General features: G+C 41.9%; 3 protein-coding genes across 5 annotated transcripts; 1 reads left to right on the forward strand and 2 right to left on the reverse strand.

Moving 5' to 3' along the window:
* Window positions 1-18,274: 18,274 nt before the first annotated feature.
* slc35a1 (solute carrier family 35 member A1) lies at window positions 18,275-38,167 on the forward strand. Its single transcript, XM_034162489.1, has 8 exons — window positions 18,275-18,441; window positions 18,578-18,758; window positions 25,883-26,042; window positions 26,183-26,335; window positions 26,460-26,526; window positions 34,742-34,918; window positions 34,998-35,132; window positions 37,508-38,167. Exons 1-8 carry the CDS (start codon window positions 18,432-18,434, stop codon window positions 37,639-37,641), a joined length of 1,017 nt encoding a protein of 338 aa, XP_034018380.1. The 5' UTR covers window positions 18,275-18,431; the 3' UTR covers window positions 37,642-38,167.
* Window positions 38,168-39,747: 1,580 nt separating this feature from the next.
* rars2 (arginyl-tRNA synthetase 2, mitochondrial) lies at window positions 39,748-79,187 on the reverse strand. Its single transcript, XM_034162417.1, has 20 exons — window positions 79,039-79,187; window positions 74,999-75,072; window positions 74,782-74,884; window positions 72,591-72,674; window positions 72,389-72,489; window positions 72,228-72,283; window positions 70,407-70,490; window positions 62,616-62,692; window positions 61,420-61,578; window positions 58,318-58,424; window positions 58,011-58,106; window positions 57,584-57,644; window positions 56,555-56,631; window positions 47,214-47,338; window positions 45,058-45,125; window positions 44,790-44,899; window positions 43,398-43,493; window positions 43,236-43,310; window positions 43,049-43,112; window positions 39,748-40,590 (listed from the first exon to the last, which is right to left on the reverse strand). The coding sequence occupies exons 1-20, from the start codon at window positions 79,072-79,074 to the stop codon at window positions 40,504-40,506; spliced, it is 1,740 nt and encodes a 579-aa protein (XP_034018308.1). The 5' UTR covers window positions 79,075-79,187; the 3' UTR covers window positions 39,748-40,503.
* A 5,584-nt stretch (window positions 79,188-84,771) lies between these two features.
* On the reverse strand, window positions 84,772-106,624 carry cnr1 (cannabinoid receptor 1). 3 transcript variants are annotated; one of them, XM_034161847.1, is made up of 3 exons: window positions 106,614-106,624; window positions 104,569-104,572; window positions 84,772-86,610 (listed from the first exon to the last, which is right to left on the reverse strand). In XM_034161847.1, the coding sequence occupies exon 3, from the start codon at window positions 86,563-86,565 to the stop codon at window positions 85,156-85,158; it is 1,410 nt and encodes a 469-aa protein (XP_034017738.1). In that variant the 5' UTR covers window positions 86,566-86,610; window positions 104,569-104,572; window positions 106,614-106,624; the 3' UTR covers window positions 84,772-85,155. The 3 variants fall into 3 exon arrangements, with proteins under 3 accessions (XP_034017738.1, XP_034017737.1, XP_034017736.1); XM_034161846.1 differs by lacking the exons at window positions 104,569-104,572; window positions 106,614-106,624 and adding an exon at window positions 87,248-87,514; XM_034161845.1 differs by lacking the exons at window positions 104,569-104,572; window positions 106,614-106,624 and adding an exon at window positions 87,243-87,514.
* Window positions 106,625-144,179: the final 37,555 nt, after the last annotated feature.

Below are 144,179 nucleotides of genomic sequence, written 5' to 3' on the forward strand. Positions count from 1 at the left end.
AACAAATATGTAGGACTGCTTTTTTGCATTTACGCAATATCTCTAAAATCAGAAAGGTCTTGTCTCAGAGTGATGCTGAAAAACTAATTCATGCATTTATTTCCTCTAGGCTGGACTATTGTAATTCATTATTATCAGGTTGTCCTAAAAGGTCCCTAAAAAGCCTTCAGTTAATTCAAAATGCTGCAGCTAGAGTACTGACGGGGACTAGAAGGAGAGAGCATATCTCACCCATATTGGCCTCTCTTCATTGGCTTCCTGTTAATTCTAGAATAGAATTTAAAATTCTTCTTCTTACTTATAAGGTTTTGAATAATCAGGTCCCATCTTATCTTAGGGACCTCGTAGTACCATATCACCCCAATAGAGCGCTTCGCTCTCAGACTGCAGGCTTACTTGTAGTTCCTAGGGTTTGTAAGAGTAGAATGGGAGGCAGAGCCTTCAGCTTTCAGGCTCCTCTCCTGTGGAACCAGCTCCCAATTCAGATCAGGGAGACAGACACCCTCTCTACTTTTAAGATTAGGCTTAAAACTTTCCTTTTTGCTAAAGCTTATAGTTAGGGCTGGATCAGGTGACCCTGAACCATCCCTTAGTTATGCTGCTATAGACGTAGACTGCTGGGGGGTTCCCATGATGCACTGTTTCTTTCTCTTTTTGCTCTGTATGCACCACTCTGCATTTAATCATTAGTGATCGATCTCTGCTCCCCTCCACAGCATGTCTTTTTCCTGGTTCTCTCCCTCAGCCCCAACCAGCAGAGGACTGCCCCTCCCTGAGCCTGGTTCTGCTGGAGGTTTCTTCCTGTTAAAAGGGAGTTTTTCCTTCCCACTGTAGCCAAGTGCTTGCTCACAGGGGGTCATTTTGACCGTTGGGGTTTTACATAATTATTGTATGGCCTTGCCTTACAATATAAAGCGCCTTGGGGCAACTGTTTGTTGTGATTTGGCGCTATATAAAAAATTGATTGATTGATTGAACTACATATTTTAATTGTTCTTTTTGTTTTGTTTGGTTTGGTTTTTACAATCCCAAATCATAAAAGATTGGAGGATATAAAAAATGTGGTGGTGGGGGACCCATAATGATCCTAACGTTTACTTTGACTTCTATTTACTGCAAACTGCATGAAACCAACATATTTCATGTTTTGTGAGGTCAGCTTTATTTTATTTGTTAATATATACCCATTCCTACATTTAGGCCTGCAGCGTTTTCCAAGAAATAAAGGGTTGGGAAAGGGCAGTTTATTCTAAATGTAAGAATTAATTAATCATTTTTACAGCCAATTTTCTTGACAAATGTCAGGGGATGAAAACATGAACATTTCCAACTCACTGAATATTTCTTAGACTTACATCAATCATTTAGAAATACAGTGTGGTACTTTATGGTAAATCTGTGTCAAGTAGGCAGTTCTCAAAAACTAAATGACCATGATGGAAGAAGACAAGTGAGGGAAGCCACCAAGACACAACTCTAGAAGATTTTTTGGCTTCTGTGGGCATGAGTGGAAAAACTGGGAATAGTGCAACATTTTTATTTTTGTCTTCATTTTACACATCATCCCAACTTTTTTCTGATTTGTGGTTGTTTCTGTTGCATTTCTGAAATTACAGAACTGCTATAAAGAAAAGTGTTAACATTTTATTGTGTTTTAAAACTTTGTAGAACAAATGCAAACACCAAACTCTTATAAAGAAGGAAAAAATACACAAATGTGCTGGAAAAACTGAACAATGCAGGCTGATTTGACAACTATGAAGAATAAAATAAGAGGTAACTTACTTCAAAATAAATAAAATGTACGAGGTCTGTCAGAAAAGTATCGGACCTTTTTATTTTTTGCAAAAACCATATGGATTTGAATCACGTCTGATTGCATCAGCCAAGCTTGAACCTTCGTGCACATGCGTGAGTTTTTTCACGCCTGTTGGTTGCATCATTCGCCTGTGAGCATTTGTGTGAGCAGTGGTCCACCCCTCTCGTCTGATTTTTATTGCGAATAAATGTCTGAACGATTTGGAGCTTTGCTGCATCAATTTTTTCCAGAAACTGTGAGAGACCTCCAGGTGGACACCATTCGGAAAATTCAGATGGCTTTCAGGGACCATTTTATGGGGATTACACAGATTAAGGAGTGCTCCAGCCGGTTTAAAGTCCGCCCACAGCGTCTGAGAGCGCGCACTCCGAGCACCGATTGACAGGCTGAAACCCCGCTGAAACCACCAGATCATTTCCAACGTGAAGGCTTTGTTGATCCGGGACGTCGTCTGACTTCCACAAAAAAGACATAGGACATCAGCACTTTTTCGGCACATTCCACTGTTACAGGAGTTTTTTCATGGAAAGAGAAGCGGAGGGATGCGCCACCGTGCCGCTCATGGCACGGGACAAAACCACCTCCGTGTTGGTCTCACAGGACGGCTTTGAGATGGATTTCAGATGGCTGTCGGATGGCTGGAGCACTCCTTAATCTGTGTAATCCCCATAAAATGGTCCCTGAAAGCCATCTGAATTTTCCGAATGGTGTCCACCTGGAGGTCTCTCACAGTTTCTGGAAAAATTTGATGCAGCAAAGCTCCAAATCGTTCAGACATTTATTCGCAATAAAAATCCGATGAGAGGGGTGGACCACTGCTCACCCAAAGCCTGCTCACAGGTGAATGACGCAATCGACAGGCATGAAAAAACTCACACATGCGCACGAAGGTTCAAGCTAGGCTGATGCAATCACACGTGATTCAAATCCATATGGTTTTTGCAAAAAATAAAAAGGTCCAATACTTTTCTGACAGACCTTGTATAGCTGCAGCCTACTTTCAACAGTGATCGGTTTGCCATAGATGTAGTCGTGAAATTTTGAGCATGCGAACACCACGGCTAATAGTTCTTTTTCTATTTGTGTCCGTGAGGGTGCGCGAGGCATAGGCTACAGGTTTGCCTTCCTGCAAGCATGCTGCACCGAGTCCATACAGTGAAGCGTCGCAACTAAGCGTGACAGGTTTGCGGACATCATAATATGACAATACCGGGGGGCTCGACATGTGTTCTTTTAAAGTGTCAAAAGCACGTTACTGCTGCTGCTCGTGCCATGACCACTCAGTGTCTTTGTGTGTAAGTTGTCGAATGTCAGTTGGCACTGGCATTTCACTGATTGCTTTAGTCTTAGAAGGGTCTGCTTTTAAACCATGGGCAGTGAAAACATGACCAACGTAACTGACCTGGTTGAGCCTGAATTTGCATTCGAGAGGGTTAAGTTTCAGCTTGACTTCTTTGGCTCTGTTAAGCACTTTTCTCAGGTTTGTGTCATGTTCTTCGATGTCCTTGCCTCCGATGAGTATGTCATCCACGATGACTGCGCAGGGTAACCAGTGAAGATCTGCTCCATGGAGCGCTGGAATACCTCACTTGCAGAGTTAATTCCAAACGGCATTCGCAGGAACCTGTAACAACCAAAACAGGTGCTGAAGGTGGCTAACATTGAGGATTTGTGGTCTAGCGAAATCTGCCAGAATGAGTTCTTTGCATCCAGGACTGAGAAAACTGTAGCATTGGACATTTGTGATGCGAACTCATCTACTGTGCGCATTGGGTGATGTGGTCTTTTCAGAGCAGTGTTTAAGTTCTTCAGATTGATGCAGATCCTGATTTCATTTTTTTGTCTTTATTGGTTGCGATCATGGAGGATACCCAGTCCGTGGGCTTCGAGACTGGTGTGATAACACCTAACTCCTGCATCCTGTCCAGTTCAGCTTTGACTTTGTCTTTCATTGCGACAGGAATGCGATGTGCGGGCCGAACTACAGGCCTCACCTCTGGGTCAAGTGTCATGGAATATGTCACTGGCAGCTTTCCTAGCTCATCTGTGAAAAGGTCACAATATTCACTTTTGATTTGCTGAGTGAAATCTTGAACTGTGGGAATATTCACTTGATGGACTTCCTTACTGAGAGCTACAAGTCCCATCTGTAATGAAGCACTGAGGCCAAGCAGTGGCAGAACATTGTCCTTGATAATGAAGAATGGTAGAGTATATCATTTGGCCCCTAGATGGCAGCACAAGTCAACAAATCCCAGAGTCTGTATTTTACTACCACCATAAGCAACAAGGTTAGTAGGTTTACTGCATGGCTTTATTTCTTCATCTCTTTTCACCTTTTCAAAAGTTTTTGCTGAGAGGACATTGCAGTGTCCACTTTCATTTCAACTGCTTTGCCATTAATTTGTAGAGTAGTGAAAGCCTCGTCTTTTTTCTGTGTTTGTGCACAAACTGTATCCACTGATTCATCCAGGGTTATGCCATTTACATAGTAGGTTTCACTGTCACTGTCTTCTTTGTCATCCATGTCTACCTGGTGGACTGACTTCTTTTGTCTGCGTCTTTCAAACTGAGGTTTAGATTTGCAATACTTTCTGAAGTGGTTCATTTTTTTGCATGCATTGCACTGTTGGCCAAATGCTGGGCATTTATTTCTCTTTGCCATATGACTACCACCACAATTATTACAATCAGTAATGAGCTGTGAGGAATTTTGTTTACTGTTAAACTTGGCCTTATCGTAGTCTCGCCTTTTCACATGTCTGGCCTGAACCGCATCCACATTTGTGACAGAGCTATGTGGGGACATTAGCGTTCTGTTATGTTCTTCTGTCATTTCGTGAATCTGACACAGTGAAATGGCCTTAGTTAGATTCAGATCACTGTCACGTAACAGCACTTTTCTGAGGTGGTCGTTATTTATGCCACAGACCAGTCTGTCTCTGATAAGTTCGTCACAAAGCTCACCAAAGTTACAGCTCTTTGCTTTAATTCTCAAATCGCTCACATAGGATTCAATGGTCTCACCAGCCTTTTGGTTAAGTGTGTTGAACTTGTGTCTTTCCAACGTTATGTTTGTTTGAGGGTTACACATTTCCCTAAACTTTCTCTTGAGACACTCCGGGTCCTCCTTGGATTCCGCTGGAATAGTAGAGAAGCTTGAATCTTCGACTGGACTGGGTTGCTTGACGCGAGGACGTTAAGCTTCCACAGCTAAATTTCTTGCTCTGGTAGTTTGACTTCTGTCTTGACTCTTTTAGAGAAGAATAAACAGAAGCCACAAAAGCTGGAGTTTTAAACCTAACCAGACCCCTCCTACCGAGAGGCAGACTGCTATAGGCTAGTGACTAAACAATAGCTCTAATTAGCACCTATTGTGCTCTAGTTAGCACCCTCCTAATGACAGGGCAGCTGTCCCTCCTAATAATGGGACGGATGCCTCTGCTGATGGCTCCCTTGACGACTCTCCTGATGAGGTGAATGACTCATTACCATAAAGAAAAGACTGAAACTGCTTTGACCTGAGTACCCCATTGTAAACAGGGGACAAAGCGTGTCTCAGTCCACCTCTCCGGTTAAGGCTGGGTTTCAACTGTTTCACATAGAATGCCTCTCTCAAACCATTTCTTCTCTCTGGCTAAGATTTTAACTTCCTTGTCCTCAAACGTGTGGTTAGTGTCTTTAAGGTGGAGATGAACTGCAGACTGAAGTCCACTGGTGCCCTCTCTGCGGTGCTGGTATAGCGTAAAGGTTGCTTAGTCTCACCTACGTAGTGTATGTTATAGTTTTCCTGATGTTTCTGTATAGGCTCTCAGTTGTCCAGGTGGTTTCCATAGTAGAGAATCTTGAATCTTCGACTGGACTGGGTTGCTTGACGCAAGGACGTTTCACTTCAAATCGCAGAAGCTTCCTCAGCTAAAATTCTTGCTCTGGTAGTCTGTCTTGACTCTTGTAGAGAAGAATAAACAGAAGCCACAAAAGATCTGTCGCATTTGATAGCTTCGGGTCCGGCTAGGTTCAGGAGAATGTAGGCCCGAGTCCGTGCTGGCTTATCCGAGTGCGCTGCAGTGATAAAAAATGTGCGCCAGTTCTCAGCGATGTTGCCATCAAACACCAGTGGGTCCGGTCGTCTGAAGCCGTCCGCCATGATGCAAAAAATCAGTGAGGTAGCACAATGGTCCCGCTTGAAAAATACTCACAACATGCAGTAATTTGTGAGAAGACGTAGGCCCGAGACTTCTGACACCATGTTGCATATTATGATAATAAAGACGACCGTTGTGGAAAGTGAAATGCATGGACCCACACCAGGGGGCGTAAATGACTGGCCAATAGAGAATCCAATAAATACAATTTATTGCTGCAAATGTGCACAACAGGTCAAATAATGCTTTTAGTCTGTCAATATCATAGAACCAAAGATGACGCATGGGCAGGCCTGAGGGTAGGAGACGCCTAACCAGAGAAGAGCCGGGACCCACGATGTTCCACCGGAGTGGAGACGCCAACTCCTCCAACTTCCACAAACTCAGCTACAAGCTGCAAGTGTACAACAAGGTTAACGAAGCAAAAAGCTCAGATGCAAAAAATGTGTGAGTGCGGCACAGAACGGCTGAGTAAGTTTACCTTCAGGGTAAGCTGATAACTCGGCAGAGTTCTGATGTCTCTCCCAGGCTTTTATGGGTGGTGGTGATGATATGATGAGTGACAGCTGTCAGCTCCGGGCTCCTGCGGCAACTGCGCCCTCTGGTGCCTGAAACCCGACAGCAGGCAGGGCGCCCTCTGGTGGTGAGCCAGCAGTACCTCCTCTTTGGGCGACCCACACAACAGGACCCCCCCCCTCAACGGGTGCCTCCTGGCACCCGACCCAGCTTGTCGGAGTGTCGCTGGTAGAAGTCCGCCAGGAGGGCGGGATCCATGATGAAGCTCCTCTTCACCCAGGAGCGCTCTTCTGGTCCATAACCCTCCCAGACCACCAAATACTGAAAACCCCGACCCTTCTGACGCACGTCCAGCAGCTTCTTTACAGTCCAGGCTGGCTTGCCGTCAATGATGCGGGCAGGAGGTGGCGCTGGTCCGGGGGGACAGAGGTCCGAGGTGTGGTGTGGTTTAATTCTTGAGACATGGAAAACCGGGTGTATCCGCAGTGAAGCTGGGAGTTGAAGCTTCACTGCGGCGGGACTGATGATCTTGGTGATAGGAAAGGGTCCGATGTACCAGTCTGTCAACTTAGGTGAGTCTGTTTGCAGAGGGATATTTTTGGTTGGGAGCCACACCTCCTGCCCGAGCTGGTAAGCTGGGGCTCGTCGGCGATCTGCATGGCTTTTCGCCCGCGTCCAGGCCTTGAGGAGAGCAGAGCGGACTGACTTCCACAACCGACGGCATCTCCTGAGATGGGCCTGGACCGAGGGGACCTCGACCTCTCCCTCTATGGCTGGGAACAATGGAGGCTGGTACCCCAAACAGACTTCGAAGAGGGACAGGCCGGTTGCTGACGAGATCTGGCTGTTGTGAGTGTACTCAATCCAGGCCAGATGTTGGCTTCAGGCCGTCGGGTGCGCGGAGGCAACACACCTCAGGGCCTGTTCCAGTTCTTGGTTCGCCCGCTCTGCTTGGCCGTTGGTCCCCGGTCGACAGGCTCACGGTGGCCCCCAGTTCCCTACAGAAACTCCTCTAGACTTGCGAGGAGAACTGGGGACCACGATCCGAGACGATGTTCGCTGGGATACCATGCAGACATACGACGTGGTGGATCAGAAGGTCTGCGGTCTCCTGGGCCATTGGGAGCTTCGGGAGGGCCACGAAGTGGGCTGCCTTGGAAAACCGGCCCACTATCGTCAGGATGGTGGTCATTCCCTGGGACGCAGGGAGGCCAGTGACGAAGTCCAGGCCGATGTGGGACCAGGGACGATGAGGCACGGGAAGCGGCTGGAGGAGTCCTTGTTCGGATTTGTGGACTGCCTTGCCCCTGGCACAGGTCGTACAGGCCCAGACGTAATCCCGGGTCAGCTTCGACTGACGCCCACCAGAACCGCTGCCGGACCACTGCCATGGTTCTGCGCACCCCTGGATGACAGGAGAGCTTGGAACCGTGACAGAAGTCCAAAACTGCAGTCCGAGCATCTGGTGGGAAGTACAGCAGGTTTGGTGGGACGTACAGCAGGTTTGGTGGTCCACCGCCGGGATCAGGATGTCGGGTCAGGGCCTCCCTAACCACTTCCTCCACGTCCCACGTGAGGGTGGCGATATGGGTGGAGAACCTTGTCGGACTCCCTACTCTGGGACAGCACGGCTCCTATCCCTGAGTCTGAGGCATCCACTTCCACTATAAACTGGCGGTTGGGATCGGGCTGCACCAGCAGTCGAAAACCGGCGTTTCAACTCCCTAAACGCGGCTTCGCACCGATCTGACCAGGTGAAGGGGACTTTTGTGGAGGTCAGGGCAGTAAGGGGACCAACAACCTGACTATAGCCCTTAATGAACCTCCTGTAGAAATTTGCGAAGCCGAGGAACTGCTGCAGCTTCGTACGGCTTGCCGGTTGGGGCCAATCTCTCACCGCAGCTACCTTAGCTGGATCGGGTGCGACGGAGTTGGAGGAGATGATGAACCCCAGGAAGGACAAAGAAGTACGGTGGAACTCGCACTTCTCGCCCTTCACAAACAGCTGGTTCTCCAATAACCGCTGCAGGACCTGACGTACATGCTTTACATGGGTCTCAGGGTCCGGAGAGAAGATGAGGATGTTGTCTAGATACACAAAGACGAATCGATGCAGGAAGTCCCGCAAGACGTCGTTAACAAATGCTTGGAACGTTGCGGGGGCGTTAGTGAGGCAGAACGGCATGACCAGGTACTCAAAGTGACCTAAGGGGGTGTTAAATGCTGTCTTCCATTCGTCTCCCGTCCGGATCCGAACCAGGTGATAAGCATTACGCTGATCGAGTTTGGTGAAGATTTTAGCTCCATGCAAGGGCGTGAACACTGAATCTAATAAGGGCAATGGGTATCGGTTGCGAACCGTGATCGCGTTCAGGCCTCTAAAATCAATGCATGGATGGAGTCCGCCGTCCTTCTTGCCCACAAAAAAGAAACCCGCACCCAACGGGGAGGAAGAGTTTCAGATTAACCCGGCAGCTAAAGAGTCCCAGATGTAGGTCTCCATTGATTCGTGAGAGATTGTACAGCCTGCTGGACGGATACTCAGCGCCCGGAACCAAATCAATGGCACAATCATACAGTCAGTGCGGGGGAAGCGTGAGTGCCAGATCTTTGCTGAAAACGTCAGCAAGATCATGGTACTCAGCCGGCACCATTGTAAGATTGGGGGGAATTCGGACCTCCTCTTTAGCAGTCTCACCGGGTGGCACCGAGGATCTTAGACACTCACGGTGGAAGGTTTCTCTCCATTGAGCCACAACCCCAGACGGCCAATCGATCCGGGGATTGTGCTTCACCATAATCCTGGAGGTAGAAGTTGTTACTAAGAACACAATCTCCTCCCTGTGATTACCAGAGACAACAAGAGTTAAGGGCTGTGTCTGGTGTGTGATTACTGGGAGGAGAGTGCCATCTAGTGCCCGTACCTTCAATGGTGAACCAGAGGGAGCCCTACCTCCTTAGCCCATCTACTGTCCAGTAGATTTCCCTCTGACCCCGTGTCAATCAGTGCTGGGGCATTAAGGGTTAAATCCCCACAGAGGATTGTGACTGGGAGTCGTGCGGATTTACGTGGTGTTCCTGCGTGTGTATTATGGCTCACCCTTAGCCCAGTCTCTAAGGGCGAGCGTTGGCGTTTAACTGCTTGGGGCAGTTTTTCTGCATGTGCTCACTCGAGCCGCAGTAAAAACACTCGCCACGGGCCAGCCTCCTTTGTCTGTTATCAGATTTCATTTTAGCCCTGCTCGTGTCCATAGCTTCGTCAGCAGGGGGAGCTGTCGTCACGCGGAGCGCCCTGGCTTTGGAGCGGGGGGAGGACAGCACTGCTTCGGACCTGGAAGGGAGAGGGACGGCGCGTCCTTCGTCGCTCCCGTCGATGTTCCTCTAATCGATTGTCTAACCGTATAACCAGGTCGATAAGCCCATCTAAATTCCGCAGCTGATCCTTGGCCACCAGGTGCTCCTTAAGGGCCAGAGACAGCCCGTTTACAAAGGTGGCGCGGAGCGCTACCGTATTCCAGCTGGCTCTCGCTGCCGCGATGCGGAAGTTGACGGCATACTCAGCTGCGCTCCTGCGCCCCTGTCGGATTGACAGTAGCACATTTGAAGCAGTCTCGCCTCGGTTGGGATGATCGAACACCTGTCTGAACTCCCGAATAAACCCAGTGTATGTCGCTAGGAGCCGTGAATCCTGTTCCCAGAGCGCCGTAGCCCAGGCGCGTGCCTCGCCTCGAAGCAAATTTATAACATAAGCCACCCGGCTCTGGTCTGACGTATACATCATGGGGCATTGTGCAAAGACGAGCAAGCACTGCATTAAGAAGTCCGTGCACGTCTCGACACAACCTCCGTACGGTTCCGGGGGGCTAATGTATGCTTCAGGGGATGGGGGGGGTCCGTTGAACGACCACTGGAAGGTTTCTGTTCTGCGACAGGCCCGCAGTAGGAGGAGCTGCAGCCGCGCCCTGTCCACGCGCTTCCACCTGAGCGGTGAGAGCCTCCATCCTACGATTGAGCAGTATATTCTGCTCAGTCACTAAATCCAGCCGAGCAGTGAGGGTGGTTAGAATCTGCTGCAAATCACCCAACACGCCTCCTGCTGCAGCCTGCGCACCTTGCATCTCCATTGGTTGTTCAACCGGTGGTATGTGCCCCTCGGAATCCATGACGTGGCCGAGTTATCCTGTTGTGGAAAGTGAAATGCACGGACCCACACCAGGGGGTGTAAATGAACAGCCAATAGAGAGTCCAATAAATACAATTTAGTGCTGCAAATGTGCACAACAGGTCAAATAATGCTTTTAGTCTGTCAATATCATAGAACCAAAGATGACGCATGGGCAGGCCTGAGGGTAGACGCCTAACCAGAGAAGAGCCGGGATCCACGATGTTCCACCGCCAACGGAGACCTGCAACACACCGGAGCCACCAAGTCCTGAGTCCCCAGGTGGCCACCACTTCCAGCTGTCAGATCCGGTACTGCTGGCAGGAAAAGAGACAGGTTACGGGGTGGGTGGGTGAACACCCAGCAAACAAGTCAGCTGAAAATACAGTTCCTTTCTGGGGGAAAACCTCCACCTCCAAACACAGGAACACAGAGTACGTGCAGTGCCTTATGTATCACTTAATCAAGTCTGAAGTGAGGAGTGGAGACGCCAACTCCTCCAACTTCCACAAACTCAGCTACAAGCTGCAAGTGTACAACAAGGTTAATGACTGCAAAAAGCTCAGATGCAAAAACGTGTGCGTACGGCACAGAACGGCTGAGTAAGTATACCTTCAGGGTAAGCTGATAACTCGGCAGAGTTCTGATGTCTCTCCCAGGCTTTTATGGGTGGTGGTGATGATATGATGAGTGACAGCTGTCAGCCCCGGGCTCCTGGTGGACTCCTGCGGCAACTGCGCCCTCTGGTGCCTGAAACCCGACAACAGGCAGGGCGCCCTCTGGCAGTGAGCCAGCAGTACCTCCTCTTTGGGAGGCCCACACAACAACGACTGTGTAAACCAACAACTGTCTTTTACTAGGCAGCTCAGGCAGGATGAGAGACAAAGCAGGTAGCATTGCATCAGTGGATAAAACATAGACACTGCACATGTGCACAACTACGGGATGACTGCAGAGTCAGATACAATATTGCATTGAATCAATATTTTACACTGACCATTTATTTCATCGCATAGATTCAGTATAACTGTCACGACATGCGGACAGGACAGAACAGGACGTACCATCAGAAGTGTACAGGTAGAAATAAAGGCAATGCCAGTTTTGTTTGTTTTCTTAGCGTGTTGCTTCACTCGTCGCTCAGCGTGCGCTCTCTCTCTGCACTGACTGAAGCGGCTCATGCACCCCCCCCAACAATTTCAATTTCAAATTATTTTCATTTATATAGCATCAAATCTCAACTAAGTTGCCTCAAGGCACTTCACACAAGTAAGGCCTAAGCTTACTAACCCCCAAAGCAGGCACACAGGTAGTGTGTGACAGTGGTATGGAAAAACTCCCTCTGAGGAAGAAACCTCAAGCAGACCAGACTCAAAGGGGTGACCCTCTGCCTGGGCCATGCAACTGACACAAATTACAAAACAATTCACAAAACGAATATACAGGAAATGTTGCCGGTGCACAGGACAGGAGGGTTCCAGGAACAGAATACCACAACCATCTCTGGATGGAGCTGTACTTCAAACAGAGAAAAAAGAAAAAAACTGAATCAGGCATCAGAAAGACAACAAATACAGTATAATTTGTCAGCATTAAGCAACAAGAAAAACAAAAGAAATACTAAGGTGATTGCCGGCCACTAGCCCTAAGCTTCACTAAAAGACCCAGAATTTAGATAAAGTTGAGACCGTGGCCTGTTCCGTTTCCTAATGAAATGAATTTAAAAGAGTAAAAAGCATAGTAACATACCATACCAGTATGCTAGCCATACGAAAGGGAAAATAAGTGCGTCTTAAGTCTGGACTTGGAAGTCTCTACAGAATCTGACTACTTTATTGATGCAGGGAGATGGGCACGGTAAGAGAAAGCTCTGTGACCTGCAGATTTTTTATTCACCCTAGGGACACAAAGTAGTCCTGCACCCCGGAGAATGCAAAGCCCGGGTGGTACGTAGGGTTTAATTAGGTCATCTAGGTAGGGAGGTGCCAGTCCGTGAACAATTTTTATAGGCTAGGTAGCAGAACCTTGAGTCAGCAAACAGCCGACTCACACACACACACACACACACACACACACACACACACACACACACACACACACACACACACACACACACACACACACACACACAACTCCAGCAATTGAACCCAGTCCTAATTTTAGACGGCTTTAAACAAGCTGTCCGCTATTTTTTCAAGCGTCTTTTTTGAAAATTGACCATCCAAATGACGGCTGGACGGCTCGCTGCCTAAAACCCTGAGAGAAGGTAAAGTTCATTCACCATGTCATGTTCAGATTCAGTGGCAGCATTACTCAGCATTTCAAATGACAAACCTGTTTGCAGGCCAGACCTGATCAATGAGATTCTTCAATAACAACAGATTATTTCAATGTGTTTCATGTGGCTTCCATCTCATTCTGGAATTGAGGGTAATGAAGTAGTAGATCAGCTGGCAAAAGCAGCTCTGAAAGTTGAATCTTGATTCAACTTAGTAAATCTGAAGTGAAAGCAATCAAGAGGGAAATGAACAAGTATGACAAACGCAATGGGACAGGGAATCTAAGGGTCAGTTTTTACATAACATATTAATGCTCCACACTCGATAGAAGAAGAAGAGGATGAAGAAGAAGAAGAAGAAGCTTCACGTAAGCTGGTTGCCAACCGCCATTAAACACGAAGAAGAATTTCAAATTTCAAAAAATTTTATTCACAAATATTAAAAAAAAAAAAAAGACATTTCATTTACATTTCAAGAAGTATGCGTTTGAGGAAGGTTTCTTGAAACTTGTAAAAAGGATCTCCCAAGAAGCTACCTTAGCTTATAAAAGGAGTCCTAAACACAAAATATATTACAACAGTAAAAAAAAAAAAAAATCACCCATCACCCAACCCCCTATGGATGCATTAAGCACTCCCACACACACACACATTCATACAGTCCCACATTATCTAGAAATAATCTAGAAATAATATTGCACTTATCCCATCAACTAATCTCATACTGATTTTTGCAGTCATTCACAAAAGTACGTCAACACATTAGATTATTTGCAGCAGCAATTTTTCTTACATTTACAGTTGTGTCAGAGGCATTAAAAAAATAAATAAAAATAAGGTACAAAGACATTTAATTATAATACATTTAAATTTCATTGTTATGTACATTATATATACATTGTTTTGTATTATTTACTATTAGGATCTAGCCTGAGTATAATGTAGCAACAAGTCATTTTTCAAAAGTTTCTTAAATATATTTAACGATACAGAGTTTTGTATTGTATCATCAGTTGCATTCCAGATCTGTGGACCGTTGCATGTAATGCCGAAATTAGTACATTTCAATTTACGCTTTTTGCCCTTCACCTGATTTTTCCTTCTTGTGTTATATTCATGAGATGGATAAGTAATTGGGATTATTTGACAAAGTCTTTCATTTCGCTTATATACTACATTATACATCATGCATGCGTTCTGAAATATGTTGCTCTCAGTTAGCTTCAGAAGCCGAAGCCTATAAAAAAGAGGATCAGAGGGAGCATTATGTTCAGACCAGGTTATAACACGAATCACTTTCTTTTGCAGAGCAATCAATTTATTGAGATAACTAGGATACGTATTACACCATATAATATTACAGTAATTCAAATGTGGTTCAAATAAAGTTTGATAAAGTGTTATAAGAGCTTTAAGAGGGAGATAATGTCGAATTTTATAGAATAATCCAACATATTTCGATAACTTACTTGTCAATTCATCAATTTGTTTTTTAAAGTATAAAAATTCATCAACATATATACCTAAAAATTTTATATACTGTACTCTTTCAATGCCAATTCCATTAATCTCTATCTGCACATTTTCAGTATTTATCCAAGATCCGTTAAAACGAAACATAATATAATGAGTTTTATTAATGTTTAAAGATAATTTATTGCATTTGAACCAAATGTCCACTTTAGTTAATTCTTCATTAACTGTGTTTTGAAGAAACTGAAGATTTTTAAGTGATAAAAAAAGATTTGTGTCATCTGCAAAAATAATTTTGTGTAATATATCTGACGAATTTATAAAATCGTTTATGTAAATAATAAAAAGAAGTGGACCTAATATGGATCCCTGTGGAACACCACATTTTATTGTTTTATATTGCGATTTACTGGTATGTATCTGTACGTAATGCTCCCTTTCAGACAAATAACTTCTGAACCAACTAAGTGCAATACCTCTGACACCATAATGCTCAAGTTTCCCCAATAAGATGTTAAAATCTATAGTGTCAAATGCTTTTGATAAATCAAGAAATATTCCCACTCCACATTCACCTCTATCTATAGCATCATATATTTGCTCTATAAGATCAAGAATAGCCATACATGTTGATCTCTTTTTCCTGAAGCCATACTGAGAAGTAGTGAGTATGTGCAATTTGTCCAAATATTCACTTAATCTATTGTAAACAATTCTCTCAAATACTTTAGAGAGAGTAGGCAATACAGATATTGGACGATAATTACGCATATTATTTTTGTCCCCAATTTTATATACTGGGATGACTTTTGCTATTTTGATTTTTTTTTTTTTTTTTTTAGGTACAACACCATGTATTAAGGACAAATTTATACAACAGACAAGTGGTTCAATAATTTCATGAGCCACATATTTTATAATTTTACTACAAATACCATCCATCCCTTCAGTGCACGAACGTTTCAGTCCCATTATGATTTTAAGGACTTCAGCTTCATCAGTTGGCTTCAGGAAAAATGATTTAGAATAGTTACCTTTTAGATACAAGTGATATGTAGCACCCCCTGGTGGCCTTGAAATCTTAGATAGCAATTCTCCTATGGAGTTAAAATAATTTTTGAAACTATTGGCAAGTTCTTCATTTGCCTGTTTGCTTTTGGTGTCAGGAAGAACAGTTGTTTTTTTACCCCGACTGAGAACTTTATTTAGTACTTTCCAGCATTGCTTTTGGTCACCAAGGGCAGCCTTCAAATCTTGTGAATTTTGATTTCTCTGACTTATTCTTATCAAGTTAGTCAGTTTAGTTTTTATATTTACGATACCTGTCTTTGTTTTCATCAGTTGGCTTCTTAATAGAAAGTTTAAAAAGCTTATTTTTTGTTTTAATGGATTTCAGGATGCCCTTGGTGATCCATTTTTCCTGTTTACCAGAGAGTATTTTGTTTACTTTTTCAGGTATAGTTTTGCTTATACTGTCAGATATCTCTTGTAGAAGTGTATTATAAGCATCATCTGGAGTATTACAACGGTAAACAGAATTCCATACTTTTGCTTTAAGATGATCTTTGAGTGAGCTTAAATTTTTTTCAGATAATACTTTAGCTTTTGTCTTTTGAAGTGGTTCATTCAGGTGTCTTGTAATATCAACAAAAAGTACAATAGGAAAATGATCAGAGATATCCGACAGTATAACACCCGAGTCAAAGCGATTGTTCTGTATATTTGTAATGACATTATCAATGATTGATTTACTGGATTCGGTTTCCCTTGTATACAGATTAATTGTAGGACAAAATGATGAAGCATAGATACAATTTAAAAAATCTATTTTTGCCACATTTTCTATGGCAAGATTGATGTTATAATCTCCTAGAAGAAAGCAATTTTTGTTACAATTATTTAATGTATTGAGGAGTTCTGCCAAGCTATTTAAGAATAGATTTAAATCTAAATCTGGAGGCCGATATATTACTCCAACAATAATATTTTTATCATTTTTTATATCTAGCTCAATAAACAGGGAATCTGAAAATCCATCATCTATAGTTAAGTCTTCTCTGACTATTACAGAGTCATGTACATTAACATATACACAGACACCCCCACCCTGTCTATTTATTCTGTTTCTATTGTATAATACATAACCATCAAGTTTAAGTGTATCCAGATATGTTCTTTCATTTAACCATGTTTCACTACATCCTATAATATTAAATTTATGATTAAGGCTGGCTAACAAAGTAAGTAAGTCATCGTGATGTTTAACTAAGCTTCTAGTATTAAGATGTAGTATTGAGAAAGAATATTTATTAAACACTTGTAAATTTTCAGGTGAAGCCCTCTTGCAATTTATATTTTCAAAGCAATGCTGTTCAAGCACTTCATTTGATTCAGTTGTCATATCATCATACCCCATTAAATGCAATATATATTATGATATCCAATGTGTACATTCATTTGATACATATGCAAAATTCATCTGGCCAAGTGCAATAAAAATAAAAAGGGAAAATATCAGTAATACACCAAAATACAGTACTTCTAAAACTAGCAATAAAATAAACATACTAACCTAAACAGTAATCAGAGTTATACGATTTAAACCACCCTAATACTGCTCTAAAATAACACAACCTAATCCCTAATCTAAATTAAGTCTTCTTCAAGTTATTATACACGCAAACACACTCACACCACTACTGACGCACCGACAAAACACTCAAAGCTCACACCAACACAAAAGAACGTTAAGCAAAGTTGAAGTTTTGGTTCAATATTAGATCTAACCAACAAAATTCAGTACTCACATACAGCACAGATCTCAAGTACTAATTAGTGTAGACACAACTTTTTAGCATCAGACAGTTTAGTAATAACATGCCGCTGGTTTCGTCTGGTGAGCAAATAAAGTCGCCCATCCTGAGTCCAGCTGGCTGTCAACTTGTCTTTATATTTCCTGCGTAGCTCATCCAATACTTTTCCACGCTTCGCTGTTAGGCTTTCCAAGATGTATATCTTAGGTGTTGTTCCTTTGAGCCTTTTTTTCGCCTTATAAACCAAATCCCTGATGTTATAATGAGCGAATTTGATGATAATTCCTCGAGGTTTATCTCTTGTTAGATTTGGGTCCAAGGCGATGGCTCCTATTGATGTCCTCTAGCCTCACATTGATGTTGAGATTTTTTTTTAATAATGCCCATCACTACATGATTTGTGTTTTCACGGTCATTCTCTAGAACACCGTAGACGACAAGGCAGTTTCGTCTAGAATACTGCTCTTGTTCATCTAACATGTCCTCAATGTCATTATACTTGTTTTGAAGTTCGTTTACTTTGTCAACCGTGTCTTTCCATTCATGTTTCAATGAGTCTAACAGATTCCGCTATGGAATCTGATAGCACGCTTTATGGGCTCAATCAGAGTCAACCAAAAGTTGACTAATTTTACGGATAAACCCGCAATCCTGAAATAATGCGTCGATTTGTTTGCTTACCATATAATTTATGGCATCGCCAGGGTCCAGTGGTTGTAATCCTACCACTGGGTCGTGTTTTCCTTTACTTTTGTCCTGTTGCATCTTATGTTTGTTTGACGATCCACTGCCACGCCGCTCCATTAGTAAGATAAAACGTCCTGGCCGAACGGTAAATCCAAATCAGCTATACAGCGGGCGAATAGTAGAGTCAACAATATATTCTCTTTTGGGACACAGCCGAGGCAAAAAAAATAGCCCAAGGTTTATTAATAAACCATACCATTGTTGGTCGATCTGAACCAAAGTTTGCTACACACCTCTCATGTTGACGTCACCTCTGTTCCAATATCATAAGAAGAAGAAGAAGAAGGTGGCGGTAATACTTCGTGTAAACTGGTTGCCAACCGCTATTAAACACGAAGAAGAAGACGCATCATCAACAACAAAAAATCATTGCTATCGAGTTAGTTTGAACATTGATCAGTTTTAATAGCATGTAATGTTCAGGAATAGGTGATTTTTTTCCTTCGCCCCTCTGACGGACACAAAGTTAAAAGTAATAATGGCCAGCGGTGAGTAAGAGCGAGCACCAGCTAGCTGTTAATGGGAACATAACGGCACGTTGTGTGTAATTGTGCCTTTTCTTTTTTTGACATTTGTCGTTCCGTTTTGACGCTGTTGAACTGACTTTTTTTTTTATCCCATCAGAGAACGTGAGTGTGGTTTTCAAACTGTATTGCCTGACAGTGATGACGCTGGTGGCAGCTACTTACACCGTGGCTCTGAGATACACCAGAACTATTTCGTCGGGAGAAATGTACTTCGCTACGACTGCAGTGTGCATTTCTGAGGTTATTAAACTGCTGCTGAGTCTGGGAATGCTGGCAAAGTAAGTAAAAATCTGGGAAATGCTCACCTGGCAACGAACGTTAACCTGGACCTGATGTAGGAACACCGATAGGTAAAATTAGATTATATCAAATGTTGCAATGGCAACTGACTCCAACACCGAGCACATTGGATTCCATGTAGGCATCTGAATCTCATCACTGACAACTATTCGATACGCATCTCAATATGCTACCAGCGATACATGACGATATGATGCAATATGATTCACCCCTGTTCCCAATTCGATGCAGTATTTGATGGCGATTCAATTCCTCACAACGCAATACGATTAGAGATAGGCATTATTGAAAAGATTTTGGATTACACAGTCGACTGGATTTGGACACCACTATGGTTCTGGTGCTGGATCAAATAGAGGAACATTTGGCAGAAAAGTCTGCAAATATGACCAACTTTACAACACAGAGTCAAAAAACAACAAAGATGCTCAAATGACCTGCAATTCATGGAGGGAAATTGCACACAGCATAATGTTGATTTGGAGGTTGATGATTGTATAAAGAAGTCCACCTTGTTGAGGGACAATTGAATCCAGAAAAAGCCACTGTTGCTGTGGTAAATTTCATTAAGACGCTCACCAACGTGGCGGAGAACTTTAAAAGGGTCATGCGCACGTCTGCATCATTGCATGGCCACAGAATTACGGAGTTGTAGAAGCATAAATCAGGCTTTAGGATTTTAAGGTACCACTCCGCAGCGGACTTAGAAAACAGAGTGACTTCACTAAATGTAATCCTTTATAATGCACATAATGTCCAGTGATTATTTAAAGCAGGAGTTTATTTTTTTAGATGATGTTTTGACCATTAAATGAGGCAGGTCCCTATTCAAGATCGGGGGGTTTAATCAAGGAAATGCGTAAGGCTAGTTGGTGCTGGGGATTCTTTGTAGATCGTTTGTCGCCTCCTGACTGTAACTAATCCATTATATACATATAGATTTTTGTCCTTCTTATACATATAGTGGATTTCGATTTTAACGGACAAAATTCGCTGGTCCACCTAAATCCATTATGTGTGAGTTTTAATGTATACATCAGAGACAGACCAAACTGTTCATGCAAACTCTACACAGCCATAAAATAATGATCTGATGTACTGACAGCATTGTGACTCTTCCTCAGAAACCAAAGCTGACATTGGAATATTATGCTTTACTTTGCGTTGCTTCACGTTAGTCATTAAAGTGTAAGTTTTCTGAACTGCAGTTTGTATTTCTGTCTGAACCCGACGCTGTTAATCTCTATTTCCTTTCTAAACTAATTCCCAGCCAGCGAACAAGAAGAATTGCTGCTAGATCCTGCATTTTTTCTTTAAATGAACAAAAATGAAGTTTTCATCATTTGAAGATTTGTTGTCAGCACACAGAGTAAATGAAGTTTTTTAATGACCTGTTGGCCTTGTTTCTCTCAGAATTAAAAAATCACAGCTTGATGAAAACTTATCCACATAAGACATCTAGAAGTAGTTTAATTCCTTATCGTGGAATTTCATGTGAATAACCAGCGTTTTTCAAGAAGGCCCTGTTAAAGCTCTTGTTTTAACAGCTGTAAGTCTTTTCTGTAATTATTTTATTCATCACAACAGTCCCAGTGTTCATCATGCCTGTCCGTCGTGTCTTGAGCCATGAAAATAAACCCCAATAATGATCCATCAAGACAAAAAAGTATGTTAAATTACAATGTCATGATTGCTGATGCTATCATCAGCGGTCCAAGATGGCAGCAGCGCTTCCACAGCGCCGCCAGTGGCTATTGACTAAAGTGCATCAGCGTGTTGTCTCATGGTACTCTGTTCTCTTTGGCAAAGTTCTACTAATTTCTGTTCACACAGCAGAGTGGCTGTGTATTTGATTTGTCATCCTGCTAAAAGTATCAATCAATCAATTTTTTTATATAGCGCCAAATCACAACAAACAGTTGCCCCAAGGCGCTTTATATTGTAAGGCAAGGCCATACAATAATTATGTAAAACCCCAACGGTCAAAACGACCCCCTGTGAGCAAGCACTTGGCTACAGTGGGAAGGAAAAACTCCCTTTTAACAGGAAGAAACCTCCAGCAGAACCAGGCTCAGGGAGGGGCAGTCTTCTGCTGGGACTGGTTGGGGCTGAGGGAGAGAACCAGGAAAAAGACATGCTGTGGAGGGGAGCAGAGATCGATCACTAATGATTAAATGCAGAGTGGTGCATACAGAGCAAAAAGAGAAAGAAACAGTGCATCATGGGAACCCCCCAGCAGTCTACGTCTATAGCAGCATAACTAAGGGATGGTTCAGGGTCCCTGAACCATCCCTAACTATAAGCTTTAGCAAAAGGAAAGTTTTAAGCCTAATCTTAAAAGTAGAGAGGGTGTCTGTCTCCCTGATCTGAATTGGGAGCTGGTTCCACAGGAGAGGAGCCTGAAAGCTGAAGGCTCTGCCTCCCATTCTACTCTTACAAACCCTAGGAACTACAAGTAAGCCTGCAGTCTGAGAGCGAAGCGCTCTATTGGGGTGATATGGTACTACGAGGTCCCTAAGATAAGATGGGACCTGATTATTCAAAACCTTATAAGTAAGAAGAAGAATTTTAAATTCTATTCTAGAATTAACAGGAAGCCAATGAAGAGAGGCCAATATGGGTGAGATATGCTCTCTCCTTCTAGTCCCCGTCAGTACTCTAGCTGCAGCATTTTGAATTAACTGAAGGCTTTTTAGGGAACTTTTAGGACAACCTGATAATAATGAATTACAATAGTCCAGCCTAGAGGAAATAAATGCATGAATTAGTTTTTCAGCATCACTCTGAGACAAGACCTTTCTGATTTTAGAGATATTGCGTAAATGCAAAAAAGCAGTCCTACATATTTGTTTAATATGCGCTTTGAATGACATATCCTGATTAAAAAATTACTCCACGATTTCTCACAGTATTACTAGAGGTCAGGGTAATGCCATCCAGAGTAAGGATCTGGTTAGACACCATGTTTCTAAGATTTGTGGGGCCAAGTACAATAACTTCAGTTTTATCTGAGTTTAAAAGCAGGAAATTAGAGGTCATCCATGTCTTTATGTCTGTAAGACAGTCCTGCAGTTTAGCTAATTGGTGTGTGTCCTCTGGCTTCATGGATAGATAAAGCTGGGTATCATCTGCGTAACAATGAAAATTTAAGCAATACCGTCTAATAATACTGCCTAAGGGAAGCATGTATAAAGTGAATAAAATTGGTCCTAGCACAGAACCTTGTGGAACTCCATAATTAACTTTAGTCTGTGAAGAAGATTCCCCATTTACATGAACAAATTGTAATCTATTAGACAAATATGATTCAAACCACCGCAGCGCAGTGCCTTTAATACCTATGGCATGCTCTAATCTCTGTAATAAAAGTTTATGGTCAACAGTATCAAAAGCAGCACTGAGGTCTAACAGAACAAGCACAGAGATGAGTCCGCTGTCCGAGGCCATAAGAAGATCATTTGTAACCTTCACTAATGCTGTTTCTGTACTATGATGAATTCTAAAACCTGACTGAAACTCTTCAAATAGACCATTCCTCTGCAGATGATCAGTTAGCTGTTTTACAACTACCCTTTCAAGAATTTTGAGAGAAAAGGAAGGTTGGAGATTGGCCTATAATTAGCTAAGATAGCTGGGTCAAGTGATGGCTTTTTAAGTAATGGTTTAATTACTGCCACCTTAAAAGCCTGTGGTACATAGCCAACTAACAAAGATAGATTGATCATATTTAAGATCGAAGCATTAAATAATGGTAGGGCTCCTTGAGCAGCCTGGTAGGAATGGGGTCTAATAAACATGTTGATGGTTGGATGAAGTAACTAATGAAATAACTCAGACAGAACAATCGGAGAGAAAGAGTCTAACCAATACCGGCATCACTGAAAGCAGCCAAAGAATAACGATACGTCTTTGGGATGGTTATGAGTAATTTTTTCTCTAATAGTTAACATTGTGTTAGCAAAGAAAGTCATGAAGTCATTACTAGTTAAAGTTAATGGAATACTCAGCTCAATAGAGCTCTGACTCTTTGTCAGCCTGCTACAGTGCTGAAATAGAAATCTGGGGTTGTTCTTATTTTCTTCAATTAATGATGAGTAGAAAGATGTCCTAGCTTTACGGAGGGCTTTTTTATAGAGCAACAGACTCTTTTTCCAGGCTACGTGAAGATCTTCTAAATTAGTGAGATGCCATTTCCTCTCCAACTTATGGGTTATCTGCTTTAAGCTACGAGTTTGTGAGTTATACCACGGAGTCAGGCACTTCTGATTTAAAGCTCTCTTTTTTTGGAGGAGCTACAGCATCCAAAGTTGTCTTCAATGAGGATGTAAAACTATTGACGAGATACTCTATCTCACTTACAGAGTTTAGGTAGCTACTCTGCACTGTGTTGGTATATGGCATTAGAGAACATAAAGAAGGATCATATCCTTAAACCTAGTTACAGCGCTTTCTGAAAGACTTCTAGTGTAATGAAACTTATTCCCCACTGCTGTGGGGAATAAGTATCAGGACAAATGTCATGGTGTTAGAGATGGAAGCCCCAGATTCAGTGAGGAAAAGTCTAAAAGCATATTTGTTTCTTCCAAGCGCTAAATAAGCTGACTCTATTTAGTTCAAGTCTTCAGGCAGGTAGATGCTCATCAGTTTAAAGCCCAGAGTAGATGATACACATGATTTTTCAGTTGCCCCAGATGAAAGATTAGCATCATGAAAGAAATGTGGCATTATCTGTTTGACAGGTTCAAGGACGGCTGCTGTCATGTTGTGTGTGACCAAGACTCCCTTCAGAAATATCACAGTGTTTGGCATTCCTGTGATCCACTTGAGAAATGTGGCTTGAAATGATGCCTAATCTGAATAAAAAAAAATGCACATGGAATATGTTTCTAAACAGCTGATAAGAACAGTCACCCGCACCAGGAACAGCCTGTCCATTCTGCTGTCGTAAATGAGCTTTATTGTCTTTTTTTAATGACGGGTTTTGTGTGACATGTCTGCAGATACAATCTTCAGTTGTTTTGATTGTCGGGTGTGGTGACGTTTCATCGCACAGTCCGCACGCATCAAATTGCTGTTTATAAGACTAAACTTGTAAGACTGCATATTACTGATGTGACTATTTGCACGGGATTGATGTAACCTGATTTAACAGACTGTTTTACAGGAGTTAAAAGTAAGGGGTAGTGGCCAAGTGGTAGTGCACTTGGTTTTAGTGCAGAAGGTTCCCTGTTCAAACCCCGCCGTCACATTTCTTCATGTGATGTGGGGCATCTGGTGTAAAACTTTTGCCAAGTCAACATGCAGATCCAGCTGGGTTTGCTGTGGCAACCCCAAATAAAAACAAGGGAGCAGCTGAATTTTTTTTTTTTTTTCTTACAAGAATTTTAAAAAGCTTTGGAATCTTTACTGAGATGTGAACACACAGTCTGTAAAAAATGACTGAGATGGTGCATTCATACTGGAGATAAATCACTGTGAAACTCTGGTAATGACTTTACCCCACCTCCCCATAGAAAACTAATCTTGTCCAGAGTTTCAGAAACTTAGTTTTTTCTCCTCTCTCTTTATCCCCCACTACTGTTGACAGGTGGCTTTGTGGGATGAGAGTTTGACTACCAAATATATAGGCTGGTGTTTGATTCCAGGTGTATTCCACTGTCAGTTCTTGATCTGGTAATGGTTCAATGGTTCTGGTTCATCTAGTAACCAGCTCTTCACTCTCACAAAGATCCTGGAGGGGTTTTGGGAGTATACCCATCCAGTCTACTTGCATTTTGTAGACTTGGAGAAGGTGTATGATCGGGTACCCCGGGAGATACTGTGGGAGGTGCTGCAGGAGTATGGAGTGAAGGGGTCCCTTATCTGGCCCATCTCATCTCTGTACTCACAAAACGAGAGCTGTGTTCGGGTTCTCGGCAGTAAGACGGACTTGTTTCCGGTGGGTTTTGGCCTCTGTCAGAGCTGCTTCTTTTCACAAATCCTGTTTGTGATATTCATGGACAGGATATTGAGGCGAAGTTGGGGGGAAGAGGGTTTTCAGTTTGGTGGGCTCAGGGTCTCATCACTGCTTTTTGCAGATAATGTGGTCCTGTTGGCTTTATCAGCCTGTGACCTCCAACACTCACTGGATTGGTTCGCAGCCGAGTGTGAAGCGGCTGACATGAGGATCAGCACCTCTAAATCTGAGACCATGGTTCTGAGGAGGAAACCAATGGATTGCCTGATTGATTCACCAAGTGAAGATGTTCAAGTACCTTGAGGTCTTGTTCACGAGTGAGGGGACAGTGGAGCATGAGATTGCTCTACTGTACTGTTGTGATGAAAAGGGAGCGGAGTTAAAAGGTGAAGCTTTTGATCTGCTGGTCAATCTTCATTCCTACTCTCACCTATGGTCATGAGGGTTGGGTCATGACCAAAAGAACTAGATCGTGGGTACAAGAGGCCGAAATGGGCTTCCTCAGGAGGGTGGCTGGTGTCTCCCTTAGAGATAGGGTGAGAAGCTTGGTCATCCTCGAGGAGCTCGGAGTAGAGCCGCTGCTCCTTTGCGTTGAAAGGAGCCAGCTGAGGTGATTTGGGCATGTGGATCTGACCCCAGTCAGAGGTGGTTAATGTGGCCAGGGTTTGGGGCCCCCTGCTGGAGCTGTTGCCCCCATGACCCAATTTCAGAGATAAGTGTTTTAAGATGAGCGAGTGAGTGAGTGAGTGAGCTCAACTCAACGCACAGTTGCATGGTAGAGCTCATCTCGACTGGGTAGAGAGTAAATTACATTGTACACTTTTCAGAACTGCATTGTGTTAAAACAATACATTTTGTAGCTCAACTTGACTGGTGAGGTGTGAAAGCGCATGCGCAGTTGCATGGTAGAGCTTCACCTCGATGGGTAGTTCATCTTGACGAGACACCGGCGTCTTGTTCAGGGGGTGATGTTGGCTGTCATTTGCCTCGTGCTACTGTATCCAGGGATAATCACCAGCACCAATCAGCTTCAGGGCCTATACTTGACTTCCTACTTCTTCTTCTATTTAATTTGTCTTAATTGCTTGTGGTGTCTGAAAATGTGGGAGCCGCTTATGGCTATAATTTTGTTTATATTTGTTCCAGAGAAATGGCGAGCCCCAGTTGGCTAAAGAAGGCCATCGTGGAACATATATTCTGCAGTCCAAAAGAACTGCTGAAGCTGAGCATTCCCTCAATTGTTTACGCATTCCAGAATAACATGGCCTTTATTGCGCTGAGCAACCTGGATGCAGCGGTTTACCAGGTATGAAACAAACATAGTCACTGTTCAAACAGACACAGACAAGCAAAGTTTCAGCTGGGTGGAGTTTTAGTGTGTTAATGTCAATATTGTGTTAAATGCGCAATGCAAGGGTTGACGCTGACGTCATCTTCCATGTGTAGGTGACTTATCAGCTGAAGATTCCGTGCACTGCCCTGTGCACAGTCTTCATGCTGAACCGCTCTCTGAGCCGGCTGCAGTGGTTCTCAGTCTTCATGCTGTGTGGGGGCGTCATTCTGGTCCAGTGGAATCCTGCACAGGCCACCAAAGTGCAGGTGGAGTTGATATGAGATAGAAATTAAATCCCTCTGTGAATTGTGGTACTTTTTTTTTTTTTTTGGGCTATATGAATTTCTTCTCAGTATTTTGTGTTTTGTCAAATTCTCAATCCCCCGACAGATTGAGCAAAACCCTTTTCTCGGGTTCGCAGCCATTGCCGTTGCAGTCCTTTGCTCTGGATTTGCAGGTAAAATTGTGTTTAAACAGCCAGGAGTAGCTTCACCTATCCATCAAACACTGAAAGCACCAAATAACAGTCATGCTTGCAATCACAGTTTACTAATTACACCTGTGTGTGGTGACAACGGGGGAGGTACTCTGTGTGTCCATATTTAAACTAAGTAACAGACTTTTGATGTGGTTTGGACCAAACGTGATGGAAAAGTGACTTCATTTTGAGAAAAATTATTTTAGAAGTCAAGGTCATAATTTTAGTCCAGTGCTTATGTGTTGAGCATATGGAGTCCATGGACTTGCCAGCGCATCCAGGACATTTGACCGTACCTTCAGTAATTCCACTTTTAAAGTACATGGGTTACATATCAAAATGGTCAGAACAATTTCATCTTTCTGAATGACAGATTCAGATTTTTTTTGTGTGTGTTGTCAGGTCTGCTTGGACAATTTGACCACTTGTGTTACTACCCAAAGTGTTTACATTTTGTAATGTGAACTTCTAAATGCTTTGAGTATGTTGATGGGAACAGGATACAGTGTCAGTATTGAAAAATTTCCTCCATATTTCACCATAGTGTTTGTCCTGCCTTAAGTTACCCACTAAACAACTTGATTCCGCACCTGTATAGAGTGCACACCTGGCGGGCCGTCTAATCACCTGCTCTGTGGTCTGCTGTAATTTCATAATCTCACTGGCACTTTACAGCTCTATTTATGGTTTTGGTGAAGCTGGTGGCACCTTCACCAGTAGGGTGTCTGGCACCAGTTGCTGTCTGGCATCAGCAACTCACAATGACTCCAAAAAGAGCCTGTTATCTACAAAAATAAATGCCTATTCTGAAAAGTAAAACAAAACATACAGTAGATATGTTAACACTATTAGGAAACAGCACAAGTTAACAGTTTTAGCACAATCGTACAGTACTTTTAAAAGTCTGAAAAAGAGCATCTGTGAGTGCTGTAGTTTATTTATTGCCTTAAACCACCACATTGGTGCACTGATTTCAACAATGTGCTGAAATTTAATTTCTTTATTTTATTTTTTCAAAAAATAAATACACCTTGATGACTCCTCACCTGGGAAGACTGGTACCTCTGTGGCTTTGAAAGTAACGTGCGATTTTAAGTGACGTGAGAAAATTCACTGTTAAACTGAAAGTTTATTTTAAATGTTCAGTAAACATAGAATATTTCAAAAGTCAAGAAGTACCATATTTTCTGGACTATGTTACATTTTTATTTATTTAAAGTAGTTTGAGAGGTCCTGCAACTTATGTAAAAAAAAAAAGGGGGGGGGATTCAACAGGATAGATAAACGGTTACAAATAAAGTTGAGTATGCTTTCAGTATAGTGGAAATAAGAAACATCATTTAAGACCAATTTTTCTTTTTTAATTCAGTTTTTTTTCTCTGTTTTCTGTATTGTGTTGTATAAAGTGCCTTGAGGCGATCTCATCGTGAGTTGGCGCTACAGAAATGAATACATTTGATTTTTGATTCAGTGTAAAGCCTATGGTGTTTAGGCTACTTTGTGACTGAATAGTCTTTGGTTTTTGACTTACAGTCTGGAAAATATGGTAATCATTAACTAACAGATTTCACTTTTGGTAAAAATAATTTTTACTATAATCTAGCAGCTCCAGTCTCTGATTGTCCCTTAAAAAAAAAAGTGCATGTAAATGTACAATTTACGATGTAAATAATCAATCAATCAATCAATTTTTTTATATAGCGCCAAATCACAACAAACAGTTGCCCCAAGGCGCTTTATATTGTAAGGCAAGGCCATACAATAATTATGTAAAACCCCAACGGTCAAAACGACCCCCTGTGAGCAAGCACTTGGCTACAGTGGGAAGGAAAAAACTCCCTTTTAACAGGAAGAAACCTCCAGCAGAACCAGGCTCAGGGAGGGGCAGTCTTCTGCTGGGACTGGTTGGGCTGAGGGAGAGAACCAGGAAAAAGACATGCTGTGGAGGGGAGCAGAGATCGATCACTAATGATTAAATGCAGAGTGGTGCATACAGAGCAAAAAGAGAAAGAAACAGTGCATCATGGGAACCCCCAGGCAGTCTACATCTATAGCAGCATAACTAAGGGATGGTTCAGGGTCACCTGATCCAGCCCTAACTATAAGCTTTAGCAAAAAGGAAAGTTTTAAGCCTAATCTTAAAATTATACATACATTTACCATGTAATGGTTTTTCATGCTCAAAGCAGCCTAAAATCAGTCAATCAGTTTTATTTATATAGCGCCAAATCACAACAAACAGTTGCCCCAAGGCGCTTTATATTGTAAGGCAAGGCCATACAATAATTACGTAAAAACCCAAACGGTCAAAACGACCCCCTGTGAGCAAGCACTTGGCGACAGTGGGAAGGAAAAACTCCCTTTTAACAGGAAGAAACCTCCAGCAGAACCAGGCTCAGGGAGGGGCAGTCTTCTGCTGGAACTGGTTGGGGCTGAGGGGAGAGAATCGGGAAAAAGACATGCTGTGGAAGAGAGCAGAGATCAATCACTAATGATTAAATGCAGAGTGGTGCATACAGAGCAAAAAGAGAAAGAAACACTTAGTGCATCATGGGAACCCCCCAGCAGTCTAAGTCTATAGCAGCATAACTAAGGGATGGTTCAGGGTCACCTGATCCAGCCCTAACTATAAAATTTAGCAAAAAGGAAAGTTTTAAGCCTAATCTTAAAAGTAGAGAGGGTGTCTATCTCTCTGATCTGAATTGGGAGCTGGTTCCACAGGAGAGGAGCCTGAAAGCTGAAGGCTCTGCCTCCCATTCTATTCTTACAAACCCTAGGAACTACAAGTAAGCCTGCTGTCTGAGAGCGAAGCGCTCTATTGGGGTGATATGGTACTATGAGGTCCCTAAGATAAGATGGGACCTGATTATTCAAAACCTTATAAGTAAGAAGAAGAATTTTAAATTCTATTGTAGAATTAACAGGAAGCCAATGAAGAGAGGCCAATATGGGTGAGATATGCTCTCTCCTTCTAGTCCCCGTTAGTACTCTAGCTGCAGCATTTTGAATTAACTGAAGGCTTTTCAGGGAACTTTTAGGACAACCTGATAATAATGAATTACAATAGTCCAGCCTAGAGGAAATAAATGCATGAATTAGTTTTTCAGCGTCACTCTGAGACAAGACCTTTCTAATTTTAGAGATATTGCGTAAATGCAAAAAAGCAGTCCTACATATTTGTTTAATATGCGCATTGAATGACATATCCTGATCAAAAATGACTCCAAGATTTCTCACAGTATTACTAGAGGTCAGGGTAATGCCATCCAGAGTAAGGATCTGGTTAGACACCATGTTTCTAAGATTTGTGGGGCCAAGTACAATAACTTCAGTTTTATCTGAGTTTAAAAGCAGGAAATTAGAGGTCATCCATGTCTTTATGTCTGTAAGACAATCCTGCAGTTTAGCTAATTGGTGTGTGTCCTCTGGCTTCATGGATAGATAAAGCTGGGTATCATCTGCATAACAATGAAAATTTAAGCAATGCCATCTAATAATACTGCCTAAGGGAAGCATGTATAAAGTGAATAAAATTGGTCCTAGCACAGAACCTTGTGGAACTCCATAATTAACCTTAGTCTGTGAAGAAGATTCCCCATTTACATGAACAAATTGTAATCTATTAGATAAATATGATTCAAACCACCGCAGCGCAGTGCCTTTAATACCTATGGCATGCTCTAATCTCTGTAATAAAATTTTATGGTCAACAGTATCAAAAGCACCACTGAGGTCTAACAGAACAAGCACAGAGATGAGTCCACTGTCTGAGGCCATAAGAAGATCATTTGTAACCTTCACTAATGCTGTTTCTGTACTATGATGAATTCTAAAATCTGACTGAAACTCTTCAAATAGACCATTCCTCTGCAGATGATCAGTTAGCGGTTTTACAACTACCCTTTCAAGAATTTTTGAGAGAAAAGGAAGGTTGGAGATTGGCCTGTAATTAGCTAAGATAGCTGGGTCAAGTGATGGCTTTTTAAGTAATGGTTTAATTACTGCCACCTTAAAAGCCTGTGGTACATAGCCAACTAATAAAGATAGATTGATCATATTTAAGATCGATGCATTAAATAATGGTAGGGCTTCCTTGAGCAGCCTGGTAGGAATGGGGTCTAATAGACATGTTGATGGTTTGGAGGAAGTAACTAATTAAAATAACTCAGACAGAACAATCGGAGAGAAAGAGTCTAACCAAATACCGGCATCACTGAAAGCAGCCAGAGATAACGATACGTCTTTGGGATGGTTATGAGTAATTTTTTCTCTAATAGTTAAAATATTATTAGCAAAGAAAGTCATGAAGTCATTACTAGTTAAAGTTAAAGGAATACTCGGCTCAATAGAGCTCTGACTCTTTGTCAGCCTGGCTACAGTGCTGAAAAGAAACCTGGGGTTGTTCTTATTTTCTTCAATTAGTGATGAGTAGTAAGATGTCCTAGCTTTACGGAGGGCTTTTTTATAGAGCAACAGACTCTTTTTCCAGGCTAAGTGAAGATCTTCTAAATTAGTGAGACGCCATTTCCTCTCCAACTTACGGGTTATCTGCTTTAAGCTGCGAGTTTGTGAGTTATACCACGGAGTCAGGCACTTCTGATTTAAAGCTCTCTTTTTCAGAGGAGCTACAGCATCCAAAGTTGTCTTCAATGAGGATGTAAAACTATTGACGAGATACTCTATCTCACTTACAGAGTTTAGGTAGCTACTCTGCACTGTGTTGGTATATGGCATTAGAGAACATAAAGAAGGACTCATATCCTTAAACCTAGTTACAGCGCTTTCTGAAAGACTTCTAGTGTAATGAAACTTATTCCCCACTGCTGGGTAGTCCATCAGAGTAAATGTAAATGTTATTAAGAAATGATCAGACAGAAGGGAGTTTTCAGGGAAGACTGTTAAGTCTTCAATTTCCATACCATAAGTCAGAACAAGATCTAAGATATGATTAAAGTGGTGGGTGGACTCATTTACATTTTGAGCAAAGCCAATTGAGTCTAATAATAAATTAAATGCAGTGTTGAGGCTGTCATTCTCAGCATCTGTGTGGATGTTAAAATCGCCCACTATAATTATCTTATCTGAGCTAAGCACTAAGTCAGACAAAAGGTCTGAAAATTCACAGAGAAACTCACAGTAACGACCAGGTGGACTATAGATAACAAATAAAACTGGTTTTTGGGACTTCCAATTTGGATGGACAAGACTAAGAGTCAAGCTTTCAAATGAATTAAAGCTCTGTCTGGGTTTTTGATTAATTAATAAGCTGGAATGGAAGATTGCTGCTAATCCTCCGCCTTGGCCCGTGCTACGAGCATTCTGGCAGTTTGTGTGACTCGGGGGTGTTGACTCATTTAAACTAACATATTCATCCTGCTGTAACCAGGTTTCTGTAAGGCAGAATAAATCAATATGTTGATCAATTATTAAATCATTTACTAACAGGGACTTAGAAGAGAGAGACCTAATGTTTAATAGACCACATTTAACTGTTTTAGTCTGTGGTGCAGTTGAAGGTGCTATATTATTTTTTCTTTTTGAATTTTTATGCTTAAATAGATTTTTGCTGGTTATTGGTGCTCTGGGAGCAGGCACTGTCTCTACAGGGATGGGGTAATGAGGGGATGGCAGGGGGAGAGAAACTGCAGAGAGGTGTGTAAGACTACAACTCTGCTTCCTGGTCCCAACCCTGGATAGTCACGGTTTGGAGGATTTAAGAAAATTGGCCAGATTTCTAGAAATGAGAGCTGCTCCATCCAAAGTGGGATGGATGCCGTCTCTCCTAACAAGACCAGGTTTTCCCCAGAAGCTTTGCCAATTATCTATGAAGCCCACCTCATTTTTTGGACACCACTCAGACAGCCAGCAATTCAGGGAGAACATGCGGCTAAACATGTCACTCCCGGTCCGATTGGAGAGGGGCCCAGAGAAAACTACAGAGTCCGACATTGTTTTTGCAAAGCTACACACCGATTCAATGTTAATTTTAGTGACCTCCGATTGGTGTAACCGGGTGTCATTACTGCCGACGTGAATTACAATCTTACCAAATTTACGCTTAGCCTTAGCCAGCAGTTTCAAATTTCCTTCAGTGTCGCCTGCTCTGACCCCTGGAAGACAACTGACTATGGTTGCTGGTGTCGCTAACTTCACATTTCTCAAAACAGAGTCGCCAATAACCAGAGTTTGATCCTCGGCGGGTGTGTCGTCGAGTGGGGAAAAACGGTTAGAGATGTGAACAGGTTGGCGGTGTACACAGGGCTTCTGTTTAGGGCTACGCTTCCTCCTCACAGTCACCCAGTCTGCCTGCTTTCCCGGCTGCTCGGGATCTGCCAGAGGGAAACTAATGGCGGCTAAGCTACCTTGGTCTGCACCGACTACAGGGGCCTGGCGAGCTGTAGAATTTTCCACGGTGCGGAGCCGAGTCTCCAATTCGCCCAGCCTGGCCTCCAAAGTTACAAATAAGCTACACTTATTACAAGTACCATTACTGCTAAAGGAGGCCGAGGAATAACTAAACATTTCACACCCAGAGCAGAAAAGTGCAGGAGAGACAGGAGAAGCCGCCATGCTAAACCGGCTAAGAGCTAGTAGCTGCGCTAAGCTAGCGGATTCCTAAAAACACAGAAGGTGAATAATGTGTAAATAATTTAGAGGCGATTCAGCAGAGGGAGTGCTTTAGTTAAGGCACGTAAAAATTACACTGTGAAACAAATCGTTATCTAGGTAACTAGATCAATCTAACTGCGCAGATTAAACAGCTAACAGATACAGCAAAACACCGCTGTGCTCCGGAACAGGAAGTGATACAATACCGCAGTGACCTGCGCAGTAACCGCAGTTAAGTGAGTTAACTCAACTACACACCAGGAGCAGTTTGGGGATTACTGGTGTCGCCAATGTAACGGTCCCCCTGCCTTCACCGTGCAGGCATCATTTCACAGCATCAGCAGCAATTCATCGATTATCACCTCGTTTCTGCTTCAAACTGCGCTCCAGTCATCATCTATCTCAGCAACAGATATCTGAAGCTTTTGTACAACAATCATTAACACATAAATTTGGCATTATTTCATAATAAAAGATGGGGGAGCGATCGGAGCGCCACAACAGCATGTCCGAGACTGACTCTCTGAGTCTGACTCTCTACACCCAAAGCTATCAAAGGGAATAATGTGATTATTAACCATCAAATGACAAAGTAAAACCACTTAAATCATTCTAAAGTCAGTTTTAAGCAGAAATGACACGATAATCTGTGAATTGCTGCTGACTCTCCGAAATGATGAAGGCGGGGGGACCGATTTTTAGGGGGTACTATTTGGTCTGCGACCCTGGCCTTGTTCAAGGGACCTTTTGTGGGATTCCTGATAGGGAATCAAACCCTGGATCCTCTGGTAATAAGCCCTCCTCTCAGACTTCCAGGCCACCACTGTCTTAAGCCCGGTTCACACGACAGGATTTTAAAATTATCTTTAGGTTTCCAAAACCTGAGACCACACATGTAAAGATAAAAAAATCATAGCTTTAACAGGTTTGGTCGTACAGTGTGTGGTGTTCAGCCACACGGTAATAACAACACCACCACACACGAACAGATTTAACACACGGACATTTACAGTTCAGACAGGAAATCTCGCAAAGATCCTCAAGATTAAACGACTTCAGAGTAAACAAACAGAGGTACTTTGTGGACTATTTAAAACAGAGGGAAAAACGACACAAAAAGTGAAAGGAAAGGCGTTCTTTAAAGGAGTGGATACAGCGCAACCACCGGATTTTCTGGTAAGTCAGAACAGCTGTTTTGATTTTATTTTCCGCTCCGTACGTCCGTCACCTTGCTTTCTGATTGGCTGCACGTCACATTCAGCAGGCTGTGAGCTCGTTTGTGGTCGGAAGACACACTACACGCTGCGATATCGGGCCAAAAAAAAACATGTTAAATATCCCCGATTTGCGATCGGAGCACTCCTGACGCCCTTCTGAGCAGATCAGAGCGCTCTTAACCCACCCCACACGGCAGGAATATCTAATGAGATTATCTTTGACGTCATCACGATTGTCGGGGGTTTAGTTACTCTGTTCACACACGGACAGGCACACAGGTGTAAAAATAACTATCGATTCATTTGCCAAAGAATTGTCAGTTTGCACATTTACACCCTCACAAGTTTTTGTTGACTTTGTAATTAAGGAGTGTACTTTGAGAAGGTCCTGAAGAGCTCGGACACATCTTTGTGGGTGAGAAACATCCAGATGTATTTATCGGGCATCTTGGCCACGCTGTTGGGCGTTTACCTGACTGACGGGGACAAAGTCCTGGAGAAAGGTTTCTTCTTCGGGTACACGCCCTGGGTCTTCTTCGTTGTGTGTAAGTCATGGTGCAAAGCCGCAACGTTTTGACTGATGGCATCCACGCTAACACTCAGTGGTTGTTTGTGTACATGTAGTTCTGGCCAGCGTGGGCGGTCTGTACACATCTGTGGTGGTGAAGTACACAGACAACATCATGAAGGGTTTTTCTGCTGCCGCTGCCATTGTCCTGTCAACAGTTGCATCAGTCCTGTTGTTTGGACTGCAGATAAGTATGTCTTTTGTTTTAAATACTTACTTGCTTATCTTAATCAAATAAAATAGTTTGTGTAGCTCATGTTCAGTTTAAACGACCATAGTAGTTGGTTTGACATTTCAGCCACAAATAAATTATTACAAACAATATTTTTGTCACACACAGAAAAGTTAATCTCACTCTCTCATCTGTTTGAAGATTGGAAAGTACGACCTAAAGTGTTAGGTTCTTTCATCACAGTGAGACCTCCAAAAAGCATTGGACAGGAAACGGACTTCAAAGTTTAGATGTTGTATTGAAGAGTTGTTGCACCGGTACAGAGTTATCTCAGTGCTGGGATCTTGACCTGGCCGCTTGCAAACACCAGGAACAAAGAACCCCGACTTTCTTTGTTCTCTAACTTTTGTAACCTGCCCAAGCCACCCCCATATGGGTGGTCCTGAACCTGGCTTGAATCAGTGTCTGTGTGAGCTGCAGGGTGGTGAAAGTGGGCGGTGTCTTCGCGGTGTGTTCATGGTTATGTAAAAATCTTAGTGTGTGTTTATGTATGTAGTGTAATTTCACGCAGTAAAACAGAGGGTTCATCATGCTGATTCTTTTTCCAAATACACATGAATGTTTTGGTTGTATCAATTAAACATATATAAAAAGATCAGATGGTTTTATCAATTAGACAGCTGTAAAAGGATCTGATAGTTTTGCCAAATACAAGGACATTTTGGATGTGTCAGCCATTTTGTGTTATGCATCATGGAACACTCTTAAAGTGTCAACACATTTTGTTTCATTGTGCTACTGTAAACATTTGAGCTTTACAGTAAGTCTGCGACATAATCAAATTAGAGATGGAAATACATTTAAATATTTTGAGTTTATTAGAACAAACTAAATTAACCAGGAAAGGCAGTTAAAAGGTCTTTCAACTTCTCCTTTTTCAGTTTTACAGTTTAGAAAGGTTTCACTGATGTCAATTAGTTGATTAACTGAAAGGGGTGTGTGTGTGTCTGTAATATTTTAATCACAGATGTGCCATTTATTCCACTTGTTCAGCTTCTCTTGTGTTTTGACTTCTAAAGGGAGAAACATGATCATTGTGGGGAAATATGGAACGACATACTGTATACAGATGTGAACTGGAAATTAACACTAGAATTACAGAGGATAGACCTTGTGCGTGTTAATATTAAAAAGCCTAATCTGTACTGCAGGTTAATGAAGCACTGTATTGAAGTGCTGTTCAGGAAGGTTTCAAAAAGCTGTTTCAGAACTTTGTTTGAGTATATCAAACAGGAAAACACTGGCATCTTACTGGGCAGTTCATGAATGTGCATCCATTGCATTGTATTTCATATTTAAAGGGTACAGTCAGCACGGTCTGTATTTGCGTGTACCTCCTATTAAAAAAAAAATGCTTTCATATTTTTGCTTCTATTTTATAATAGGCACGTGGCCTCTGTGTGCATGCATATGGCTTCGATCACACACAAACTGGGGAGAGCTGACTTTTGCCATTTGGTATGGTTTTGTATTTTAGGTGAAGGATGAATGCTGTGAAAATTGAAAGTTGAGAGGGCAAATATTTTTGGAGAAACTACAGATATTAGCTAACAACAGTGAAGAATTGACATTGATAATTACATTTTGAACTCACACGCCATTCCATGATTTGTGTTTTTCAATTGGTCAGTTTAGTTAAGTCTCATGTTGCTGTTACCATGAGTGAGTTAAGTCTCATATCATCATCATATCATAAGTGAGAAGTGTATTGCCTTTGATGTTTTCCGCCACCATCTCTGTTTCTGCATGTCTAACATTGGGAACCACCTGCTTGCAGCAGAATGCAAAAAAGACAAAAACCTCTCCATGTGTACGTGTAACTTTGATCACGGAGAAACTGGGGTGAGCTGACATTTGCCGTTTGGAATGCTTATGTCATTTGGGTCAAGGATGAATGCCGCCAAAACAGAACGTTGATAGGATAGTGTTGTTAGTATTATTGATTTATGTACAAAAAGAGCCAATTTAGAGCCTGTGGATCCCCACAGGCTCTATTTGTTTATTAGTACACATTAAACTTGTGTCAAGATGGCATCTGTAGTGGACATATTGGATAATGGTGTCGTCCATTTTCAAAAGGAACCTTCCAGAGTCTCCCAAATACATAGAAATGGTTTGAGACAAGGTAAAAATTTTAGACTGATACCCAGACCAACAGGGTGAAAACTTATCTTTGTTGAGCGGGGTGGGGGGGATAATTAAAAGGACCTAATCACGGTGTAAAACTATTGGCTAGTTAAGAGTTTAGATTTAAAAATGGTAAGATTAGGTGTTGTCACCTTATTAAACTACACTTTCATGTTTTTGTTTTTTCCCCTCTCTGAACATCTGCAGCCGCCACCTTTGCTTCTGGAGCCATGTTAGTTTGTGTGTCCATCTACCTTTACGGGCTTCCAAAGCAGGACACGACCCGGCTGACCCTGCATCACACAGACATTGAAGCCAAACAAAAACTCATCAACGTGTAAATCGCTGGGATGACAAGCCCAACTGGAGGACCAGGTCTGTATCAGGGGACTAACCCTCTCTGAACTTTGAGATGCAGGAGCCACTCGTGGCAACAGTTACACAGAAGTCAGTCAGTGTTGCAGTCAGGACTGTCAAAGACTGTCAAAGTTGATCTGAAGAAAACCTCTTTAAGGACAAGATGTTGTGGTGTTCTTTTACCATGTGGGAAACTGAAATTTTTATTTTAGGTTATGTCTTACAATATTTGTGTTCTTTTAAATCCTTTGCTGCCAACTTTTAGAATGACTTTGGGTTTATAATGTGAATTTACACATTTGTTGAGTTTGGGTTTATAGTGTGCATCCAGAAAGTATTCATAGCACTTCACTTTTTCTACATTTTATGTCATGTCACAGTCTTATTCCAAGAAAAATGTTCCCTCAGAAATCTACACATAGTACCCCATAATAATAATTTTTTAGGATTTTTGCAAATTTATTAAAAATAAAAAAAAACCCAATAAATCACATGTACATAACATAATTTGGAGCTTCATGGCAAAGGCTGGAATACAGCCTTTGCCATGAAGCTCCAAATTGAGCTCAGGTGCATTCTCTTTCCACTGATCATCCTTGAGATGTTTCTACAGCTTAATTGGAGTCCACCTGGGCTAAATTCAGTTGAATGGACAGGAATTGGAAAGGCACATACATGTCTACATATGAGGTCCCACAGTTGACAGTGCATGTCAGAGCACAAACCAAGCATGAAGTCAAAGGAATTGTCTGTAGGAGACACTGGAGGATGCTGGAGACACAAATCTGGAGAAGGGTACAGAAACATTTCTGTTCCTTTGAAGGTCCCAATGAGTACAGTGGTCACCATCATCTGTAAATGGAAGTTTGGAACCACCAGGACTCTTCCTACAGCTGGCCACCCGTCTGAACTGAGAGATTGGGGGAGAAGGACCTTGGTCAGGGAGGTGACCAAATGACCAATGGTCACTCTGTCAGAGCTCCAGCATTCCTCTGTGGAGAGAGGAGAACCATCCAGAAGGACAACCATCTCTGCGGCAATCCACCAATGAGAATTGTATGGTAGAGAGGCCAAAGGGAAGCCACTCCTGAGTAAAAGGCACATGACAGCCAGCCTGGAGTTTGCCAAAAGGCACCTGAAGGACTCTCAGACCATGAGAAACAAAATTCTCTGGTCTGATGAGATGAAGATTGAACTCTGGTGTGAATGTCAGGTGTCATGTTTGGAGGAAATGAGGCACCATCCCTACAGTGAAGCATGGTGGTGGCAGCATCATGCTGTGGGGATGTTTTTCAGCAGCAGGAAGTGGGAGACTAGTCAGGATTGAGGGAAAGATGAATGCAGCAATGTACAGAGACGTCCTGGATGAAAACCTGCTCCAGAACACTCTTGTCCTCGGACTGGGGTGATGAGTCATCTTTCAGCACGACAATGACCCTAAGCACACAGCCAAGATATCAAGGGAGTGGCTTCAGGACAACTCTGTGAATGTCCTTCAGTGGCTCAGTCAGAGCCCAGACCTAAATTTGATTGAACATCTCTGAAGAGATCTAAAAATGTCTGTGCACCGACGCTTCCCATCCAACCTGATGGAGCTTGAGAGGTGCTGCAACAAGGAATGAGCAGAACTGCCCAAAGATGGATACACCAAGCTTGTGGAATCATATTCAAGAAGACTTGAGGCTGTAATTGCTGGCAAAGGTGCAGCAACAAAGTATTGAGCAAAGGCTGTGAATACTTATGTCCGCAAGCTCTTAGTTTTTCATTTTTAATAAATTAGCAAAAATTTCTAATAACTTTTTCATGTTGCCATTATGGGGTGTTGTGAGTAGAATTTTGAGGGGAAAATGAACTTACTCCATTTTGGCAGTCAGAGGAAAGGAAAAGAAAAACCTCACAACTTCATCTTATTAAGGAATTTTATTTACACTATGATTCGCAGTCTTATGGTAAACTTTGAGGGTCAGACTTAAATAACCATCAGATTAACATAAGCAGGAAGGTTGCCTATATGATTACGTTTTGTCATGTCGCCACTGTTTTGTTTTTTGTTTTTTTTAAACATGTTACGTTTGACATTCTGTTATGAAAACACTTTGAAAGCTTTTATTAAGCCTGAACAGAATATAAAAATGGCTGCAGTTTCTGAATTACATTGAATGTAATTGTCAGAGTACGAGCAATAAACTGCAGTACTATGCAAAAAGCTTTGACATTTCTCAGTTTTACTTTGAAATACTTAATATAGATTTGTGGTTTGTTTTTTATTCAGTCAAACAAAAAATAACAAATCTAAACATTCCTGTTGGAACAAGAATAAAATGAGGAAACCAATCATTATGCACTTAAACCTTTGAATAAAACAAAATAAACTTTAACAAAATAGTTAGTGTAAAATGTATTGCACAGTGCATAATACAGATGGTAATAAAATAGAACAGTCAAAATAACTAGAAAAGTAATCAAATACAGCATCATCTTATGAACCGCAGACCACCTGAAAATGTTATTTCTAGATGTTTTAGGTACATTCAGTTTGCCTCAAATCTTTGCACAATACTGTACAACATACAAAAACAACATATTGCCAAGGAGCGGCCTGAGTGCAGGTTTCACCTGAATTGTTACAATATTAAAAAAAAAATAAAAACTGGTTATAGTCTAGTCCAGTCTTCTGTCATACAAACATCAATTCTTTAATAATTAAGTGAAAACAACCTGTTGGTTCCTGAATCAAGATGCCAACTGAACACAGCCGGAAGAGCTGTTCTTAATTAACGCTCTGTTAAATTAACTCAGTGCAGCATAAACAAAATGACATTCAGTGAAAAACCTCGTGACTAGTTTCACATCTTATCCACTGGTGTGATGCCCAGAATCCTCATCCCTTTGGCCAGGACTGAGCGGGCTCCGTGAAACAACCGTAACCTTGCCTGTTGACATGGAGCAAATGTTAAAGACACCATAGAGTTTATATGTACCTTTTACACTTGTCAACTTTTCTCATTAGTAAACAATCAAATCACATCTAGCTCCTGTTTTCTGTACACTGATTAAGAGATCCAGGATCAACTGGCAGATCCTGGTCGTACCAAAGTAGTTTATTCAGTTCTTCAAACCCAAATAAATATTTGATTAGACAAACTGGAGTCAGTCTTTTGAGATGACTGCACCTCCTGTGCAGTCATCGTCTTTTGTCACTACAACAAAAACTGAAGCACCACAATTGAAAGGTGCATATGAAAATAGACAAGCCCAAAACAAGAAAATGCAAGTTAAAATAATAAAAAACATGAATGGCATGTCTAAGGAATACTATATTGTTTAATGTACAAGGTAAATATTAATGTTGCACAAATGAGAATAATGTGCCTGACAGAAAATTGCACTAATACTATAAAATGGCTTGACAGCATTCTTAAAGGGCATGTCACATGCCAATCAACACTCTTTTAAAAAAAATTATACAGTTGTGCTCATAAATTTACATGTGCTAGTGGATTTTTTTTTTTTTGCCATTTTTCAGAGAATATGAATAACAATTTTTTCCACTCCTGGTTCAGGGAGGCTCCTTGGTGTCCCACATGTAGCATCTTAGCTTAAGCCCCGTTTACACATAGACGGTAAGAGTTCCCGGAAGCGTCCCGGAAGAGTTTTTGGCCGTCTTAAGGATCACACGCCGTTGTTAACACTGGCACTAGGGGGCGTGGCTTAGTTCTGGCTTTACCGGGAATCATCGAAAAAATTATTCAACATGCTGAATAATTCCAGGAGCGCTCCCAGAGAATTCTCGTGATGACGGAGACAACGCGAACAACGGCATTTGATACTTTTTAATCGCCGTTTCATCCTGCCCCTTCCTGTAGTGCCGCAGTTTACACCGTAGTAATTGGCGGCCAGCGTTGTATCCCTAATCAACAGCGTGTAAAACGGTGATAGAGCCCACATCGGCGTCCTCAAGGGCGTTTTAACCGGCGACAGAGGCAGACAAAACGGCGGCGCTAGCGGACAGTACGCCATTCTAAACGCCACCTCCCGGTTAACGGCGTTCCAAATGGCCGATAGGTGGTGGTCAATATAAAAACGCTAGCGCGCTGCATGCAGGCCTCTCACTCGCGGCCAGCTCCAGATATTTTTGCAGAGAAGCTCCAGTATGCCTCCTAAGAAAATTGGCAGCGGCAAGGACTTACCAAGAGGTCTGGTTCAGAAGCAGAGGGTAGCCCTGTGGTGGAGACGGAGCAACACGTTGAGGAGGCGAAAAAGGAAAGGGAAGAAAAGGCTGAGTATCTCCCTCCCCCTGCAGTGACAGAGGCTTCAGCCTATTATACTCTGGGGGCGGTGCCTATATGCAGAAGTTCCTGGAGTAACGCAGGATTTGCCTGGATAAATCCAGCGGTACACAGGGCATTATCGGCGGCAGTAGAACACCGCCGTTCTCACGCGCGTCTTAACCTGCGATTGTAAAGGATAGAACTGGGTATTAACCCCCGTTGCCTAACGTGTGCCGGATGCTACAGCGTCAAAACGCCGCTTTATTCGGCGGATTTAGCGGCGTTTTATCCGCGTATTTGCAGCTGTTACGTCGGTCAAAACGCCGGCGAAATGCTCCACCCCTTTCCACCGCGAAAACAGCCGGAACTACCGCGAACTTCGGCCTACGTACTACCCGCCGACAAAACTGTCTGTGTAAACCATGCTTTAGGGTGATGCAGCACAAACACTGCCGGTTCCACGCTTTCAGGAGAAGAAACTCGCTTTTTGTTCACAAAGGGAACAGATAGAATCTGTGGTTAAATCTTTTTTTTTTTTTTGAAGACCATTCTCAAGCTGTGATCTGCTTTACTTATGCTCTGTCCCAGAGGGACTCCTTTAAAAAAAACTCATTTCACCTCCCTAGTCAAAGTTTCTTTGGTAAATCTGTACATCTAATAAGTAACAATAGTCATGTGTGACTCTAAACTTGCAAAACACATTTTAACGATTTTGATGTATTCACCATCAAAGTACACAAAAACACTGATTTCACACTATAACGTGTGACCTATTAACGTGTGTGTGTGGTTTAACAATAAAGAGAATACAAAAGTTGTAAAACCAGAAGGTGTTGAGGGGGAAAACTGGCCAGCAGATTAAATGTAATTATCATCCTCCTACTACTGCAGTTACATAGTACCACATACTCACAATAGTGAGTCAGAAAAAACAAAAAGGACAAGACAACATGAAAGACAAGTCAAAGGCTGTGTTCGTCTGCCTCATGTCATCATCATATGCTATTTGTGGAATTTTTCAGACTGGTGAGTCGATTAATCCTGTGCTTGCCCTGCTCATAGTGTACAGTGTTGCCTTTAAGTAAAATTTATGTAAACATTTATTACAGCATTTTTCTACCTGTGCAACATCCTGAGGACTTCCTTTAACTGGCAGCTCTCTGTGTGCTGAAGCAATCAAGTGGCTAATGTGGGGACACAGATATTTGTTCAGTACATTTATGGCAACACTGAATTATCAGTAAACACAGCTGCTGCAAACATGTAAAAGTCACAGATCAACCTATCGGGACTGACATGATCCTTACCACAGCTTGATCAAAAAGGTGATGAGATGTTTAGGTTGCAGATCTTGTGCCGACTGGTACAGCACCTCGTCATAGCTGCAGAGAGGATTTAATTGGCAAAACGTGCTGCAATGTCACAATTATAAGTCAACATGATTCAGCGGGTTTTTATGGTTTACTGACTGAAGGAGGTGCTGCAGGATGGAGATGCTCGTCTGATCAAGAAGAAGTGATGGATCAAAAGTCAGTGTGTCTATTCCTCCATTCATTCGTAATAAGCTTTAAGAACCAAACAATAAAACAAATTCACAAGACTGCATTTTTCTGACTTTTTCTCAAGTTATTACACAATTTTTATGAACAATCTGCAGTGGGGGGAGGGCGTTTGACTCTGATGTCTTTAGGATGTGGCATCACTGAAGGCTGACACCTCTGCAAACACACTACATCCATGATGCAGCTGGAGCCTGTTAACCAAAGAAGAACAATTTCCTAAAGTCATCTGAGGGGCCGCTGCATTATAGAAATATACATCATATGCATACTACTCGCTCACTTATTTCTACTCCGTATTACAGTAACTGTTGGGTCCAATGTTCTAAGCTACAAGTTCTTCAGAATGTATCAAGTAGCCGAGTTGGATTCTCCCATCTGAAGAATGCAGCGTGAAATCTAAACAGGAACGTTTTCAATTCTACATCTGATTACTGCCACTAAAGACGCTCATGTGAACACTGCAGCTGCAGGATTTAGCTTCCTCATATCCTGGAAGCTTTATTTATTAAAAATAAAAAACCTCATGAAGCCAAATGAAACAGATGGGAGGAGAATCCACACTCGTGATGTCACCCATGCAATGAGAAACATTTTGAATGTAGTTAGACACAGTACAATCCACCAATCAAATGAATGGACTGGTTTTCTGACTGTGTGGTTGCCATCCAGGACTCAAAGTGGTTCTGCGGATTCAAAGTTGTTCCAGTGCCTGCTCCCAGACTTAATCAAATAAGAAGAGTCTGGGTATCATATAAAACTGATCACCTCCAGTTTAAACCAGAATACTCTCAGAGCACAATGTACCCTGCTGGCTAATGCTGCCTTGGTAAAAGTGCTTGGTACATTCTGATGACATCTATTTTGTCAACACCCATAATTGATTTGAACTTCTATCTGTTCTAACCTGTTTATTCAAACTCTGGACTAAAAAACATAAAAGGAATTTTCTATTATGCGCCATAACTGCATGCTAACCCACTCAATGAAACTGACAGTGTAGATTTATTAATCAAGGGCCATAACTCTGGTAAAATTGGCCCAAGTCTAATGATATAATATGTGCATTACCAACCTATAACAAGGATTTGTACGAAGTTTCACGAAATTCCTTCTAAAAAGTGTGAGAGGAGTTGATTTCAAAACACTAATACCCTTTTTGGGATGGATGGACAGACAGACGTAAACCACCATGACAATCACCCTTCGAGCCTTCACCCAGCAGGGGATAAAAACTGTCCATATGGCACATAAATGATAGACATACCATCTCACAGTGTTTCAACAACTTATGATCAGAACCTGCAAAGTCGTGAGTGTGTGTACTGTAGGAAGACACCCGTGTCTCCTTTAGCCTGCAGCATTCTGGTCCAGTCAAACTTGTAGTCCGACAGCAGCGGACCTTTGAAGTCCTGAAACAAAGTGGAATGAACACATTATGAAGAGGTTCCTTCAAACATAAAAATGACCTGCACACATTCCCAATTTTTAAGAGTAAAAACAAAGCTAAACCTGATGTAACTATATCATTACTGGAGGTCAGGCTTAAAGTAGTTGCAGGAATATTTACCTGAACTATTAATGCGCTGATTCCCACTTTCTCTGCAGTTTCCTCTGGATTGTCCATTTTCTTTGTTGCTGTAGAATGTAGAAAGACAAACACACTCACTGATCTCACTGCATAGCATAATATGCTAATTTTCACTGCTGCAAAACGTTGGAATACTTGGTACTTCACACATTTTAATAGTGTTATGCCATTTCAAATACAAAAAATGCACCAACTAAAAATTTCTAAAATTATCTTCCTTAAACTCAAAAGCAAATCTCTACAAGTTGATATAAATTAATTAAAAATATAAAAGCCAAGATGATGGCTGCATAAGTAATGGGAAACTTTGGTATAATACCTGTAAATAATCAGTTTTATTGCCACATTTCTTCAGACAAGTCAGGGGATGGACACATAAACATTTCCAAGTCACCAAATATGTCTTGGGCTTTATTTACGTCCAGAAATACAAACAGTATGGCACTCTGTGGTAAATCTACATGGAACAGCCAGTTCTCAAAAACTGAGTGAGGAAAGCCACCCAGACAACCCAGAAGATGTTATAGGCTACTGTGGATTCTGTGATTTGAGAAATTGTGCATAGCGCATGTTTTGCATTTTGTATCCTCAGATATACAGCTTTATTATATATAGAGGAGGATTTTCTTATAAAGACCTGAAAGTTCAGCTACAATTTGCCAGAAGGTACATCTGAGTTGCAGTCCTAGAGTTGATGTTTTGGTGAAAGAAAATCCTACCACGTCCACAGCATTATGGAACCACATGGCAGCCACTCAGGCAGACAACTAGTCCATCCCAACATCTCCAAAGTAACCATCTATCTGCCGCAGCAGGGAGAAACATGGCTTGGCTTACTCCAGCCACTGGGGTCCTCAACACTGAGACACCTGCATGCTGGATCATACACAAAATGTCCAAAATGTTGATGTGATCAAGACTGTAGTCATATAATATTCCCACCACATTTGGAGGAGGAAATTCTTCCAGCAGTTTTTGATTTATGTTGTCCACACTTGGCACTTGGCTGCAGTGTAATGTGGAGTTGCGTCAAGAAGGGCATCCAGCGTAAAAATTGTGCCAAATCAACATGTAGATCCACAATGGATCTGCTGTGGCGACCCCAAGTGAAACAACAAGGGAACAGCCGAAGGGACTTACACACACGCACAAGTGAAAACACCACCCTGCTGTCCTCATTTCACAGACATGATAATAAAAGAGAGTAGCTCAAAATAAACAAAATATTTGTGATAAATCTAAAAAAAAAATGTCCCATGGAATTGTTATGAATTTGTAAAGAGTAATAACAGCGCAATTATCTCCCCTTGAAGATGTTAGACTGGAATTATTTTCCTTCATACACATCTTCATATGGTGTGCTACCACTGTGAAGTTTCACTGAAATTCAACAAGTTTTAGGGAAGTATTGAGTGGGAGGTAAATAATATCAATCACCTGGAAGTAAATGCATAGAGTAACTAGAAAAAAAGAGAGATAATGAATACTCATCGAATGCTTAAAGAATATTTATGAGTTGAAAGATGGAACGTTCTATCTTTCAATGAATGCAAATATTCTTACCACTACACTCAAACATTCATTATTTGTTTTATATTACACCTAAATAGATCTGTGTCACATATTTATGAACTTGGCCAATTCTTTATCTGACAACATTTCTGTGGTCACTTAAAGATGTCCCCAAGAACAATGCATAAGTTTTTAATCGGCTTAATGGTGTACTGGATTCAGCTTTGTTGTACAAATGGACACATTTTTACAACAAGGTAGTGAAGTCGTACAGTGATGCAAAACATATGGGACTACAATGAACAGTAAATGGAACCAAATTGCAAGAAAAGTTACTTAAATCATACAATGGATTATTTTTGGATACAATGGGAAAATAATCATTGTCACATGACATACAATCTACCAAGGAAAATGACAAGGGTCTATTTAGGTTTTATAGAAATACAACTGTTCAATATAATGCAGTGTTACTAATAAATACACTGCATGACCATGAAACAGAAGTGCTATTCAGTGTAAAACACAAAAATGGGAAACATAGGGTGGGAAATTGTCACGAGACTTCCAACCTTGGATTGTGAGCACTTCAAATATAGCAACAACTTGCATAGAGGCTTTACTTTTTGTCTGGCTCATGTTGTGCAGCATTCTGGCTCGAGTCTCATCAAGGACATCCTCCAAAAACACTACGTCCCCAGTCCTGGTTTTCATACCCTGCACCAGGCCAAAGGGCACATGCTGGCACCTGTGAAGAGCATCAACACATCACATCTTCAGGAACAGAATGACCTTACTTGGGTGAAGCACCTGGAGGCAACCTTGATGTGATTTGGCGCTATTTAAATGAAAATAAATTGAAAATCATGCTGGCTTAATAACATAGCATGAAAATAAACTTGCTGATGCTTGAAACCTTGCAAACCATCATTGTGAAGAACAGTTCTCTGTGTTGACTGATCTGTTGACAGGTGAGTGTCATGATTGGGTATAATATTGTCTAATCATCATCTTGATATGCCACACCTGTGAAGTGGGATGGATTATCTCAGCAAAGAATAAATGCTCACTAACAGATTTAGACAGGTTTGTGAAAAATATTTGAGAGAAATTGGTCTTTTGTGTATACAGAAAATGTTTCAGCTTCTTTGAGTTCAGCTCATGAAAATGGGAGCAAAAACAAAAGCCTTTATATTTTTATTCAGTGTGTAGACACACACACATACATAGAGCAGGTAAAATACAGGAAATAATACCACCATTTTTCTCATTTGTCTCATTTTGGGAGGAAAAACGTTTTAGTCAACTGTAGTTTATTGCCTGTATTACAACAATAAATATATTTCTAAAAGTGCTCTTGACATGAAATTGTCATCAGATGTAAATTATGTGTAATAATGTGAAATGACACAGGAAAAGGCCACTTGACGAAAGGGAGGTGCTAAAAGGCATGGAAAACCAAGACACCAGCTGAAACTGATCAATAATTTGAAAGTATTCCTGCCCCTTGTCAGTGCAAATTAAAATTAGCTGGTTCAGTCACAACAGATGGCCTATAAAAATGTGTCTCATTACCAAGGTGTAACACAAGAAACATCGCATAATGGGTAAAAGCAAACAGCTCTCAAGAGTTTTGCAACCCTATTGTAAAACATACTGATGGCACAGGTTCCAGAAGGATGTCTAAACTTCTGAATGTTCCAGTGAGCACTGTTGGGGCCATAATCTGGAAATGGAAAGAACATCATTTCACCGTTTCACACAAGAGCTGTGTTCGGGTATGCGGCAGTAAGTCAGACTCATTTTCGGTGGGGGTTGGCCTCCGTCAGGGCTGCGCCTTGTCACCAATCCTGCATGTGATATTCACGGATAGGATATCAAGGCATAGTCGGGAGGAGGAGGGTCTTCAGTTTGGTGGGCTCAGGGTCTCATCACTGCTTTTAGCAGATGATGTGGTCCTGTTGGCCTCATTGGCCTGTGATCTCCAACATTCACTGGATTGGTTTTCAGCCAAGTGTGAAGCAGCTGGGATGAGGATCAGCACCTCTAAATCTGAGCCCATGGTTCTCATGGCCTACTCTGGGTAGGGAATGTGGTCTTGCACCAAATGGAGTTCGAGTACTTTGGGGTCTTGTTCACAAGTGAGGGGACACTGGAGCATGAGACTGGCTGGAGAATCTGCGCAGCAGGGAAAAGGGAGCTGAGCCAAAAGGCAAAGCTCTCGAGCTACTGGTCAATCTTCGTTCTTACTCTCACCTATGATCATGAGGGTTGGGTTATGACCGAAAGAACTAGATTGCGGGTACAAGCTGCTGAAATGGGTTTCCTCGGGAGGGTGGCTGGCGTCTTCCTTAGCAATAGGGTGAGAAGCTCAGTCATCCGTGAGGAGCTTGGTGTAGAGCCACTGCTCCCTCGTGTTGAAAGGAGCCAGATGAGGTGGTTCAGGCATTTGGTAAGGAGGCCCCCTGGGCGCCTCCCTAGGGAGGTGTTCCACGCACATCCATCTGGGAGGAGACCCTGGGGAAGACCCAGGATTCAAAGGAGAGATTACATCTCCACACTGGCCTGGGAACGCCTTGGGATCCCTCAGTCAGAGGTGGCTAATGTGGCCCAGGAAAGGGAAGTCTGGGGTCCCTTGCTAGAGCTGTTGCCCCCGTGAGCCGATCCCTTATAAACTGTTGAAGATGAGGAATGAGTGAATTGTTTCAAAGAATAAGTAAAAATAAGTAATGCACTCAACCGCCATAGCCTGTATGGACACTCATCAAGCAAGACTCCATTGCTGAAGAAAAAGTATGTTGAAGCTCGTTTAAAATTTGCTAAACAACATTTAGACAAATCTGTGAAATACTGGGAGAATATAGTTTGGTCAAATGAGACCAAAATTATACTCTTTGGATGCCATAAATACACACCATAAATGGCACTGCACATCACCTCAAAAACATAACACTAAGTTTGGAGGTGGAAACATGAGGATGTGGGGCTGTTTGTCAGCATACGGCACTGGCAAACTTCATATAATGTAGGGAAGGATTAATGGAAAAATGTACCAAGACATTCTTGATAAAAAAAATCTGCCAGGATGATGAAGATGAAACGAGGGTTGACATTTCAGCAAGACAATGATCCCAAACACACAGCCAAAGAAACTGGTTTTAGAGAATGAAAATAAAGTTGCTAGAATGGCCCAGCTAATCACCTAACGAATCCAATAAAAATCTATGAAACGAACTAAAGACCAATATATAGAACTACAGAACCTTCAAGACTTGAAGATTGTTTGTGTAGAAGAAAGGGCTAAAATCACACCTGAGCAATGCATGTGACTAGTTTCTCCATAAAGGAGGCATCTTGAAGTCAACAAAGGCTTTTTTTACGAAGTACTAAATACATTTCAGTAAGTGTGTTCAATACTTTTTCCCTGTGTCATTCCATTTTATTAAACACACATAACTTAATTTCTGTACTTCTTTGTTTTGGTTTCTTTTTATTGTGTGTGTGTGTGTGTGTGTGTGTGTGTGTGTGTGTGTGTGTGTGTGTGTGTGTGTGTATATATACGAGGTCTGTCAATAAAGTATAGGTCCTTTTTATTTTTTTCAAAAACTATATGGATTTCATTTATATGTTTTTACGTCAGACATGCTTGAACCCTCGTGCGCATGCGTGAGTTTTTCCACGCCTGTCGGTGACGTCATTTGCCTGTGAGCACTCCTTGTGGGAGGAGTCGTCCAGCCCCTCGTCAAAATTCCTTTGTCTGAGAAGTTGCTGAGAGACTGGCGCTTTGTTTGATCAAAATTTTGTCTAAACCTGTGAGACACATCGAAGTGGACACGGTTCGAAAAATTAAGCTGGTTTTCGGTGAAAATTTTAACGGCTGATGAGAGATTTTGAGGTGATACTGTCGCTTTAAGGACTTCCCACGGAGCGAGATGTCGTGCAGCACTCCCAGGCACCGTCGTCAGCCTGTTTCAAGCTGAAAACCTCCACATTTCAGGCTCTATTGATCCAGGACGTCGTGAGAGAACAGAGAAGTTTCAGAAGAAGTCGGTTTCAGCATTTTATCCGGATATTCTGGTGGTTGGCTCTCACTGCGGTATTGTATCACTTCCTGTTCCGGAGCACAGCGGTGTTTTTCTGTATCTGTTTAATCTGCGCAGTTAGATTGATCTAGTTATCTAGATAACGATTTGTTTCCCCAGTGTAATCTTAACGTGCCTTAACTAAAGCACTCCCTCTGCTGAATCACCTCTAAATTATTTACACATTATTCACTTTGCGTGTTTTTAGGAATCCGCTAGCTTAGCGCAGCTACTAGCTCTTAGCCGATTTAGCATGGCGGCTTCTCCTGTCTCTCCCGCACTTTTCTGCTCTGGGTGTGAAATGTTTAGTTATTCCTCGGCCTCCTTTAGCAGTAATGGTACTTGTAATAAGTGTAGCTTATTCGTAGCTTTGGAGGCCAGGCTGGGCGAATTGGAGACTCGGCTCCGCACCGTGGAATATTCTACAGCTAGCCAGGCCCCTGTAGTCGGTGCGGACCAAGGTAGCTTAGCCGCCGTTAGTTCCCCTCTGGCAGATCCCGAGCAGCCGGGAAAGCAGGCCGACTGGGTGACTGTGAGGAGGAAGCGTAGTTCTAAACAGAAGCCCCGTGTACACTGCCAACCCGTTCACATTTCTAACCGTTTTTCCCCACTCGGCGACACACCCGCCGAGGATCAAACTCTGGTTATTGGCGACTCTGTTGAAATGTGAAGTTAGCGACACCAGCAACCATAGTCAATTGTCTTCCGGGTGCCAGAGCAGGCGACATTGAAGGAAATTTGAAACTGCTGGCTAAGGCTAAGCGTAAATTTGGTAAGATTGTAATTCACGTCGGCAGTAATGACACCCGGTTACGCCAATCGGAGGTCACTAAAATTAACATTGAATCGGTGTGTAACTTTGCAAAAACAATGTCGGACTCTGTAGTTTTCTCTGGGCCCCTCCCCAATTGGACCGGGAGTGACATGTTTAGCCGCATGTTCTCCTTGAATTGCTGGCTGTCTGAGTGGTGTCCAAAAAATGAGGTGGGCTTCATAGATAATTGGCAAAGCTTCTGGGGAAAACCTGGTCTTGTTAGGAGAGACGGCATCCATCCCACTTTGGATGGAGCAGCTCTCATTTCTAGAAATCTGGCCAATTTTCTTAAATCCTCCAAACCGTGACTATCCAGGGTTGGGACCAGGAAGCAGAGTTGTAGTCTTACACACCTCTCTGCAGCTTCTCTCCCCCTGCCATCCCCTCATTACCCCATCCCCGTAGAGACGGTGCCTGCTCCCAGACCACCAATAACCAGTAAAAATCTATTTAAGCATAAAAATTCAAAAAGAAAAAATAATATAGCACCTTCAACTGCACCACAGACTAAAACAGTTAAATGTGGTCTATTAAACATTAGGTCTCTCTCTTCTAAGTCCCTGTTGGTAAATGATATAATAATTGATCAACATATTGATTTATTCTGCCTTACAGAAACCTGGTTACAGCAGGATGAATATGTTAGTTTAAATGAGTCAACACCCCCGAGTCACACTAACTGTCAGAATGCTCGTAGCACGGGCCGGGGCGGAGGATTAGCAGCAATCTTCCATTCCAGCTTATTAATTAATCAAAAACCCAGACAGAGCTTTAATTCATTTGAAAGCTTGACTCTTAGTCTTGTCCATCCAAATTGGAAGTCCCAAAAAACAGTTTTATTTGTTATTATCTATTGTCCACCTGGTCGTTACTGTGAGTTTCTCTGTGAATTTTCAGACCTTTTGTCTGACTTAGTGCTTAGCTCAGATAAGATAATTATAGTGGGTGATTTTAACATCCACACAGATGCTGAGAATGACAGCCTCAACACTGCATTTAATCTATTATTAGACTCTATTGGCTTTGCTCAAAATGTAAATGAGTCCACCCACCACTTTAATCATATCTTAGATCTTGTTCTGACTTATGGTATGGAAATAGAAGACTTAACAGTATTCCCTGAAAACTCCCTTCTGTCTGATCATTTCTTAATAACATTTACATTTACTCTGATGGACTACCCAGCAGTGGGGAATAAGTTTCATTACACTAGAAGTCTTTCAGAAAGCGCTGTAACTAGGTTTAAGGATATGATTCCTTCTTTATGTTCTCTAATGCCATATACCAACACAGTGCAGAGTAGCTACCTAAACTCTGTAAGTGAGATAGAGTATCTCGTCAATAGTTTTACATCCTCATTGAAGACAACTTTGGATGCTGTAGCTCCTCTGAAAAAGAGAGCTTTAAATCAGAAGTGCCTGACTCCGTGGTATAACTCACAAACTCGCAGCTTAAAGCAGATAACCCGTAAGTTGGAGAGGAAATGGCATCTCACTAATTTAGAAGATCTTCATTTAGCCTGGAAAAAGAGTCTGTTGCTCTATAAGAAAGCCCTCCGTAAAGCTAGGACATCTTTCTACTCATCACTAATTGAAGAAAATAAGAACAACCCCAGGTTTCTTTTCAGCACTGTAGCCAGGCTGACAAAGAGTCAGAGCTCTATTGAGCTGAGTATTCCATTAACTTTAACTAGTAATGACTTCATGACTTTCTTTGCTAACAAAATTTTAACTATTAGAGAAAAAATTACTCATAACCATCCCAAAGACGTATCGTTATCTTTGGCTGCTTTCAGTGATGCCGGTATTTGGTTAGACTCTTTCTCTCCGATTGTTCTGTCTGAGTTATTTTCATTAGTTACTTCATCCAAACCATCAACATGTCTATTAGCCCCCATTCCTACCAGGCTGCTCAAGGAAGCCCTACCATTATTTAATGCTTCGATCTTAAATATGATCAATCTATCTTTATTAGTTGGCTATGTACCACAGGCTTTTAAGGTGGCAGTAATTAAACCATTACTTAAAAAGCCATCACTTGACCCAGCTATCTTAGCTAATTATAGGCCAATCTCCAACCTTCCTTTTCTCTCAAAAATTCTTGAAAGGGTAGTTGTAAAACAGCTAACTGATCATCTGCAGAGGAATGGTCTATTTGAAGAGTTTCAGTCAGGTTTTAGAATTCATCATAGTACAGAAACAGCATTAGTGAAGGTTACAAATGATCTTCTTATGGCCTCAGACAGTGGACTCATCTCTGTGCTTGTTCTGTTAGACCTCAGTGCTGCTTTTGATACTGTTGACCATAAAATTTTATTACAGAGATTAGAGCATGCCATAGGTATTAAAGGCACTGCGCTGCGGTGGTTTGAATCATATTTGTCTAATAGATTACAATTTGTTCATGTAAATGGGGAATCTTCTTCACAGACTAAGGTTAATTATGGAGTTCCACAAGGTTCTGTGCTAGGACCAATTTTATTCACTTTATACATGCTTCCCTTAGGCAGTATTATTAGATGGTATTGCTTAAATTTTCATTGTTACGCAGATGATACCCAGCTTTATCTATCCATGAAGCCAGAGGACACACACCAATTAGCTAAACTGCAGGATTGTCTTACAGACATAAAGACATGGATGACCTCTAATTTCCTGCTTTTAAACTCAGATAAAACTGAAGTTATTGTACTTGGCCCCACAAATCTTAGAAACATGGTGTCTAACCAGATCCTTACTCTGGATGGCATTACCCTGACCTCTAGTAATACTGTGAGAAATCTTGGAGTCATTTTTGATCAGGATATGTCATTCAAAGCGCATATTAAACAAATATGTAGGACTGCTTTTTTGCATTTACGCAATATCTCTAAAATTAGAAAGGTCTTGTCTCAGAGTGATGCTGAAAAACTAATTCATGCATTTATTTCCTCTAGGCTGGACTATTGTAATTCATTATTATCAGGTTGTCCTAAAAGTTCCCTGAAAAGCCTTCAGTTAATTCAAAATGCTGCAGCTAGAGTACTAACAGGGACTAGAAGGAGAGAGCATATCTCACCCATATTGGCCTCTCTTCATTGGCTTCCTGTTAATTCTAGCTTAGAATTTAAAATTCTTCTTCTTACTTATAAGGTTTTGAATAATCAGGTCCCATCTTATCTTAGGGACCTCGTAGTACCATATCACCCCAATAGAGTGCTTCGCTCTCAGACTGCAGGCTTACTTGTAGTTCCTAGGGTTTGTAAGAGTAGAATGGGAGGCAGAGCCTTCAGCTTTCAGGCTCCTCTCCTGTGGAACCAGCTCCCAATTCAGATCAGGGAGACAGACACCCTCTCTACTTTTAAGATTAGGCTTAAAACTTTCCTTTTTGCTAAAGCTTATAGTTAGGGCTGGATCAGGTGACCCTGAACCATCCCTTAGTTATGCTGCTATAGACTTAGACTGCTGGAGGGTTCCCATGATGCACTGTTTCTTTCTCTTTTTGCTCTGTATGCACCACTCTGCATTTAATCATTAGTGACCGATCTCTGCTCCCCTCCACAGCATGTCTTTTTCCTGGTTCTCTCCCTCAGCCCCAACCAGTCCCAGCAGAAGACTGCCCCTCCCTGAGCCTGGTTCTGCTGGAGGTTTCTTCCTGTTAAAAGGGAGTTTTTCCTTCCCGCTGTAGCCAAGTGCTTGCTCACAGGGGGTCGTTTTGACCGTTGGGGTTTTACATAATTATTGTATGGCCTTGCCTTACAATATAAAGCGCCTTGGGGCAACTGTTTGTTGTGATTTGGCGCTATATAAAAAAAAATTGATTGATTGATTGATTGATATTCCACTGTTAAAGATTTTTTTTAATGAAAGACGTGCGGACGGATTGCAGCGTCGGCTCGCAGCCGCCGCGACGCTCCGCCACAGGAAAAACACCTCCGTTGGAAGCCTTAAGGACAAGTTGGAACATGTCCAGCTGTTAAACAATTTCTCATATACTCACTCCACTGAAAGCCATCAAAAGCCGCCTGGATTTTACAAATGGTTATCAACACGGAGGTGTTTTTCCTGTGCCGCCGCCGGCTGCGTCCGCACGTCTTTCATTAAAAAAATCTCCTTTAACAGTGGAATATCCGGATAAAATGCTGAAACCGACTTCTTCTGAAACTTCTCTGTTCTCTCATGACGTCCTGGATCAATAGAGCCTGAAATGTGGAGGTTTTCAGCTTGAAGCAGGCTGACGACGGCGCCTGAGAGCGCTGCGCAACGTCTCACACCGTGGGAAGTCCTTAAAGCGACAGTATCACCTCAAAATCTCTCATCAGCCGTTAAAATTTTCACTGAAAACCAGCTTAATTTTTCGAACCGTGTCCACTTCGCTGTGTCTCACAGGTTTAGAAAAAATTTTGATCAAACAAAGCGCCAGTCTCTCAGCAACTTCTCAGACAAAGGAATTCTGACGAGGGGCTGGACGACTCCTCCCACAAGGAGTGCTCACAGGCGAATGACGTCACCGACAGGCGTGGAAAAACTCACGCATGCGCACGAGGGTTCAAGCATGTCTGACGTAAAAACATATGAATGAAATCCATATAGTTTTTGAAAAAAATAAAAAGGACCTATACTTTATTGACAGCCCTCAAATATATATATATATATATATATGAACATGTTTCTCAGTATTTTCCCAGTAATTGCTCTAATAAAAGACGATTTGATTTAATGATTCGACAAATTATTAGTAGCCAATATATTTTATTCATAAGCTGTTTTTTTTATAAAGATTAAGCCTAAACAAACCAACTAAAATAGTTAGGTATTGTCATTTGGTAGATTTTTATATACTTCATTAACTTCATTTTATAAATGTATTAAAACATGGTGTGCTACTGTTATTTTGGGAACTTTTGGTTAGATCAGAGTGGATTTATTCATGGGGACTGTGCTACTAATGGTTTAAACTTGTGTGGTGACCTGACGTTTGTGCTTACTCAGCTTAAATGCACATCTGAGCCATTCCAGTGTGACAAATGTGTTACAATTACATAACCCCAGAAGGGGGAAAATATCTTTAAATACAGAAATAATAGTACCTGTCAGCCCAAGAATGCCCCATAGCAATCAGGATTTGGAACAACTGGTGAAAGTGGTTTGCTTGACTTTTATCCGTCTTCAAAAGAAAGAAAGAAAACTCCAACTAATAAATCACACAATATCAGCTTTACTAAAAATTTAAACATAATGGGACACTGATTTTGCTTTTCAGGTCACAAGTGCAGAAAATCAGAATGGGGCAGCGTAGCTTGTTTGAACCACTGTGTGATATTCCAGATCTGACCATTTCTGGGGACAGCCTGCCAGTGCGCAACACAAACACAGCATCACTTCACACGGAAAGATGGTGTACTGTTTTGTTTTTGGCTGCAATCACCGAAGCAGTCGCGAAAAGGGCAGTTTTTTTTCAGTTCCCAGTGGAGAAGGGAAGACAAGGCAAATTGGAGAGGTTGTGTCGGTAAGTTTTAGCAAGATTTAATGGGGCTCTCCCCGGAAGTACAATTTTTGTGTCATTTGCTCTTTCATTAACCCCTTTATCACCCAGCCTCAAATGAGTCTATGGTGCCCAATAAACAGCTGAAGTTGACATGCAACAGAAAAAGAAACAGATACAGACATACAGAGTGTAAGATAGAGACGGACAACCACAATTTTCATGATAATGATCAACAAATACACACATTCAGCTTTTACTTTACTGTCTGTCCAAGAGTTCCAATTATTATTTCTATTAACAGTCCAGCATTCATTAATTCAGTCATAACATTTTAAAACACGCCTTCTTAGAGTAAAATAATAATAATAATAAAAATTACCAGAAAACACCAAAAATCAGCAAATGACCAAGATGTTATATGTTACAACCTGCTAATCACTTGTCCTTTGTAACAATGGTTTTGGTCATTTATTACTCCAGTTAACACTACCTTAGCAGCTGTACCAACTGTTGAATGAAAAGCTAATTAAACAGTTTCCTCAATAAGCGCCACTAAAAGAAATTTATTCAAAATAAATATGATAAGCACACTTAATTGGTGTAAGCGAGTATAACCCATGCATGTTCTTACCACATAAATCATCTCATCAAAATTGTATTTTTCTTTCCGATCAATGGCTGCAGCAATGTCTCTGAAACACACAAAATGCAGAAAACATCAAATACTGAAGGATGTGAAGATTTGTTTTGACATCTCATGAAAAACAAAATGGTCGGTTTTGTTGCTATAGCTGGATGTGTCACTCATCTGCCAACCAGGAAGAGTTTTAACATTTTAAGTTGTGAAATTTGTTAGTTTCTCTTTACAGATTTCTAACAAAATACAATACATAATAGTTCTTCTGAATGCCCCGCAAGACTTGTTTTATGAAGAACCAGCAGTATCCCAGCTTATAAGTTATCAACTTTACTGACTGAAACCACAAACTCTCGACCATGTCGATGTGTTTCTCTACATATTGTACTCATTTAAAGGAGCATTTCCTCCCGTGGCTAACCTGGTGATGTACAGACTTGTGCCATCACTGCGGAGCACTGCACACAGGCTGCTCATGTCTCCAGCAGAAGACAGATCCACTACACCAGTCCCTCTCCTGTCAGGAAAAGTTTCACAAAATTTAAGTTATACAAGATCAGTAGTGAGTTTCAGTCAAATTTAGTCTTAAACTAATCACTCCAAACAAAAGTAGCGATAACCAAGACAGTGCAGAAAGCTACACTGAAGTAGCTTAGACATATGAGAAGACTATATGTCAATAAAACAATACAGAGCCTGAATCAAGATCATTTCATGCTGTAGCATACTCAGTCTTCTTCAACAGGCCTTGGGTTTGCAATTGCCGCACTGCTTCCTGGGCTTGTTCTTGGTGAAAGGACTCTCCAGAGTAAATGTCAAACTGTATTCCCAGTCGCTAAAACAAAGTTTTAAATGACATGAACAGTTTTAAAAAATCATGCAATGCTTCACACAGAAACACAGTAATTATTTTCATTAGCTAAATCCATCCCTATGGCATAGGTTGCCAACATCAAATCAACAGCTAGATCTTCATTATGTTCCAAATTGACTTCAATCATTAAACATTATTTGCAGTTTCCCATTAGGTAATCTGACAGAATCAGGTCATCTCCTACAATGTGATGGTGTTTTTGACTTTAGCATTACTCTTCGTAAATGGCCTTTCCTCAGTTAGATCACACTTTGAACTTCAGGCTAGAGTGATGACTGGCAAGAAATGAAAAGGTAGAACAGCTCGCAATCCTCCTTGCAAGCTGTTCATTGCTTCATTCTTCATCATTCAATCTTCACTGCTTTTTCCTCCTGACAAAAGCAACATTTTCTCCAGTTTGGTTGTGATTTTAATCTTCCATTCATAATTTGATACTAAAGGCTGAGGATTTTTCCTGTTATTGTATTTCTCTCACTTTTCTGCATGACATACAGCTGCCCAACATCTAGCCCAATGAGTCATCCAAAGATGTTTAAATGTGGTACGATCTGTACTAGGGATGGGTATTGATAAGATTTTATCAATACCGATACCATTACCGATTCCGCTTATCGATCTGATTCCTTATCGATTCCTTATGGATACCTCTTGTGAATTTTCTGTGTACTAAAAGTAGGCTTTACAGGTTTTCTATGTCAACAACATTTTATTGAGTCTTAAAGTAAATAAATATGAAATTGGTCAATGTAAATTCTGGACATAATAAACTCTACATGGTGGATCCTTGATCTCTGGACATATATAGAAATAAACAAGATCTGTAGTTTTTGTCAAAAGCATTTCCTTTCAGACATTATTGGCATGAAAGTTTTTCCATACATTTGAGATGAGCTGCAAAATTCATTCATAAAGAATGCAGGATGTCTCACTTTGGGAGGAAAAAAAAATGTTTTAGTCAATTGTAGTTTATTGTCTGTATTACAGCATTTGGAAAGAGGTGTCATTTTATTTAAAGCGGCAATTCATTTTGAAGTTATTAATTCCAACCAGACTCTGTCTTGGCAGAGAGCCACGCAGTGTTTGAAGCTGTGCCAACGGAACGGACAACGATTCTCATTTCTTGACTGCAACAACAGTCCCAGTTAGTGACTTTAATCCACACAAAAGTGACTCACGATTGACACATTTTAATGGCTTTGAGAGAGGTTAAGAAGCAGACTTGCCGCTTCTGAAGAGCAGCGAATCAAAGAACCAACGAGCCAGCGGATTGAAGCATTGCTTCACTGGTTCACGCTTCAAAGTGGAGTCGCGCTGCAGAAGCAGTTGATTACAGACCTGCTGCAGGGTCTGTAATCAACAAAGACAAATAATCATTTTCCCGACAAACACCCTCAAAAACAATGGCCACTCTGAAGGACAGATAAGGGAATCGTTAAGCAAAAAGACTATTGATATCGGTGGATCAAATCATTTCTTAACGATACCTGAAAAGAACCAGTTCTCTATACCTAACCCTAATCTGTACACCATCCAGATAGCTTTGAAAATCCCTGTTATCCTTAGCTCAGCTCTCCCGTGCTGGCACATCCTGTCAATTCAGTTGCAGCTATTTAACATCTTAGGAGCTTATTAACCCTTTAATTGTCTCACATTTTTCAATAGAATGTAGTCAATATCAATATCTTCTACCAAACGGTTGAGCTCATGATTAAAGGGTTAAACAGCATTTGAGATACTAAACCTGATGTTTAGCTGACATTGAACCAGACACTGAGTTTCACAGCACTGTCTGTTACCAATGTGCCCTGGTAGCGAGCAACATACACTCTCTTCATTCCTCTCTGTTTCTCCTGACTGGCTAGCTTCCCCTTCCAATTTCCAAGATTTGATGAATTTGCTAATGAGCTTCATCTGCCCAAAGCAACTGGTTTTGAGGTGCTAGAGACCCACCTTTCGCACCACCACTACGAAATCACCCTTGCTGCTGGAAAGTCTAGAGTGGACACTTGACTGACAGAGGCTATGTGGTTCACAAGCCTTTTGGTGGCAAGGAGGGCTCATTGTCTTTGCCACCCTGACATGAGCAGTCCAATTCAGGGGCAGTATTTGAATATAAGAACATGGGCATATTGGCAGCAGAGTGTCTACCCATTCTGGCTGCTTTATAATGCCCCACATGCACAGAGATCTTATATTTTGGCATTTAAACACTCTGTTCATAAGGGAACAGGAATAAAGATAAATACATAAAAACTGGACTGTCAAGTTTGATGATTTTGCTTCTTTTATAAGCACTCACGACCATCTTGAGACAATGGCCACCATATTGGATTTTTTCATGACTAGCACTTTTTCTAGAACTGGGACCCACAAACATTCATACCAAATTTCATGCTTGTATCACCAACTAAACAATTCTGCCCCAGATTCCTATTTTTGTGCTCCACTAACCAACTGCCATGCATTTTCAGAGCAAGCATTTTACAGTCACCACAGGCCACTATGCTGCCAGCTAGGCGAGGCCAAAAACGCAGCACGGTGACTGCTAATGAGTGAAGGCATGCGGTTAGTGCGCTTGTTTCCAGTGCAGTAGGTTTTTGGTTCAAGGCCACCCCTGCTCATTCTCCAGGATGGGCATCTGGTGTTAAACTTGCACCAAATCAAAATGCAGGTCCACCTTGGAGCCGAAGGGACTTGTAATAATAAAACTCATATATAAACTAAAAACACCAAGTATCAGTTACAGTTCTTTATCATAAGGGTTTGGTGATGAAACGTTTGGACTCATTGCAATTCTTCAATCTATATATTGGCAGGTATATTGGTACTGTAAATTTTTTACTTCAAAATCCGTATCAGCCTCCCAAAAAATCCATATGGGACAGTCTCCACTAATGAACTAATATAATGAAAGCACAACTACCACTATTCAAAGACTTGATCTTTTGTGTGGTACCTTGTACACTTGTTGATATTCCTTCACTGTGATGTCTCTGAACTGTTGCCATAACGACATAGCTTTTGTGTCGTGTTGTTCCAGTTGTTTAAAGAAGTCTCTGGCAGCATTGTGTATTTTTTCATCTCGCTCTGCTTCCTGGTTCACTTGTACATAAACCTGCAAGACACAAACATATAAAATATACACTGAAAATTAGGACTGTGATGTTCAGGAGGGTAACATGTATTATTGTAGTGAAAAGAAAGCTAGCCATCATTTAAAAAAAAAATTCTCAGCAAAATTTCCAACAAACACTGAAATGATACGTCATATACGGTAATCATTTGAGAAACGTTTCTGTTTGTGTGTGCGTGTATGTGCACGTGTGTATTTGTTTCACTATTCCTTTGATGTGCTTGGATCAATTTCCACCTATATTCACATGTGAATGACACTCACCCCCCAGAATTGCTCTTAAAGTCTTTGCTTTGACAAAGGGTCAGGAAATTGGGGTCAAAGGTCTAAATCTAAGATTTACATTTGTATCGAACTTGGCACACGTATGGGGGTGGATTCCCGAATTGCCCAGCAAGGTCAATAACCGAGTTCAAGGTGTTATCGGACTGTCTGTATGTTTGCCTACTCCTCTTGGATACTTTTGCTGATTTCTAACGAACTTGGTATGTCAATGACGGATGGAGGCAAATTTGCCCTATGAAACTAATTTTGGCAAAGGTCAAAGAATTTGATTTTCAAACCGATTTGGACCAAATGTGGCACCCACTTACAATGATTCCTGAACTGACCTGGAAACATCAGTCAAAAGTTAATTATTTGGGTGTAGGCCAAGGTCACTGGGGTCCAATGTCAGAGTGTTATAGCTGTTACAGATTTCATGCCCTCGGACACTATTACAAGGTTCTTTTAAAAATAAATCTATCTCTATGAAAACAGGCCAATTCTTCACCTGTTGTTTGAAACATAACGGAACTCTTGGTTAGTAGAAGAGGAACAAGACCAAATGTCACGGCTGAACAGTCAACCTCTCCCACAGATCGTGTGGGTGTGTACAGACTGGTTCAGTGAACGTGTTTCAAGACTGTTTGACTTTAAGGGTGTGTAGCATGTCAAATCAAATTTAACTGAAAACAAACATACAGCTTTGTGATTACAGAGTGGCTATGTGTATTTTTTGTACAAACATGCAAACTTACTTCAAACAAATGCTGCAAGGGATTCTTCTGCAATTTCTCTTGACTTCCAAACAGCCCAAAACCAACTCCCAGCAAACCTGAAGGTCAAAGAAGGTTAAAACACTGCTTCCATAAAATACAATGCATCTGGAAAATAGCCACAGCGCTTGACTTTTTCCACATTTTGTTATGTTACAGTCTTATTTTAAAGTGGAGTAAATACATTTTTTCCCCTCAAAATTCATAATGATAACTTGAGGAAAAAAATGCAGCACCTCTCAAGCTCCATCAGGTTGGATGGGGAGCGACGGTGCACAGACATTTTCAGATCTCTCCAGAGATGTTCAATTGGATTCTGGTCTGGTCTGGCTGGGCCAATCAAGGACATTCACAGAGTTGTCCCAAAGCCACTCCTCTGATATGTTGGCTGTGTGCTTAGGGGCATTATCCTGCTGAAACATGAACTGTCACCCCAGTCTGAGGTCAAGAGCGCTCTGGAGCAGGTTTTCATCCAGGATGTCTCTGTTCATTGCTGCATTCATCTTTCCCTTAATCCTGATGAGTCTCCCACTTCCTGCCACTGAAAAACATCCCCACATGATGCTTCCACCACCATGCTTCTTTGCAGGGATGGTGCCTGGTTTTCTCCAAAAATGACACCTGGCATTCATGCCAAAGAGTTCAATCTTTGTCTCAGCAGACCAGAGAATTTTATTTGTCATGGTCTGAGAGTCCTTCAGGTGCCTTTTGTCAAACTCCAGGTAGAATGCCATGTGCCTTTTGACCAAGGCTTCCGTCTGGCCAGTTTACCATACAGGCTTGATTGGTGGATTGCTGCAGAGATGGTTGTCCTTCTGGAAGGTCTTACTATGTCCACAAAAGAATGCTGGAGCTCTGACAGAGTGACCATTGGGTTCTTGGTCACTTACCTGACTGAGGCCCTTCTCCCTCGATCACTCAGTTTAGATGGGCAGCCAGCTCTAGGAAGAATCCTGGTGGATCTGAACTTCTTCCATTTATGGATGACGGAGGCCACTGTGTTCATTGAGACCTTCAAAGCAGCAGAAATGTTTCTGTACCCTTCCCCAGATTTATGCCTCCAAACAATCCTGTCATGGATGTCTACAGAGAATTCCTTTGTCTTCATGCTGGATTTCTGCTCTGACATGCACTGTGTAGACAGGTGTGTGTCTTTCCAAATCATGTCCAATCTACTAAAAACTAATAAACTAAATTTACCCCAGGTGGACTCCAAAGAAGCTGCAGAAACATCTCAAGGATGATCAGTGGAAACAGGATGCACTTGAGCTCAAAGGCTGTGAATACTTATGTGCATGTGACCTCTTAAGCCTGGGTCCGACCAAATAATAAAGCCATGAATAATGAGCCATGTATGGATTTGTCAGAAATTTCAGTGATTATTCGAATAATGATCCACGTATAAATCTGTCATGTATCTACTATGAAGAAGGCTCTATGTATGTGCCTCTAGTCCCTCGCATGTACCAGGTATCAGACTGGTGGTTGGCTCTCACAGCGGTATTGTATCACTTCCTGTTCCGGAGCACAGCGGTGTTTTGCTGTATCTGTCAGCTGTTTAATCTGCGCAGTTAGATTGATCTAGTTAACTAGATTCAACTAGATTTTTCAATTCAATTCAATTTTATTTATATAGCGCCAAATCACAACAAACAGTTGCCCCAAGGCGCCTTATATTGTAAGGCAAGGCCATACGATAATTACGGAAAAACCCCAACGGTCAAAACAACCCCCTGTGAGCAAGCACTTGGCGACAGTGGGAAGGAAAAACTCCCTTTTAACAGGAAGAAACATCCAGCAGAACCAGGCTCAGGGAGGGGCAGTCTTCTGCTGGGACTGGTTGGGGCTGAGGGAGAGAAGCAGGAAAAAGACATGCTGTGGAGGGGAGCAGAGATCAATCACTAATGATTAAATGCACAGTGGTGCATACAGAGCAAAAAGAGAAAGAAACAATCAGTGCATCATGGGAACCCCCCCAGCAGTCTAAGTCTATAGCAGCATAACTAAGGGATGGTTCAGGGTCACCTGATCCAGCCCTAACTATAAGCTTTAGCAAAAAGGAAAGTTTTAAGCCTAATCTTAAAAGTAGAGAGGGTGTCTGTCTCCCTGATCTGAATTGGGAGCTGGTTCCACAGGAGAGGAGCCTGAAAGCTGAAGGCTCTGCCTCCCATTCTACTCTTACAAACCCTAGGAACTACAAGTAAGCCTGCAGTCTGAGAGCGAAGCGCTCTATTGGGGTGATATGGTACTACGAGGTCCCTAAGATAAGATGGGACCTGATTATTCAAAACCTTCTAAGTAAGAAGAAGAATTTTAAATTCTATTCTAGAATTAACAGGAAGCCAATGAAGAGAGGCCAATATGGGTGAGATATGCTCTCTCCTTCTAGTCCTTCTACGCCAATCGGAGGTCACTAAAATTAACATTGAATCGGTGTGTAACTTTGCAAAAACAATGTCGGACTCTGTAGTTTTCTCTGGACCCCTCCCCAATCGGACCGGGAGTGACATGTTTAGCTGCATGTTCTCCTTGAATTGCTGGCTGTCTGAGTGGTGTCCAAAAAATGAGGTGGGCTTCATAGATAATTGGCAAAGCTTCTGGAGAAAACCTGGTCTTGTTAGGAGAGACGGCATCCATCCCACTTTGGATGGAGCAGCTCTCATTTCTAGAAATCTGGCCAATTTTCTTAAATCCTCCAAACCATGACTATCCAGGGTTGGGACCAGGAAGCAGAGCTGTAGTCTTACACACCTCTCTGCAGCTTCTCTCCCCCTGCCATCCCTTCATTACCCCATCCCCGTAGAGAAGGTGCCTGCTCCCAGACCACCAATAACCAGCAAAAATCTATTTAAGCATAAAAATTCAAAAAGAAAAAATAATATAGCACCTTCAACTGCACCACAGACTAAAACAGTTAAATGTGGTCTATTAAACATTAGGTCTCTCTCTTCTAAGTCCCTGTTAGTAAATGATATAATAATTGATCAACATACTGATTTATTCTGCCTTACAGAAACCTGGTTACAGCAGGATGAATATGTTAGTTTAAATGAGTCAACACCCCCGAGTCACACTAACTGCCAGAATGCTCATAGCATGGGCCGAGGCGGAGGATTAGCAGCAATCTTCCATTCCAGCTTATTAATTAATCAAAAACCCAGACAGAGCTTTAATTCATTTGAAAGCTTGACTCTTAGTCTTGTCCATCCAAATTGGAAGTCCCAAAAAACAGTTTTATTTGTTATTATCTATCGCCCACCTGGTCGTTACTGTGAGTTTCTCTGTGAATTTTCAGACCTTTTGTCTGACTTAGTGCTTAGCTCAGATAAGATAATTATAGTGGGCGATTTTAACATCCACACAGATGCTGAGAATGACAGCCTCAACACTGCATTTAATCTATTATTAGACTCATTGGCTTTGCTCAAATGTAAATGAGTCCACCCACCACTTTAATCATATCTTAGATCTTGTTCTGACTTATGGTATGGAAATTGAAGACTTAACAGTATTCCCTGAAAACTCCCTTCTGTCTGATCATTTCTTAATAACATTTACATTTACTCTGATGGACTACCCAGCAGTGGGGAATAAGATCCATTATACTAGAAGTCTTTCAGAAAGCGCTGTAACTAGGTTTAAGGATATGATTCCTTCTTTATGTTCTCTAATGCCATATACCAACACAGTGCAGAGTAGCTACCTAAACTCTGTAAGTGAGATAGAGTATCTCGTCAATAGTTTTACATCCTCATTGAAGACAACTTTGGATGCTGTATCTCCTCTGAAAAAGAGAGCTTTAAATCAGAAGTGCCTGACTCCGTGGTATAACTCTCAAACTCGCAGCTTAAAGCAGATAACCCGTAAGCTGGAGAGGAAATGGCGTCTCACTAATTTAGAAGATCTTCACTTAGCCTGGAAAAGAGTCTGTTGCTCTATAAAAAAAGCCCTCCGTAAAGCTAGGACATCTTACTACTCATCACTAATTGAAGAAAATAAGAACAACCCCAGGTTTCTTTTCAGCACTGTAGCCCAGGCTGACAAAGAGTCAGAGCTCTATTGAGCCGAGTATTCCTTTAACTTTAACTAGTATTTGGTTAGACTCTTTCTCTCTGATTGTTCTGTCTGAGTTATTTTCATTAGTTACTTCCTCCAAACCATCAACATGGCTATTAGACCCCATTCCTACCAGGCTGCTCAAGGAAGCCCTACCATTAATTAATGCTTCGATCTTAAATATGATCAATCTATCTTTATTAGTTGGCTATGTACCACAGGCTTTTAAGGTGGCAGTAATTAAACCATTACTTAAAAAGCCATCACTTGACCCAGCTATCTTAGCTAATTATAGGCCAATCTCCAACCTTCCTTTCTCTCAAAAATTCTTGAAAGGGTAGTTGTAAAACAGCTAACTGATCATCTGCAGAGGAATGGGCTATTTGAAGAGTTTCAGTCAGGTTTTAGAATTCATCATAGTACAGAAACAGCATTAGTGAAGGTTACAAATGATCTTCTTATGGCCTCAGACAGTGGACTCATCTCTGTGCTTGTTCTGTTAGACCTCAGTGCTGCTTTTGATACTGTTGACCATAAAATTTTATTACAGAGATTAGAGCATGCCATAGGTATTAAAGGCACTGTGCTGCGGTGGTTTTAATCATATTTATCTAATAGATTACAATTTGTTCATGTAAATGGGGAATCTTCTTCACAGACTAAGGTTAATTATGGAGTTCCACAAGGTTCTGTGCTAGGACCAATTTTATTCACTTTATACATGTTTCCCTTAGGCAGTATTATTAGACGGCATTGCTTACATTTTCATTGTTATGCAGATGATACCCAGCTTTATCTATCCATGAAGCCAGAGGACACACACCAATTAGCTAAACTGCAGGATTGTCTTACAGACATAAAGACATGGATGACCTCTAATTTCCTGCTTTTAAACTCGGATAAAACTGAGGTTATTGTACTTGGCCCAACAAATCTTAGAAACATGGTGTCTAACCAGATCCTTACTCTGGATGGCATTACCCTGACCTCTAGTAATACTGTGAGAAATCTTGGAGTCATTTTTGATCAGGATATGTCATTCAATGTGCATATTAAACAAATATGTAGGACTGCTTTTTTGCATTTGCGCAATATCTCTAAAATCAGAAAGGTCTTGTCTCAGAGTGATGCTGAAAAACTAATTCATGCATTTATTTCCTCTAGGCTGGACTATTGTAATTCATTATTATCAGGTTGTCCTAAAAGTTCCCTGAAAAGCCTTCAGTTAGTTCAAAATGCTGCAGCTAGAGTACTGACAGGGACTAGAAGGAGAGAGCATATCTCACCCATATTGGCCTCTCTTCATTGGCTTCCTGTTAATTCTAGAATAGAATTTAAAATTCTTCTTCTTACTTATAAGGTTTTGAATAATCAGGTCCCATCTTATCTTAGGGACCTCATAGTACCATATCACCCCAATAGAGCGCTTCGCTCTCAGACTGCAGGCTTACTTGTAGTTCCTAGGGTTTGTAAGAGTAGAATGGGAGGCAGAGCCTTCAGCTTCAGGCTCCTCTCCTGTGGAACCAGCTCCCAATTCAGATCAGGGAGACAGACACCCTCTCTACTTTAAGATTAGGCTTAAAACTTTCCTTTTGCTAAAGCTTATAGTTAGGGCTGGATCAGGTGACCCTGAACCATCCCTTAGTTATGCTGCTATAGACTTAGACTGCTGGGGGGTTCCCATGATGCACTGATTGTTTCTTTCTCTTTTTGCTCTGTATGCACCACTGTGCATTTAATCATTAGTGATTGATCTCTGCTCCCCTCCACAGCATGTCTTTTTCCTAGTTCTCTCCCTCAGCCCCAACCAGTCCCAGCAGAAGACTGCCCCTCCCTGAGCCTGGTTCTGCTGGAGGTTTCTTCCTGTTAAAAGGGAGTTTTTCCTTCCCACTGTCGCCAAGTGCTTGCTCACAGGGGGTTGTTTTGACCGTTGGGGTTTTTCCGTAATTATTGTATGGCCTTGCCTTACAATATAAGGCGCCTTGGGGCAACTGTTTGTTGTGATTTGGCGCTGTATAAATAAAATTGATTTGAATTGATTCTAATGAGTCACGACTGACCTGTCATTTGAGCCCCATCCAGCCTCGAATGGCTTGTGTCGCTGTGTATGATCACGTCAAGCCACATATGATCCATGTAGTGCCAAGTAACGTGATGGTAGTGCATGTGTAGGCATGGGTTTGGTCCAACCCTCCACCCCTCCCACACTTGGTCCCTTTAAAGTATGGGTTTTCAATTCACAGCATCCATTCAAGATGATGTTACATTTTTTAAACGCAGTCCAAAAAAAGACATTCCTGCACAGTCCGGCCGATGTGCGCATTCATGTGTCAGGCTGCAGTTTACCTGTGTTACAGAGTCATTAAATGCATGTTCTGCGTGTGCATCAGCGCAAGGCTGAAAAAATGATGCGGGGGGGGGGGGGGGGACTACTGTGGAGCGGTTTCTCTGTGACCAAAAAAAAAAAAGACACCACAATGAGGTTGTGCTTTATTCATATACACCTGCACCTGTGTGGAAACAAGATCCACAAACACAAACCCATCCATAACCAGACCAGCTAGAACCGAATCACAGGTTCCTGGACAGTCACCTCTGTGCTTCTTCTTGCTGGCTTTATTTCTTCTGCAGCTTAAAGTCATTTTGACACTGTGATCCAGTTTTAACTTTGTGTTTGTCCGCTATTGTCTGCAAAATCGCTCTTTTGTGTGCTCGCGTTCTGCGTAAATGCTGGTCTTGAGTGCGAGTGATTGTGTCACTGCGCACACAGTGGAGCTCATCTGATCCAAGATGATCTGATAACAAGATGTTAAATCTATCATAAATGTACTTTTACAGCTTGTTATAAAGAAGGAATGAACATGCAACTGTTTTACCAAGCCAAATAACTACCTTTTAGGCTGTTCTCCACCTCATGCACTGCACGAGAGAGAGAGAGAGAGAAGATAAATGGTCCAGATGAAACAGTCCTCTGTGATTCCAGAAGTGATTAGAGGTGTTTTCAACATTCAAACTCTGACAGAAAAGGATTAATCAGCTATAAAATAATTAATTCATATACAGCGTCCAGCACACAAAGCAGGAGGAACTGTCAGGACGAAGTGTGCGAAGCCCAAATAGCCTGTCCAAAATAGCCTATCCTGTCCTCGCAGCCGCCAGGTGCTCGGACAATGGGCTTCTAACAGCCCCATACTCACCACTAACATGGCTCCAACATCCTTGTTTGTCCTCGTAGTACCTCGTGCACAAACTGCCCCATGCTGTTGTTGCTAACTTTTGAACTTCTTGAAATTAGTGGCACGCTCAGAGATGAGCCTTGTTAGTGAAATATTCTGCTTCTCGGAGCCACTATTCTCCCATATTTGTTGAATAACTGGACTCATACCAAAAAAAAAAAAAAAAAAACAAACTACGTAGCTCATTATTCATCCTTCATTATTCGGTGGGCCCAGGGCTTTAGTTTTGTTTTATTAAAACAACAACAACAACCATATTGCGATTTTGGGGTATTGTGTGTTGGATTTTTGAGGAAAAAATTAATTTCATCCACTTTGGAATAAGGCTATAACATAACAAAATGTGGAAAAAGTGAAGTGCTGTGAATACTTTCTGGAAGTACTGTAAAAAGGTTTAATGTAACTGTAATGCCATTCCTTGAAGAAAGCTGCAACTTTGAATAATCATCATGATTAAAAAAAATTTCCATTGTTCACTCACCAAACTGCAGACCCCAGTCTCCAAGGTAGTTCATTCGAATGACATTGTGTCCGAGTGTCTGTTTAAGGTTAGCAATGAAGTTTCCTGGAAATGGGAGTGAAGAGTTTTTAAGTTCAGCCAGTGGCACAATTGTGGAAAATTACTCCCAACATAAAATATCTTAGCAAAAACAACACTGACCCCAATCTTCAGAGGAGACACCCATTTTCAGGTCCCTACATGAACATTTGTGAGCCTAACAACATTTACCTATCTACAACAGGGCTGGAAAAAAAACCTACCCATAGTTTTAATCTCAATTAATCGCACTTTGATCCTTTTGTTTCAACATCACTGACTCGGCCTGTAAATAGCGTTTTTTCCAGAGAAGTAACTGGTTTCAAGTCTGTGCCTCTGGACACTTTTTTGCACGGTTTAAACAACAGCACCAGACCAGAAGTTTTTTTTAATAACACCAAGTATCTCAAAATAGTTTTCATACCAAAGTAACTTGCTTTAATAAAGGTCACTGTTATATTCCAGATTGGGGGAAGAAACAGCCACACGGAGCTCTTACAGGTTTTAAAATGTTTGATTAATGATGTTTTCATCCAGATTTTAATGTTCAATGGGCAGATTTAAAAATAAAATGGTCTTTGATCCAATAACATAAATATTAAAGGAGTCATATTGTACCAGATTAGTTTTTATGTCTTTTACATTTTCATATGTTTGATATTTCACATTCAACATCTCCAAAGTCCTACAAGTCTATGTGTTTTAACAGATATTTTCCTAATTTAAGCAGAATTTAAGTAGCCACATACATACACTTTCTCCATATCCCAGGATTACAGCTGAATTCCAAAACCACAAAAAAAAAAAAACCCCGATATCCAAAGTGAAAACTGCTGCATCACGCCAACACATACCATCACCTTAATTAAGTGATACCAATTTTTCAAAATGCATTTTGCAGGGCAGCAATAAATCACTCAGTATGTTCATGTTTGCCAAGTTCACAGACTGCAGTTTACTTTTATACATTAAAATATGCCACTAAAGGTGATTCATTGAAATTAACGACAAAATTGGAGGAAATAGTTTTCGGTTGCTCATTAGAACATCAAGTCAAGCTATATCACGTCACAGTGAGGACTGGGTGCCATTTATTGAATGCACCTCTACTTGTTACTGACTGAGAATATGTCACATGTGGTGGACACCCACTGAGGAAGCACTTACAGAAATTTAAATTTAGATCAAAAGTTAATTTGTGCAGAATGGTTTTATTGTTTCCTTTTTGTATGTGTATGACTGGGAAGAGGGAGGGAGATGAAGGAGGGTTTCACCCAGAGCGTCATACAAGACAGTTACAAGCTAGAACCACCTCTGATTGGAGATTCTTTTCTATGAACTCAATTCAGGATCTGTAGCGCAACTGGTTATTCTGTGCCTTCTGAAGCTGCTCGCCCCGCCCCCCCATTCATCAAGCCTGGTCTTTTGCTAACATCGCCACGGACATCCCGAACTGAACAAAGTTCCTACAGATCATTGAAGACCCTTAAATATGTGTGAAAAAGACAGTAAAAGTGAAAGACAGACAGCACATAGATAATGTATAATTTTGTAGGTCAAAAATCTGCTTAATTATTTGCAGCTCTTCCAATTTGAAAACTTTAGTCTTTTCAACCCTTAATCCAGATTTTGAACAAATTACTTGACTTTCAGACCACACATCAAATGTTCGTTGTACAACGTTACTGGCCTGCCTCACGGGCTCAGACTGTAAAATGACTGTGGCCTCTGTTACCGAATAAAGAAACTGTAATCAAATCTCACCAATAATTGTAGATCGTAAGTGTCCAGCATGGAATTTTTTGGCAATATTTGGAGAGCTGTAACATAGAATCACATCAACATAACAGCATGGCTTAACATCTATAAGACCTTGAATGTAGAATAAAATAAATAAATAAATCACAAATATTGGTCACACATACCTATATTCCACCAATGTTGTTCCTCTCTTGAGGGTATTAAAAAGTTCACTATTTAAACCAAATTTCTCATCTTCCCCCTTTCCAAATGGCTCCAACATTTTCTACAACAGATTTTTTTTTTTAACTTAATCAACCTTCTATTGATAAGACAGCAGCACTGAAGACCTCTGTGTGCGTAACACTTTGAAAACAAATGGCAAACCTGTACAAGAAGTTTGCGATCCACTCTGAAGATGATCAAACCATGTCCAGCAAAAATGTTTTCTATGACACTGTCCAGCTTCAGCTAAAAAACACACACACAAAAGGACATTACCAAGGAGTGAACATTACAAATAATCTCATCTAATTGCATTTAATCACCCTGAATTTTTGAGGGCAGCCTGTCGTTGGCAGTTCTGCAATGTCGGCGTGAAAACAAAGGATACCCAGGGACTTGGAAATGTTCTTGTATACATTTTCTGACTTATGAATTCTTTCGTTCATCCCCACGACAGTCCGGTACAGCACCCACAACAGTCAATCTCATGCTCCAACATACACCCAATCATGAACATGATGCCAAAATAGCTAAACACCTCCAACTGGGGCAAAATAAATAAATAAATAAGAAATCTTTACTCTGTTGATAACCAGGAACATAAGCATGCCGTGATTTGCTTTTGATTGGGGTAAACAAATCTCCACACTGGAATGTGCTGGTGTCAATAAGAATTTGTCCAGTGGAAAGGCTTGAGGCTCTGATGGGATAAGCAATAACCATTTGAAATATGCTAGCCCGAGTGTTTGTGTCTATTTTGTTGTTCATATCCGCCACTGTACATAACTTTAGCGACCATAGTTCCTGTTATAAAATACAAGTCTGGTAACATTTCTAGTAGTCATAACTTCAGGCCAGTTACCATCACATCAGCATTATCCAAAGTTTTGGGAGGCACTCCTGCTTAATCGTTTAAAATCTTTTTATCCAAACTTCCAACTACCAATTCAGTTTTAAAGCAAAATGTGGCACCGACATGTGCGTCGTTGCACAAAAAGAAACAATTAAGTACTGTAGAGGACTAGGGTCCCCCATTTTTGTGTGCTTTATGGATGCCTCCAAGGCCTGGTAAATCACTGGATGTTGTTTAAATAACTTATTGACAAAAATGTTCCACTGTATCTTGTGCGGCTGCTTGTTTACTGGTACCAGAACCAAAAGATGTGTGTAAGGTGGAATAACATTTTGCCTCCCCGCTTCACGATTACCAACGGTGAAAAGACCCCCTAACATTTGCATGACTTTAATCCACGCACTTGCATGCACTCTGCCATACACGAGAGTAAACTCATCTCAAACTCGCTGTAAACCGCTGTAAACTGTGCGCAGCTTTGTGCAAGTGCGCAAAGAAAATTTTGAAATGTTCAAAATCTCCATCATACATTAATTACGTGAACATTACGCAAACAATTCAAAAACACTATGTGTAAGCGCAAATGCTTGCATCAGCGCACCGCATCAGAGTGCAGCGCATCTGAACGATTATAACAAGATGTTAAATCTATCATAAACGTACTTTTTCCAGCTGCTCACAAGGAATGAACATGCAACTGTTTTACCAAGCCATTACAATATAAACGTGACAAATAATTACCTTTTAAGATGGTTACAAATGCTTTCTCCACCTCATTCAGTGTGCACGCAAGAGAGCGAAAAGCTGCAGCTGGAACAGTCCTCTGTGATTCCGGAAGCGATTAGAGGCGTTTTCAACATCCAACTCGGAGAGAAAATGATTAATCCGCTACAAAATACTAATTTTATATACACAGCATCTAGTACACAACGCGTGGCATCCAGTGGAACAAAGTGCAGTGTCCAGCTGGGAACACAGCAGGTGGAGATCGTCACGACGATATGCGTGCAAGTGTGCGGATCAAAGTCGTGCGGGCACCTTAAGACAGGAAAGCCTACTATCACCATTACTCTTTAATGTATACACTGATGATTTGAGTTTCCATCTTAAAAATGCTAATGTTGGTTGTTGTGTAGGTGCTTTGTTTTGAACCATCTTCTTTATGCTGATGACCTATGACTAATTTGTCCAAATATAAAATCCTTGCAAAAACTGAGAAGGATATGTGAAAAAATTTGGCATTGAAAATGATCTTTTGTATAATACTGATAAAACATGCTGTATGTATTTTCCAAGTGCACGTCTCTCACTCCAGCAATCACTCCCATCTGCAAAACAACAGCTTCCGTGCTATTTAATATTACTGACAATACCTTGAATTTTTTTGACATTATGATGGCTTATGACCCTCAAGGCCAAAGCTAAGGTCAATGCATCCAAGGCCAAGACCTGGAAAAGAGGCGCCTTAAGGCCAACCATTGTTTCCATTATTATTCTTACCTCACTTGCTAAGGTTTCTGTCTGCAGCTGCAGATCAGAACTGGCTGGTAAAATTCCACTTTTCTGTAGCATCTTCATTGACAGTATGAAATCTGCAGCGTGCCTAAAAGAGCAAAAAAAAAAAAAAACCAACATCAAAACTTTCAGAAATCTTTGGAAAGACCAGTTAAGGGCTGATTTGAGAATGAAATCAAAGTGAGTAACAACAATACTTAACTGTTTCTTTGAAACTGTAGCTGCTGACAGAGCTGACATGATGCCATCCTCAGAGTGCTGCAGCGTCCTGCCCAGCTTCACATAACAGATCAGAAAGTGGACTTGAAATGACTGTTTTCACTTAGATTAACAACACCTTCAAGATCACTTGGCATACATTATCCCACATAACAGCTTTATAAAAATTGGTGATTTATAATATGACCCTCAATAACCACCGGAGTTCATCAAGGTTACAATCTGTCACCATAACTTTTCCTGTTACTGCTCGAAGCTATGATGCTAAGAGCACTAGGTAACTGTACTGTTGGCGTAAGTGCAGATGGGCAAGTAATCAATAATCTTCATTTTGCTGATGACACTGACCTGATTGCAGAGACTCTAGCAGACTTCACATACCTAGGAATGGCAAATGTACGGCAGACAAAGAAATGGATTGGGCTTGCCTCAGCAGTGATTGGAAAGCTCCAGAAAATCTGGACGGCTAAGGATTTATCAATGGTGACTAAATATATATGGTTTATAAAACACTGGTATTGCCAGTACTGATATATGGTTCTGAATGCTGGGTATTGAAGAAAGAAGATGAAAGAAGGCTACAAACCATGGAAATGAACTGCTTCCAAAGACTGCTGAAGGTAATCAGAAGAGACAGAATTAGAAATGAAGTCGTGAGGCAAAGAGTAGGCTCAACCGAAACAGTGGTTGATGATATACGTAAGAGGAGGTTTGGTCATGTTAAAAGAATGAAGCAGGAAACACTACCAACAAGAGTCCTGCACTGCTATATCCCTGGACGGAGAAGCAGAGGACGCCAGGCAAAGACATGGATGAATAACATACAGGAAGACCTTAAGATACATGGCATAAGCATGGAAGAAGCTGTGCAACTAACTTGGGACAGGACGACGTGGAAAAATCTCGTGTCAATGCCATCGTCATGTGAGGATTGATGGAATGGCAGAAGAGATTTACAATATATGATGAAAAACATGCACCCGCTATACTCTAAAGCTCTGTGTTTCATGAACAAGTACTATAAGCAGACTAGAAGTACATGGAGAGCGCAAACCTCCGCCAAGGCCGTAGGGTCACTGACGTCACATGGAATACCCTTTGGCAAAAAGACTTATTCCACGTTGTTTCACACATCTACCATCATGTTTCAGAGTCAGTGGTTAACCCTCTGGGGTCCTAGGGCATTTTTTAAACAGTTCACTCGCCTGGCATAAATGTTTTATTATTGCTGTTAACAGTTCTCCCTGCATCCCACAATTAAGTTTTATGTCTCTTTTTTTCAGGACAACCTGTACTTTCAAAATATATATGCTATAGTTGTGTTTTATAAGTGTAATAAAGGTTTACAATCAGAAATAAGAAAGGAAAAAGTAAAGCAGAAAATAACTTTCCGCACACATTTATTCAAAACACACAGCAAACTATAATAAACTAGTAACACATCACTCCTAAAAACAATCTTTTGTGTGTCACAAATCTGCCCTATGATTGGATTTTGGAAAACCATGTGACGGTGAACCAATTCTGATTGGACACTCACACTGCTCACGTCATCACACAGCTTCTATGAGGACTACAAAGATAGTGGGCGGTGGCTTGAAAGTCCGCGGAGTTAACTTTTCAGCAAAAAAAAAAAAAAAAAAGTAAGTTTCTATTTCATATCATTAAAAAGTTATTTATAATTTAGCAAAGCTTGGTCTCTGCCATCGTATACGACGGTGTCGGCCCCAGAGGGTTAAACCCTTAGATCTTCAGCAAATGTATTTATAAAGAGAAACTGCATGAAGTACACAAGTTTTTTCTAATAAGTTTATTCAGTAAGGAGAAACAAATGCAAAATTATTGTTGTGTCATAACTTAATTTTGTTCAGCTTTTGTGACTTGTCTTCATAAAGTTAGATGCAAAAATGTTGAAATTGGCCTGATCTTGCAATGATAAAGAATCCTTAAAAAAATTACTGGATCCGGATCGTGTTCCGGATCATTACCAAAATTTAATGACTTCTAAGTTAGGCCAAGATACACCCCTGGTAAAAATTTAATTGAAATCCGATTTTTTAAGTAATCCTGCTAACCAACCAACCAACCAACAAACAAAAATAAAAATAGATTAAAAAAATGTGAAAGCTTCTCTCTTGATGATAAATTCCTTAATAAATACCGACTAATTTCCTGTATGCCCCAAAGAATTTAGTTTTTTGTGCAAAGCTTTTCCTTCTGATATATACAGTTAAAGAATAAATAATAGTAATAACATTCATTTAAAAAAATCACTTATCACTTGGTAAGGATGTCAGAATTAAATCTATACGCATGATAGAGGGTTTTCTGATGTCAAGGATGATAAACTAATGTTTTGTTTTGTTTCTTTATGGGGCCTTATTTCATGGTGATGCATTCTGAGATCTGATGGGATCAGGTGTGTACAGACTGAAAATGAAATACAAGAAACACATTTCAAAATATGTTCTTTCTGTGATATTGAAGAATGTATCAGACATTTTATGTATGTATGACCATAATTTCTGGGTAGATTTAAAACAAATGCAAATTTGGATCTAAATTATTTTTCACACACACAAACAAAGAAAAATAAGAAGTTTTGTTACTTCACATAATGGTATTGAATTTGTCACCAACAATTTCATTGTCAGATAAATTCTTAATCCACAAACAAATTTCTTAATAACTCTCTAAAACTGAACATATTCACAACTGCTTGTCAAGAGAAATTACTGTCGTGCATGGCAAAATACTCCATGTGCTAAAACTCAAGAGCCATAAAACTCTCAAACTCTAAATTTTGATACATTAATATGAGGTCAAAGCTCTGCCTGTCAAAAAAAAAAATCATGCATTTCTGACATTTACGAATACCCTTTTTTTAAACAGAGTTTAGGGTTTCAAGCAAGAAATGTACAGAAGGCCTGAAATGTTCACATCACCCACTACATGGCAACAAAAGCTGGTCAAATGTGTAGCCCGATAACCAGCCCTGAAAAGGGCCAGATACTGGCCTCTCTCTCCTGTCCTATGATTGGTTGGCTGCCGAGGCGCTGTCAACCTCACTTTGATGTGGCACGAGTTCTGTCTCCTAATGGTCGTTTGGGAGTGGGAATTCATAGCCGGTGCCGCAGACCAAACGGTCCGCCCCTAAAAATTGGTCCGCCTTTTGCATCTGGCATGGGTCATATCGGACCACAGCAGCACGTCTAAGACGTCCGAGTCTCTTCACCCAAAGCAATCAATTGGATTAATGGGATTATTAACCATCAGATGATAAAGGTAAAAACCTCTTAAATCACTCTGTCAGTTTTAAGCAGAAACAAGGCGAAATTCCTTGACACTTTAAAATGTTCGATGTGCTGTGTGCAGCTCGTTTAGCTCTGATCACTTCCGCCGCCTTTTATGGTGAAATAATGCTGAATTTATGTGGAAATGACTGTTGCACTAAAGCTTCAGATATCTGTCGCTGAGATAGATGATGACTGGAGTGCAGTTTGAAGCAGAAAGGAGGTGTTAATTTGTGAACTACATTGGGGGGACCGATTTTTTGGGGGGAATCGAATGTGCAGCAAGATCTGGACTGTTTTTATTAATTTGAGAAGTTAATTTGTGGTGAAAATAAGATGAGCTGACAGCGAAAAATCAACATACAGTTGTGTACCTCATCTTTATGGGCAAGTTACTTGTTTTAATGTCTGTGAAATCAAACGAGGTCAAATATTACGACAGGTTCACGTCTGTATGTTATCATTTATTTCTCTTATTTATTTCTAACGGACTGGACTGTTTTAGGGGTTACTTCTTATATTGGAGGGTTTGGTGTTTATTTGTTTACATTAGACTGTTGATGTTATTACACTGTTCTGTTTTCAACAGAAACACAAACCAAATATAAAGATAAGTTCCAAAAACGCAGTTGTGAAGCAGGTAAACAGCAAAGTTCATCCTTGAGTCGCTTTAAAACATGTCAACTTAGCATTCGCACATTCTCCACTCGTTTGAGTCACGTTCCTTTACCTTTGCTGCAACGTGTCTTCTAAAGAAACAAGCCATGTGTTTAAACGTGCAAACAAAAAGAGTTTTAATATTTCAACGTCGCTCCGACGGACACAGGCTACATTACTTCCTCATTACGTCACTTCCTTTCTTCTTCTTCGTCTGCTGCGGCGTTTATATACATTACCGCCACCAACCCCTGACAAACAAACCTGTTGTTCATTGTCCAATAAAATCACATATGTCTACTTCAGTTTGTTTTTATATTTATATTAAGTACCACAGGATTACAATTAAGACATCAAGAGGTCAACTTCGTCAACTAGCTAAATGCTAATAAACGAGCTAATAAACTAGTAACACATCACTCCTAAAAACAATCTTTGGTGTGTCACGTGAGGTGAATCTGCCCTACGATTGGATTTTGGAAAACCATGTGAAAAATTAAAATTGTTCATTAATGTACCCAAATTTGTATGTGAAATGAGACGTTATTTCTTCTAATTTTAGTTGTATAATCATTACAAAATTTGTTCCACCCCTAATGATGGTCACAAAATGAGAGAATTCCAAGAGACATTCGTGTGTCCATGGGTGTCTTCAGAGGATCCTTGGGCACCATTAGACTGTCTTTGTGTCAAACAAGGGGTTACTTAAGCAGACTCATGTTAGGGCTACCACTTACATTTTGAGGGTGCATCACTGATATTTTGGCCATATACAAGTAGTGCATATCACAGTGCGTGATCCACCATGCAAGTAGTAGGCCGAGGACATGCCCACGTGTCACCTGGCTGTAGCAGCTAGATAGTGTTATACTTTTGATAGATGGGGATTGAAAGGTTGTCTGCATGGGAAGTTGTCACCTATGACCCAGATCAATTCCATAGTGTGGTTGACACATTGCACCAGTGCATGCTCCCAGACGTGACAAAAATTAAACCGTAACCCTGCCAGCAGCTGGTCAGACAGGGATGTGAACAGAGAAGCTTCTGGTTTTAAGGCTACCCTTTTAACCTCTAGAGTATCAACTCCCCCATAGCTCAAGTTTGTCTGGGGTACTTTTACTCGTGATATCCAGTTCACATTTGGTGAAAATCTGATAATTTTTTTCAGTTATTGTGGGTGGAAGAAAGTGTGACTGAGTAGATTTCTATACACCCTTCGGTCCCTGTGGGTAGCTGGAGATAGATTTTAAAATAAATATATAAACAAATCAATAAATATGACTCTCCTTGTCATATAAAAAAAAATCCCTGTGTTGCTCAAAAAAAAAAACAACAAAAAAAAAAACAGTTGTACCTTAATCTGTTGAATATGATTTCCTCTCTCTCGTTTCTGTTCTAATCACTAACCATTTGGCCACCGCCCACAGTGATCTTTGATTTTCAACAACAATGCAACCACTCGGGTTGTTTTTCTTTGAAATTAGAAGATGTTTGATGAAGGATTGTTGCATTTTCCGAGATTGCCCAATGTCTACATGAAAATGAGAGCTGACCATGATGTCACGTGACGTGCAGTCCTTTAAATTTGGCATCTCCAGTTTTCCTGTCAACTCAACACTTGGCATTTCCGGTTTCAGTGTCGAATCAACATTTGCCATTTCCAGTTTCAGTGTTAACTCAACATTTGGCATCTCCAGTTTCAGTGTCAACTCAACATTTGGCATCTCCAGTTTCAGTGTCAACTCAACATTTGGCATTTGAGGTTTCAGTGTCAACTCAACATTTTGCATTTCCGATTTCAGTGTCGACTCAACATTTTGCATTTCCGATTTCAGTGTCGACTCAACATTTGGCATTTCCGATTTCAGTATCAACTCAGCATTTGGCATCTCCAGTTTCAGTGTCAACTCAACATTTAGCATTTGAGGTTTCAGTGTTGACTCAACATTTGGCATTTCCGGTTTCAGTGTCAACTCAACATTTGGCATTTGAAGTTTCAGTGTTGACTCAACATTTGGCATCTTCAGTTTTAGTGTCAACTCAACATTTGGCATCTCCAATTTCGGTGTCGACTCGACATTTGGCATTTGAAGTTTCAGTGTTGACTCAACATTTGGCATTTCAGTGTCAACTCAATATTTGGCAATTCATGTTTCAGTGTCGACTCAACATTTGGCATTTTTGGTTTTGGCATCACTCTACCATAGAGTGAGCTTGCGCTGGCACCGTCGCTTCGCTTATTGGCCTGGATTTTGCAAAGTTCACAGCAGTTCACTGACTCACAGTCTTCTGTTTGAATTCTACACCTAAACATTGGCAAATACTAGGGGCTTTTTGCCATTTACATCATAATACTTGTTCCTTGAGTCAAACAAGTACATGATACAATTTTGCTGTATTGCATCATGACACCAGTAGGGGTGGACACATTAATGATAGATAATGTTGATATTTTTACTTATTTATTTTGTATGTGATACAACTGTTTAATAAGAAGAAAAACTGAGACAGGAAATAGCTGTATTTAAATGAGCATTTATTTAACATTGCATTTTTTTCTCCACTGTTGCAAACCCCATTGTCACTGCTGTCACAAGGGGGTGTCCGAGCATCATTACACAAAAGCCAGATGGGACAACAGATGTTTGTTAGTTTTTTAAAAAATGCCCTCATGAGCTGAGACATCAGTCAAGCCTGATTACCTAAAAATGCATTTAATCGACGAATTAATCAGGCACTTGATTATTCGACCGCCTGATTAATCAGTCTACTACTACTGTACATGTGCCTGGCTGAGACTCAAGGTATACGTCAGTTGTTAAGCACATTTATAGAAGACTTTTGCCACTTAGCTTTTTTTAGTATTTAATTGTTTGATCGGAAATTATGTAACACAGGTCATGGGCCAGGAGGTTATGCCAGTAAGAAGGGCCTTCACAGGGCTAACCACCCACCCCACACAATTTTAAACATTGAAATTAAATGACCAAACATCATTTCATAACCACTGAGCTCTCTGTTGACCAGATAGCTCAATAGTTAAGGAACTAGTCTACCAATATGCAGACCTGGGAATGAATCCTGCTCATGCTACCTGTTTTGTGTCCTTGGACAAGACAATCTACATCATCTCAATCCACCCACCTGTTCATACAGGTTGCTGGAAGCCTGTGTTGGAATGGTGTCCTGTCCATGGGGAATCATAGACACTCATTTGCTACACGCTACGGAATCCAGAGATAAGCACCTGCACCAATGGGCCTCAGTGCCTATACAGGACTTACCGCATGTTCTCATGAGTGCAGGTATTGTGCAAGTCTGATTATCTCAAAATGAATTGAACGGACCCAGTCAATCAGCCACTTGAATGTTCAATCTCTCACTAGACCAAAACCTGCTAAATTTAGCCAATTTTGTCAAATCATACCAAGTTCTAAGCTCTACCTGTGGCCCTCAGGGATTGGCATTACACGCTGCCTGATCGCCCAAAGCCGTTTTTGAAGTGTCCCAGGCAATTACGGGCCACTGCATTTCATAAAGTACCAACCCCATTGGGCCACCATAAGTACAAGTCACTGCAGCATAAGGTCTTTTGTCCATACAGTGTTTTTGTAAATCGATCTTTCCTTTCACTTGGTTTGATACATGTGGTGTCAGTGGAGTATGCTGCCAGTCGGTGTGGCTGTTTCAGCACAGCCACCGCACATATTTCAGAGGCACTAACAGTGTATTTTGCTTGAAATATACAAGTCTGTTTTATTCACATAGATCATAATCGGGGGCATCAGTCTCCCTCGCTCTGTGTCACAAGCTCAGTGCTGACGCAGCGATCACTCACTTAAAAACATATTACACTCTTTTTCTTCAAGTACATACTATGTCTCTCTGATAATAATGATAATAATAGTAATAATACTAATAATAATAATGATAAATGTATTTTTAACAACTAAAACATTGTTGAATCAGTATTACTCTGAGTGTTTTACTAGTTTTACTACTGTAATGCTGCACCAAGTGGAACTAATGAACCATATGAAAAATATCTGTTGTAGTTGCGTGCAAATTACATGCAACCTGAAATAAGAAAATTAAGAAATAAGAAAACTATTCAAATGCATTTGCTATGAAATGTGAAAAGAAATCTTTTTCTGCTATATTTTCGAAGATTATGTAGTGAAAAACAAATCTGTCCAATTTGTTGGCCCCTAACTTTTGACCAGTGGGTAAAAACAGTTCATGTCAACCCCTGGGTCTTTTATTTGAAGTCATCACAGTCATAAACAAGATTAGAGTATTTGATGAAAGAATATAATCTAAAATGTTGTAATTTAACCCTACCTCTGTTTTTGTGGCTGTCATATAGCTGATTGCACTTTTGATAAAAAATAATAGGATTCTAAAATTTTTTAAATGTTTGCCCTCCCAAAACATTAGTACATTTTCCACCAGAGGGCGCTAGCATTCCATTAAAATTCTACGTCTCAGCCAGTTCAGAGGATGCTTACTTCATGTTTTCTTTCATGCTTTCTCCATGTTTATTGTCAAATAATAAATGGAATAAGTCCAGATACAATGATGACAACCAGCTGCAGCTTTATTCAAAAATTTGAAAACAGCAATGTTAAAACAATGGACTGATTCTGGATGTTTTTAGGCATAGATTCGTCATTTTGCCACAACTGTACAGAAGAAGCCACTTGACAGCTGACACTTTGATCTTCAATACTCAATAATACAAGAGGCAGCGAAAAGCATATTGATAAACAGCTGTCTAGATAACTTCACACCAAGATAAATGTCTACAGAACAATTGTGCTGTGAGATTTCTAGATTAAAAGTACAACATCATCTATAAGAAAATCACAAGTTCTCCAACGCTTTGAAACATCAGGTGTCAATTGTCCAAACGACGCACCCACACGAGTCTCCAATCAAAGAGCCTCTGTTCTTTTATTTAGACGAGTAAAATTACCAGCACACGTAGTTATATATATTTTTTTCATTTAGTTACGTCATAAGCACTTCACGAGGCCTGTGCATGGGTTGTTTTTGTTTTCCCAAATGATGCCCCATTGCAACAGTAGCACTAAAACAACTCACCGCAATGATAAAAGGCCTTAAATCAGAAATATAGCACAAAGTTACAAGTTATCACAAACGTACAATGCTGAGTCCGATAAAATCACCCACTTGATGAAATCAGGTGGATTCAAAACAGGTTCACGATCCACCAGTTTCCTACAGTAGTGACCAGCACACTGCGGCCGAATTCACTCGCAACAAACATCACAGGCATCGGCCTGCTCTCGCGTTGCCTGAAACTAAGCAAACTGATTTGAAAGCACAAGAAGAAAACACTGTACAGTTTGTTAGTTTTACATTTCAACAAAGACATTTGTCTAAAGAGCTTGTGACGAACGGAACAAGACAACGGAGACGCTGTTCACCCTGCCGAGGAAAATTCCATTTCAGATTCCCAGCAGACGCGCCGCACACTCAAGAGATGGGATCTAATCTACCCTCATCTCGGTGCACTTTAGTTCGGGATGCCAGCGCGTTCCTCGAGTAATGCATCGCCTTTCATTTTACACATCTGACAGCCACATCAAGAAGGAGAAATCCCATGAAAAGACATAAGTGGCATGTTTGATTGCAAGTTTTGAAATAAACAGTCCTTGACTTTGTTTCGGAAACACATACATGAAGTGTGTTGAAATTCAAGACGTGAGGATTTGTCATATTCATAATGCAAGACACATTTAAGTGTAACTGACATGGTATAACATCTCTGAAAACATCAGTAGCCCCTTATCCCATAAATGAAGATACTGTATATTGTTTCTAAACCTGAACTGACAGTACAAAAATATAATTCACTAATTTCATATAATGAGTCTATGGTAAACAGCAGACTTGTGAAAATCTTTGTTAAATCCATCAAACTGTGAGTCCTTTCTGTTACCTTGTATGACCTTTTGGCACTTCGGCACACTATACTCATACTCACACACCAACACAAATTAATGCGATAGATGACTACTAAAGCATCTATATGAGGATGTAATCAATACTTTCAAGAGGGGATTTTTTTCCCTTTTTTTTCTGATGTATCTTGTTTCTGGTTTAATGTATGAAATGGCATTGTTTGGGGAAATGACATCTACACAGTTTCCGCTGCAGCAGCCAATTAAACCGCTTCTGCAGACGTTTCGGTTGATACAGACATTGTTATTTTGGCTATTTTCACAGTGGTCTTCACGCAGCTCTCTGCAGCTCTTTTGGCAGAAATGTTGGCATTCCTATTCTGGCAATCTGACTCAAGGCTATTGTCCAATTGCTGGGCGCTGCCCCTGCAGGTGTGGCATGAGCTGAGGAAGGCGTGCCGCAGGTCCTTGCTCCTCAAGGCGTAGATGATTGGGTTGACGGTGGAATTGAGCAGGCAGAGCATGCTGCAGAACGCAAACACTGTTTTGATGTCATCTTCCATCCTCCAGAAGAGGTCGTAGACCATGATGGCTAGTAACGGACCCCAGCAGATAACCAACACCACCAGGATAAGCACCAGAGTTTTGGCCAGACGAATGTCCATGCGTGTCTGCTCAGGGCGGGTGGTCTGCACTTTAGTTCCATCCGCTGAGTATACAACGAGGCTCTTCTGGGAGGTACGACTCAGCATGCGCACAGCATGGTGGTGCGCTTTCCACAGGATATATATGTAGGCGTAGATGATGAAAAGAACAAGCACACTGGTAACCCCGATCCAGAACATCAGGTAGTTCTCGTCAATCAAAGGGAATATATCTGAGCAAACGGATTTGAGACGTTTACAGTTCCAGCCTAGCAGAGGTAGCACGGCGATGACGATGGATATGGTCCACATCATGCAAAAGGCAACAACAGCCTTGGTTCGCGTCACAATGCGTCTGTAGGCAAGAGGCCGGTGTATAGAGATGTAGCGGTCAATAGCAGTCAAGAAAAGGCTCCCTACAGATGCAGTGAAAGAGGCGGTGACTCCACCAAGCTTAAAGAGAAAAACGTTGGGGCTGTCTTTCCTGTGGAAAACGTGGAAGTCCAGAAAGCTGTAGACAAAGATGACACTGCCCAGCAGGTCAGCCACAGCCAGACTGCCGATGAAGTGGTACGACGGCCGGCAGCGGAGGGTGCGGGACTGCAGGATGACGCAGAGCACCACCAAGTTCTCCAGCACAGTGAAGGTCCCCAGAGTTAGCGACATCACAGCCACAGCCAGCTGCTGGCTGGGCGTCAGGATCATGAAGCACTCCATGTCCATGAAGTTCTCGCCGCACTGTATGTTATTATTCTCATCTTTGAATGTGGTTCGGTTGCTGAACAGGTCGGTGGCATTGGTAGGGTAGAAGGGGATGCTCTTGAGGATCAGCTCTTCATCTGCAGGGATTTTATTTGGGAAAGCATTGCTGCGGAATGCAGACAGGGGCTTTTGCAGCGACAAACTCCCCTTGAAGTCTGAATCACTGATGGGGTCATCGTAGTTTGCATCGTTGGAGCCCAGATACTGCAAACCAGACGTAATAGTCCGGAAGGTGGTATCTGCCACCCCGTCCAGTACGGATTTCATGGCTGTGTTTGAGGGTACTGTTGAAGTCTAAGACACCTGGACAACCTATAAATTCACAAAAGACATTTCAGACGTGCTGTTTAAACCTGTGACCTCCAGAAAAACATCTATGTTCGTGATAACTGAGTATTTTCTATTACGACTGCAGCTGTGCAATGTTTGAATCAAATGCTTCGGCCAGCCTGAAGATTAATATTTATACAAATTCACATTCATATTTGCACATATATAGAATTTTTCACAGAATTTCAGTTTAAGGCAGAATCCAAATCGGGTGTGTAAGTGCTGCTTCGGCTCTAGATAGATGTGGTTTTCGACACAACAAATTATTCATGAGTGAGCACTAACTTTTCAAGAACGTCTTATAAAATATGCATGGATTTAAAAATAGACACAAATTAATGAATCAGTAGTGGAACACAAACACCTGTATGAAAGGCGAATCACTGACAATGCACAATTTATGTGAGATATCAAGTGTGCACGCCGTTTAGTGATTTATTTTACCTCAGTTTTGGTTTTTGGAGCAGAAATGCGCACAGAATACATGTAAAAAACAGGCTACCTTAAATGAATACATGATTCAAATTTGTGAATATTGTTTGTGAATATAACTTGGAAGTGTTTTTAAAAGCCTCAGTTAAATGTCTTAAAGAGGAAAAGTGCTTCTTTTTTACCTCACATATTTTTTTTCCAAGTGCGTAGAATCGTCCTTTAATCCAAGTGAGAAGCGCGTTCATCCATCACTGATCTGGCACAAAGGCGCGCGCACACCGCAGTCAAAACGTCACAAACGGAGTCATGAGTGGTTTGGATTTTCAAAGGGTTTTGCGGATCAGAAGTTTGGCAGTGCGTGCTGAAGTGCGTCTCGTCTCACGGAGCGCTCCGGCGTCTCTCGTGCGCGGCTGCCGGTCTGAAGACTTTATGAAGCGTCGCTCGTACGAGCGCCGTCACGTGTCCGATCAGTTTGATCCGCCCAACCCACTGAGTCCACCAAGCTCCGAGCGCGCTGCAGAGGAGCGCAACGGCTCTAGGTGGAATTCCACAAAGAGATCTTTCAGCATACAGCTCGTCTTTCCAAAGTGCAACGTCACCAACGCGCAAAGGCTGCAAAGAACAGATGATTTTTGATGTTTCTGCATTTCTGTTCAAATCTCCAGATGTTTAACTTTTACAGAGTTGGACCCAAGTGTGTTTAATGCTTATTGTGGAGGTAGAGCTAGGAATTGAGTTTTTAGGGAAGGACAGGGTTCAAATCCCATTAGGTCAATAATGCTCCACAAGCACTGAAGTGTCCATGAGCAAAACCTTTCCACCTTATATATAATCAGTCCCTCATCTTCTGAAGCAACTGGTTTATTTAGTGTTTCAAGTGGCAGCAGACCAAACAGCTATAGGGAAGTGTGGGATGAGCGATATATTGTCGGTCATGTCCTATAACTCTTCCCGCGGATTCAGAGGTGGTCCCAAGCTGTGTGCGACATATAATCTCTCCGGCATGTCTTCCACTGGGCCTCCTCCCAGTTGGACATACCTGGCAGACCTCCATAGGGAGATAACCAAGGAGCATCATCACCAGATGCCCGAACCACCTCAACTGGGTCTTTTTTATGTGAAGAAGCAGTGGCTCTACTCGGAGTCCCTCCCAGATATTCAAACTTCTCACTCTGTCCAGGACTGTAAGATCAGATACTCAATTGAGAGTCTCACCTTCTGGCTCAGCTCCTTCTTCACCACGACAGTCGGGCACAGTGTCTGTAAAACATCAGATGCTGTCCCAATCCATCTATCAATGTCACACGACTAATCAACTCCAAAATTGAATTACCTCTAGACATCTATCGACGTAATAGTCCCACCAAGTTTGAAGGAAGACTGTCCAGCTGTTTTTGAGTTATCTCGCCCCCCCAACACACACATTCACCAGTGAACACAATATCCTGCTTCACTGTTTCAACAGAATGCAGGGTAATTATTTACATACCTCCTCCAACACCAATGATTTGTATGGTTTACATATACCCACCCCCCACTTTGTCTCAGGTTAAACTGCAGATTGTTGGGAAAGTGTAGTGACACGGACCCACAACAGGGGGCGTAAATGAACAGACAATAGAGGGAGTTAAATTAGAACACTTTACTGTTGTGAATGTCACAACCACACACAGCAGATTATAGAATAGATACAAGTCAATTAATGAAGGTGTCGTGTGGGCAGGCTCGACAATAGGAGACGCCCGTCTGGAGATGAACCGGAACCACACGATTTCCACCGCCACCGAACCCGAAGGATACTGGAGCCGCCAAGTCCCGAAAAGTCCCCAGGTGGCCACCGTCTCAGCGTGTCGGATCTGGTACTGCTGGCGGAGAACAAGACAGTCAAGTGTGGGTGTGTATACACCCCATAACAATAACGGTGGGAATTCCACCTCCACCTCTAACACACACTCGTGCAGCGTCTGTGTAACCACTTATCTGACGGGAAGTAGGACGAAACAGTCGCGACCCACGCTGGTCCTCTGGTTAGACAGCTGCAACACAATAGCTCTTGGAATCAATCAATGCAGGCAGAGAAAGTTACCTCTCAAAGAAGTCGATATCTCGGCGACGTGGTGGAGGTGTCATCCTGCTTTTATCCAGGGTGAGATGCAGATGATCGGTGACAGCTGTCATAGTTGATGAGTGACAGCTGTCACCTCGGCTGTTCCTGTAAGGTGGCAGCGCCCTCTCGTGCCTGAAGCCCGCACTTCAGGCAGGGCGCCCTCTGGTGGTGGGCCAGCAGTACCTCTTCTGGCGGCCCACACAACACAGATACCATCACAATAAACAATAAATCAGTTTGCACGTCACCACATTAATATGCAGATCCAGTTATAAATCAGTTACAAAACTCTGACCCTCAGCCTCAATAAAAACAGACTCATTTCGGTGCTCGTGACCGGGCTTGTTTCCTTTTTGTTCCTTCTCTAATGTCCATGCAAACATGTTTTCACACCATCTTCCTGCAGTCACAGACCAATGAGCCTGGAATAGGAGCATTAATGTAACATCTAATAGCTGCAGGGAGAACATGAAAATCATGTGTAATTTTTCGGTATTGAAATGAGGCTGTGGCTTGATTATAATCAAAGCAATAATCAGCCCAGTCTCACACTTTTTTCATGCCCCCAACACCAAAGCAGAATGCTTTTCATGATGCAGTTTTAAAATTCCCTGAACCGTAACCATACCCCCCCCAGACACCCCCCGTCATCCCACATTTCATGCTCCATCACGAAATTAATTTGTGCCCTCATCATGAAAGGTGCCCATTTTCATGACAATATCATGAACCCAATGGACTTTTCGTAATGCCATCACGAGCTGCGGTGAGACTGGGTTGCAGCAATAATTACTAATACTCACAAATGGACAGAATGTCCTCACACAGCAGCGGCTCTGAAAAGAGTGTTTGACTGGCACAAATGGTGATGTTAGGAACGTGTCACGTTTTCACTTTTCTGATTATTTATTTCTTTCTAAATGACAGATTGCCTTTTCTTGTGGTTCTGATTGATCTTAACCCAATCTGAGCACAAACGCCTCATTTGCTGGAATGTTGACGCAAACCTGTGTGGAATAAAAGTTCTCTTCGTGTGCTGTGAACAGCTGATTAGGTGAGCGGCACTGACACAGAAAACATCTTGTTCTGCAGAAGCTGAAAGGCTGTGCAGAAGTCAGCGCTCTTCTCTTGTTCTGCACAGGGTTTGTCAGATAATATGCCAGTTTGAAGTAATGATGTTCCAGTCTCCAGTTTGCCTCTTAAACCCTTAAAATATCTCTCCACCTTCAGACACCCCTTCAAATATCAATTTGTCATGCTCATTGCATTCCAGGAATTTTTTTTTTTTTTAAATCATGCATTGTATTTTACTTTTTTCACACTGTGCACCCCAAAAGTTGTCTGCAATTGTTGGATTGTAGCCCAGGTCATCAGGGCCAGATAAAAGTGACAGTGAACTTCAAATATACTTGAACATAGATGAAAAGAACCAAATTAAAATATTACATAGAGCAATTCCCACCACTTCAATTTCTTTTTAAAAACAAATGTGTGAAAATATCAAACCCAAACCTCCCATCCTCTTAAACAAAGCACATATGGAAGTTCCTATGTCTTGAAGAATTAAGGCAGTTCTGAAGGCAAAAGGGGGTCCAACCCATTATTAGCAAGGTGTACCTTATAAAGTGGCTGGGGAGTGTACATAGATAGAGAGATGGTTAATTTTGAGAGTTGGGGATGGATCGGTTGCCATCCAGATGTAGCGGCTGCACTCTGCGTTGTGTTGTTATGACTCCGCCCATTTGCTCCCCTTGGGACGCAAACTCACGAGCTCCGGCATGGGAGTCAGACTCTCTAACCAGAAGGCTAAAACCCAGGGCTCTGGCCTTGTGACCAGAGAATCCTTTTGAGCTGTTGGGAGTGAGGTTTACTAACTACATCTGCACAGCGACACCTGCTGGCCTCCGTTACACAGATACCATGACAGTTCTGTAGTGTGGTGGATGTGGCAGTATCTGGCACCAGGGCATGCCTCCAGAGGCAGTCTGGCCTGGAAGCAGGAATAAAATACCTACGTTATGTAAGAATATGGCTACATTTACTGATGGATTTATGGATGAACAAATAAGTAGCTATTTTAACAAAAATTATTCTGGGGCACTGACGTCAAACTTTTAAAATCCCAAAATAATCTTCCACATTACCAGTCCCTTGATACTGCATTAAAAACCAAGAACATCATGTTTTAGATTAATAAAGAAAAACCACAAACAACCAATTAAAACAGTCCCAGAAATGGAAGCAACAGTAACTATTAAACTCAATTTTTTATGGAGGATTTTTCACTGAGGCTTGATTTATCGTCTTTGACAGTCTGCTGAAATGTACACGCTTTTTTGCATCTATATCTAATTGCAGTAGAATAGTTGTTTATGTATTTGCATCTGTTTGATTTCTATTACTTGGAGAAAATAAATTGGACTCTGATGTCTCTGGAGCTTGCACACATGCAATCCTGTCAATTTAAAATTGGCTTCCATATGGAAAGTAATGATTTATATAGTCTAAGTCTCCATAGATGCATCTTAAAATGTGATTTATTGGGATTAAAGCAGAATAAACGATTCATACCTTCATTTTCTATACCCTTTCAATCCAATTAAGGGGGGGGGGGGGGGGTCTGTTTGGAGCTGTCATAGTGTGAGAGGCGGGGTTCACCATGGACAGGAATCCAGTCTATCATAGGGCAGCATAAATCAGACATTGCTTTATTTTACAACTATAAATCAGAAAAGGTTGGGGTGTATGGAAAAAACAAATAAAAAAAAAAACACTCTGATCAACTTCATTTCATGTGTTATACACATACATTCCTGCATTTAAGGTCTACAAGATATTCCAAAAAACGTTGGGATGTGAAAGTACGAGGTCTATTAGAAAAGTATCCGACCTTATTATTTTTTTCAAAAACTATATGGATTGGAATCACGTGCGATTACATCAGACAAGCTTGAACCCTCGTGCGGATGCGTGAGTTTTTTCACGCCTGTCGGTTGCGTCATTCGCCTGTGGGCAGGCTTTGAGTGAGCACTGGTCCACCCCTCCTGTCGGAATTCCTTTGTCTGAGAACTTCCTGAGAGACTGGCGCTTTGCTTGATCAAACTTTTTTCAGAAACTGTAAGGCACATCCAAGTGGACACCATTCAAGAAATTCAGTTGGTTTTCGGTGAAAATTTTAACGGCTGATGAGAGATTAAGGAGTGTTACTATCGCTTTAAGGACAGCCCACGGCGCCGGATGGCGCGCCGCGCCCCGAGCCACCGTCGTCAGCCTGTTTCAAGCTGAAAACTTCCAAATTTAAGCCTCTATTGGGATCAACAGTTTATCCAGACATTCCACTGTTAAAGGAGATTTTGTAATGAAAGACGTGCGGACGGATTCGCGCGTCGGCACCCAGCCGCTCATGGCGCGGCGCCACAGCAAAACTGCTGATCCCGACCTCTTCTGAAACCTCTCTGCTCTCTCACGACGTCCTGGGTCAACAGAGGCTTAAATTTGGAAGTTTTCAGCTCAAAACAGGCTGACGACGGCGGCTCGGGGCGCAGCGCGCCATCCGGCGCCGTGGGCTGTCCTTAAAGCCATAGTAACACTCCTTAATCTCTCATCAGCCGTTAAAATTTTCACCGAAAACCGTCTGAATTTCTCGAATGGTGTCCACTTGGATGTGCCTTACAGTTTCTGAAAAAATTTTGATCAAGCAAAGCGCCAGTCTCTCAGGAAGTTCTCAGACAAAGGAATTCCGACGGGAGGGGTGGACCAGTGCTCACTCAAAGCCTGCCCACAAGCGAATGACGCAACCGACAGGCATGAAAAAACTCACGCATGCGCACAAGGGTTCAAGCTTGTCTGATGTAATTGCACATGATTCAAATCCATATAGTTTTTGAAAAAAATAAAAAGGTCAGTTTCTTTTCTAATAGACCTCGTATGTACCATATTGAAATGTTGGCATTTGTCTTGAAAACACTTAAAAGACATTTTCTCATTGACAGTACCAAGCGATGAAGTGTGTCAGATGTTATTTTGGTCTATTTTTGCTGCAAACACATCGTAAGGTGTGCAACAAGTACGAGGTCTGTCCAAAAAGTATCGGACCTTTTTATTTTTTGCAAAAACCATATGGATTTGAATCATGTGTGATTGCATCAGCCAAGCTTGAACCTTCGTGCGCATGCGTGAGTTTTTTCACGCCTGTCGGTTGCGTCATTCGCCTGTGAGCAGGCTTTGTGTGAGCAGTGGTCCACCCCTCTCATCGGATTTTTATTGCGAATAAATGTCTGAACGATTTGGAGCTTTGCCGTATCAATTTTTTCCAGAAACTGTGAGAGACACCATTCTGAAAATTTAGATGGCTTTCAGCGACGATTTTATGGGGATTACACAGATTAAGGAGTGCTCCAGCTGGTTTAAAGACCGCCCACAGCGTCTGAGAGCGCGGTGCGCTCCGAGCGCCGATCGACAGACTCAAACCCCGCTCAAACAACCAGATCATTTCCAACGTGAAGGCTTTGTTGATTCGGGACATTGTCTAACTTTCACAAAAAATGCAGGTCATCATTGTTGCATGGATTTGATTCAGAATTTTCCAAACACCCTCTACTGGAAACAGGTCAGAGCTGCAGGCAGGCCAGTCCGCTATCTGTACTCTCTTCATCTGCAGCCATGCCTTTGTAAAGCCCCTTTCAACAACGTAGAGTTGTGTAATGCGGCGTACCCACTACGCAAGGATATACAGCTCTATATGGCAATACGCAAAGGAGTCAAAAAAATAAGCAAAAAAATAAACATAGAGCACCGGATGCAGTGCTCTACACAAATCTATACAACACTCTGTATGCTTCAGTACACCATGCCTTTGCAATTGTACACAACCCTACGCCAGTCCGATGAAAAATCCTTCTAGGTTTTTTCATCAGTACATATCTGCATTGCTAGATTTTATTCATCCCGCTGAACTTTGCTGGCAGTGAAGCTTCAAAACCAGGGAAGAAGAACAGGCGGACCAAGCTTCCACGCCCACTATAACTCCTCACAGATGGATCGCCAGCAAGAGGACATGCCCACATCCATTATAACTCCTCACGGACAGACTGCACGCGATCACTGGCTGCAGCTCTGCCTTCACCTCCTCAAGTTCTCTCACGATTGTTGCACGTTAAACAAAGTCTCTTAACTCCTGGAAATAATGTATATTCACTTTTTCCAATGTATCAAATCCATCTGCGTGTCCAGGCAGTCTGTAAAAACAGCGTCATGGAGCCAAGCTTCCCTCCCGTGTGCAACTTATGCAGCCATTCCTGTATACAAGATATGCAGCACAATGCAACTCTATGCAGGCCCATTGTGGAAGGGGTTTAATGTGTGCAGAATGTGATTTTGCATTCTTTTTGAAAAATCCATGGAAGCCCCTGGAAAAGATGTCACCTGGAAAGCAGAAAGTGTTGCTCTAAAATCAATGTACTGTTCTGCATGAATGTTGCCATCACAGAAGCGTAAATTACCTTCACCAAGTGCACTGACAAACATATACCATGACAGACCCTGGCTTTTGGACTTTGGAATGGTTTCTGATAACAGTCTGGTCCTTTCCATCTTTCAAGGACTGGTCAAGGACTCACAGGGAAACATACTCAATTCTGAGGAGGAGTGCATCAGCCACTGGAAGGAATATTTCATTGAACTCCTGCATCACCCCCCACCACAAACAGATCCCACTCTCACCATGCTATCTGAAAATGCCAATACAAATTGCAACTGCAGCGTAGACCCTGTGACTAAAGAACAGGTTGCTCAAGCTCTATCCAAACTTAGAAATGGCAAAGCTCCCGGCATCTGCAATATCACAGCAGAAATGCTGAAATTGGGCGACGACAACATTACTGGTTGGCTCACCTACATCATAAATGAGGTTTGGATAACTGAGTGCCCCCCGGAAGACTGGACCCCGACATCATCCTCCCCCTCTGGAAACAAAAGGGTGACAAATTGGTCTGCAGCAACTACAGAGGTATCACACTCCGTTCCATCCCAGCAAAGATCTTCACGCGAATACTTCTCTCCCGAGCTCTTCCGGCCGTCAGAAGTAAACAACGCCCCCAGCAGGCAGGCTTCATGCCAAATCGATCCACAATGGACCAGATCTCTACCCTCCGTCTCATAATTGAGAAAGCATATGAATTCCATAAAGATAGACACCTCTACATTGCCTTCTTAGATCTCAAGGCGGCTTTCAACACCGTTGACCATGCATCTCTTTGGAAGATCCTTGCCATCCTCGGAGCCCCACGAAAGATCATTACCCTCTTTCAAAAGCTCTATAGTGATGCAGAAAGCGATGCAGTTGCGAATCAACGGCAAGAACTCCACGTGGTTCTCAATTAACAGTAGAGTGAGACAGGGTTGCGTAGCTGCACCAGATCTGTTCAACTGCATCATTGACCATCTGATGGAGCAGATCTGTGCCCGTGTTTCTGGGATTCAACTCGGCAGTTAACACTTCACAGACCTTGAATATGCAGATGATACCACACTATTCTGCTCCTCGCTAGACCAGCTGTGAGAATCCTTGGAGATATACCAAAAGGAAGTCAACAAACTGGGCCTAAGGGTCAGTTGGCTAAAAACCAAGCTCATGCACATCGGAGGTGAAGCCCCACCTCCACTGCTCATCAGTGGGGTGGAAGTGGATTTCGTGACCTCCTTCACCTACCTCAGGTCAATTGTCACTAGCAATGGCGGCATCACAACAGAAATTAACAGGAGATGTGCTCTGGCAGCCAGTGCCATGAAATTCCTTTGGAAGTCCATCTCAAGAAAGACCAAATTGCAGATCTACAACACCTCAGTCCTCCCCATTATTCTTTGTGGAGCAGAAACCTGGCTTCTTAATAAGTCCATGACAGAGAGAATTGCCGGCTTCGCAGAGCATTGCGCATAATAGAGGGCATAAAATGGCATGATAGAGTCTCCAACATCTCGCTGCGGGAACGCACCCAACAACCCTCTGCGTCCCATTTGGCAGCACAGCGCTGGATGCGCTGGTATGGACACATCAAAAGACTCCCCCCTGAACGTCCAACACATGCTATCTTCCACTTTGACCCCAAATCTGCTGGCTGGAAACGCCCCTGCGGAGCTCCCCACACTCGCTGGATTGATGTCATCGCCAGGGACCTACACCAATTGGGCCTATCACTAGCTGAAGCTGAACTATTAGCATTGGACCAACCCAAGTGGAGAAGACTGGCGAATATGATTAGCTCTACGCATGACGACACCCTCCTTGTCGAGCATGAAGCCTAATGATGATGATGCTTTCCATCTTTGGCTTGGAACACACAGCATCTCTATCTATCTATCTATCTATCTATCTATCTATCTATCTATCTATCTATCTATCTATCTATCTATCTATCTATCTATCTATCTATCTATCTATCTATCTATCTATCTATCTATCTATCTATCTATCTATCTATCTATCTATCTATCTATCTATCTATCTATCTATCTATCTATCTATCTACAGTGGGGTAAAAAGTATTTAGTCAGTCCCTGATTGTGCAAGTTCTCCTTCTTAGAAAGATGAGAGAGGTCTGTAATTTTCATCATAGGTGCACTTCAACTATGAGAGACAAAATGAGAAAAAAAATCCAGGAAATCACATTGTACGATGTTTTACAAATTTATTTGTAAATTATGGTGGAAAATAAGTATTTGGTCAATAACAAAAGTTCAACTCAGTACTTTGCAACATAATCTTTGTTGGCAATGACAGAGGTCAAACGTTTCCTGTAAGTCTTCACCAGGTTTGCACACACTGTAGCTGGTATTTTGGCCCATTCCTCCATGCAGATCTCCTCTAGAGCAGTGATGTTTTGGGGCTGTCGCTGGGCAACACGGACTTTCAACTCCGTCCACAAATTTTCTATGGGGTTGAGGTCTGGAGACTGGCTCGGCCACTCCAGGACCTTGAAATGCTTTTTACGGAGCCACTCCTTCGTTGCCCAAGCGGTGTGTTTGGGATCATTGTCATGCTGGAAGACCCAGCCATGTTACATCTTCAGTACTCTCACTGATGGAAGGAGGTTTTGGCTTAAAATCTCACGATACATGGCCACGTTCATTCTTCCCTTAACATGGATCAGTCGTCCTGTCCCCTTTGCAGAAAAACAGCCCCAAAGCATGATGTTTCCACCACCATGCTTCAGAGTAAATATGGTGTTCTTGGGATGCAACTCAACATTCTTCTTCCTCAAAACACGACGAGTTGAGTTTTTACCAAAATGTTCTATTTTGGTTTCATCTGACCACATAATATCCTCCCAATCCTCTTCTGGATCATCCATATGCTCTCTGGCAAACTTCAGACGGGCCTGGACACGTACCGGCTTAAGCAGGGGGACACACCTGGCACTGCAGGATTTGAGTCCCTCGCTGCGTAGTGTATAGCCTTTGTTACTTTGGTCCCAGCTCTCTGCAGGTCATTCATCAGGTCCCTCCGTGTAGTTCTGGGATTTTTGTTCACTGTTCTCATGACCATTTTGACCCCACGGGATGGCATCTTGCGTGGAGCCCCAGATCGAGGGAGATTATCAATGGTCTTCTAATTTCTTACAATTGCTCCCACAGTTGATTTATTCACACCAACCTGCTTAACTATTGTAGATTCACTCTTCCAAGCCTGGTGCATATCTACAATTTTCTTCCTGGTGTCCTTCAACAGCTCTTTGGTCTTGGCCATGGTTGAGTTTGGAGTCTGACTGTTTGAGGCTGTGGATAGGTGTCTTTTATACAGATAACAAGTTCCAACAAGTGCCATTAATACAGGTAACAGGTTGAGGACAGAAGAGCTTCTTAAAGAAGAAGTTACAGGTCTGTGAGAGCCAGAAATCTTGCTTGTTTGTGGTTGAACACATACTTATTTTCCACCCTAATTTATAAATGAATTCTTTAAAAATCCTACAATGTGATTTCCTGGATTTTTTTTTTTTTCTCATTTTGTCTCTCATAGTTGAAAATTACAGACCTATCTCATCTTTCTAAGTAGGAGAACTTGCACAATCAGGGACTGACTAAATACTTTTTTATCCCACTGTATCCATCTACAACCCCAATTCCAATGAAGTTGGGACGTTGTGTAAAATGTAAATAAAAACAGAATACAATGATTTGCAAATCCTCTTCAACCTATATTCAGTTGAATACACCACAAAGACAAGATATTTAATGTTCAAACTGATAAACTTTATTGTTTTTGTGCAAATATTTGCTCAATTTTAAATTTATGCCTGCAACACGTTTCAAATAAGCTGGGTATGTTTACCACTGTGTTACATCACCTTTTCTTCTAACAACACTCAATAAGCATTTGGGAACTGAGGACATTAATTGTTGAAGCTTTGCAGGTGGAATTCTTTCCCATTCTTGCTTGATGTACGACTTCAGTTGTTCAACAGTCCGGGGTCTCCGTTGTCGTATTTTGCACTTCATAATGTTCCACACATTTTCAATTGGTGACAAGTCTGGACTCCAGGCAGGCCAGTCTAGTACCCGCACTCTTTTACTATGAAGCCTTGCTGTTGTAACACCTGCAGAATGTGGCTTGGTATTGTCTTGCTGAAATAAGCAGGGACATCCCTGAAAAAGACATTGCTTGGATGGCAAGATGTGTTGCTCCAAAACCTGGATGTACCTTTCAGCATTGATGGTGCCATCACAGATGTGTAAGTTGTCCATGCCATGGGCACTACTAACACACCCCATACCATCACAGATGCTGGCTTTTGAACTTTGCACTGGGAACAGTCTGGATGGTCTTTTTCTTTTGTGTGGAGGACATGACGTTCATGATTTCCAAAAACAATCTGAAATGTGGACTCATCAGACCACCGCACACTTTTCCACTTTGCGTCTGTCCATTTCAGATGAGCTCGGGCCCAATTGAATGTTGAGAAAAATGAATGTTGTGTCAAATTAAAAGCATCTGCTTACAGCGAATGCAGATAAGACAAAAAGCGCTGCATGCATGTGTGCAGTTTTGATCACACACAAACTGTGGAGAGCTGACATTTGCCATTTGGTATGCTCATGTATTTTGGGTCAAGGATGAATGGTGCCAAAACCAAACGTTGATAGGATTAATATTTTTAGAGACACTACATATATTAGCGAACAACACTGAACAATGAACATTGATATTTACATTCTAGACTTCCACACCAATTCAGCAGGGGGTGGTAAATCATCTATATATTAAAAGCGTGAGTGCGTGGTTTTATTTAGTAAGTTCAATGTAAGCACATGATATAATTGTAAATACATTAAAAATACATGGATGACAAGAAAGTGAAAAAATTATTTCTATTGTGGTTTATTTAAAAATCAAATGACAATACAAAAGTAAAAATAAAATAATAACAATAATCATCATCATAATAATAATAATAATAATAATAACAAGAACCTCGTACATTAAGACAGTAAATTAACATAAAAAATGATGTAATTAAAATGAAATAAAAGGTTGATTTATTCTTCTAAAAACTGTTGAAGTCTAAGGTCAAGCTTTTTAAAAACATTCTGGACGCACACACCATTCCAACTCATAGAAACTTTGCACATTTTATTACCACCCTTGAAAAATGTCAGCTACCTAGTTTGTGGATCGTCATGTGCAATGCGCTAGTAATTTTCTATGCCCACACCGAAGCAAAACCACTCCGCATCTTTACTGATGTTTGTGTGTGTGTGTGTGTGTGTGTGTGTTTATGTATATATATATATATATGATCGCTTCCCACTTTTTCTGTGTGGAGTTTGCATGTTCTCCCTATAGCTGTGTGGGTTTCCTTCAGCCACTCCAGTTTCCACCCACAATCTAAACATGTTTATTTAGGGCTTGCCCCTTTCTCTGCCCTTGACCAAGGCAGCATCTCTACATCTGGAGTTGGTCCCCGTGGTTGGAATATGTCTAACTATAATTAGGATGGCTTAAATGCAGAGGACAAATCTCGTTGTATGTATGTGTATATATACAATGACAGTAAAGGCTCTTCTTCTTCTTAAATTGTCTATAGATGTGCATGCGGGTGTGAATGTCTTTATTTGTCTATGTATGTGGCCCTGCGACAGACTGGCATCCTGTCGAGAGTGTACCCTGCCTCGCCTCATGACTGCTGGGATAGGCTGGGATAGATGATGGATTTCCAAAGTAATCCCTTGGCCATGTGGTTATATCAGCTATTGATGAATGATGGTTCTTGATGCAGCCCTGTCTGAGGGATCAGAGATCACAAGTATTCAGCTTTGGCTTGTCCCCTTGCCCTTTAGATTATTGGGATTACTCAGTGATATTATGCACTGTAGAGAGAGAAAAATACACAAATCCCTTTAAAGCTTTTTCAGGATGCTGTTTTTTTTTTTTTTTTTTTACTAAATCATGATTACAATCAGCTGTTATCATCACCTGTTTGAAATAACATTCTTCTTCTTATTATTATTTGCTCATTACTAGTCTCAAATGGCTCCTGTTCCAACTTTTTTGGAATGTGTTGAAGGCCTTAAATGCAGAAACAGATGACTATTAACCAGTGAAATGAAGTAAACCACAAAGAGCATGAACTATCTTGTATTCTTACTGTCTCCAATGAATTTGAAGTTTAAAAAAAATGTAAGAAACACCAGTTTTTTCCATACTGTCCCAGCTTTTTCTGATTTGGGGATGTACATGAAGGGTTCACCTGTATAACCTAGTAAGTTCATTTTCCAAACATGAAAAAATGCAATTTAAAATGGGGATTTAAAGGAAAAAAAATGGGAAAATGCATAGATTTCCATAAATAATATAAAAATTTTATGTTCAAATTCTTTCATACTTTGCACACAGATGGTTACCTAAGTAGGTTTCATTTAAAAATGGGTGGTTTTGGAGAAACTGGGTTTTGTGTCTGAGCCACTCACATAATACAGTAAAAATATCCAATATAACTGTCATATTGTGCCTTTCTAGTTACTTTTAATATGCATCACATGGAAGCGTCAAACAGGCAGCAGGACGATTGCCAAGCTGACTGGTGTACAGTGACAATTTTCTCTGACTTGTTTGGCATGCTAACCCGTGAGTGAGCAATGAACGATGGCTCAAGCGATGCTCACAGCCATCTGTGATTCAGTTGTGGTACATAACATTTTGTCCTTCAGTGAGTCACTTTGAGTCTAAGGATTAGAGAGAAAAGTTTGGGGTGGGGGGCTGGGCTTCAGTCAGAGAAAGGAAGTCTCAAGTATTAATTTGACTAATTTGCCTTCGGTGTGACATGTCAAATTCTCCACTTTAGTTCTAGCCAATAGATTTTTGTAGTTTATGCAAACTGATATGCATAAATTCACAGTGAGGTCACAGCTGGGAGGATCACGATGTACTCTGTTATATTCAAATTTATTATTCTCCAAACAAATGCCATTTTATTTACTACTGCATTACCAGCCTTGTGGCATCCAAAAAGTCAAGGTTACAGGTGAAAACAGAATTGTTAAAAGTATTACATAGACTGGGAAGATGTTTAAAGTCATTCATAATTGGGCTACCTGTTACGGTCAAACAGACTAAACCAAAACTGGACCCAAAAATGCTGGAAGCTGAGGTGAAAAACAAGATAACCGTTTAATGAATGATAGGAATAAATGATGCTGGAATGTTGGTAGAGACACCAGAGCACGGAGACACAATCAGGTGGAGTGGCAGAGAACCAGAACCAGGCAGCTGCAAATGGAGCTGACAGGAGGCAAAAAGAGAGTTATGCAAGGTCAAGAGCAACATGAATAAACTACCACAGAGGATAATGAGGCCATGTTACCACAAAGTGAAAACTGAGTTTCTGGTGATGGTTAAGTGAATGAACAAGGCTTTTATGCAGGTGTGATGATTGCTGACAAGTGCGGTAATCAGTTCCACAGCGTAGCGCCTGGTGAAAAAGAGAGAAGGGAAGCAGAGCTGAGCAAACACCAAGGCACCACAACAGTACCCCCCCCCCCCCCCCCCCCCCTCAATGGGAGCCCCCAGGTGACCCACCATGTCTTTCCAGATGGGTACAATAGAAGTTCCAAGATGAGGCCCCGCAACACCCAGGAGCACTCCTCAGGTCTATAACCCTCCCAGTCCACCAGATACTGCAACCCCCAGCCCAGATGACGCACATCCAAAAAAATACCGCACAGGCCAGGCAGGATGATCATCCACAAGCCAGGTGGGGCGAAGGGGATCGGCTGGAGGTCACAGGAGACTGGTGTACACTGGTTTGAGACATGAGGCATGGAAAGCCGAATGAATCCGCACAGACTGAGGCAGGTGGAGCCAGACCACGGCAGGGTTGATCACCTGGGTTTTTTTGTGTCTGTGTGTCGTTGTTTGGGTTGCTCACTTTGGTCTCGCTCCCTGTTCTTGTGTGTTTTCCTTCGTTCTGTGTTGGGGGGAGGTGTTCCTTTTTTGATGTGGGGGGGTTCCCCCTGTTGTGTGTGTGTGTGTGTGTGTGTGTGTGTGTGTGTGTGTGTGTGTGTGTGTGTGTGTGTGTGTGTGTGTGTGTGTGTGTGTGTGTGTGTGTGTGTGTGCTTCCAGTCCATGTCGGTGTCCTATTGCTCATGTTCTGTCCCGTCTGTCTAAATCTGTGATAGTGAGCACTTCTCCTTTGCTGAGATAATCCATCCCACCTCACGGGTGTGCCATATCAAGATGCTGATTAGACACCATGATTAGTGCACAGGTGTGCCTTAGACTGTCCACAATAAAAGGCCACTCTGAAAGGTGCAGTTTTGTTTTATTGGGGGGGATACCAGTCAGTATCTGGTGTGACGACCATTTGCCTCATGCAGTGCAACACATCTCCTTCGCATAGAGTTGATCAGGTTGTCAATTGTGGCCTGTGGAATGTTGGTCCACTCCTCTTCAATGGCTGTGCGAAGTTGCGACGACGAACTGGAGTCAGGTCGAGACCCCGATGAGGACGACGAGCATGCAGATGAGCTTCCCTGAGAAGGTTTCTGACAGTTTGTGCAGAAATTCTTTGGTTATGCAAACCGATTGTTTCAGCAGCTGTCCGAGTGGCTGGTCTCAGACGATCTTGGAGGTGAACATGCTGGATGTGGAGGTCCTGGGCTGGTGTGGTTACACGTGGTCTGCAGTTGTGAGGCTGGTTGGATGTGCTGCCAAATTCTCTGAAACGCCTTTGGAGACGGCTTATGGTAGAGAAATGAACATTCAATACACGAGCAACAGCTCTGGTTGACATTCCTGCTGTCAGCATGCCAATTGCACGCTCCCTCAAATCTTGCGACATCTGTGGCATTGTGCTGTGTGATAAAACTGCACCTTTCAGAGTGGCCTTTTATTGTGGGCAGTCTAAGGCACACCTGTGCACTAATCATGGTGTCTAATCAGCATCTTGGTATGGCACACCTGTGAGGTGGGATGGATTATCTCAGCAAAGGAGAAGTGCTCACTATCACAGATTTAGACTGGTTTGTGAACAATATTTGAGGGAAATGGTGATATTGTGTATGTGGAAAAAGTTTTAGATCTTTGAGTTCATCTCATACAAAATGGGAGCAAAAACAAAAGTGTTGCATTTATATTTTTGTTGAGTGTATTTGCCCATTTTGCCCTCAGTTCCCTTTGAGTTTCATGTTAGTATTTTGCTTGTGTTCTTTTGGTTTGGGTTTTGGTTTTGTTACACTTCCCTGGTAGTTTAACTGTCCTTGGCATTTATGTTCTCGTTATAACAAGCTGGAGCTCTTGCTTACCTCTACTGGTGGTTGGCTCTCACTGCGGTATTGTATCACTTCCTGTTCCGGAGCACAGCGGTGTTTTGCTGTATCTGTTAGCTGTTTAATCTGCGCAGTTAAATTGATCTAGTTAACTAGATAACGATTTGTTTCACAGTGTAATCTTCACGTGCCTTAACTAAAGCACTCCCTCTGCTGAATCACCTCTAAATTATTTACACATTATTCACTTTGTGTGTTTTTAGGAATCCGCTAGCTTAGCGCAGTTACTAGCTCTTAGCTGGTTTAGCATGGCGGCTTCTCCTGTCTCTCCTGCACTTTTCTGCTCTGGGTGTGAAATGTTTAGTTATTCCCCGGCCTCCTTTAGCAGTAATGGTACTTGTAATAAGTGTAGCTTATTCGTAGCTTTGGAGGCCAGGCTAGGCGAATTGGAGACTCGGCTCCGCACCGTGGAAAATTCTACAGCTAGCCAGGCCCCTGTAGTCGGTGTGGACCAAGGTAGCTTAGCCGCCGTTAGTTTCCCTCTGGCAGATCCCGAGCAGCCGGGAAAGCAGGCCGACTGGGTGACTGTGAGGAGGAAGCGTAGTTCTAAACAGAAGCCCCGTGTACACCGCCAACCCGTTCACATTTCTAACCGTTTTTCCCCACTCGACGACACACCCGCCGAGGAACAAACTCTGGTTATTGGCAACTCTGTTTTGAGAAATGTGAAGTTAGCGACACCAGCAACCATAGTCAATTGTCTTCCGGGGGCCAGAGCAGGCGACATTGAAGGAAATTTGAAACTGCTGGCTAAGGCAAAGCGTAAATTTGGTAAGATTGTAATTCACGTCGGCAGTAAAGACACCCGGTTACGCCAATCGGAGGTCACTAAAATTAACATTGAATCAGTGTGTAACTTTGCAAAAACAATGTCGGACTCTGTAGTTTTCTCTGGGCCCTCCCCAATCGGACTGGGAGTGACATGTTTAGCCGCATGTTCTCCTTGAATTGCTGGCTGTCTGAGTGGTGTCCAAAAAATGAGGTGGGCTTCATAGATAATTGGCAAAGCTTCTGGGAAAAATCTGGTCTTGTTAGGAGAGACGGCATCCATCCCACTTTGGATGGAGCAGCTCTCATTTCTAGAAATCTGGCCAATTTTCTTAAATCCTCCAAACCGTGACTATCCAGGGTTGGGACCAGGAAGCAGAGTTGTAGTCTTACACACCTCTCTGCAGCTTCTCTCCCCCTGCCATCCCCTCATTACCCCATCCCCGTAGAGACGGTGCCTGCTCCCAGACCACCAATAACCAGCAAAAATCTATTTAAGCATAAAAATTCAAAAAGAAAAAATAATATAGCACCTTCAACTGCACCTCAGACTAAAACAGTTAAATGTGGTCTATTAAACATTAGGTCTCTCTCTTCTAAGTCCCTGTTAGTAAATGATATAATAATTGATCAACATATTGATTTATTCTGCCTTACAGAAACCTGGTTACAGCAGGATGAATATGTTAGTTTAAATAAGTCAACACCCCCGAGTCACACTAACTGCCAGAATGCTCGTAGCATGGGCCGACGTGGAGGATTAACAGCAATCTTCCATTCCAGCTTATTAATTAATCAAAAACCCAGACAGAGCTTTAATTCATTTGAAAGCTTGACTCTTAGTTTTGTCCATCCAAATTGGAAGTCCCAAAAACCAGTTTTATTTGTTATTATCTATCGTCCACCTGGTCGTTACTGTGAGTTTCTCTGTGAATTTTCAGACCTTTTGTCTGACTTAGTGCTTAGCTCAGATAAGATAATTATAGTGGGCGATTCTAACATCCACACAGATGCTGAGAATGACAGCCTCAACACTGCATTTAATCTATTATTAGACTCAATTGGCTTTGCTCAAAATGTAAATGAGTCAACCCACCACTTTAATCATATCTTAGATCTTGTTCTGACTTATGGTATGGAAATTGAAGACTTAACAGTATTCCCTGAAAACTCCCTTCTGTCTGATCATTTCTTAATAACATTTACATTTACTCTGATGGACTACCCAGCAGTGGGGAATAAGTTTCATTACACTAGAAGTCTTTCAGAAAGCGCTGTAATTAGGTTTAAGGATATGAGTCCTTCTTTATGTTCTCTAATGCCATATACCAACACAGTGCAGAGTAGCTACCTAAACTCTGTAAGTGAGATAGAGTATCTCGTCAATAGTTTTACATCCTCATTGAAGACAACTTTGGATGCTGTAGCTCCTCTGAAAAAGAGAGCTTTAAATCAGAAGTGCCTGACTCCATGGTATAACTCACAAACTCGCAGCTTAAAGCAGATAACCCGTAAGTTGGAGAGGAAATGGCATCTCACTAATTTAGAAGATTTTCACTTAGCCTGGAAAAATAGTCTGTTGCTCTATAAAAAAGCCCTCCGTAAAGCTAGGACATCTTACTACTCATCACTAATTGAAGAAAATAAGAACAACCCCAGGTTTCTTTTCAGCACTGTAGCCAGGCTGACAAAGAGTCAGAGCTCTATTGAGCCGAGTATTCCTTTAACTTTAACTAGTAATGACTTCATGACTTTCTTTGCTAATAAAATTTTAACTATTAGAGAAAAAATTACTCATAACCATCCCAAAGACATATCGTTATCTTTGGCTGCTTTCAGTGATGCCGGTATTTGGTTAGACTCTTTCTCTCCGATTGTTCTGTCTGAGTTATTTTAATTAGTTACTTCATCCAAACCATCAACATGTCTATTAGACCCCATTCCTACCAGGCTGCTCAAGGAAGCCCTACCATTATTTAATGCTTTGATCTTAAATATGATCAATCTATCTTTATTAGTTAGCTATGTACCACAGGCTTTTAAGGTGGCAGTAATTAAACCATTACTTAAAAAGCCATCACTTGACCCAGCTATCTTAGCTAATTATAGGCCAATCTCCAACCTTCCTTTTCTCTCAAAAATTCTTGAAAGGGTAGTTGTAAAACAGCTAACTGATCATCTGCAGAGGAATGGTCTATTTGAAGAGTTTCAGTCAGGTTTTAGAATTCATCATAGTACAGAAACAGCATTAGTGAAGGTTACAAATGATCTTCTTATGGCCTCAGACAGTGGACTCATCTCTGTGCTTGTTCTGTTAGACCTCAGTGCTGCTTTTGATACTGTTGACCACAAAATTTTATTACAGAGATTAGAGCATGCCATAGGTATTAAAGGCACTGCGCTGCGGTGGTTTGAATCATATTTATCTAATAGATTACAATTTGTTCATGTAAATGGGGAATCTTCTTCACAGACTAAGGTTAATTATGGAGTTCCACAAGGTTCTGTGCTAGGACCAATTTTATTCACTTTATACATGCTTCCCTTAGGCAGTATTATTAGACGGCATTGCTTAAATTTTCATTGTTACGCAGATGATACCCAGCTTTATCTATCCATGAAGCCAGAGGACACACCCCAATTAACTACACTGCAGGATTGTCTTACAGACATAAAGACATGGATGACCTCTAATTTCCTGCTTTTAAACTCAGATAAAACTGAAGTTATTGTACTTGGCCCCACAAATCTTAGAAACATGGTGTCTAACCAGATCCTTACTCTGGATGGCATTACCCTGACCTCTAGTAATACTGTGAGAAATCTTGGAGTCATTTTTGATCAGGATATGTCATTCAATGCGCATATTAAACAAATATGTAGGACTGCTTTTTGCATTTACGCAATATCTCTAAAATTAGAAAGGTCTTGTCTCAGAGTGATGCTGAAAAACTAATTCATGCATTTATTTCCTCTAGGCTGGACTATTGTAATTCATTATTATCAGGTTGTCCTAAAAGTTCCCTGAAAAGCCTTCAGTTAATTCAAAATGCTGCAGCTAGAGTACTAACGGGGACTAGAAGGAGAGGGCATATCTCACCCATATTGGCCTCTCTTCATTGGCTTCCTGTTAATTCTAGAATAGAATTTAAAATTCTTCTTCTTACTTATAAGGTTTTGAATAATCAGGTCCCATCGTATCTTAGGGACCTCATAGTACCATATCACCCCAATAGAGCGCTTCGCTTTCAGACTGCAGGCTTACTTGTAGTTCCTAGGGTTTGTAAGAGTAGAATGGGAGGCAGAGCCTTCAGCTTTCAGGCTCCTCTCTTATGGAACCAGCTCCCAATTCAGATCAGGGAGACAGACACCCTCTCTACTTTTAAGATTAGGCTTAAAACTTTCTTTTTTGCTAAAGCTTATAGTTAGGGCTGGATCAGGTGACCCTGAACCATCCCTTAGTTATGCTGCTATAGACTTAGACTGCTGGGGGGTTCCCATGATGCACTGAGTGTTTCTTTCTCTTTTTGCTCTGTATGCACCACTCTGCATTTAATCATTAGTGATTGATCTCTGCTCCCCTCCACAGCATGTCTTTTTCCTGGTTCTCTCCCTCAGCCCCAACCAGTCCTAGCAGAAGACTGCCCCTCCCTGAGCCTGGTTCTGCTGGAGGTTTCTTCCTGTTAAAAGGGAGTTTTTCCTTCCCACTGTGGCCAAGTGCTTGCTCACAGGGGGTCGTTTTGACCGTTGGGGTTTTTACGTAATTATTGTATGGCCTTGCCTTACAATATAAAGCGCCTTGGGGCAACTGTTTGTTGTGATTTGGCGCTATATAAATAAAATTGATTGATTGATTGATTGATATTGTTCCTCGGTTTATCTTTGGTTTCCCAGTTGACACATTGTACACCTGACAGTTCTATGGTTGTTTTTGCTTTTATGTACTTGGTTTGTAATTTGGTTTTGTGAGTTCTATTACTAGTTATGTTTTGTTATTTTAATATATAGATTGTCATTATAATAATTAACAAAGCACATATGATTTTTTAGTATATAAGTCGTACAGGAGTATAAGTCACAGGACCTCCCAAAATATTAATAAAAACAAACCCACAATTTATATTCCATAACATACAATAAGTCTGGTGCACGTGTGTCTAACACACCAGACAGCATCACAGCCTATGGTCAGGAACATGGATAGCTCTGTGGACATATGAAACACACAAATTTTTCTCTTTCTGTATCATGACCTGCACAATTATCTGAAAGTGAACAGAATATTAACACCTAAGTGAAACACACCCCATTGTGGGAATGTGCATTAGATCTTAGCCTTAAACCAACAGGTTAAGAGCAGTGCTGAAACTGGACTTGTGGCAGACACTGGAACAAACCATTTGAAGGCACATTAATTCTGAATTCAGTGTATCTTAAATAAATGACATTTTTCTGTTAAAACATGTCTGTCTGTGTTATTGTATCATAACATTTACTCTGATGGACTACCCAGCAGTGGGGAATAAGTTTCATTACACTAGAAGTCTTTCAGAAAGCGCTGTAACTAGGTTTAAGGATATGATTCCTTCTTTATGTTCTCTAATGCCATATACCAACACAGTGCAGAGTAGCTACCTAAACTCTGTAAGTGAGATAGAGTATCTCGTCAATAGTTTTACATCCTCATTGAAGACAACTTTGGATGCTGTAGCTCCTCTGAAAAAGAGAGCTTTAAATCAGAAGTGCCTGACTCCGTGGTATAACTCACAAACTCGTAGCTTAAAGCAGATAACCTGTAAGTTGGAGAGGAAATGGCGTCTCACTAATTTAGAAGATCTTCACTTAGCCTGGAAAAAGAGTCTGTTGCTCTATAAAAAAGCCCTCCGTAAAGCTAGGACATCTTTCTACTCATCACTAATTGAAGAAAATAAGAACAACCACAGGTTTCTTTTCAGCACTGTAGCCAGGCTGACAAAGAGTCAGAGCTCTATTGAGCTGAGTATTCCATTAACTTTAACTAGTAATGACTTCATGACTTTCTTTGCTAACAAAATTTTTACAGAGATTAGAGCATGCCATAGGTATTAAAGGCAACAGCGCTGCGGTGGTTTGAATCATATTTGTCTAATAGATTACAATTTGTTCATGTAAATGGGGAATCTTCTTCACAGACTAAAGTTAATTATGGAGTTCCACAAGGTTCTGTGCTAGGACCAATTTTATTCACTTTATACATGCTTCCCTTAGGCAGTATTATTAGACGGTATTGCTTAAATTTTCATTGTTACGCAGATGATACCCAGCTTTATCTATCCATGAAGCCAGAGGACACACACCAATTAGCTAAACTGCAGGATTGTCTTACAGACATAAAGACATGGATGACCTCTAATTTCCTGCTTTTAAACTCAGATAAAACTGAAGTTATTGTACTTGGCCCCACAAATCTTAGAAACATGGTGTCTAACCAGATCCTTACTGTGGATGGCATTACCCTGACCTCTAGTAATACTGTGAGAAATCTTGGAGTCATTTTTGATCAGGATATGTCATTCAAAGCGCATATTAAACAAATATGTAGGACTGCTTTTTTGCATTTACGCAATATCTCTAAAATCAGAAAGGTCTTGTCTCAGAGTGATGCTGAAAAACTAATTCATGCATTTATTTCCTCTAGGCTGGACTATTGTAATTCATTATTATCAGGTTGTCCTAAAAGTTCCCTAAAAAGCCTTCAGTTAATTCAAAATGCTGCAGCTAGAGTACTGACGGGGACTAGAAGGAGAGAGCATATCTCACCCATATTGGCCTCTCTTCACTGGCTTCCTGTTAATTCTAGAATAGAATTTAAAATTCTTCTTCTTACTTATAAGGTTTTGAATAATCAGGTCCCATCTTATCTTAGGGACCTCGTAGTACCATATCACCCCAATAGAGCGCTTCGCTCTCAGACTGCAGGCTTACTTGTAGTTCCTAGGGTTTGTAAGAGTAGAATGGGAGGCAGAGCTTTCAGCTTTCAGGCTCCTCTCCTGTGGAACCAGCTCCCAGTTCAGATCAGGGAGACAGACACCCTCTCTACTTTTAAGATTAGGCTTAAAACTTTCCTTTTTGCTAAAGCTTATAGTTAGGGCTGGATCAGGTGACCCTGAACCATCCCTTAGTTATGCTGCTATAGACGTAGACTGCTGGGGGGTTCCCATGATGCACTGTTTCTTTCTCTTTTTGCTCTGTATGCACCACTCTGCATTTAATCATTAGTGATCGATCTCTGCTCCCCTCCACAGCATGTCTTTTTCCTGGTTCTCTCCCTCAGCCCCAACCAGTCCCAGCAGAAGACTGCCCCTCCCTGAGCCTGGTTCTGCTGGAGGTTTCTTCCTGTTAAAAGGGAGTTTTTCCTTCCCACTGTAGCCAAGTGCTTGCTCACAGGGGTCGTTTTGACCTTTGGGGTTTTACATAATTATTGTATGGCCTTGCCTTACAATATAAAGCGCCTTGGGGCAACTGTTTGTTGTGATTTGGTGCTATATAAAAAAAATTGATTGATTGATTGATTATGTGAATAGCTGCAGGGGGGAAATAGAAAATCCATAGTCTCCTGAGGAGTAGGATTGGGAAACACTGATCCGAAATACAATTAATGACCGTATCTCAGAAACTAGATGTAATATTGAAATGCAATTTTCTTCCTATACTCAGGCTTACATGGGGTTTACAAATGTATCAGACCTCTGATGTCAATGACGTCATGTTATTATGTGATGCAAAGTCAATCTCCTGGATCCCTTGTTAATATTGGCTTCTCCATCTCCTGCTCTCTCTAATGAACTGCCATTCTTGATGTGTGCTCATTTAGTCAAATAGATCAGTAACCTTATCAAAGAAGATATGTAACACCAACAGTAAGGTGCAGGTTAAATCTGAGAAGCACTTTGTGGATATTTACCCTCTGGTTTCATGTTACAGTGATGCTCAGCGAGCCATAGTTCAGCACTCACTCTGGATTTATAATGGATTTTGCCCGAGTATAACCAACTAGGCTAAAGCACTGATTAAGGTTACGTTGTCAACTGTAAGTGGAAATAGGTCACATCTGAGCAGATGCTTTTGTTTTTTGAGAGTAAGCACGAAAACAAACTTAGTGCTCATTTTTCACGTTTTTAATGAAATGCTGAGTGAACTACAAAGATTAATGATGTGTTATCTCGCACCACCATAAACAAACACAATCCAGATGAAATCTGTGTTAATGTAATGAGCTGCAGCTGCACCACTGGTTCTGCAGCAAAAAATACCAGACCGGAACAACTAGGTGCCAGATTACTGTGATCAGTGGATTTGATTAGTCTTAGAACAGTTGAGGGTAGGTAATCTGTTGAACAGTCTCAACTGCTTATCGATGCTTCAGCACATTCTCCCAAGTTACTGATAACTCCGTGTTTCCAGCATTGCCATTCTGCTTCAGGATGAAAGTCTTTCTTTGTTCGGCTTAAATAATTCAGTATTTTACATTTGAAGCTACTTTTTTCCCGTCTTACTGTAAGCTTGTGAGACCTGAATACTAACCACTGGCCTAAGGTGACAAAGTGCATATTTCTAGTTTTGGGTCTTTCTGGAGGATCTTTGGGTACGCTGGCATGACTTTGTGTCAAATGAACTTTTTTCTAAGATGAGTGGATGCATTATTCATGCATTGTTAGGCCTCAGTTACAGCGGGGAAAAAAAGATGGTCTTCAGTGCCTTTTATGGCCATCTGACAGCAGTCTGTGTCATCTACTTGTTGTCTACATATGCTTTGGATGCCACCTTGCAGGTGTGGACGAGGTAGTCTGGCTGGTTCCTGCACATTCTTGTTATGTGTGACGGGGCAGCAACAGTCAGGAACCTAAAAAGATGGATAAAGTGCAGAACTGCAAGTTTACAAGGCAAGAAAAGGGTCTGATAGAGAGATAAGTTCAGACGAACTTGCTCCTATGAGTTATTACCTTGTGATTGATGGAGTAAATTGCTCATATTTAGAGGTTTTATATCAAATGTTCATAAAATGCTTAATATTTGGCCTTTTTCCACAGGAAAAATACTGTTGTAATGGGGATAATCTTTCCTACGCATCTTTGAAATCATTCAGATCTGTGCAGAATCAAGCACATGTATTTCTCAGTGGATGGGACTCTGAATCTCCAGAGACAAGAAAGAAATAAATAAAGAAAGAAAGAAAGAAAGAAGAAAGAAAGAAAGAAAGAAAGAAAGAAAGAAAGAAAGAAAGAAAGAAAGAAAGAAAGAAGGGAGTGAAGGGGGATTAACTAAGTTTGCCGCAAGCTGTGGACAAAACTACTTTACTGGTTGTTCTGATGGAAATGTCTGAGTGGAACATCAGCTGGTGTGTCTACCATGTAAGTTTTCTGGCTGCTGCGGACGCGGCGGCTGATGCCACTTTGAACTTAGTAAACTTTCACTTATTTCCAGTCCTTCCGAGTTGTCCGAGTGAAACAAGTCAGAAGCTGAAGGGACTTATTTTTTATCTTCCCATGGACAGCGAGCAACAAAATTCAGTCACCCAGCAGCCCACAGAGAGCATAGTGGGAGCGGCGGTGTCACTGTGCGGCGGCTTCAGTAGATATGGTGATCAAATAGTTTCACAAAATGCACTCAAATGATTGTCTGCAGAGTCGTAGACTGACTTCAGTTGATTACAACATGTGGGAAACGTTCTACATTTATCAATCAATCAATCAATCAATTTTTTTATATAGCACCAAATCACAACAAACAGTTGCCCCAAGGCGCTTTATATTGTAAGGCAAGGCCATACAATAATTATGTAAAACCCCAACGGTCAAAACGACCCCCTGTGAGCAAGCACTTGGCTACAGTGGGAAGGAAAAACTCCCTTTTAACAGGAAGAAACCTCCAGCAGAACCAGGCTCAGGGAGGGGCAGTCTTCTGCTGGGACTGGTTGGGGCTGAGGGAGAGAACCAGGAAAAAGACATGCTGTGGAGGGGAGCAGAGATTGATCACTAATGATTAAATGCAGAGTGGTGCATACAGAGCAAAAAGAGAAAGAAACAATGCATCATGGGAACCCCCAGCAGTCTACGTCTATAGCAGCATAACTAAGGGATGGTTCAGGGTCACCTGATCCAGCCCTAACTATAAGCTTTAGCAAAAAGGAAAGTTTTAAGCCTAATCTTAAAAGTAGAGAGGGTGTCTGTCTCCCTGATCTGAATTGGGAGCTGGTTCCACAGGAGAGGAGCCTGAAAGCTGAAGGCTCTACCTCCCATTCTACTCTTACAAACCCTAGGAACTACAAGTAAGCCTGCAGTCTGAGAGCGAAGCGCTCTATTGGGGTGATATGGTACTACGAGGTCCCTAAGATAAGATGGGACCTGATTATTCAAAACCTTATAAGTAAGAAGAAGAATTTTAAATTCTATTCTAGAATTAACAGGAAGCCAATGAAGAGAGGCCAATATGGGTGAGATATGCTCTCTCCTTCTAGTCCCCGTCAGTACTCTAGCTGCAGCATTTTGAATTAACTGAAGGCTTTTTAGGGAACTTTTAGGACAACCTGATAATAATGAATTACAATAGTCCAGCCTAGAGGAAATAAATGCATGAATTAGTTTTTCAGCATCACTCTGAGACAAGACCTTTCTGATTTTAGAGATATTGCGTAAATGCAAAAAAGCAGTCCTACATATTTGTTTAATATGCGCTTTGAATGACATATCCTGATCAAAAATGACTCCAAGATTTCTCACAGTATTACTAGAGCTCAGGGTAATGCCATCCAGAGTAAGGATCTGGTTAGACACCATGTTTCTAAGATTTGTGGGGCCAAGTACAATAACTTCAGTTTTATCTGAGTTTAAAAGCAGGAAATTAGAGGTCATCCATGTCTTTATGTCTGTAAGACAATCCTGCAGTTTAGCTAATTGGTGTGTGTCCTCTGGCTTCATGGATAGATAAAGCTGGGTATCATCTGCGTAACAATGAAAATTTAAGCAATACCGTCTAATAATACTGCCTAAGGGAAGCATGTATAAAGTGAATAAAATTGGTCCTAGCACAGAACCTTGTGGAACTCCATAATTAACTTTAGTCTGTGAAGAAGATTCCCCATTTACATGAACAAATTGTAATCTATTAGACAAATATGATTCAAACCACCGCAGCGCAGTGCCTTTAATACCTATGGCATGCTCTAATCTCTGTAATAAAATTTTATGGTCAGCAGTATCAAAAGCAGCACTGAGGTCTAACAGAACAAGCACAGAGATGAGTCCACTGTCCGAGGCCATAAGAAGATCATTTGTAACCTTCACTAATGCTGTTTCTGTACTATGATGAATTCTACAACCTGACTGAAACTCTTCAAATAGACCATTCCTCTGCAGATGATCAGTTAGCTGTTTTACAACTACCCTTTCAAGAATTTTTGAGAGAAAAGGAAGGTTGGAGATTGGCCTATAATTAGCTAAGATAGCTGGGTCAAGTGATGGCTTTTTAAGTAATGGTTTAATTACTGCCACCTTAAAAGCCTGTGGTACATAGCCAACTAACAAAGATAGATTGATCATATTTAAGATCGAAGCATTAAATAATGGTAGGGCTTCCTTGAGCAGCCTGGTAGGAATGGGGTCTAATAAACATGTTGATGGTTTGGATGAAGTAACTAATGAAAATAACTCAGACAGAACAATCGGAGAGAACGAGTCTAACCAAATACCGGCATCACTGAAAGCAGCCAAAGATAACGATACGTCTTTGGGATGGTTATGAGTAATTTTTTCTCTAATAGTTAAAATTTTGTTAGCAAAGAAAGTCATGAAGTCATTACTAGTTAAAGTTAATGGAATACTCAGCTCAATAGAGCTCTGACTCTTTGTCAGCCTGGCTACAGTGCTGAAAAGAAACCTGGCGTTGTTCTTATTTTCTTCAATTAGTGATGAGTAGAAAGATGTCCTAGCTTTACGGAGGGCTTTTTTATAGAGCAACAGACTCTTTTTCCAGGCTAAGTGAAGATCTTCTAAATTAGTGGACGCCATTTCCTCTCCAACTTACGGGTTATCTGCTTTAAGCTACGAGTTTGTGAGTTATACCACGGAGTCAGGCACTTCTGATTTAAAGCTCTCTTTTTCAGAGGAGCTACAGCATCCAAAGTTGTCTTCAATGAGGATGTAAAACTATTGACGAGATACTCTATCTCACTTACAGAGTTTAGGTAGCTACTCTGCACTGTGTTGGTATATGGCATTAGAGAACATAAAGAAGGAATCATATCCTTAAACCTAGTTACAGCGCTTTCTGAAAGACTTCTAGTGTAATGAAACTTATTCCCCACTGCTGGGTAGTCCATCAGAGTAAATGTAAATGTTATTAAGAAATGATCAGACAGAAGGGAGTTTTCAGGGAATACTGTTAAGTCTTCTATTTCCATGCCATAAGTCAGAACAAGATCTAAGATATGATTAAAGTGGTGGGTAGACTCATTTACTTTTTGAGCAAAGCCAATAGAGTCTAATAATAGATTAAATGCAGTGTTGAGGCTGTCATTCTCAGCATCTGTGTGGATGTTAAAATCGCCCACTATAATTATCTTATCTGAGCTAAGCACTAAGTCAAAAGGTCTGAAAATTCACAGAGAAACTCACAGTAACGACCAGGTGGACGATAGATAATAACAAATAAAACTGTTTTTTGGGACTTCCAATTTGGATGGACAAGACTAAGAGTCAAGCTTTCAAATGAATTAAAGCTCTGTCTGGGTTTTTGATTAATTAATAAGCTGGAATGGAAGATTGCTGCTAATCCTCCGCCCCGGCCCGTGCTACGAGCATTCTGACAGTTAGTGTGACTCGGGGGTGTTGACTCATTTAAACAAACATATTCATCCTGCTGTAACCAGGTTTCTGTAAGGCAGAATAAATCAATATGTTGATCAATTATTATATCATTTACCAACAGGGACTTAGAAGAGAGAGACCTAATGTTTAATAGACCACATTTAACTGTTTTAGTCTGTGGTGCAGTTGAAGGTGCTATATTATTTTTTCTTTTTGAATTTTTATGCTTAAGTAGATTTTTGCTGGTTATTGGTAGTCTGGGAGCAGGCACCGTCTCTACGGGGATGGGGTAATGAGGGGATGGCAGGGGGAGAGAAGCTGCAGAGAGGTGTGTAAGACTACAACTCTGCTTCCTGGTCCCAACCCTGGATAGTCACGGTTTGGAGGATTTAAGAAAATTGGCCAGATTTCTAGAAATGAGAGCTGCTCCATCCAAAGTGGGATGGATGCCGTCTCTCCTAACAAGACCAGGTTTTCCCCAGAAGCTTTGCCAATTATCTATGAAGCCCACCTCATTTTTTGGACACCACTCAGACAGCCAGCAATTCAAGGAGAACATGCGGCTAAACATGTCACTCCAGGTCTGATTGGGGAGGGGCCCAGAGAAAACTACAGAGTCCGACATTGTTTTTGCAAAGTTACACACCGATTTAATGTTAATTTTAGTGACCTCCGATTGACGTAACCGGGTGTCATTACTGCCGACGTGAATTACAATCTTACCAAATTTACGCTTAGCCTTAACCAGCAGTTTCAAATTTCCTTCAATGTCGCCTGCTCTGGCCCCCGGAAGACAATTGACTATGGTTGCTGGTGTCGCTAACTTCACATTTCTCAAAACAGAGTCGCCAATAACCAGAGTTTGATCCTCGGCGGGTGTGTCGTCGAGTGAGGAAAAACGGTTAGAGATGTGAACGGGTTGGCGGTGTACACGGGGCTTCTGTTTAGGGCTACGCTTCCTCCTCACAGTCACCCAGTCGGCCTGCTTTCCCGGCTGCTCGGGATCTGCCAGGGGGTAACTAACGGCGGCTAAGCTACCTTGGTCCGCATCGACTACAGGGGCCTGGCTAGTTGTAGAATTTTCCACGGTGCGGAGCCGAGTCTCCAATTCGCCCAGCCTGGCCTCCAAAGCTACGAATAAGCTACACTTATTACAAGTACCGTTACTGCTAAAGGAGGCCGAGGAATAACTAAACATTTCACACCCAGAGCAGAAAAGTGCGGGAGAGACAGGAGAAGCCGCCATGCTAAATCGGCTAAGAGCTAGTAGCTACGCTAAGCTAGCAGATTCCTAAAAACACGCAAAGTGAATAATGTGTAAATAATTTAGAGGTGATTCTGCAGAAGGAGTGCTTTAGTTAAGGCACGTAAAGATTACACTGGGAAACAAATCGTTATCTAGATAACTAGATCAATCTAACTGCGCAGAGTAAACAGCTAACAGATACAGAAAAACACCGCTGTGCTCCGGAACAGGAAGTGATACAATACCGCAGTGAGAGCCAACCACCAGTAGAGGTGAACCACAGTAAATTAGATGGTGATTGCCACATTTGTCAATTTGTCTGAGTGAGCACAATCAGTCCCACAGTTGTTTGGGTGTCCTGGTGGGTTAATTCACTTGTCTTTAATAAAATGTGTCACTGTCCAAATACTTATGGACCCACAAAACACATTTCTTTCTGAAAGCAGATGTGATAGTTACTGAAAATCAGCTATTATAAGACCTCACCAGAGGAGATTTGGCTTCTCCTGCCCTCACGAGGATGGGTAGTTGTCGAAATAAATCAGAACAACGTTCACCGCTTGTCAAGAGACATGTCTGTTGTATAGTAACAAAAAAATCAGATTGGAACTGGGATGAGAAGCTACAACAGCGTTTTAGGTCCACATTGAATTTTTTGTTTTTTGGGGTTTTTTTTAGACTTTGAGAATAAAGTCGTAATATTACGAGAATAAAGTTGTAATATTATGAGAATAAAGTCGTAATATTACAAGAATAAAGTTGTAATATTACAAGAATAAAGTTGTAATTTTACAAGAAAAAAGTCGTAATTTTACAAGAATAAAGTCGTAATATTACGAGAATAAAGTTGTAATATTACAAGAAAAAAGTTGAAATTTTACGAGAATAAAGTTGTAATATTACGAGAATAAAGTTGTAATTTTATGAGAATAAAGTTGTAATATTACGAGAATAAAGTTGTAATTTTATGAGAATAAAGTCATAATATTACGAGAATAAAGTCCATCCATCCATTTTTTTCCGCTTTATCCAGAGTCAGGTAGCAGGGGCAGCAGCTCAAGCAAAGCCGCCCAGACCTCCCGATCCACACACACCTCCCCCAGCTCCTCCGGGGGAACCCCAAGGCGTTCCCAAGCCAGCCGAGAGATGTAGTCCCTCCAGCGTGTCCTGGGTCTTCCCCGGGGCCTCCTCCCAATGGGAGTGCCCGGAACACCTCTCCAACGAGGTGTCCAGGGGGCATCCGGAAAAGATGCCCGAGCCACCTCAACTGACTCCTTTCGACGTGGAGGAGCAGCGGCTCGACTCTGTGCTCCTCCCGAGTGACCGAGCTCCTCACCCTATCTCTAAGGGAGCGCCCAGCCACCCTACAGAGGAAACTCATCTCGGCCGCTTGTACTCGCAATCTCGTTCTTTCGGTCATGAGCCAAATCTCATGACCATAGATGAGGATCGGAACGTAGATCGATCGGTAAATCGAGAGCTTTGCCCCCCTACTCAGCTCTCTCTTCATCACGACAGTCTGATACAGCGACCGCATCACTGCAGATGCTGCACCGATCCATCTATCGATCTCACGCTCCATCCGTCCCTCACTCGTGAACAAGACCCCGAAATACTTAAACTGCTCCACTTGAGGCAAGGACACTAAATAATAATAAATCTAAATATAAATAATATAAATATAAATATATATGTATATATATAAATAATAAATAAATAAATATATATATATAAAAATATAAATAATAATAAAGTCGTAATATTACGAGAATAAAGTCATAATATAATATTTTAACTTTTTTCTTGTAATATTACGAAAAAAAACCTTTTCAGTGAACAATGAAGTAGAACACAGTGACAAACTTATGACTTTAGACTGCTGGAACAACATGACACAAAAACTGTCATTATCCTAACAGATAAGAGAGATCACAGTGAAGAAATATCAGCAAGTGCAGCAGGTGCAACAGCCTTCATTATTAAAAAACACACAGCAGAAATGCTGTAAAAACAAAGAAAAGTCTCAAAATCTTAAAAATCCTTTATCAAAAAAGTGGTGATTGTGAAAGACTACATGAAAGACTCCAAAGGGCTGATGCATACAATGCACACTCTACACACTGTGATATAAATGTAAAAGCAAATATACATTTGTCTGTAATGGTGTTTTTGATGATGTATGACTTCTGTGTGACGTCATTGTAAAGTCATTCATACTTTAGATCACCCATCTGGGCTTCCTGGATGTTGAGATATACAAAAATGTGTTTTTTTGGTCCATGTTTTCCTTGACCTTTGACCAAACGAGTCCAAAATTTAATCACCTCTATATATCTGATCTAGCTATCTATCTAGCTATCTATCTATCTATCTATCTATCTATCTATCTATCTATCTATCTATCTATCTATCTATCTATCTATCTATCTATCTATCTATCTATCTATCTATCTATCTATCTATCTATCTATCTATCTATCTATCTATCTATCTATCTATCTATCTATCTATCTATCTATCTATCTATCTATCTATCTATCTATCTATCTATCTATCTATCTATCTATCTATCTATCTATCTATCTATCTATCTATCTATCTATCTATCTATCTATCTATCTATCTATCTGTCTGTCCAAGTAATGTTCCCATCATGTTTGATGCCTGTTGACGTCTTCTTTTGGAGAGATGTACAAAAAGTGTTTTCAGACCACATTTTCATTAACCTTGTACCACTGGGCAAACTACTCAAAGTCTAATCACCTCTATCCAACTAACATTCCCACCAAGTTTGAAGAAAATCCAGCCAGCTGTTTTTGAGTTATCTTGACCAAAGATACACTCACCGGCCACTTTATTAGGTACAATGTGCCTAATGTGCTAGTATGGGGTTGGACCCATTTTTTGCCTTCAGAACTGCCTTAATTATTTGTGGTATAGATTCAACAAGGTGTTGGGAACATTCCTCAGAGATGTTGGTCCATACTGACAAGATAGCATTACGCAGTCTTCAACTAGTCTGCCCATTGTCCCCTGACCTCTGACCTCAACAAGGCATTTTCATCCGCATAACTGCCGCTCACTGAATATCTTGTCTTTTTTGGGCCATTCTCTGTAAACCATAGAGATGGTTGCCCATGAAAATCCCAGTAGATCAGCACTTTCTGAAATACTCAGACCAGCCCGTCTGGCACCAACAAACATGACACATTCAAAGTCACTTAAATCCCCTTTCTTCCCCATTATGATGCTCGGTTTGAACTTCAGCAAGTCACCTTCACCACGTCTACATACCTAAATGCATTGAGTTGCTGCCATGTGATTGGCCGATTAGCTATATGTGTTAGCAAGCAATTGAAGAGGTGTACCTAATAAAGTGCCTGGTGAGCGCATATAAAGACCGCCATATATTTGTCATGAGCTGGTAAATTAGCCATAGGGGACAAACATTTTTTTGTATAACATGTTTATTACTGCATTTTAACACAGTGTGACTGAATGAGGTGTGACTTACTTTTGGAGGTAGCCCCTAGTGGCCAGTTAAGGAACTGCAAGATTAGGCTGAACCGATGGAATGTTTTCATGACTTCATGTGTGTATGGGTGCTCTTTGTGAGTCTCCCTCAGCCCCAACCAGTCCCAGCAGAAGACTGCCCCTCCCTGAGCCTGGTTCTGCTGGAGGTTTCTTCCTGTTAAAAGGGAGTTTTTCCTTCCCACTGTTGCCAAGTGCTTGCTCACAGGGGGTCATTTTGACCGCTGGGGTTTTTCCGTAATTATTGTATGGCCTTGCCTTACAATATAAGGCACCTTGGGGCAACTGTTTGTTGTGATTTGGTGCTATATAAATAAAATTGATTTGATTTGATTTGATGATGCCTTCCTGGAGTAGTTTATACATCAGTCTGACACACGTCTAAGGATGGCACCTTCTGTGATGTTGCGTTCAGGCGCTCGCACAATAAAGGGACTCCGGGTGAGGAGCAGCCGCCATATCGCTGTCTTCTCTATGACATCATTTGAGAAGTTGCTTTGTCTCAGGCTGCAGTGGTGAACAGAAACAAGCAGGCAGCTGGTGAGGATGCTGCTGGGCGTTTCTCACTGGAAGTGCTTCGGGGAGAGTGATTTTTGAGTCGACCTCAAGTCTGACCCAGGACACACTGGAGGACTACGTATCCCATCTGCCACGAGAAGTCCTGAGGCTGCAACTCATTAAATTCAAGTGCTTGCGGCAACATGTGAAAAACAAAAGTATTTTTCCATTTTAACTGCATTAAAGGGTCCAAACATATGAAACACAATATCACAATGTATAATTTAATTTCAATGTAGCAATATTTCACAGTGTATCAGTATAACAATAACTCGTGGTTAGTTTACTCTTATAAAATATTTCTTCAGCTTTAGAGGATGATGTCAAAACAACACTTTTCGGTCATAAATGTTAGTGCACATTTGATATGTAAGCTAAAAACTGTGCTGATCCTTATTTCTGATGTGGAAGTTGCGAGAGCTGCCGTGCAGAAATGTCTAAAACCTATCGGCGATATTGTACATTTTATTACAATATGCTGATGTTATCATTTCATGACCCTTATACAAATTTGTCAAATACAGCAATAAATGTCATGCCAGGAAGCACTGATCAGCGAAAGAATGCCTGATCATAAGTGGCTCATTGCTGTATTCAGAATCAATCATGTTCACAGCGTTCACATGACACATCATGCACGACTCATTTCCGTATAGCCTTGAAGCAAATCTCTCTCTGTTATGGTTTCCCAATTGGTGAAATAGTTAAGCGCAATATAGTCCAAAAATGTGTGTTTTTTAATGAATAATAGGCTAAATTTACAATCAAGTATGCTCAGTTCAAAGAATAACATAATGTCTGTTGGGATATTTCATAAATTATGCAGTGATGAATGCTGGGTAAACTAATGCTGCCTCCATGTCAACCGAGCATCGAGGTCGAGCATTACTCCACCACCCTCTGGCGACCATTTTTGGTTATTGAAACATCGTCAAACTCAGCCAAAAATTTTCAGGGAACTTGCGGTATCTTAATAATCTGAGTGAAATGGGTTGCCAGGCACCCTTCCCTGCTTGATTACTGCTGTGCACCAGTTTCATGAGAGGTCTTGATCAAGAGATCTTTAACTAAAGTGTCAAAAAAACAAAAAAACAATAATATCTCTCTTCTGTCTTGTCATGCTATAAGCTTCATTTTATTATCATCTTTTCCTTCCCACTGTAGCCAAGTGCTTGCTCACAGGGGGTCGTTGACCGTTGGGGTTTTACATAATTATTGTATGGCCTTGCCTTACAATATAAAGCTCCTTGGGGCAACTGTTTGTTGTGATTTGGCGCTATATAAAAAAAAAATTGATTGATTGATTGATTTTCTTGCCTTAAGGTTTATCACGTAGGGGTTCAATCTTGACTTTGCAAGAAAAACGATTTTCTAGTCATTTCAGCACCACCATGAATTAGACAGCTCCTCCCCTGCTGCTGGATGCGATGGTGAGGTATGTTGGCTGCAGATTCTTGTGCACATGCGATTCAGAGCTGGGGCATTAATTCTAGATTCTTGACCTTTTAAAAATTTCTAATACAATAACCCAAGTCATTTATTTGATTGTAAAACCCAACACACTATTGGTAAAAATCTATATAGACCTCATAGTGTGGGTGGGCACATGCATGTGCATGATTGAGTGTGTATGCCTAATAAGTAGTAACATACGCATACTGCCCGTCAATATATCTTGCACTGTGGCCTGTGCTGAGGTTGTTAGACCACTGAGTCAGATTCTGTAGACTTTCAAGTCCAGACTTAAGACAGATTTATTATCCCTCTCGTATGGTTAGCATACTGCCATAGTATGGAACTATGCTTCCTATCCTTTTAAATTCATTTTGTTAGTAACAGAACAGGTCTCTGCCTCAACTTTATCTAAATTCTGGGTCTGTTAGTGAAGCTTAGGGCTAGCGGCCGGCGACCACTTTTGTATTTTCTCTTCTTTCCTGTCAAGTTAATGCTGAGGAATTGTACCTTAGCTGTGGTTCTTCTGGCCGAATGATTCTGCTCTTTTTCTCTCTGTCCGAGGTGCAGAGGGCATTGCACAGGATTGGCGTCTGGGAACCACAGGATGATGGACTGACCACGAGATGCCAAGCCCTGATGCAGCAGATGTTTTGATTTCCTGTTTTCTGTTTCTTCACCTTTGTAAAACTTTGTAAAAACCTTGTAACTGTTAGAATGGCCTAAGGGCCCGCTTACAGGGCACACGAAAAGTCACAAATTGTTGAGAAAAGGTGGACTAATGATTCTGGGCTTCTCCCATCACAGAAAAGCCTGTGAATCAAGAGCACATAAAGGAACAAAACAAAAACAAAACTAACAAAAAAAAAAAAAAAAAACAAAGCGAAAGGCCACCTTGACGCTTTAAACAAAGTCAAAACGAAACAATCATGATGACATGACTGACAGCAGGTAATGAGACAGAGCGCATCGAGCCACTTCTTCATGTCCGCAGCACCTGCAGGTGCGGGGTTTGGTTGTCTTGACAACAACATGTGCGCACACGTAATCCAGCCACAAACGACTGGAACGTTATGGAATAGTTACAGTAGTTGATAAAATGTTCTTGCCGCTCTTGTTTCTGTATGAAAATGTTGCTTTTCGCCCCACGCATGGAAAAATCACATTCAGCTTGTCGGATCTTCAGTTATTAATCCGTTCAGATATTGTCAACGGTGGTGCAAGAGGTCGAACTTGGGAGGTTGGACAAAGTTGGACGACAATCAAATGGAATGCTGACGTACCGGAACTACACAAACAATGAGGAACCGTCAAGACAGAAAGCAAAACAGAATACGGACGAACTGAAGTTGTCATCTGGACTTATTCACATTTTTCAACAGTTTGAAAATTCTGATGAATTGCCAGCTACAGGAACAATGCTGGATGAGGGTTAAACAATGTCTCCGAAAGGTAACATAAGTCCAGATTTCTTGGTTTGTTTTGGCTTTGTTAGTGCCGTGTCCGGGGCTGAAGCAGTGGGTCATCCCTCTGAGTCTGGTCTGCTTGAGGTTTCTTCTTCAGTGTCACCAGAGGAAGTTTGTGCTTACCATTGTTGCCTCTGTGCTTGCTCTAGAGGTTAGTAAAGTTAGACCGTACTTGTGTCAAGCACCTTGAGGCAGCTTTGTTGTGATTTGGCGCTATATAAAATGAAATAAATTGAAATTGATACACAATATATTAGACACCAAATATTTTCATAAAACACTTTAATCTCAGGATTTGCAGTTGATGAAATATTACAAAGAGATACATCTTCAGGTATATATTATTACCCTAATACCCCCTGGTACATCTTGACTGCATTAACGAGTAATGTCTATCCACTGGATTGGGCAGTTGGATGTGGTGATGAGCGGCAACATTTGCTCCCAGACCTGACAACAACTTTGACGTAGAACAATTCATGAACAGTTTTGATTAAAATCACGTATGTGGGAATGTGGCTTAAGACATTTCTACGCAACTGTCGAAATTATCAAGAATGTTTGTCAGTTTATTCTGTTGCAAACTGAACAAGGTCAATAAACAGCAAAGTGGAGGTATCTGAAAGTACAAAATATACACAAATTACATTGATAAAAAACTGGAAATGAATATGAAGGATTGATTTGCACTTCAGACGTGCTGCGTTCGCACTGATAACAAACTGCAAAGGATTTGATATTTTTATGATACTAAGAAGCAAAAACAGCACTGCAACTCTGACCTACTGTTCACACCTACCTGCCTGTCTGTGAAGTGCAAATATCCCATCTCTCCTCTGAACTAACACGACTGCCTTAGATATACCGTTGGCATGACAACCACTGAGGATTGAAATGACTAGTCACATGACACAGCCAAGGTTGCACGCAGACAAAGCCAGGGAACATAATCATTTTTTCCAGAGGGAAAGTCTACAATGGTGAGCGCTGCACCAATTACAAAATGTTCTGTTCCAGTAATGCCAGTGACATCGGGAAGGCGCAAAGGTGTGACGTGCAACAAAACAGCAGTCTATACACGGGCACACGGTGAGCCGACAAGAGTTACTGAGCCACAGGGAAACGGTCAATTACAGCTTCGCGAGGAAAGGTGAAGAAACAAATGAAAAAAAAGGAGTAGAAAATGATAAACATCGACCATCTAAACCAAGGATAAGCCTCGGTGTCATGGCAACCAAATGCCTTTGAATGAGATGTTGGTGTTGCTACTTCATGTCTGAATAACAGGCCTTTGATCCCGGCTGGAGTGTGAACACTGAGAGGATGTAATCATTCAGTGACCGAGGAACTGCCCAGGACGCCTCCAGTCACAAGAGTCAGTGTTTTAACACATAAGACACATAACCACGCCACACTCACAACCACCGTTCCCTCTTAGAACCAACAAATTATCCACCATTCAGTGCTTTCAGATTGTGATAATTGCAGATACTGCAGCTCAGGTGTTGGAAAGTTGGTAATTGAGGTAATTATCTTGCTGGGTGCTATCTCGTTTGTTTCCTACTGCATTTGATTTAATTACCAAAAACACAGACTTTGACTTGAAACTAGAGGTGGCCCATACCCAGAATACCAAGTAAATACAGGCCCAGTATCGCCAATATCGATACCGATACCAATATTTTTTCATATTTAAGCTTCATAGATCCAAAGGATCCATAAGACGTGGGATAGAATTTCGCCAAACATTCTACATGACAACAAAATACTTTATTATCACAATCAACATTTTGTTTAAAAAAATATCACTCAACACAACTTAAAACAAAATCTCCTGAGGTAGAGGGCTGACAAACCACAATACAATGGTGCGCTGCTCCGTGCTGTGTGACACAGAGCAGCACTGCTCTTACAGACAGAGAGTAGACTTTGATGAATCTGTGTGCGCAGCAGTCAGTGTGTGCGGGACAGAAAAAAAGCTTGAGTATCGATCTTTTTACACGAGGATCGTTCAATATCAATACCAGTGTTGGTATCGATATTATCGATATTAGGATCGATCCGCCCACCTCTACTTGAAACCTATTACAGAATGGAGATTAAAAAAAGGATTTCATTTTAGATTTGGACCTTACACTGCACACTGGTGTTTAGAAGAAGAAGAAGAAGGAAAAAGGGCCTTTACTGGATAGACATACAATGAAATTTATCTTCTGCATTTAGCACATCCAAATTACAGTCAGACACAATCTAACCACTAAGAGCACTGGTCAGCCACAGTCTGGCACCTGGGGACCAACTCCAGCTGTGGAGACGCTGCCTGGTTCAGGGGCAGACCCTAAACAAACTTGTTATTGATTGTAGGAGGAAACCGGAGGCAACCCACGCAGAAATGTGTCGCTCATGCTAGCGGTCTTGTGATTTAGAGTGGGACCTAAATGCAGTACGAACATTTCAGAACTCAATTCTTCAGAAACCAGAGCAATCAGAGATTTCTGACATTTGCCAATCCGGATCCAGATCACCTCCAAAATTGAATGGAGTCTTCCATGGCCTAATATGTATCTGTGGTGAAAATGTCATTAAAATCCGTGCAGTAGTTTTGACGTAATCCCGCTAACAGACAGTCAGACAAATAAATAAATAAACAAGAGCAATCAGAGGTTTCCGACATCCGGATCCAGACTACCTCTGAAATTCATTGAAGTCTTCCGTGCCCTAATATCTATATGTGTTGCAAATTTGGTGAGAATCTGTGACGTAGTTTTGATGTAATCCTTCAAAGTCTATAAAGTGAAACTTGATTCAGAATCTGGATCTGAATCACCTCCAAAATTTAATGGAGTCTTCCATGACCTAATATGTATCCCTGGTGAAAATTTGGTGAGAATCCATTAAGTAGTTTAGATGTATTACTTAAAAGCCTATAAAGTGAAATTTGATCCAGAATCTGGATCTGGATCACCTCCAAAATTTAATGGAGTCTTCCATGGCCTAATATGTATCCCTGGTGAAAATTTGGTGAGAATCCATTAAGTTCTTTTGATGTAATCCTTCAAAGGGATTACATGGAAATATCAAGGGAAATCTTGTTCCAGAATCCAGATCCGGATCACATTCAAAATTTAATGGAGTCTTCCATGCCCTAATATCTATCTGTGGTGAACATTTCGTCAAAATCCATACAGTAATTTTGATGTAATCCTGCGAACACACAGACAGACAAATACATAAATAAACGCCAATAATTTTAATACTTCTTCGGCAGAGGTAATAATGGTTTACTTATTAGCTCTATGAAAATGGACAAGTGCCGAATGTGGAGCAGACAGATGAAAAGTGTTGAGTTGTTGAGGCAGTGATCATCAATCAATCAATCAATCAATTTTTTTTATATAGCGCCAAATCACAACAAACAGTTGCCCCAAGGCGCTTTATATTGTAAGGCAAGGCCATACAATAATTATGTAAAACCCCAACGGTCAAAACGACCCCCTGTGAGCAAGCACTTGGCTACAGTGGGAAGGAAAAACTCCCTTTTAACAGGAAGAAACCTCCAGCAGAACCAGGCTCAGGGAGGGGCAGTCTTCTGCTGGGACTGGTTGGGGCTGAGGGAGAGAACCAGGAAAAAGACATGCTGTGGAGGGGAGCAGAGATCGATCACTAATGATTAAATGCAGAGTGGTGCATACAGAGCAAAAAGAGAAAGAAACAGTGCATCATGGGAACCCCCCAGCAGTCTACGTCTATAGCAGCATAACTAAGGGATGGTTCAGGGTCACCTGATCCAGCCCTAACTATAAGCTTTAGCAAAAAGGAAAGTTTTAAGCCTAATCTTAAAAGTAGAGAGGGTGTCTGTCTCCCTGATCTGAATTGGGAGCTGGTTCCACAGGAGAGGAGCCTGAAAGCTGAAGGCTCTGCCTCCCATTCTACTCTTACAAACCCTAGGAACTACAAGTAAGCCTGCAGTCTGAGAACGAAGCGCTCTATTGGGGTGATATGGTACTACGAGGTCCCTAAGATAAGATGGGACCTGATTATTCAAAACCTTATAAGTAAGAAGAAGAATTTTAAATTCTATTCTAGAATTAACAGGAAGCCAATGAAGAGAGGCCAATATGGGTGAGATATGCTCTCTCCTTCTAGTCCCCGTCAGTACTCTAGCTGCAGCATTTTGAATTAACTGAAGGCTTTTTAGGGAACTTTTAGGACAACCTGATAATAATGAATTACAATAGTCCAGCCTAGAGGAAATAAATGCATGAATTAGTTTTTCAGCATCACTCTGAGACAAGACCTTTCTGATTTTAGAGATATTGCGTAAATGCAAAAAAGCAGTCCTACATATTTGTTTAATATGCGCTTTGAATGACATATCCTGATCAAAAATGACTCCAAGATTTCTCACAGTATTACTAGAGGTCAGGGTAATGCCATCCAGAGTAAGGATCTGGTTAGACACCATGTTTCTAAGATTTGTGGGGCCAAGTACAATAACTTCAGTTTTATCTGAGTTTAAAAGCAGGAAATTAGAGGTCATCCATGTCTTTATGTCTGTAAGACAATCCTGCAGTTTAGCTAATTGGTGTGTGTCCTCTGGCTTCATGGATAGATAAAGCTGGGTATCATCTGCGTAACAATGAAAATTTAAGCAATACCGTCTAATAATACTGCCTAAGGGAAGCATATATAAAGTGAATAAAATTGGTCCTAGCACAGAACCTTGTGGAACTCCATAATTAACTTTAGTCTGTGAAGAAGATTCCCCATTTACATGAACAAATTGTAATCTATTAGACAAATATGATTCAAACCACCGCAGCGCAGTGCCTTTAATACCTATGGCATGCTCTAATCTCTGTAATAAAATTTTATGGTCAACAGTATCAAAAGCAGCACTGAGGTCTAACAGAACAAGCACAGAGATGAGTCCACTGTCCGAGGCCATAAGAAGATCATTTGTAACCTTCACTAATGCTGTTTCTGTACTATGATGAATTCTAAAACCTGACTGAAACTCTTCAAATAGACCATTCCTCTGCAGATGATCAGTTAGCTGTTTTACAACTACCCTTTCAAGAATTTTTGAGAGAAAAGGAAGGTTGGAGATTGGCCTATAATTAGCTAAGATAGCTGGGTCAAGTGATGGCTTTTTAAGTAATGGTTTAATTACTGCCACCTTAAAAGCCTGTGGTACATAGCCAACTAACAAAGATAGATTGATCATATTTAAGATCGAAGCATTAAATAATGGTAGGGCTTCCTTGAGCAGCCTGGTAGGAATGGGGTCTAATAAACATGTTGATGGTTTGGATGAAGTAACTAATGAAAATAACTCAGACAGAACAATCGAAGAGAAAGAGTCTAACCAAATACCGGCATCACTGAAAGCAGCCAAAGATAACGATACGTCTTTGGGATGGTTATGAGTAATTTTTTCTCTAATAGTTAAAATTTTGTTAGCAAAGAAAGTCATGAAGTCATTACTAGTTAAAGTTAATGGAATACTCAGCTCAATAGAGCTCTGACTCTTTGTCAGCCTGGCTACAGTGCTGAAAAGAAACCTGGGGTTGTTCTTATTTTCTTCAATTAGTGATGAGTAGAAAGATGTCCTAGCTTTACGGAGGGCTTTTTTATAGAGCAACAGACTCTTTTTCCAGGCTAAGTGAAGATCTTCTAAATTAGTGAGACGCCATTTCCTCTCCAACTTACGGGTTATCTGCTTTAAGCTACGAGTTTGTGAGTTATACCACGGAGTCAGACACTTCTGATTTAAAGCTCTCTTTTTAGAGGAGCTACAGCATCCAAAGTTGTCTTCAATGAGGATGTAAAACTATTGACGAGATACTCTATCTCCCTTACAGAGTTTAGGTAGCTACTCTGCACTGTGTTGTTATATGGCATTAGAGAACATAAAGAAGGAATCATATCCTTAAACCTAGTTACAGCGCTTTCTGAAAGACTTCTAGTGTAATGAAACTTATTCCCTACTGCTGGGTAGTCCATCAGAGTAAATGTAAATGTTATTAAGAAATGATCAGACAGAAGGGAGTTTTCAGGGAATACTGTTAAGTCTTCTATTTCCATACCATAAGTCAGAACAAGATCTAAGATATGATTAAAGTGGTGGGTGGACTCATTTACTTTTTGAGCAAAGCCAATAGAGTCTAATAATAGATTAAATGCAGTGTTGAGGCTGTCATTCTCAGCATCTGTGTGGATGTTAAAATCGCCCACTATAATTATCTTATCTGAGCTAAGCACTAAGTCAGACAAAAGGTCTGAAAATTCACAGAGAAACTCACAGTAACGACCAGGTGGACGATAGATAATAACAAATAAAACTGGTTTTTGGGACTTCCAATTTGGATGGACAAGACTAAGAGACAAGCTTTCAAATGAATTAAAGCTCTGTCTGGGTTTTTGATTAATTAATAAGCTGGAATGGAAGATTGCTGCTAATCCTCCGCCCCGGCCCATGCTACGAGCATTCTGACAGTTAGTGTGACTCGGGGGTGTTGACTCATTTAAACTAACATATTCATCCTGCTGTAACCAGGTTTCTGTTAGGCAGAATAAATCAATATGTTGATCAATTATTATATCATTTACAAACAGGGACTTAGAAGAGAGAGACCTAATGTTTAATAGACCACATTTAACTGTTTTAGTCTGTGGTGCAGTTGAAGGTGCTATATTATTTTTTCTTTTTGAATTTTTATGCTTAAATAGATTTTTGCTGGTTATTGGTAGTCTGGGAGCAGGCACCGTCTCTACGGGGATGGGGTAATGAGGGGATGGCAGGGGGAGAGAAGCTGCAGAGAGGTGTGTAAGACTACAACTCTGCTTCCTGGTCCCAACCCTGGATAGTCACGGTTTGGAGGATTTAAGAAAATTGGCCAGATTTCTAGAAATGAGAGCTGCTCCATCCAAAGTGGGATGGATGCCGTCTCTCCTAACAAGACCAGGTTTTCCCCAGAAGCTTTGCCAATTATCTATGAAGCCCACCTCATTTTTTGGACACCACTCAGACAGCCAGCAATTCAAGGAGAACATGCGGCTAAACATATCACTCCCGGTCTGATTGGGGAGGGGCCCAGAGAAAACTACAGAGTCCGACATTGTTTTTGCAAAGTTACACACCGATTTAATGTTAATTTTAGTGACCTCCGATTGGCGTAACCGGGTGTCATTACTGCCGACGTGAATTACAATCTTACCAAATTTACGCTTAGCCTTAGCCAGCAGTTTCAAATTTCCTTCAATGTCGCCTGCTCTGGCCCCCGGAAGACAATTGACTATGGTTGCTGGTGTCGCTAACTTCACATTTCTCAAAACAGAGTCGCCAATAACCAGAGTTTGATCCTCGGCGGGTGTGTCGTCGAGTGGGGAAAAACGGTTAGAGATGTGAACGGGTTGGCGGTGTACACGGGGCTTCTGTTTAGGGCTACGCTTCCTCCTCACAGTCACCCAGTCAGCCTGCTTTCCCGGCTGCTCGGGATCTGCCAGGGGGGAACTAACGGCGGCTAAGCTACCTTGGTCCGCACCGACTACAGGGGCCTGGCTAACTGTAGAATTTTCCACGGTGCGGAGCCGAGTCTCCAATTCGCCCAGCCTGGCCTCCAAAGCTACGAATAAGCTACACTTATTACAAGTACCGTTACTGCTAAAGGAGGCCGAGGAATAACTAAACATTTCACACCCAGAGCAGAAAAGTGCGGGAGAGACAGGAGAAGCCGCCATGCTAAATCGGCTAAGAGCTAGTAGCTACGCTAAGCTAGCGGATTCCTAAAAACACGCAAAGTGAATAATGTGTAAATAATTTAGAGGTGATTCAGCAGAAGGAGTGCTTTAGTTAAGGCACGTAAAGATTACACTGGGAAACAAATCGTAATCTAGATAACTAGATCAATCTAACTGCGCAGAGTAAACAGCTAACAGATACAGAAAAACACCGTTGTGCTCCGGAACAGGAAGTGATACAATACCGCAGTGAGAGCCAACCACCAGTAGAGGCCTAAACAGGCGCCTCTCAGCTGAACGCCAGAGAAAGGCAGCCGCCAACAGAACAGAACAGGTTAGCGAGCTGATCAGTAGATCTTGATGGTATCCTGGAGGCAAGGAAAAAAATTCAAAGAAAAATCAATTGAGAAAATCACTGACATCATTCAGTTTGATGGGAAAACAGTGAGTGCAGTCACAAAACCAAAACACATGGCTGATCCTAAAATCAAACAATGTTTTCCATCCAAGTGCCTCTCAAACCTGAACCAGGTGAAAGACGTTTCTCAGGTCAAGTGTGGAGAACATGACAAAAAAATGGAGATAATCGTTGTTGGAAACAAAGAGGATGCATGCACCAGTAAGGGAGGAAGATGGTCTATTCTCTAAGATTAGCAGATAAAGAGTCACTGATGTATTTTTCAGTGTTAAGACAGGTTGTACACCCAGCTGGAGGGCAAGGCTGGGCAAATTCTAAGGAACACTGTAGCAGAAAGGCTACACATTTCCCCATACCTCCTAAGAAGTGTCCTGGGTCTAGTACATGGGATATTGTGTGCTGTATTACAGGTAAAGGTGTTGATGGTAGTCATCCAGCAGACCAATACTGAGATGCCTCAGCTGGTTGGTTCACTCTAGGGAATAGGCTTTCCAACATTAGTGCTTATTTGTCCAGTCTGAAGGGTGGATGCCTGTTGGATGACCACTAGTTTCTAGAGGAATTGGTTGTCATGACCTAGGAGAAGATCTTGGCTGGTCTGACCTAGGAGAAGATCTTGGCTGGTTTAACCTAGGTGAACATCTTGGTTGGTCTGACCTAGGAGACGATCTTGGCTGGTTTGACCTAGGTGAACATCTTTGCTGGTTTGACCTAGGAGAAGATCTTGGCTGGTTTAACCTAGGTGAACATCTTGACTGGTTTGACCGAGGGTGAACATCTTGGCTGGTGGCCTTCAGCAAAGGATTGTGTCTGCTGGGTCCATGTTGGACATTTTGCACTGTTTCAGTCTAGAGAGGAAGCTAAATACAGGATGCAGTGCCAGGATTTTATAGCTTATATAATAGTTTATTGATTTGCATGCAGGAAGTGTGCAGCAGGCGAAAACAGTGACACCCAGGTATTCTCTTATCTTTGCACTGAGAGGGCTGACACTACTTAACTTCTTGAACCAGCAGTGTGTGACAAGTGAAATTCACAGAGCTGACCTGGCAGAGGTTGAGAATGATATGGTGAGGAGAGCAGTGCTGGAGATGCCGGATGGTGGAGGGAGAATGTGTAGTGGGAAGCGAGGGAGAAGACGAGACAGGCAGGAGTGTGCAGAGCATGAAGGAGACAGAAAAGACTCATTGAGTTACTGAGGCAGAGATGAGGAGAATGAGTGAGCAAGCTGTTCGATAGATGCTGATGGCATCCACACAGACTGTGTTGATGAACGGACAATGAATACATGAATAACCACGGTTGAAAAACTGTAGCGTGATGAGCGATGCACATCGGGCTCACAAGTTAATTGGAATCATGAGGGAGTCAGTACCCCATACGCAGGTCCACACACACACACAGAGCGAAACAATCACAATGAACAGAAACAACAAGAGAGCCACAAGGAATGGAGTGAGAGCGTGACAAGAGACTCCACCAGCAATGCTAGCGAAAGCAGGATCCTAATTTTTGCTCATTCTCAGTTTGGTGTTTGTGAACCCAACATTAGGGTGGAAGTTTGACAGTGTTATGGTAGAACTTTTGGAATTGTCTTTTGGGAAGACAGGTGGCAGGCTGAAGGAGGTAGGATCAAGACTGACTTCACATGGGGAAGGATGGAGGTTCTAACACATTAGCTAATAGAAGAAACACCTGTAGGGGGGCTGTTCTGAATTTGAGTTGGATGACACACTAAGAGGAAGAAGCCACTCTAGAAACACTTTTGAGACTAAGGGGATGGAAAGAGTGACATTTTATCTCCCACACCAATACAAAGTGTTTGGTTTTAACCAAGACCGATCCAAACCCAGTTATGGTGGACATTGTGGACCATTACAAGTACCTGGCTGTCCACATAGACAACAAACTGGACTGGACTGTAAACGCAGATGCTGTGTATAAGAAAGGTCAGAGCTGACTATACTTCTTTGGGAGGCTCACATCTTTTGATGTCTGCAGAAATATGCTGCGGATATTTTATCACTTGGTTGTCTCCAGCGTCATTTTCTACGCTGTGGTGTGCTGGAGCAGCAGGCTGAAGGCAGCTGACACAAACAAACAAGCTGACCAGGAGAGCTGGCTCTGTCCTGGGCGTTGAGCTAGAGTCTGTGGTGGAGGTGTCCGAGAGGAGGATGTTGAGGAAACTGCTCAGCATCTTGGACAGTACCTTCCACCCCCTGCATGCCACACTGATGTCCTGTTAGAGGACATTCAGCGCCACAGACTGAGACCACCAAGGTGCACCACAGAACATCACAGGAGGTCTTTCCTACCTGTGGCAACCAGACTGCATAATTGCTCCCCTGTCTGCCGGATGAATGAACAGAGTTATTCAGTTACTCAGAGTTTTGTGCAATACTGTCAAACATCTTGGGCAAATGTCTTAAAAAAACATTGTTCATTGTTTACTGTCACTCTTTTGGTACTCTGGCAAAATAATTTCCTTTAGGATAAATAAAGTTGATCTTATTCTTATTCTTATCCCCTGAAGTGAACGATCAATAAACAATGAGTTTATCGATTGGTCCAATAGAGCAAAGTCCCTGATATGATCAATGATGGTGAGTGGTACACATGAAGTGGTCACAGTGAGTGGAAAAAGGTGAACTTGTGGTGAGTCAACCACCCATACACCCCCCTTCTTTCAGATTAGATTCAACAAGGTCGCATTTTTCAAGTCTAACACAAACACTGAAAGAAGTTACTAGGTTAGGGCTTGATAGCCTTAGATTTATATTTATGTGGAAGGCAAATTAGTGTAACCACCAAACAGATACCACACCATGAAGATAAGACAACCCATTAGGATGTGATCTCTTATCTAGATTTGTCAATGGCCTGTGATAGTATCCTAAAGTTGCCAGGACAAGTGTGTGTGGATCGGGGGGGTCTGGGGCGGCTTTGCTTGAGCTGCTGCCCCCGCGACCTGACTCCGGATAAAGCGGAAGAAGATGGATGGATGGATGCTTGTTGATTACAAGTTGTTAGAGACCCCCGCCTCTCCCACTCAGCCCAGTTTGACCTTTTTCTACTTGTTGGATGGCTCAAATGTTGATTTCCTGAGAAGCCTCTGACCTTTCCAAGCAGTACAGGTGAAATATTTTCAAACTGAATGGAATTCTTAGCATCTGTGTTTTTCTAAATCAGTCTCCATCCCAGACCCGCCACCATCTTTGCCCTCTCCTGCCTCTGTCTCACACTCGCAAACATTTAGACGTGGTGACAATCAACTCCTGTCACTAAGCCATGCCAAACATTCACACCAAACAACTATCATTTTTGGTTTTTGTACTGTGTAATTTGACCATTGGCAGTCCCAAGTGGCACCAAGAAGCAATTTATCCAGTTCAATACCCAGAAACCAGGTACTGTGATGTCTGTAGAGAGAGCGCGCAGCATAAATTACTGATATCAATCACTTTTCTATAGAAAACACACTCCACTGTTACAAACGGTCAATATTTTCTTCTTAAATTTAGAATAGCAATTGCTCTCATGCAAGCCAGAATTAGAATTGAGCGACGAGCGTGAATGGTAAATATGTCAGTTGTTTGGGTGAGAGGCTTTCCTTTGTTGCAGCCCCTCTTTGTAGATTTGGATGTGCTTTTGCATTGTATTCATGCCCGACTCAGTTTTGCAGCTGTGATTGTTACTTTCAAGCTAGTAATTGTTTTAGCATTTCAAATTCATCTCATGTCTAATAGGCATAAACCTGGATTTTCTTAACACCTGACATTATTTAGTGGACTTACTTAACTTGACATGAGACTGTGAATGTCTAAATACAATTAACAAGGTTGTACTTGCGACATAGTGCTGCATGTTCTTGTGCATGTTGCATGTACTTGTTGTGTATGCAACATACTTGCATACACAACATCTTGTTGTGTACTGGCACAGAATGGGCACATGACAAATGACCTGGCGTACTACAGCAACTCAAGTCAAGTCTGGGAATAATCTCTGGTACCCAGTGTTACCACATCCACCACATCATGGAACCATTCCAGGTCCTGGATGGCAACACCCAGGCAGACAGTCAATCCATGCCTACTTCTAGAAATTGCATATTACATGGAGAATAGGTGGTATTGAACTGGGAACCTTCTGCACCAGAAACAAGTGCACTTAACTGCTTGGCCACCACTCCTATCCCTTCTGCATCTCCGAAGGGATAGGGGTGCCACGTTTCACCTGGCTGCTACTATCCAACTGTTCATAGTTCATGGATCATGATTTATTCCAACATCCCATATTTTTAAACATGTTTAAAACTTTTCAAAATGCTCATACCTTTTACCACAGATTACAACCGTGTTCAGGCACTGATTGTGTATCAGATTTTGTTGCAAGCGCCAAAAAACATACACAGTCAGGCATCAAATGATGTGTGGGTCGCTGAAGAGGAGGTACTGCTTGCCCACCACCACCAGAGGGCGCCCTGCCTGAAGTGCAGGCTTCAGGCACGAGAGGGCGCTGCCCGCCTTCAGGAACAGCCGGGGTGACAGCTGTCACTCATCAACTATGACAGCTGTCACAATCTCCTGGTCATCAACCACACACACAAAAGCCGGACGACATATCCACCTCGTCGCGGAGAATACGTTTGCCTTTGGAGGTAAAACTCTCAGCCGTGTTCAGTAGGTGCTACTGGTATTGTTATTGTGTTCCTGTTTTGGAGGTGGAGGTGTCTTACCCACCATTAAGGAACTGTCGCTGCTTGTATGTGCTGGGTGTACACACACCCACACATAACTGTTTCTGCTTCCTGCCAGCAGTACCAGATCCGACAGCCAGAGACGGTGGCCACCTGGGGACTCGGAACTTGGCGGCTCCAGTATTCTCCGGGTTCGGTGGCAGTGGAAATCGTGTGGGATCCGGCTCTTCTCTGGACGGGCGTCTTCTATCCTCGAGCCTGCCACACGTCACCTTAGTACATTTGACTCTGTCCAAATTCTGTATTTGTCCTGTATTTCGTTGTGCATGCTTCACAACAGTAAAGTGTTGTATTTTTGGCTCATCTATTGTCCATTCATTTACGCCCCCTGTTGTGGGTCCGTGTCATTACACTTTCACAACATCAAAATTGTATTGGGTGATCACCCAATCCTAATCATGGTTTTGTGTTCTGTTGCACCCCAAAAAAGATTCCCTTCATTTTCTCCCTTGTTTCACTCAGGATCACCACAACCTATCCGAGATGGACCTCCATGTTGATTTGGCACAAGTTTTGCACCGGATGCCTTTCCTGACGCATATTACATGTATATTACATGGAGAATGGGTGGTATTGAACTGGGAACCTTCCGCACCAGAAACAAGTGCACATAACCGCTTGGCCACCACCCCATCCCTTCGGCATCTCCCTTGTTTTTTCACTCTACATTAGCACAGCAGATCTGAAGTGGATCTGCTTGTTGATTTGGCACAAGTTTTACTCTGGATATCCTTCCTGACGCAACTCCATATTAGAGAATAGACAGGGGTGGGTTGATTTGCTTTTGCTGATTTTGAATTTGGAGTCATCTGCACTAGAAACACATGCATTTAACTACTTGCCCACCACACCAGAGTGTTCTGATGCTCCCCTAATAAAACAGAACACACACGGGTGATCTTGAACCCCAATATAACATGATAAAGGAGTTGCACAAAACTGCCAATGAATTTCATAATGAAATTAATCACTGGCGTTAATGCATGAATTCATATTAGTTATACAGTAGAGAGACACATATTAAGGGGTTGGGTGTTGTGTGGGCCGCTGAAGAGGAGGTACTGCTGGCCCACCACCACAAGATGGCACCCTGCTTGAAGTGCGGGCTTCAAGCACGAGAAGGCGTCGGAGCAACCAGGAGTGACAGCTGTCACTCATCATCCGTACCAGCTGTCACTCATCATCCATACCAGCTGTCACTCATCCACTACTCATCACCACCACCATAAAGGCCGGACTGCAACTCCACCTCCCCGCCGAGAAATCAGCTACCATTCAGGTAACTTTCTCTGCTGACTCAAATCATTGAGTGATAACCTGAACTTCTTTCGCAGCCGTTATCCTGTGGTGTTCTGCCTTATCTGTGGGATTGGCGTTTGGTGTGATCAGCGACGACTTCGCTTCACACTCCAATCAGATAAGTGGTTAGACAGGAGCTGCACGAGTGTGTGATTGGAGGTGGAGGTTCTCCCTCCTTTACTGAACACTGACTGTGGGAGTACTGAGTGTGCGAACTCACACTCATCAGGACTGTCTCTGTTCTCTGCCAGCAGTACCGGGTCTGACTGCTGAAGACAGCGGCCACCTGGGCGCAGGCTTGGCGGCTCCGGTGTTCTTCAGCTCCGTTGGTGGTGGAAGCTGTGTGGGGATCCAGCTCTTCTCTCGCCAGGCGTCTTCTATCGTTGAGCCTGCCCACACGTCACCTGGTGTATGATTGACAGTCCACCATATTGTTATTGTCTGTACGTCGTTGTGCGATTCACAACATTAAATTGTTACTTTTGGCTTATCCATTGTCCGTTCATTACCGCCCCCTGTTGTGGGTCCGTGTCACGTCACTTTCACAACATTGGGAATCTAACAGCAGCAGTTGCTGTAGGAGCTACTAAGAATGAAATGAGTGTTTAAAGGAGTCCAGATAATTATGGAATTCCACAGGAACTAACACACACCACAATAAATGATTGTAAAGTCAGAAAATAAACAATGAGACATTAACAGCATTCACCTAGATTATGCAAAAAGTTGCATTCTGTTCAAATTAGTACTAACATGTAGATCAACATGCTTATAGTGTAATTGTGGATTTCAGACATTTTTGAAATCAGCTCATGCCACAGACACAAATCGTACAACATGTTCTGTCCTGTGTGTTCATCATATCAATACTCCAGAAGGAAATTCTGCACAGTTTGATGCTTTCTCGTCACTATAATCTGAAAATGTCAAGGCAGCATAAAGAAAGGCGAGTGATGTAAATACATGTGCCGATTTTTGCACAGAAAACAAAAAGCGTGTAAAAGGTGTAATGTGTTACAGATGGGCCCAGATACTGTAGTGTAGAGAGAGTGTGCAGACGATGCAGCAGGAAAGGCGCTGCAGTCTCAGAGGGTGGGAGGTGTTGATTCAAGTGGAGTTTGGGCTGAGTGATGCGGGCAAACTGAGGAGGCTGGTGTGGGAAGGAGGCTGAGGATGTGATGGACAAGCTGGAGGAGGGGTGGGGTTGTCATTTTCCTCCATGCCATTTACATGCTGCAAACACTGAGGAGACGGTGCTGTCACTGTATAGATGCTTAATTTCTCTTCAACATACAGTTGGAGGAGGCGGTTTGACGCATTTCATATCAGACCGCCTGAGATGACAAAGAGAAAACAAATGGAAGACGGGGCTCAGAATTAAAAAAAAAAAGAGAGAAGAAAACAATATAATATTGTAAAAGTGTTCACATTTCATGCACACCACAACTTATTTTTATGTGTTTTTATGCTTGAAAAAAAGGAGAAAGAAAATAAGATGCCATGCTGTTATAGAGTACAAAGGAAATCCATCTGAGACCACAGCTTTGAACCAGTCCAAGGTAAACAAAAACCACAAACAACTGATGAAACACGAACTAAAATGAACCCGGAAACTTTATATTTTTTTGTGCTCTGGATGATCTGGAACAGAAACATTCATTTAAAATATCAACCAGTTAATTACATTATTACTCCTTGTTTGATTAAAAAATGAACATTTTCTGGTTGAGTTCACTTTCGTCTTTAGTGACAAACAGAAGTCCAACAAAAAGGGTGGATTTAGGAGAGTGTGTTAAAGAGGAAACAGGTAGCAGCACTATGCTTCAATTATAGATTCTGGATTTAAGCTGTAAGGTGGTTGTTATCTAAAGCACCCTCTGTGAAGATAAGGCGTTGTCAATACCTCATTATTCTTTGAAAATTGCATTGTGTGATCTGTTTTGAATCCTTCAGTGCTAATTCTACTTTGTTCATCACAAGAAATTTAATCAAAAGACAGAGTATAATTCCTGTTCAAACCAAGAAACACTCCACGTACTCCTCCCCTCCAACTTTCTTTTGTCCTTTTGTCTTTTTCTCTCTTTCCATCCCACACAAGGGAAAGGATCAGCTCTGAACTGCATCATCAATCCATTCTTTGCTACCATCTGTTCTCCATTCATTGTCAACCTTGAATCCATCTTTGCATTTTCTATGTCTTTAATCCTGTTGAAGGGTTACCATATTTCCTCAATTAAATGCTTGACCTTGAATAGGGCTCTGCCTTATTTAATGGGTCAAACCTTTGCCTGCCTTAAATAAGTGCCAGGCCTGATTTATGCTTCTACAACCCTGTAACTCTGTGGTCACTGTTGTGTGGGCCGCTGAAGAGGAGGTACTGCTGGCCCACCACCACCAGATGGGGATCCGGCTCTTCTCTCGCCAGGCATCTTCTATCGTCGAGCCTGTCCACACGTCACCTGGTGTATGATTGACAGTCCACCATATTGTTATTGTCTGTACATCGTTGTGCGATTCACAACATTAAATTGTTACTTTTGGCTTATCCATTGTCCGTTCATTAACGCCCCCTGTTGTGGGTCCGTGTCACGACACTTTCACAACAGGATTTCTCAGCCAGCGTCATGGATCCCGAGGGGCGTCAACCATCGCTTGAACAGCCAATGGAAGAGCGAGGTGCACAGGCGCCAGCAGGAGGCGTGTTGGGTGAACTGCAGCACATCTTAACCGCCTTTACCGCTCGGTTGGACTTAGTTACCGAGCAGAGCAGTGTTCTCAATCGTAGGATGGAGGCTCTCACCGCCCAGGTGGAAGCGCGTGCTCAGGGCGCTGCTGCAGCACCTCCTCCTGCTGACCGTGTGCCAGAAACAGACATTCCGCTGGTCGTTCAACGAACCCCCCCACCTTCCCCTGAAGCATACATAAGCCCTCCGGAGCCGTACGGAGGCTGTGTGGAGACGTGCGCGGACTTCTTGATGCAGTGCTCGCTCTTCTTTTCACAGTGTCCCGTCATGTACGCAGCAGACGCCAGCCGGGTGGCTTATGTGATCAATTTGCTTCGAGGAGAGGCACGCGCCTGGGCTACGGCGCTTTGGGAGCAGAATCACGGCTCCTAACGGTTTATACTGAGTTTGTGAGGGAGTTCTGACAGGTGTTCGACCACCCTCATAGAGGCGAGACCGCTTCAAGTGTGCTGCTGTCGATGCGGCAGGGGCGTCGGAGCGCAGCGAAGTATGCAGTTGACTTCCGCATTGCGGCAGCGTGAGCCAGCTGGAATGCTGTTGCGCTCCGCGCCGCTTTTGTAAACGGACTGCCTCTGGTCCTTAAGGAGCACCTGGTGGCGAAGGACGAGCCGCGGGATTTAGATGGGCTTATCGACCTGGTTATACGGTTAGACAACCGATTAACGGAACACCGACGGGAGCGAGACAAGGGGCGTGGTCAGGCACAAGCCGTCCCTCTTCCTCCCGGGTCCGAAAGGAAGCCGACTTCCCCACGCTCCACTGTCAGGGCTCTCCACGTGACAACAGCTCCCCCTGCTGACGTTGCTATGGAAACGAGCAGAGCCAAAAAACGATCAGATCAGAGACAAAGGAGGCTGATCCGTGGAGAGTGTTTTCTCTGCAGCTCTACCGAGCACACACAGAGAGAATGCCCCAACGGTCAAAACAGCAGCACTTGTCCTTAGAGACTGGGCTAAGGGTGGGTCACAACACCCACGTGGGGAAACCCCGACGATCTGCAGGAATCCCAGTCACGATCCTGAGGGGGATCTAACCCTTCACGCCCCAGCACTGGTGGACACGGGGTCGGAGGGGAATCTGCTGGATAGCAGATGGGCAAAGGAGGTTGGGCTCCCTCTAGTGGCCTTACCGTCACCATTGTCGGTGCGGTCGCTAGATGGCACCCTTCTTCCACTAATCACACACCAGACACAGCCAGTGACGTTGGTGGTGTCTGGGAATCACAGGGAGGAGATTGTGTTTTATGTAACACCTTCTACCTCCCGAGTGATTTTGGGTTTTCCATGGGTGTTTAAAACACAATCCCCGGATTGATTGGCCGTCTGGGTTGTGGTTCAGTGGAGCGAAACCTGCCACCGGGAGTGTTTAGGATCCTCGGGTTCCACCCGGTGTGACAGCTAAGGAGGAGGTTTTAGTCCCCCCAATCTGGCGGCGGTGCGGCCGAGTACCCACGACCTTGCTGACATCTTCAGCAAGGATCTGGCACTCACGCTGCCCCCGCACCGTCCGTACGATTGTGCCATGATTTGATACCGGGCGCTGAGTACCCGTCCAGCAGGCTGTACAACCTCTCACGTCCGGAACGCGAATCAATGGAGACCTACATCCGGGACTCGTTAGCTGCCGGGTTGATCCGGAACTCCACCTCCCGAATGGGTGCTGGTTTCTTTTTTGTGGGCAAGAAGGACGGCGGACTCCGTCCATGCATGATTACAGAGGGCTGAACGAGATCACGGTTCGCAAACCGATACCCGTTACCTCTGTTGGATTCAGTGTTCACGCCCCTGCATGGAGCCCAAATTTTCACGAAATTGGATCTTAGGAATGCTTATCACCTGGTTCGGATCCGGGAGGGAGACGAGTGGAAGACAGCATTAACACCCCGTTAGGTCACTCTTTGAGTACCTGGTCATGCCGTTCGGCCTCACCAATGCGCCCGCGACGTTCCAAGCATTGGTTAATGACGTCTTGCGGGACTTCCTGCATCGGTTTGGTCTTCGTATATCTAGACGATATACTCATCTTTTCTCCGGATCCTGAGACCCATGTCAAGCATGTACGTCAGGTCCTACAGCGGTTGTTGGAGAACCGGCTGTTTGTGAAGGGCGAGAAGTGTGAGTTCCACCGCACTCTTTGTCCTTCTTGGGTTCATAATCTCCTCCAACTCCGTCGCCCCTGATCCGGCCAAGGTTGCGGCGGTGAGAGATTGGCCCCAACCAATGAACCGTAGGAAACTACAACAGTTCCCTCGGTTTTGCAAATTTCTACCGGAGGTTCATCAAGGGCTACAGTCAGGTAGTTAGCCCCTGACAGCCCTGACCTCCACAAAAGTCCCCTTCACCTGGTCGGATCGGTGCGAAGCCGCGTT

This window comes from Thalassophryne amazonica, chromosome 21 (assembly GCF_902500255.1).
Source record: "Thalassophryne amazonica chromosome 21, fThaAma1.1, whole genome shotgun sequence".
Taxonomy (NCBI): domain Eukaryota; kingdom Metazoa; phylum Chordata; class Actinopteri; order Batrachoidiformes; family Batrachoididae; genus Thalassophryne; species Thalassophryne amazonica.

Excerpts from the sequence above, each read along its gene's own strand:
- slc35a1 (XM_034162489.1), top strand. Across the intron at positions 18,759-25,882 it reads AGTCTGGGAATGCTGGCAAA|AGAAATGGCGAGCCCCAGTT; the intron begins GTAAGTAAAAAT and ends TATTTGTTCCAG. Across the intron at positions 26,527-34,741 it reads CCTTTGCTCTGGATTTGCAG|GAGTGTACTTTGAGAAGGTC; the intron begins GTAAAATTGTGT and ends TTTGTAATTAAG.
- cnr1 (XM_034161847.1), bottom strand. The coding sequence starts at position 86,565 with ATGAAATCCGTACTGGACGGGGTGGCAGATACCACCTTCCGGACTATT.
- rars2 (XM_034162417.1), bottom strand. The coding sequence starts at position 79,074 with ATGGCTTGTTTCTTTAGAAGACACGTTGCAGCAAAG. Across the intron at positions 62,693-70,406 it reads AGACTGGGGTCTGCAGTTTG|GTTTGCTGGGAGTTGGTTTT; the intron begins GTGAGTGAACAA and ends TTTGACCTTCAG. Across the intron at positions 61,579-62,615 it reads CCTTGCAGCATTTGTTTGAA|GTTTATGTACAAGTGAACCA; the intron begins GTAAGTTTGCAT and ends TGTGTCTTGCAG.